The sequence below is a fragment of the Furipterus horrens genome, unplaced genomic scaffold (genome assembly GCF_987537825.1).
Source record: "Furipterus horrens unplaced genomic scaffold, mFurHor1.1.pri manual_scaffold_1, whole genome shotgun sequence".
NCBI classification, from domain to species: Eukaryota; Metazoa; Chordata; class Mammalia; order Chiroptera; family Furipteridae; genus Furipterus; species Furipterus horrens.
Window position 1 is genome coordinate 110,343,452 of NW_028327171.1, and position 144,179 is coordinate 110,487,630.

Genomic DNA, 144,179 nt, shown 5'->3' on the forward strand with positions numbered 1-144,179 from the left:
ATGATCTCCAAATTCCCTGACAGTAATATCACTGCTTTCTCTGATTCTGCACCTCTCATGGGCCTGAAGACCCCAGGAAATGGAAATATAGTTGTTTGTCTGCATTACCTTTGCTTGCACAAGCTATTCCAAGCAGCTGGGACAATTACATCACTCACTGTCTTGGTGCCACACCCTAGCCCTCTGTCCAGGTGTCAGCTGGCTCCTCCCCAGGGATACTGATACCAAATAAACTTCCTGGAATAAAGTATTGAAAGCCTCAGCCTTGGTCCCTGAAACACTCCGTTTCTGCTCAATGCTTGAAGCTATGTGGCTGCTTCTCCTACTCCTGCTGTGGCTGAGTCTTGTGGCTCCAAACTCGGAGGCAGGTGAGGAGCCAGACTAGCAGGTCAAAGGGACCCTGTCCTCTAGGCTCCTTCCTTCTTCTCTTCTCTTTCCTTTCCTTCACTCCCTTCCTTCCTTCCTTCCTTCCTTCCTTCCTTCCTTCCTTCCTTCCTTCCTTTCTTCTTTTTTCATTCATCTAATCATTCATTCAATCCTTTATTCATGTATTCATCTTTGTCTCTGGCATGATCCACCTCCTAGGGGCTAATGTTTACTAATTCATTGATTAAGTAATTCATTTCTTCAAACACTTACTAAGCACCTGCTAGTGCTTAATGTGGTTTCTCTGTGTATCCATCTTTATATTCATAATTGATGATTAGCTTAGGAAGGTCTATTTTGGCTGGGGAGTCCAGAGGAGTGCCCAGAGAGGTTCCTGTGAGTGAAGTACCATCGGGCTCTAGAATATGCACTATCGGGTTGGGGAAGGAGGAAGGGTGGTGTGACAAACCCAGATCCAGATTAATAGGCCGACTCACTGGGCAACTGCCATGCACCAACCTGTTAGGTTTGCTCAAACATTACTAGAAATGCAATGGATGGATAAAGTTGTATTTATCAGAACTTCTTTGGGGAGAAAACTAGATGTCATTGGTAGGAATGTAATGGGAGTGAGAGCATTAAGGGACAGGCTTAAGTAATAACAGACAAATTACTTTGTAAAAAAGGACTTTGGGGGAAGGGCAAGGCTTCGGTTTTGCTAAATGGGGTTTGTGAGTTTGGGGCTAGATTTCTGGGAACCTTAAAGGTGAGGAAGAGGCTGCCCTGTTCCCACCTTCCTCACCCTTCCCCAGCAGTGCTCAGTCTCTTCAATACAAAATTGTAAAACTTGTTTAACAAGTATTGCTCTGGAGGGCGGCAAACTATTAGCATTGGGTTCTTCATCCGGCCCTGTTTCATCCTGTTCCTGGCTCCACAGCTTGTGCCTTTACTAGTCTCTTGATCTGAAGCCAATGGGGTGGTGACAGAGGAGCCACTTGAGGTATGACTCTTTACCAAGAAGCCATTTTCTGAGGGGCACACAGCCCTTCCACAAAACCCTGTGGTTCTCTCCTCTTAACCGCAGCACAACACTTACTATACAGCACGATGACTTTCTGGTTACTTGTAGTGTGATGATGCTCTAGGTTCACTAGACTGAACTCCTGGAAGGTGTATTTTAGGGGATGATGGGGCAGGGCAGTGGAATATATCCCAATGATATACCATGGCACCTGGCTTAGAAGGTCACTCAATAGATTAAACTGAGTGCATGAATGAATGAATGAGTGAGTGACTGAATGGGTCCTTGGTCACTATGGGGTTGGGCTTCCTTTCCCTCACTTTGCTGTCACTTTTCTGATGTTACCAGTCAGGGCTGTTAAGAACTGTAACTTTCTTCTAGCCCATGGACACTGTGGGAGCTCAAGTGTGAGCCCAAGTACAATTTAGATCTTTTACATTAAATTAAGTAAAAAGTATTTGGCACTAGATATACAGAAATACATTTTCCTGCTTTCAAGTTTCTGGTATGGAAGACAGATACACACCTCCAGAAAGAAGGCTGTAACAATAATGGAGACAGGAATTAATGCTATGTTAGAAATTCATATCAATGTGTTTTAAGAGTAAGAGAAAAAGGTTAATCCCAGCTGGGAGGATATAGGAAGCCTTCTCAGAATAGATTGGTTTTATTTTTAAAAACTATTATGGAACATTTCAAACACAAACAAAAGTACAGATAATAGTATACTGAATCAAACGTATCTATTGGCTAGCTTCAAAAGTATCAACCCAAGTTCTTATCTACCATATTTAAAAAATATAACTATAATACTGTATCAGAGATGAAATAATTAAAGTAGTTACTGTCATTTAATGCCTATCAGTGAGCATATTTCTCCAACTGTCAGAAAGGACTTTTTGAAGTTGATTTATTGAAATCAAGAACCAAACAAGGTCTATACATTACATTTAACTGGTATGTTTCTTAAAGTCTCTTTGAATCTATATCCACCACAACCCCACTCTTCCCTTATGCTGTTAATTTGTTGATGAGACCAGGTCATTTGTCCTGTAGAATGTCCTACACTCTGGACTTGTTTGATTGAATCCCTACGGATGTCCCTCTGTCCTCTGCATTTTCTGAAATCTGGTAGTTAAGGTTCATTTCTTTTGGCAGGAATATTCATTAGTGGAGCTATATACTTCTTATTGCATCTAGAAGGAGACACACAATATCTCAAGGAGACACACTGTTTAGTTGTCCTGCTTTTACTGGTATTAAACTTGATCAGCCTGATGTGTCTATTATAAGAGTTTCCCCTTAATCATTCTCTAATGACTTTAGCCTCCACTAATGATTGTCTATTAGACTCATTTTTTTCATTAGTGGTTGCCTAATGGCGGTTTTCTAATTCTGTCAGTCCTTCTGAATTTATTAATTGGAATTCTTGTACAAAGAAGACATTTCCCTTTGGTTGGTATGAAGAGATTGGATAAATGTTTGATTCTTTATTTGTCATTTTCAGAATAATAAGCTATTTCCTTCGCAATCCCGGGAATGTTGATTTTAAACATGACCTTGAAAGATAACAATGTTTTCTGCCAGTGCCTACGGGAGGAAAGGTCTTTTAAGAAGAGGAAACAGGACTTCTGGTCAAGATGAAGGCTTAGACAGACATGCTGCATCTCCCTCCACAACTAAGAAGGAATACAACTACCTCAAAACTAGAGACAACCAGAAGTTCCAGAAAATTGAGCTGCATGGAAGTCCAACAAGGATATAAAGAAGAAATACTCATCCAGACAGATAAGAGGGGAGGAGCCGGGGCGGAAAGGACGTGGTGTGGTGGTGGCAGCACCTGCGGCAGTGGCAGGCCAGTGGAAAGTGCAGTCATATGTTTTAAAAAGTTGAGAGGGACACCTGGGGAGCACTTCCAGCACCAAACTAGACCTCACAGCTCACAGTCCCAGCGCCGGAGAAAATAAAGCCTCATTGCTTCTGACTGTGCAGACCACTGGGGGTTGGGGTGAAGGAAGAAACTGCTGGTCTCTCAGTAGAGTCCACTTGTTTAAAGGGCCCTCACAGTCCTAGAACGTCCACAGATCCACCCACTCTGGGAACGATGGCCAGGGCAACAGCTAGAGGGGCGCCAGTCCCATAAAAAACTGGGAGAAGTGGCTGGAAAAGGGACGAATGCTGAGCAAGAGGTATTGTTCCCTCTCAGACCCCTCCCTCACATACAGCACCACAACATGGTAAAACTGGTCGCCATGTACTGACGAATACTTAACGCTCCACCCCTTACAATGTAACAGGTGTGACAGCTCTACCTAAGACACAGAGGCTAACAAACACAGGAGCCTCTCAAAATGAGGAGACAGAGACCTATGGCCCAAAATAGGGAACAGATCAAGGTTCCAGTGGGAGAACTAAGCGACAAGGAGATAGCGAACCTAACAGATGACGAGGAAGCCAACCTAACATATGTAGAGTTCAAAACACTGGTAATAAAGATGCCCACAGGCTTGACAGATATGCTTGAGTATGGCAAACACATAAAAGAAGAAGTGAAGGCTGTGCTAAACGAAATGCAGGAAAATCCACACAAAAGCAATGGTGAAGGGAAGGAAATTGGGGTTCAAATCAATGATTTGGAACATAAGGAAGAAAAAAAACACTCAACCAGTACAGAATGAGGAAAAAAGAATTGAAAAAAGTAAGGAGAGGTTTAGGAACCTCTGGGACAACTTTAAACATCAACATCCAAATCCTAGAGGTGCTAGAAGGAGAAGAGGAAGAGCAAGACATTGAAAGCTGAAATGAAAAAATAATGAAAAAAAAACTTCCCAGATTTGGTGAAGGAAATAGACATACAAGTTCAGGAAGCACAGAGAGTCCTAAAGAAGCTAGACCCAAGGAGGACCATACCAAGACACATCATAATTAAAATGCCAAAGGTGAAAGACAAAGAGAGAATTTTAAAAGCAGCAAAGGAAAAGCAGAGAGTTACCTACAAAGGATTGCCTATAAGACTATCAGCTGATTTCTCAAAAGAAATTTTGCAGGCAAGAAGGGACTGGCAAGAAGTATCCAATGTGAAGAAAAGCAAGGACCTACAACCAAGATTACTCTATCCAGCAAAGCTCTCATTTAGAATGGAAGGGCGCATGAAGTGCTTCCCAGACAAGGTAAAGCTAAAGAAGTTCATCATCACTGAACTATTGTTATATGAATTGTCAAAAGGACTTACTTAAGAAAAAGAAGGTCAAAATTATGAATATAAAAACGACAACAAACTCATAACTATCAACAACTGAATCTAAAAAAATAAATACAGAATCCAACTAAGCAAATTAGAATAGGAGCAGAATCATAAGTATGGGGATCATTCGGAGGGTTATGAGCCGGGAGGGCGAAGGGTAAGAAATGGGGAAATGGTGCAGGGATTAAGAAGCATAATTGGTTGGTACACAATAGACAGGGGGAAGTTAAGAATAATATAGAAAAGAATGAGGCAAAAAACTTATATACATGACCCATGGACATGAACTAAGGGGGGCGGGATTGCTGGAGGGAAGGGGGTACTGGGTGGAGGGGAGCAAAGGGAAAGAAATGGGACTACTGTAACAACATAATCAATAAAATATACTTAAAAAATAAAAAAATAAGGAGAGGAAACAGCTTAAGCAAAGGCTTAAAAGCAGAAGTATGCAGGGTGTTTAGAGAATGGCAGAGATTGGTGACAAGTGCAACCTGAGGCCTTTTGAATGTGAACCCTGAGTCCACGTGATGTGGTGAGGAAAGTAGGTGAAAAGTCATGATTGCTGGTTCTACTTCCAGTTCTGTCACCTACTCAAGCATGACCTTGGGAAAATGGCTTTTCTATTTCTAGATCAGTGGCTTTTAAGCTTTTCTGGCTATAATCCACATAAAAAATATATTTTATACTGTGACCCAGTACATACATGCATGTATATAAAAACAAACAAAAATTCTGAACTCCAACTTACACTTAATATAAATAATGTATGTGGCTATTTCCTATTCTATTCTATTCTATTCTATTCTATTCCAAAAAATGCTGACCATGACCACTGAATTGATCTCTGACTCACATGTGAGTTACAGTCCTTGTTTGGATTATTCCTGGGGCTCTTCTTCAGCTCCAGTTCTCTTTGATGTATTCGGTATTGGTGACAACCTGAGGCTGGACCAGGCACTTAGGAAGAGGGATGATGTAAGAGAGGAAACTGATCCTTTTCAGGGGACTCCTGAGCTAAACATGAGTCAGAAGCCAGGCCAAACTCAGAGGCCTCCGCCCGACCCCAGAGGTTTGACCGCCAGTTCACCACTCCCTTTTCATCAGACACCTGCTAGTCCCTGTTTCCAAAACAGGCTGGGTTGGCTACACCTAGCCCTACATCCTCTCAGAGGCCTGCTTTCTGTTGATCATGTCAACTTTGGAAGGCCCTCAAGTTTATTTCTAAACAAAGCCCCAAGCAGGTGCTGACCTACCAGGAGACAATTGAGAAGGTCAAGGTAAAGCAGAGAATAGCATTGAAAGTCCTGGGCAGGAGAACACCTGGGGCCTATTTCCACCTGGACCATGGTCCCTATCTGCCAATGCCTTGCTTTCTCCATCTCTTAAAAAAAATTAACTCCCTCATTATGAAGTGGATGGCAGGAGAATCAATACCTCTTTTTTTTTTTTTTATGGCTGAATAATAGTCCAGTGTGTAGATAGATATACCATGTTTGTTTTATCCATTCATCAGCTGATGAACTTTTGAATTGTCTCCACTTTTTGGCTACTATTAATAATGCTGCTAACAACATTCATGTGCAAATTCTTATGTGAACATATATTTTCAGTTCTCTTATGTATATATACCCAGAAGTGGAATTGTTGAATCATATGGTTAACTCTATGTTAAACATTCTGAGAAACTGTCAAACTGTTTTGCGAAGTGGTTGTGTCATTTTTCAATTCCACTAGCAATGTATTAATTCCAATTTCTCCACATTCTCATTAACACTTGTTATTTTTTCTTTTTATTTTAGCCATCCCAGTTAGTTCGTGAAGTGGTATGTCATGGTGGCTTTGATTTGCATTTTCTGGATGACTAATGATGTCTCTTTACATGAGCTTGTTGTCCATTTGTATATCTTCTTTGGATATATTCTTTTTTAAAAAAAAGATTTTATTTATTTATTTTTAAAGAGAGGGGAAGGGAGGGAGAGAAACATCAATCAGTTGCCTCTTGCACATGTCCCAACCAGGGACTGGGCCAGCGACCTTTCACTTTGCAGGACAACACCCAACCAGCTGAGCCATACTGATCAGGACTGGTCATATTCTTCACCCATTTAAAAATTGGGTTAGTTGTCTTTTTTTGTTGTTGTTGAGTCGTGGGAATTCTTTATATATTCTAGATAAAAATTTCTTATCACATGTATGATTTGCATATAGTTTCTCCCATTTCATGGGCTGTCTTTAGAGGCACAAACCTTTTAAATTTTGATCAAGTCTAGTTTATCTATTTTTTCTCTTGTCACTTGTGGTGATGATATTGTATCTGAGAAACCATAGCTTAGTGCAAAGTCATGATTATTTACATCTATGTATTTGCCTGAGAGTTTTATTTTTAACTTTTACGTTTAGATCTGTGATCCATTTTGAGTTAGTTTTTGTATAATGATGTGAGGTAGAGGTCCAAATTCATTCTTTTGTATATGGATATACAATTTTCCAGAACCATTCATTAAATATATCTATTTTTAATGTCCTCTTTTCTGCAGGCAGCTGCTCCCAACCCCAGCCCCTCTGCTGCCTTGGAAGAGATCACCACTGCAGGAGAGGAAGCTGCTACTGTGATACATTCTGCCATGTGGTACCTGACTGCTGCCCAGACCACCACACCCTCTGCAACTCTGGTAACTCACAGGCAGGCTCTTTTTGACCCCTGGCAGATCTGGATGCTGTGATTGACAGAGGCAAGCCCCTCATATGTACTTCAGGCCAAGGCCAAGATGTGAATTCCTGAGGTTCCTAACAAGTCCAAGGTCCTTGCATTCTGTCCATTTTATGTCAAAAGTGCCTACACATTCCTCCAAGCTTTGTTTTCCCGCTGCTCCTTACCACATGTTGTATGCTCTGAGCCACTTTTCCAGGTCCCACAGGGGAAGGTTAAACAGTTGGTGGCTGGGGATCAGGGTGGGGAATAGGGTGGTTGGGTTCTACCTAACTGCTCCACCTTCTCTTGCAGTATAGCTGCCTCTTGGATGTCCCATGTAGACTTTTGAGGGCAGACAGGAGTCTGCAGAGAGGTGCAGATGACGTTGGGCAGTAGCAGGGGGTGGCATGGAAGGCAGGGAGGAGCACAGGTGCTTTCACCACATGTTGCTCAGCTTCTCAGAATACCAAGATGGTACTGCAGATGGTGTTGAAGATGGAGAATGCACCAAGCGCTGCCAGAAGCAATGTTGGTGGGATGCAGAGCATGGTGAGTGCTCTAGATGTTCTCCCAGAAAGGGTGGCAGCAACCTGCTCCTGCCTCACTGGCTTCCAGACCCGATAGCCAGGGAGCAATTGAGAGCCAGGGAGCCAGGGGAGAGAAGCCTGAGCTGGGGCAGAACTCCACCACAGCCATGGTTTTAGGGCTAGGAGCCAGGGTTTCTACCCAAGGACACTGCCACTTGGATTTCATATAGTTTTCATGTATCATGAAATATTCTTCTTCTTCTGACTTTTTCAACCATGTAAAAATGTAAAAAATTCTTAACTTGTTAACTATACAAAAACCAGGCAAGACAGATTTGGCTCATAGACTGTACTTTACTGCTTTCTTCCTTAAATCATCCTCTGTTCTGTACTTTTCTTCTGAGTCTTGGTTTCAGCCCTGACCTGTTCAGAGCTCTCTGCCCAGCGCTGGTGGAGAGGCCTTGGCTCCCATCCTAGCATATGATGAATCTGAGAAGAAAGAAGGGCAGCATACTGAAATGGAAAGAGCCTGAATTTAGAGCCAAATAGACCTGCATTCAAGTCCTGGCTCCACAACTTATTACTTGGGTGACCTCCTGCAACTCCTTCAGCTTTTTTGAGCCTCCCTTTCCTCATCAGTCCCCAATATTTTTGGCACCAGTGACCAGTTTTGTGGAAGACAATTTTTCCATGGTCTGGGGCTGAGGGCAGGGGATGGTTTTAGAATGATTCAAGCACATTACATTCATTGTGCACTTTATTTCTATTATTATTACATTGTAATATATAATGAAGTAATTATAACTCACCATAATGCAGAATCAGTGGGAGCCTTGAGCTTGTTTTCCTGCAACTAGATGGTCCCATCTGGGGGTGATGGGAGACAGTGACACCTGAAGTGTGTTGCTTACGCCCATCTAATCTTGTTTTGGTTGCTGTCACCGCAGAAAACCCTGCTTCACAAAGATAGGACATTGGAAGTGGAAGCAGTGCTTTTGTGGCAATCTAAGGATATTCCACCTTGACTTTAATCCAGAACATATGGATATTTGAAGTTGTCTCAAACTTTTTAAAACAGAGTTCTTAGTTTTCCCCTTACCTTGATTTCCTCATTCCTCTTTTTCTTTTTTAAAATATTTATTTATTTATTTATTTTTAGAGGAGGAGAAGGGAGGGAGAAAGAGAGGGAGAGAAACATCAATGTATGGTTGCCTCTCATGCGCCCCCAACTGGGGACCCAGGCATGAACCCTGACTGGGAATCGAACCAGCGACCCTTTGGTTCACAGGCTGGCACTCAATCCACTGAGTCACACCAGTCAGGGCTCAAACAAACTTTTAAGGCCACCGTCATTTGCAATCTCAAGCAGTTGATGCTCTTCTAGCACAGACAAAGTCAATTCACCTGGCTTATTCAAAAATGGGTCTCAGATCCACTCCTTCCCAGTTCAGGGGTCTTTTGTGGTTGGGGAGTAATGCTCAAACTCTTTTGAAAGTGAGATAGGTGATGATGCACCAGTTGGGAGAAAGAAGACCCTGGCTCAGTCTCTTTCAAAATCTCTGCTAATGTTTGAAACATGTCAAAAATCCCAATGTTCACTGATCACCCCCATAATCCCAGTTTGGCTTTGAATGCAGTCACTTTATCTGATGACTTGAACACAGTTGTCATTCTCCCCTGAAGTGACACATTGAGTTCATTGAGCAGGTTGAATACATTGTACAAGTAAGCAAGTTTTGTGACACATTCTGTGTCACTGAAATGTGCTGCCAGTTGTGACTGTTTTTCTGAAAGAAATCTCTAAAGTGGCTCTTGTAATTCAAAAACCCTGGCCAGTGCTCTACCTTTAGAAAGCCATCTCACTTCTGTGTATAAGAGAAGACGTGTGTGCTCTGCGTCCATCTCCTCAAAGAGCTGCTTGAACAGGCGTGAGTTAGGGGCATGTACTTTAACGTGGTTGATAATTTTAATCACATTCTGCAAAACATTGTTAAGTTCAGGTGACATTTTATGGCTAGCCAACATTTCTCTATGGATGACACAGTGCATAGACTCACATTCAGAAGTGACCTCTTTGACCCAAGTAGTGAAACCAAAAAGCCATCTAGTCATGGCAGCCGCTCCACCCGTGCATATACTCACACAAAATGACCAACTCAGTTTACCTGATCTGTAATCATTCAAAGACTTGAATAGTTCTGCAGCTGTGGTTGGTTGGTAACAAAAGTGCCCATAACATACCCTCAATGCACATCTGCCTGAAAAATATATCGCACAAAAACAAGCATTGTTGCCTTGTTGTCAACATTGGTAGACTTGTTGACCTGAGTTGCATACCATTCTCTAACAATTGTGTCTTAATATCCTCTGCTATTTCATCAATGGTGCTAGCTGAAAGAGGAAAATGTGCCTCATTTTCAACTGCTGACCCTCCTAAAACCTCACAACAGATGTCCTTAGCAGCAAGCAGGATCAACTCTTCACCAATAGTAAAGGGCTTCTTAGCTTCAGCAATGCAGTTTGCCACTAAGATGATGCTCTCAGTGCAGACACAGTTGATGAAGTGGTGGCTTCCAATAATTGCTTCTTTTATTTGCGTTCACGTTTTTTTTTCTTTTGAAAAACTCCAATGGCTTGTCTTTTAATGCAGGGTGCTTGATCTCCATGTGGAGAAGCAGTTTTGAAGGTTTCATGGCTTCGTAGGATAGCAGGTTGCCACATATTATACAAAGCAGGCTTGGAGACTGTGAATCACCTGTTGCAATGAACCCATAATTTAAGTAGGACTCTTGGCATTTTCTTTTAAATGCAATTTCCTTTTTGTTGGCAGTCTTAGAGTCTCCTAGTGTCTCATCATTGGGTCTCTCCCCCTTTTCAAAGAAGCTCTCCAGCAATGCTCATCTTTTTGGCTAGGGTTAGCATGTGGGCTTATCAAAACTGACTGAGACAAGTGCGCAATGTGAGAAAGAGGTGTGGACAGAAGTGGTAAATAAAATAATGGGTGGGCCACACACAGACTAAAATAAGTGTCCGATTCTGACTCAACTCCTGCCACCAGATGCAACTTAATTGTCACTTGCCACTCACTGGCAGGGTTTTGCTATGAGTCTGCAAGAGATTGATTTATTATGGTCTCTGTGCAGTCAAGCCTGTCTGCTAATGATCTGTATTTGCAGCCGCTACCCAGCGCTAGCATCACTGCCTCAGCTCCACCTCAGGTCATCAGGCATTAGATTCTCATAACGAGCGTGCAACCCAGATCCCTCGCAGTTCATAGTAGGGTTCATGCTCATGTGACAAACCAGTGCCTCGGCTGATCTGACAGGAGGGGAGCTCAGGCTGGAATACGAGTGATGGGGAGCGGCTGTAATACAGGTGAGGCTTCACTTGCTTACCCACCACTCACCGCCTGCTGTGCAGCCCAGTTCCTAACAGGCCAGGGACTTGTACTGTCCATGTCCCAGGTGTTGATCCCTGTCCTAGAGCTTGCCTTGTAGGGCTGTGTGGAAGGGCCTGGTTCTTGGTAGCTATTATTTGGGGGCACATGACTAAGCTAGAAAGGGAACAGACCTTTGCTTTCTGCTCACTTAGGTCCAGCAGTTTCTCCAAACCAGCCTCCCAGGGATGCCCCTCTCCGTCTCCATGAAGGGAATCAGGAAGAGAGCCTCACACTGATCCTGAAGCTCCTCCCCAGGTCCATGGATCAGAGCTCACCCAGTCACCTGGTGCTTGTCTCACGGCTCCCCTCCTGTGTGCTTCCAAAGTGGTTCAACGGGAGGAAAACAGAAATCTGCAATTGTTGTAAACACATTTAAATCTGCATAGAATCAGCCATACAAATTATAACACATCAATTTGGCTCATGGTATTTGTTGTTTTGTGAATCTTACAAACATTTCTTTAAAGTAGAAAGCAAGAACCTAGCACCCTTTGGCTAAGTAACTTGTGCCTATCTCTTTGATATTCCTTGCCAGGTACCATATAATTGCCTGTAAGTCCTGTAATAGCATGGTCTGAGTCCTGTAACCTCAAGCTCACCCCTTCTCTTCCCAGGGTGAAAGGAAAGGCAGGGGTCCATCTTCTGGTGGGCTGGGACTGGCCTCTGGGGGAGGGTCTCCTCATGTGAGGATTTCAAAGCTGTAGAAAGGTGATGCCCAGGGTTTTGGGGTCTGCGGAGCCCTTCATTTTCCTTCTCAAACCTGCTCCTCCTCTTCTGTGAACAGATCCCTGTCCTCCAGCCTTCTGGACTCCAGACCTCAGGGTCAACTTTTAATTCTTTCTGCCCCTGGCTGTCCTCTTCAAGGTACCAAATCTTTCTACTTCTACTTCACAACATGGTTCACATCTGCTCCCCTTATAGTCCCACTGCCCAAGTGCCAGGTCACAGCCTCCTAACTGGTCCTCTTGCCTTGGATTCTCCCCTAATTGGTCTCTGCCCACATTGTACTGCCCAAAGCAGAGGTCTGGTGTTGCCAGTTCCCTACTCAAGAACCATCACTGGCTTCATGGTCCCAAGGCACATTCTGGCCTTACCATCTATCAGTTATCTCATTCCTCACTCCTATGTTACAAATGAATGGAATAACCCATTATCCCCATCCAAGCCTCGCTCTACACCTTTGCTAATCTTAGTTTCTCTGAAAGCAGAACCTGAATAATTCAGTCAGAAACAGTCTCAATGAGTAGGGATGAGAGAAAGGGGCAGTAGAACAAGGAACAAAGGAGACCCAGTACAAAGATGCTTACCCAGTTGACCTCTGCTATGGCTGAGTGGTGGCTTGATCCTGTGGGACCTTCTAAGAAACCTTATAAAGTGTGTCTGAGAAGCGTCTGTCCCAGGAGTGAAACGGGAAACATCTGTCCATCAGCTCCAATTTCCATGGTCTATGGATTGCTCTATAGGTGGCTAATTCTCCCAGTCCTTTGTTATTGGTGTCTGAGAGATGAGCAGCTCCCAGAAGCATCCCAAGCCTTGTTGTCAAGGAAACCCTGGGGCAGAGAGCAAATGGCACATGACAGGATACTGCCTGGTTGCTCCTGGGAAAATGGTCTTTATAGCAGTGGCTGGAGCAGGGAGCGAGGCCAAGAGGACTTGAAGTGGTGTACATAAGGTATCCCACCCGTGGGCTTTCAGAAACACATGTTTCTTCCCTCCAGCTCTTCCAGCCACGGGTTTCTCCTGCCAGGGACAGAGGAGCCTGGAGTAGAGACAGAGCTGGCCCTGTTTGGGTGCATCCCATTCATACTTCCAGAGCCTGAGCTCTCCCTTCCTTTTTAGGAAGAGTTTTTCAGTGGGACTGTGAGATGTGGGCCTCTCCAGTTGGGATGGATCATCCTGTGGGCATCCTGCCTCCCCATAGCTAAGTTTATCCAAACTGAAGACAGTTTCTGAGATATTCCAGTACAGACACAGGTTCCTCTCTAGTTGAGTGTGCATGTTTGTTCACATAGGCCGGCATTTTTAAATCCTCACCCAAGGATATTTATTGATTTTAAAGAGAGAGGAAGGGGGAGGCAGAAACTTCGGTCAGTTGCCTCCTCTATGCACCCCCAACTGGGGATTGAATCCTCAACCTAGGTTATGTGCCCTGATCAGAAATTGAACCCATAACCCTCTGGTGCATGGGACAATGCTCCAACCAACTGAGCCACCCAGCCAGGGCATGAATGCATATTTAATTTCTACCTGTCCTTTCATTCTCTCTTCCTGTGTCTTCCAAATACTTTCCCTGTGAAAGTCATTTCCCTGGCAGCAGCATACCACCTGGGAAAACAGGGCCGCAAGTTAAATCACAATTCACAAGAATGTCTAAAGTTAAAAGGACCAGCGGTACCAATTGTTGATGAGACTATGGAGCATCTGGAATTATCATACTTTGCTGGTGTGGTATGAGTGGGCACAATCAATTTGGGAAACTGATTCTATACACTAAAGTAAGCACATGTATACCCACAGACCCAGCAATTCCACTCCTGTGTTCATACCCAAGACTTTTACAAGAATTTTCATAGTAACTTTATTTGGCATAGTGAAAAATTGGAAACAATCCAAATGTTCATCCAAAGGAAAACACATAAATAAATCGTGACATATTTATACAATGGAATACTACCCAACAACAAAAAAGAATAAAGTATTCTTATATACAAAATGAGTGAGTCTTGCAGGCATAATGTTAAGAGAGATAAGCCAGACACCATGTAATGGAATTATGCATTATATGAAGTTCAAAAATAAGTAGAACTAATCTATGGTAATACAGGTAAGAATGGTGGTTTTGGGGAGACATTGACTGGAAGGGAACACAAGGGAGCTTGTTGAGGTGCTGAAAACGTCTTATTATCATGATCTGAGTGGCAGATACATCCTGGGTATATACATATGTAAAAATTCATAAGTTATATACCACTTAGGGTTGATATGGTTTATTGTGTGTAGATTACACCTGACTAAAAGACGTGAATGGACAAATGAACAGAGGGCTCCCTTGAGTTTCCTATGCTTGCACCCAAGGAAGCAGGGGTTGGAGGGGGAACCACTCTCAGAGTCTGGCACACTTAGATGATTCTGAGCTCCTCTCCTGCCTGACAGGGTTCCATCTACACAGTCTGTGCACATGTAACATTTTGAGCCTGTGGGGACCTACTTGGAATCCCAGACTTGGTATAAAGATTAAAAGTGGAAATATTTGAGCTACTGAAGATACAGAAAGAAATGCTATTTGAATTTCTTTATCTGGTTAAAGCAACACCTTCCAAAAGTGCAGCTGCCATTATTCCCCCTTGGAGGGATTTTCCAGCCAATTCACCTCCAATAGAACTTTCCAAAGTTTCCCCTCTCCCACTCCCATCCCTTTGTTGAGTTTGGTAAATACACCTTTATTTCTGGTTATTCAGTGGGTTACTCACTACTGAGCAACTTCCTGGTGTACATGTAAATAAACTTTGTCTTTTCTCCTGTTAATTATTTGCCAGTCTCCAACCCCTGGACCCAAGTTATTTTCTTCTTTCCATAGTAATTTCCTATGTAATTCACTTATTTATTACGTCCAGTATTTGCCATTTCCCCTCACTAGGAAGTTAGTTCCATGTGGCAGGAATCTGTTTTACTAAGTGATGGACAGTATTCCAAGTGCCTAGAATAGTGTCTGTGCTTCAAATATGTTCATTAAATTAATGAAACTAGTCTCTTATGCTGGTTCTGGATGAGAGCTGAGTTTGTTTGAAAAAAAGGGTCCAGAAACTGTCTGAATAGATTATTATGGCCCTGAAGCCAACAGCCACGTGCCCAGGCTTGGAAATTTCCCCAGAAACAGAGGAAGATGGACCAGACAAATTCAGCACACCCAGAGAAGCATGCAGCCAGGCTTCCCTCCTAGAGGGTTCCTTACCTCCTCACCTGCCATGACTGGAGCTGGGCTGTGGACTATTTATGTGATGAGAAGAAAAAGGAAATGGAGAGGGGGAGTCCAAGGTGGGGGTGAAAGTCACCTGGATACCTGTGTTTGTAGATTAAGCTACTGGCTGCTGGAATGAGGAAGTCCTTCTCCTGGCTGGGGTGGTAGCTCAGGAAGGAAGGGAGGTGGCAGAAAGGAGCTGCATTCTTGCTGCATTCTTGCTGGATTTCTCCTTGTCTTCTCTAGGAGGAAGTTTCATGCAAGATCACACACTACTGGACAGGGCTGAGCAAAATTCAGGTCATTGCTGTGGCCCCAGGTCCCCTCTTCCACCTAACGCCCCCCAAGGGGAAATCCATCCTCCCACTTTACAAAGGGAAGGACTGAGGTTGAATGGGAGGGCTCAGCCTATCAGGAGTACTTTACAGATTAACAGTATTGTTGGAACAGTGTCCAAGATCCTTGACCCCAAGTGCTAGGTTGTGTCCCAAATGGAGCCCCGCCAGTCTCATCTCATAGAATCTCCCCTCACCACATGCCCTGGAATGACTCTCTCCTTCCAGTAGCAGAGCCCTTAATCCAATGCAGGGTTCACTTCCAGAAGACAGTCACAGACCCATGCAGAACCTCAGACCACATGGCCGAGAAGATTTCAGAGCCCTTGTTGACCGAAGACCAGAGAGGACAAATAACTTGTCCAAGATCACACAGCCCCTGGGCCACCATTAAGGAAGAAGCAGGTAATAGAATATAGACTTTCTGATCCCATTTTAAAGTTCCTCCAGCCCCGAGGTTTTGTGATTTCCTGATGCCAATCCTGCCAGCTTCCCTTTACTCTAGAGCTATTTTCATCAAAAACTCTTGTCCTGAAATTCCCAGGGTACCTTGTCTGACCACAGGCTGTGGCTTTAATAGCTCATTGGTCCCTCGTGGGGATGAGAGTCTTCTCTAAGGCATTTGGATATATATTGAGCAGCTCCATTCTCCTCTTTGTAGCCAGATCCCCTAAGCTTCCCTAAGTCATCAGCCTCACGCTTCTCTCTTCCCCAGCCCTGTGACTGATACCAGCTCATTCACCCTTTCCCTTCTCCCAGCTAGTGTCTTCTCCACCCTGCACCTCCAGACCGGTGGAGGGACATGGTCCTGCCTCCGACTGGGATGCTGAATCACAGGATGTGGTGCTGGAAGGATGTTAGAATCAGAGTCCCGCCTGCCCCACCCTGGAAAGCTGTCTCCTCAGACCTCACTCAGGGCAGTGTCCCTTCTCTCTGCTGTGTGAGGATTGGAGCTGACATCAGGGCTCTCACTCAGTTACTGAGCACCAAAGTCATGTTTCTGTGAGCATGAAGTATGTAGCAAGCACTGTGTAAGACCTTACTCTCTTGTATAATCCTTACAAAACAGTCCAGCAAGGTAGGAATTATGCCCTTTAACAACTAGGAAGTTGAGGTTCAGAAAGTTTCTCTAATTTGCCCTAGATTATACCAATAAAGTCTAAGGTGAGAAATGAGACCTAAGTCTGTCTAACTAATAGCCCAAGCCAGAGGCATAAGGGCGTGGTGAGGGGGGAAGGTGTGTGAAGCAGCGTCTCCCATGACCTCCCAGGCTGCAGGACCACGAGGTGAGTGAGTGTCACTGTGGACATGATTCCATCTTCACATCAAGCTTCAGAGAGGAGAGGTCTCTGGGTAAGGGAAGGCAGGAGGGTTATCTTGCTGACACCCCTGGATGCGCACCTGCCAGCCCTCATCTCATGCATCTGTGATCAGCTGGCTGCACTCTGGGAACTGCTTGGTCACACCCAGGCAGGTGGCCGGCCCCTCCTCCCTGGGTAGAGGAAGCAGGAACAGGTGGCTGTGAGAGGCAGTGGCAAGGCCTGTGGGGCAGTGGCGGCTGGAGTCCCAGCTAGAATGGGCTCTCTCTGGGGCCTGGCTCTGCCCCTTTTCTTCTGCTGCTGGGAGGCTGGGGCTGCTGGGAGTTCTGCAGGTAAGGGGACAGGAGGGTCCTGTGGGCTTCTCTCCTGGCAGGGCTCTCGGTGTGCGTTTCTGTCCCAGCAGCTCTTTGTGAGTGAGAGCAGCTATCTTGGGCTAATTAATTAACCATTAAGCTGTATAGGAAGTATTGCTTTTGTTATCTAACAGAAGAGTTCATCCACCTGGCACTAGCAGAGCCAAACACTAAACACTGAGTACTACAGTAGAGAAAGATTGGCTATTTTATTATGAATGGTGCCATCCAGAACAGGAAGCTGATGCTCAAAAGTTTGAACTACACAATGTCATGTAGGTCACAGATTATACAGGGCAAAATCAATCGCAACACACCATAGATTAGGGGGTTCAGGGTTGTGCTGGGAGCTGATTGGTCAGAGGTGAGGTACGGGTAATAAATAATTTCTCCAGATCTTGAGGACACCTCTGAGGTCTGTTCTGGTGTCCCTCTATCTGCTTTCATGGGAAAGTAGCCAGGGTGTCTGTCCACCTTAGGGCTCAGGAGCTGAAACAGAAGTTAGGTCAAGATGTTCTCTTTAGCCTGCCAGAGGTCTGGCCCTTGCAATCATTAGGCTCAGGCTACTGACTTCTGCTGCCTTGGGTGTTGTTGATTATGGGGGAAAGGCTAGGTCTTTGAGGGGTATATATATATATATATATCGAGAGAGAGAGAGAGCAAGAGGGAGAGAGAGATGATTTCTAGAACTAGGATTTAAAGCTAAATTAATCCAAATAATAATGACCTTTGGTTTCACTATTACTGATAAAGAATATACAAAGGGCAGTGTGCCCCCGTAGCATGTATGATGCTTTGGTCCACACAAATGGGCAATATCACTGTGGGCTTGCCTTTCTGCCTGTGGGAGTGTGAGCAAGTAGGTGGCATGGACAAAATTCCAACTCTTTTAAGTTTATCCTTTAAAATAGTTTTTGTGTGAAATATATGACTGTCACAGGATTCTGAGAGAAGCAGGACTTTTATGAGAGAACTAACATTGATCTATAATAGAAACTGTGCCAAGCTTGTCACATGCATTATCTTTTTTAAATGGACTTTATTTTTTAAAGTAGGTTCACAGCAAAATTGAGCACTAAGTACAGAGATTCCCACACGCCCCCGCACACGCACAGCCTCCGTCACTCTCATCATCCTGTACCAGAGTGGTGCACATGTTACAATTAATAAACCTCCATTGACAAATCATTATCTTTTTTCCAGCTTAAGTAATATAAATTTATTGAGAATTTCTGGGGTGGTTATAACCTCCCTGCCTTGAGGAAGGAGCTAACACTGTAGGAAATCACTGAGAAATCACACAGTGTCCCAGCTACCCTGGTGAACACAGGGAGGAGGAAATGGGTCAGTCTCCATTAACCTGAGAAGAGCTGGGAGGACAGATGTAGAGGGGACCATCACATGATGGTGGGGAGGGGTGAGGTATGCTGGACTCCAAGCTGGCTCCTCAAATCAGGACAGAAACAGATCCACTTCTTCCCTTGGGTGGAGTTCTTGATCATCAAGCTCATTTCTTACCTTGATGAAGCTATCACTTCCCCAAGATTTTCTTTTTTTTTAAAGACTTCATTTATTTATTTTTAAAGATTTTATTTTATTATTATTATTATTATTTTAGAGAGAGGGGAAGGGAGGGAGAAAGAGAGAGAAACAGTTACCAAGCAAAGCAGGGCTCGTTCTCATAGTGCCTTGGTGTATGACCCAACAACTAGTGTTGAGAAAAGCAGGACTTTATTTATAAGATTCCAACCTTGGGAGGGGTGGGCTATGAGCACTCCTGCTCAGAGCTGTTTTCTCACAAGACCCAGCATTTCCCTTGGTCCCCAAAAGGCTATAAACCAACCCCAAACCCAACAGTTAACCATCCTTTATCTGTCAGCTGTCTCCTTCAGGGTCTGGGGTACATTCTCTTCCCCTCCTTATAATAGTCCAGGAAAGCATGTGCCATGTTACACTGGATCATGGTGTAGTCCAGATGTGAGAAATGCTCGCAATAAAAACCAGGACACAAGACTTGAGCAGCAAAGAGGGGCATTTATTCACGAGTCTGCAGAGTCAGGTGCACCCTCAGCCAGGAGAATGTGCGTGCCAAGTAGACAAAGTAACGCGTTTAGCTCCCCCACCCCTCTCCTTCTCCCCCATTTTTCCATTACTGGTTACTCCAGAGTTATAGTCTAACACGATTATCTAAATGCCCCTATTGTGATTTGTAAATATGCTAATGCTGTCAACTCCCTTCTCAGAGATCCTCTAATTACATTTGCCCTTGAGACCCTCTAATTACATTTGCCCTTTGTTTCTAATGATTTTCTACTGGTTTGGGAGTCACTATTTCCTTGTTTCCTAAAATTCCCCCCCTGTGTCTTTTGGAAAATTGACTACTCAAACCTCTAATTTGTCCCTTCAAAACTTATGAGGATTTCTCGAATCTCTGCCTCATAGCAAGGATTTTCTTCAGCCTCCAGGAAGAGGAGATTATCCTGTTCCATAAATTACTGGCATCTGTTTAGTTAGTGCAGTCTCAATTAAAATTTGAAAGACCATTTCAAATTATCAGAATCCTGAAACAGGGGACTTGTATTTTGATCCTCTTCCTTCCAAGAGTAGGGTTACTAGTAAAACACAGCATGCGCCCTTAAATTTGAATTTAGATAATGAAGATTTTTTTTTTAGTATGCCTCAAATATTGCATGAGAAACAAATACACATACTAAAAACATTATCTGCCATTAAAATCATTTCTTGTTTATCTGAAATTTAAATTCCAACTTAATCCTGTATTTTTATTTGCTAACTCTGGCAACTCTCCCCAGGAGGCTCCTGGTCCACTTATAGAGAGAGTCCCTTCCCTTTGGCAGACAGGAGAGGCACCTTTGTCAGCCTATAAAAGAGCTTGTTGTAGCCTCTCACAGGGCAAAGAGCATCTACTGTCCCTCCACTCATACAACCTCAGAGGACTGTCAAGTGAACAGAGACACTGTACCCTATGGAGAAATGCTAGGAGCATCTCTCTAAAAAGTGAACTTTTGCCTCACCTGGCTCCCTGTTACCTGTGAAAAATGTCTGGTACATCATTTCTGGAGTTCTGGGGTTCTGTCCCTGTCATCTCAGACACATGTTTAGGAGAGGTCTGAGCAGGAATGGGAAACTTGCTCCTTTCCCCTTGCTGGAGCCCCAAGGACATTGTCTGCTCCCCTCCCTTTTGCAGTAGCCACCACCCATACTGCCTCTGGCAGTTCCTCTCTCTTAATCCCCCTAGCTATACCTCTAAACACAAAACCACAGATGTTTCTTGTTTGAAGTGTTTTTACTTCCATGGGGAAAGGTTTACTGGATGGGAAAAGAACTGATGGGAAAGTGATAAGCATTCTTTCAGAAAGTTCTGAGAGTTGAGGTCCCTGCTCTGTACTTCTTGGCTCATGTGGATTTCTGCCTTCTTTGCTCCCACCTTGAGGCTGGATCCTAGCCCCACACAGTCCCTCTGAAGCCTTCAGACTAATAATCAACTAGATTCTGGGGTTTGCTTGCCTCAAGTGGGCTGTCAGAGGACATCAGTTAGGGTGATCCCAGTTCCGTGGCTGCCACATGGAAATGGTTTTCCCAATACTACCTCCTTCTTGTAAATACAGATGACCAATGGAGTCTAGGCAACTCTCCCTCCCACACTCCTCTCAGCAGTGGTCAGGGCATAAACATAAGAACTTCTATGAGGTCAGTCCACTGAAACTCATGACTCACAAAGTTATCTTACCCAACACAGGCCCCAGGACCCATGGACCAGGCCCTCTAGTGACAATGAACCACACAGAACTGCCTTCTGTGACTCTGGGAGAAAACACAAGCTCAGAGGAAGCTTCCCAGACCATTGACCTTGCTGAGCCCTCTGTGCCAAGCCACATCCCTTTGGAAACTCTAACCCTGGGCACCCAGACCTTTGATAGGACCTCAATCCCAGTCAGCATCATCTCAGAAGCTGAAACCATGGAAACAGAAACCATATTTTCTGCAACAGAGACCAGGGCTCTCACAAAAATAATACCTTCCACGTTGATGGTTGTGATGACCACCACTCCTGTGGAGACATCAGCCACAAGTGGTAGCCCCTCAGGAGTTGCAATGACCACAGTGGAGACTGTTACAAGTAGTGATCTCTCTGTAGCTGTCTTTGACACCCTCTGCATTGATGACAGCTCTGAAGAGGCAAAGAGGATCACAGTTGATGCATTGGCTCCCACCTCCACAGAAGCTAGGGCTCTGACCTTGGAGAGCAGCTCAGTTCCAGCTATCACCAGCCTACAAGCGCTGGCACCTGACTTCACTGTTCCACCTAAAGCTTTGGTTGCCTATACCACTGACATCATGGTTATCAATTGCAGCATTGTAGAAATAGAAATAGCTGCCATCACCTCAGACATAGATCACAGCCCTACAGGGGGGAGGACCCTGTCCATCCCTGAGACATCAGCTTTGCCTGACGTCACTGAAGCAAAATCACACATCACCAGGACCAGGACCTCTCCTGAGACCTTGTCAACAGCCAGCACCACAGAATCAGTCACACCTGATACCACAGTTGAGGCCCCACATGCTGTCAATAGCACCACGGACGGGGAAACAACAGCAGCCAACACCACCACCTCCAGTGGTACTTTGATGACAGTAAGCATGCACCCCTTGGAAGAAACCTTACCCCCCTTTGTTGAGACAGCAAGCCACACTAAAGCCTCGGGAGCATTTACAATCTCCACAGAGGCTGGATCAACAGTGGGCAAAGTGACTTCCTCTATTGGGTTCTCAGGTATGGTCTACAGCCTCTCAGAAATAGCCACCATCAAGAAATCCACCTTCTCAGAGACTTCTACCACAGATAGCACAACCAGTAGGCCCATTCCCATCAGTAAGAGCCTGCTTCCTTCTGTCCGTCTGACTAGAGCCAACAGCAGCCAAGAAACAGACATCACCTCAGCCGAGACCACAGCCTCGGCAAAGACCTCAAAGACATCCAATGTGGCTGGAGGAAAGCCCCCAACAGCCGCATCAACTACTGCTCAGACAAGGTGGAGCACAGGAGTTACTACAGGTAACAGACTATCCAGGTGTGATCTTAGGGGATTTGGGGCTTAGAGTATCCAGGATATCTACATGTTTAAGGAGTAGGGAGGAAGGAAGAATCTGGAGGGCCTATTCTGAGCCATGTCTCTGATGTCTCTCCTCTTCATGATCTTCTAGTGGTTCTTCCTAAAATCAATTAACAAGCAGAGTTTGGGTGATGTATGAAAAGAGCGTGAGGCTGGAGAAATGATTTGAGATCTTGGCTCTGCCCTTAACCTGAGTGATCTAGGACAGGTTCCTCTCCCTCTCTGGACCTCAGTTTCTCCACCAGTAACTGGAAGAGGTTGCAATAGATGAACAATGTGGTCCTTTCCAGTTCTTCCCTTCTATGAAGTTAATTGTTAAGAAACTAGTATGCACCAGGCGAGGCCCCAAGGTTTATTTAGAAGACATAGCCTTCATGCTCTGGAAGCCTGTGTTTCAGCCAGAGCCATGCAGAGTACCACATGGGCATTTGGCCCAAGCTGCTGCCCTCAGAGTAGCTGGAACCCCATGAAAGTGGGGTTCCCTGGGTGCACTTGTTGGGGTTGGTGCTGTAAGTGGTGATGAAATAAATAAACTGGGTAAAGGTTTGGGAGTTCAAAGCTGTATCTCTGAGACAATGGATACTTCTTAAAGAAGAATTCCCTTATCCAAGGCTGCTTGGTCAACTCAGCTCCTCGTCAGCCTATGGCCTCTACCTCCACTTCCCATAACTTTGTCCTCATGCCTCATCCCTGCAATATCCTCAGCTTACCCTGCCTTTCTAGGAAGATAAAATAAAAATATTAATCCAGTCACCTTGCTGAATTTCTTTAGTATTCCAGGCAGAGGTGATATAAAAATACTTCACAACCAGTTAACGTTTTCTCTGATGCCAAGCATTATACTATGATCTTTGCAAGCTATCTCCTTTAATTAAATACTCAAATCCGCCATGTGATGAGGGGCTAGGTGAAAAGGTGAAAGGATTAAGAAGTACAAATTGGTATTTACCAAATAATCACAGAGATGTAAATTTCAGCACAGGGAAAATAGTCAATAACGTACTATGTATGGTGCCAGGTGGGAGCTTGAAATATGGGGAGGGAACACTTTGTAAATTACATGATTGTCTAACTATTATGCTGTACACCTGAAACTAATATCAAATTATATTAAATGCCAACTAAAATTACCAAATAAAAATTTAAATGATAATTTAGAAACCTATCACTAAAGGTGGGTATTATTACCCCATATTACAGGAGAGGAAAACAAATTAAAAAAAAAAAAAAAAAAGAGCGCAGCTCATTCAAAATAAAAAGTGAAATAAGGAGTTTCCCAGACATAAAAAGGCTAAAAGAATACACCTCCACCAAACCAGCATTGCAAAAGATGCTAAAAGGTCTGCTTTAAGAAGATGAAGAAAAAGAAACAGAGAGGAACACAGATACAAAGAGGAAAAATAGCAATGAGTAAGTACCTATCAATAATAACCTTAAATGTAAATGGATTAAATGCAACAATCAAAAGACAGAGAGTAGCTGATTGGATTAGAAAACATGACCCAATATATGCTGTCTAACAAGAGACACACCTCAAAACAAAAGATCTACACAGACTGAAAGTGAAGGAGTGAAAAAAAATATTTCAAGCAAATGAACAGGAAAAAAAAGAAAGCAGGGGTAGCAATACTTTTATCAGACAAAACAGATTTCACAGCAAAGGCCATAAAGAGACACAGAAGGACATTTCATAATACTTAAAAGGGAACAATCCATCAAGAAGATATAACCCTTGTAAATATATATGCACCCAACATAGGAGCACCTAAATATATAAGAAAAATCTTGGGAGGCTTCAAGAAAAATATCAACAGCAACACACTCATAGTAGGGGACTTTAACACCCCCTTGTCAACAATGGACAGATCTTTGAAGTAAAGAAACACTAAAGATACTGGGACATTGAACAACGCTCTAGATCAAATGAATTTAATTGATATATGTAGAACTTTACACCCCAAAGAAGGAAAATATACATTCTTTTCAAGTGCACATGGAACATTTTTAAAGATAGACCACATGTAGGACACAAAAGAAGCCTCAACAAATTCAAGAAAATTGAAATTATATCAAGCATCTTCTCAGATCACAATGGCTTGAAACTGGAAATCAACCTCAGGGAAAAAGTTTGATAACATTCAAACTCATGGAGAATAAACAGCATGCTATTAAATAATGAATGGGTTAACAATGACATCAAGGAAGAAATCAAAAAGTTTCTGGAAACAAATGATAATGAACACACAACAGCCCAAAACCTATGGGACACAGCGAAAGCAGTCCGGAGAGGAAAGCTCATAGCAATACAGGCTTACCTAAAAAGAATAGAAGAATCTCAAATAAAAAAATCTAACCCTACATCTACAAGCACTAGAAGAACAACAACAGACAAAGCCCAGAGCAAATAGAAGGAAGGAAATCATCAAGATCAGATCAGAATTAAATGACATAGAGACTAACTAAACAATTCAAAAGATCAATAAAACCAGGAGCTGGTTCTTTGAAAAGATAAACAAAAAAGACAAGCCTTTAACCAGGTTCATCAAGAGAAAATGAGAGAGGACCCAAATAAACAAAATCAGAAATGAGAGAGGAGAAATCATGGCCAAGACCACAGAAATACAAAGGATTGTAAGAATTCACTACAAACAACTGTATGACAAGAAATTTGACAACATATATGAAATGGACACATTTCTGGAAACATATAATCTTTCAAAACTGAATCAAAAAGAAGCAGAGCCACAGCAATCAGACAAGAAAGAGAAATAAAATGCATCCAAATTGGAAAAAAAAAAAAAAAAAAAAGAAGCAGAAAGCCTGAATGGACCGATAGCAACTAGTGAAATTGAAGCAGTAATCAAAAAGCTCCCAGCACACAGAAGCCCTGGATCGGATGGCTTCACAGAATAGTAGTCGGTAGGGTGGAGTGGGGAGGGAGAGAAGGGAGATAAGTAAGGGAAGGGTCAGGTCAAGGAACGTATATGATTGACTCATGGACATGGACAACAGGGAGGGATATAATTGTGGGAGAAGGGATGGGCTGGGAGGGGGGAGCAATGGGGGAAAAATGGGACAACTGTAATTGAATAACAAAAAATAAAATTAAAAAAAAATAACATACAAAAAAAAAAAACATTTGGGGAAGAATTAATTCCTATCCTTCTCAATCTATTCCAAAAAATCCAAGTAAAGGGAAGACTCCCAAACTTTTTCTGTGAAGCCAGTATTACCCTAATTCCAAAACCAGGCCAAGACACAAGAAAGAAAGAAAACTACAGGCCAATATCACTGATGAACATATATGTTAAAATCCTCAACATTTAATTGGCAAACCTGATCCAGCAACACATTAAAAAGATCATGCACCACGATCAAATGGGATTCATCCCAGGGATGCAAGAATGGCTTAATATTTGCAAATCAATAAATGTAATATGCCACATAAACAAAATGAAAGATAAAAATCACATGATCATATCAATAGATGCTGAAAAGCATTTGATAAAATACAATACCCACTTATGATGAAAACACTCAGCAAAATGGGAATAGAGGGAACATACCTCAATATAATAAAGGCCATATACAAGAGACCTGAAGCCAACACCATACTCAATAGGCAAAAACTAAAAGCATTCCCCTTAAGATCAGAAACAAGACAAGGATATCCACTCTCTCCACTCTTATTCAACATAGTCTTGGAAGTTCTAGCCACAGCAATCAGAAAAGAAAAACAAATAAAATGCATCCTAGTTGGAAAAGAGGAAGTAAAACTGTCATTATTGCAGATGACATGATTGTGTACATAGAAAACCCTATAGACTCCACTAAAAAACTACTCGACCTAATAAGTGAAGTTGGCAAAATAGCAGGGTACAAAGTTAATATTCATAAATTGAATACATTTCTGTACACCAGCAATAAAATATCAGAGATAGAAACCAGAAAAAAATCCCACTTACTATAGTAACAAGAAAAATAATCTAGGAATAAACTTAACCAAGGAGATAAAAGGCCTGTACTCAGAAAACTACATAACACTGAAGAAATAAATTAAGGAAGATACACCTAAATGGAAGCATATATCATTCATGGATGGGAAGAATCAACATCATTAAAATGTTCACACTACCCAAAGCAATATATAGATTCAGCACAATCGTTATTAAAATACCAATAACATATTTCACACACCTAGAACACATACTTCAAAAATTTATATGGAACCAAAAAGGATTCCGAATAGCCACAGCAATCTTGAGGCAGAAGAACACAGTAGGAGGAATCACAATACCTGATATCAAACTTTACTACAAGGCCACTGTAATCAAAACAGTTTGGTACAGGCATAAGAACAGACATATAGATCATTGGAACAGAATAGAGAGCCCAGAAATAAACCCAGGTCTATATGGTCAACTAATATTTGACAAAGGGGGAAGGAACATAAAATGGAGTGAAAAGAGCCTCTTCAACAAATGGTTCTGGGAGAACTGGACGGAGATGCAAAAAAATGAAATTAGATCACCAACTTACACCACACACCAGAATAAACTCAAGATGGATCAGAGACTTAAATATAAGCTGTGACACCATAAAAGTCCTAGAGGAAAACATAGGCAGGAAAATTTCAGATATCCCATGTAGCAATATTTTCACCAATATATCTCCTAAGGCAAGGGAAATAAAGGAAAGAGTAAGCTAATGGGACTACATCAAACTAAAGAGTTTCTGCTCAGCAAAAGAAAAGATCAGCAAGATGAAAAGGAAACCAACCATATGGGAAAACATATTTGCCAATGATACCTCAGACAAGGGATTGATCTCAAAAATATATAAAGAACTTCTATGACTCAACACCAAGAAGACAGACACCCAAATAAAAAATTGGCAAAGGACCTAAACAAACACTTCTTCAAAGAGGACATACAGAGGGCCCATAGGCATATGAAAGAATGCTCAACATCACTAGCCACCAGAGAGATGCAAATAAAACCCACAATGAGATACCACTTTACACCAGTCTGAATGGCCATCTTTAACAAGTCAACAAACAAGTGCTGGGGAGGATGTGGAGAAAAGGGAACCCTAGTGTGTTGTTGGTGGGAATGCAGACTGGTGCAGCCACTATAGAAAACAGCATGGAATTTCCTCAAAAAACTAAAAACGGAACTGTCTTTTGAACCAGCAATTCCATTGCTAGGATTATACCCAAAGAATCCTGAAACACCAATTCAAAAGAACCTATGCACTCCTATGTTCATAGCAGCACTATTTATAATAGCCAAGTGCTGAAAACAGCCTAAGTGCCCATCTGTAGGTGAGTGGATTAAAAAACTGTGGTACATTTACACAATGGAATAATACACAGCAGAAAGAAAGGAGGAATTCCTACCATGTGCGACAACATTGATGGAACTAGAGAGAATTATGCTTAGCGAAATAAGCCAGGCAATGTAAGACAAATACCATATGATATCACCTAATACAGGAAATGAATGAACAGCACAAACAATGGAGCAAAACTGAACCAGAGGCATGTAAACAAGGAACAGACTAACAGTGACAAGGGGGGTGAGGGGAGGGAGAAAAAAGGGGTAAGGAGGGGAAAGGTCTAGTCAAGGAACTAGTATAAATGACCCATGGACATGGACAATGGGGTGGGAACTGATTGTGAGAGAAGGGGTGGGAGGAGTGGGAGGAAGCAGTGGGGGAAAAGTGAAACAACTGTAATAGAAAAACAATGAAAAAGAAGTTTACAAAGAAAAAAGAAGAAGAAAAAAGAGAGCAGTGAGGTTTCAAATGAAAGTCTGTTTTATGCCCAAAGTCATAGTCTCCTATTGCATTTTTATTTTTAAAAACTCAATTTATCAATATACTTTCATTTTAAAATACTTGTTTTAAATTTGTCTTTTTATTTTTATATTTTTCTTTAAAAATATCTTTATTGTATTATTTTTTCCATTATCATTTAGTCCCTTTATACCCCCCCTTCCCTCAGCAATCACCACACTGTTGTTCATGTCCATGAGTCCTTTTTCCTTTTTGCTCAATCCCTTCACCAACCTTCCCCTGCCCCCACTCTTAGCTGACATCTTGCTCTATGAGTCTGTTTCTATTTTGCCTCTTATTTCAATTTGTTCAGTAGATCCCTCATATGAGTGAAATGATATGGCATTTGTCTATCTCTGACTGGCTTATTTCACGTAGCATAATGCTCTCCAGGTCCTTCCATACCATTGCAAAGGGTAAGATTTTCTTCTTTTTTACAGCCGAGTAGAATTCCATTGTGTAAGTGACCCATAGTTGTCATCTACTGACGGACACTTGGGCTTCTTCCATATCCTGGCGATTGTAAATAATGCTGCAATGAACATAGGGGTGCTCATGTTCTTTTGAATTAGTGTTTTGGTTCTTTTGGAAGTTCCCAGAAGTGGGACTGCCATATCAAAAGGCAGATCCATTTTTAATTTTTTGAAGTATCTCCACACTTTCACAGTGGCTGCACCAGCCTGCATTCCCACCAACAGTGCAAAAGGGTTCCCTTTTCTCCACATCCTTGCCAGCATTTGTTGTTTGTGGATTTATTGATGATAGTCATTCTGACAGGTGTGAAGTGGTATCTCTTTGTGGTTTTGATTTGCACTTCTCTGATGATTAGTGGCATTGAGCATCTTTTTATATGTCTATTGGCCATCTGTATGTCCTCTTCAGAGTAGTGTCTACTCAGGTCCTTTGCCCACTTTTAAATTGGGTGGAATTTTTTTTTTTTTTTTTTTTTTTGGTGTTGAGTTTTGTAAGTACTTCATAAATTTTGTATATTAACCCCTTATCAGATGTATCAGCGAATATGTTCTCCCATTCTGTGGGTTGTCTTTTAATTTTGTTGATAATTTTCTTTGCTGTACAAAAACTTTTTAGTTTGATGTAGTTTAGTTTTTCTTTTGTTTCCCTTGCCTGGAGAGATAAACCAATAAAAAATTTCTACAAGCAATATCCAAGATTGTACTGTCTATATTTTCTTCTAAGATTTTTATGGTTTTGGGTCTAACATTTAAGTCTTTGATCCATTTTGAATTTATTCTGTGTGTGGTGTAAGAAGTGGTCTAGTTTCATTTTTCTACACATATCTGTCCAAGTTTCCGAACACTATTTATTGAATAAACTATTTTTAGCCCATTGTATGTGCTTGCTTCCTCTGTTGAATATTAATTGACTATAAAGGTATGGGTTTATTTCTGGGCTCTATTCTGTTCCATTGATCTATATATATGTTTTTATGACAGTACCAGGTTTTTTCGATTACTATGGCCTTGTAGTATAGTTTGATATTAAGCAGTGTGATTCTTCCAACTTTATTCTTTCTCAGGATCGTTGTTGCTATGTGGGGTCTTTTGTGGTTCCATATAAATTTTTGAATATTTGTTCTAGTTCTGTGAAATACATCACTGGTATCTTGATAAGAATTGCACTGAATCTAGAGATTGCTTTGGGTAGTATGAACATTTTAATGATGTTAATTCTTCCTATCTATGAACATGGTATGTGCTTCCATTTATTTATATCTTCTTCAATTTCTTTAGTGTCTGATAATTTTCTGTGTACAGGTCTTTTACCTTTTTGGTTAGGTTTGTTTGGGATTGTTTTCTTAATTTCCCTTTCTGTTAGTTCATTATTGGCACATAAACTGCAACTGATTTCTGGATATTAATTTTGTATCCTGCTACTTGCTGAATTTATTTACCAGCTCCAGTAGTTTCTTGGTGGAATCTTTGGGATCATCTATGTACAATATTATGTCATCTAAAAATCGAGTTTTACATCTTTCTTTCCAATTTGGATGCCTTTTATTTCTTCTTCTTGTCTGATTGCTGTGGCTAGGAAAGCAGACATCCCTGTCTTGTTCCCAAACTTAAGGGGAATGCTTGTAGTTTTTGTCCATTGAGTTGATGCTGGTAGTGAGTTTGTCATATATGACTTTTATTATATTTAAGTATGTTTCCTCTATTTCCACTTTGCTGAGAGTTCTGATCATTAATGGGTGCTGTATATTATCAAAAGCTTTTTCTATATCTATTGGTATGATCATGTGGTTTTTATTCTTCATTTTGTTTATGTGCTAAATCACATATATTGATTTGCTAATGTTGTACCAACTTGCATTCCCAGAATAAGTCCCACTTGATCATGGTGTATGATCTTCTTGATGCATTATTGGCATCAGTTTGCTAATATTTTTTGAGGATTTTAGTATCTATGCTCATCATGGATATTAACCTATAATTTTCTTTCTTTGTAGTGTCTGTATCTGGTTTTGGAACTAGAATAATGCTAGCCTCATAAAATAAGTTTGGGAGCTTTCCCTCCTCTTGAATTTAATGAAATAATTTGATAAAGAGAAGTATTAGTTCTTTTCAGAATGTTTGGTAACATTCACCTGTGAAGCCATCTGGTTCAGGGCTTTTGTTTGTTGGGAGGGTTTTTTAAAAAAATTTTATTACTGTTTCAATTTTGTTAGGTGTAATCTGTCTATTCAGATTCTCTGATTCTTCCTGATTTGGTTTTGGAAGATTGTATGTTTCTAGGAACTTTTCCATTTCATCCAACCTGTTCAGTTTATTTGCATATAATTATTCATAATATTTTCTTACAATCCTTTGTATTTCTTTGGTGTCAGTTGTTAGTTCTCTTTTTTCATTTTTGATTTTATTATTTGGGTCTTTTCTCTTTTTTATTTTTCTTGATGAGTTGCTTAAAAGTTTGTCGATCTTGTTTATCTTTTCAAAGAACCAGCTCTTGGATTCATTGATATTTTGTGTCATTTTTTAGACTGTATTTCATTTATTTCTGCTCTGATCTTTATCATTTCCTTCTTTCTACTCACTTTGGGCTTTGTTTGTTTTTTTTTTTTTCACATTTTTTTAAGTGTGGAATTAAATTGTTTATTTGAGGTTTTTCTTGTTTTTGTGGGTTTTTCGTTTTGTATTATTTATTTATTTATTTTTTGAGATATGCCTGTAATACAGTACTATGAGTTTCTCTCTTAGGATTGCGTTCCCAGTGTCCCGCAGATTTTGGATTGTTGTGTCCTCATTTTCATTTGTTTCAAGAAATCTTTTGATTTCTTCCTTGATCTTACTGTTGACCCATTCATTGTTTAATAACATGTTATTTAGCTACCATGTCTTTGTGTGTTTTTCAGTGTTCTTCTTGTGATTGATTTCTAGTTTCATAGCATTGTGGCCAGAGAAGATGTCTGATATGATTTCAATCTTGTTAAATTTATTGAGACTTGTTTTGTGTCCTAACATGTGGTCTAACCTAGAAAACATTCCATGTGCACTTGAAACATATGTATATTCTGCTGCTTTGGTGTGAAATGCTCTGAAGATATCAATTAAATGCATCTGACCTCATGTGTTGTTTAAGGCCACTGGCTCCTTGTTGATTTTCTGCCTGGAAGATCTATCCATTGAAGTCAATGGGGTGTTAAAATCCCTGACTATGACTGGATTTCTGTCAATCTCTCCTTTCATGTTCATCAAGATTTGCTTTACCTGTTTAGGTGCTCCTATGTTGGATGCATATATGTTTATTAGGGTTATATCCTCCTGTTGAACTGTTCACTTTATCATTGTGTAGTGTCCCTCTTTTTCTCTTACTATAGCCTTGGTTTTAAAGTTTATTTTATTGGATATAAGTACTGCTAGCCAGCTTTTTTTCTTTTCCATTTGTATAAAATATCTTTTTCCACCCATTTACTTTTAGTCTGTTTGTATCTTTTGATCTGAGATGGGTCTCTTGGAGGCAGTATATATATATGGGTCTTGTTTTCTTATCCATTCAGCTACCCTATGTCTTCTGGTCAGAGCATTTAAGCCATTTACATTTAAGGTGATTATTGATAGATATGTATGTAGAAAAGTTCCTGTTTTGCGCCAATTATTGTTATTCTGGCCATTGGATCAGCAATTTTTCATCCTGGCTGCCTCTAGATTCTGACATTTAGATCCTGACACTTTGTAGGTAATTACCTGCTTTTCTCTTGTGGCTTTTAGGGTTCTCTCCTTGTGTTTAAGCCTTGTCATTTTAATTATGATGTGTCTCAGCATAGGCCTCTTTGGGTCCAACTTGTTTGGGACTCTCTGAACTTTCTACAATTGTGTGACTTTTTCCTTCACCAGATTAGGGAAATTTTTGGTCATTATTTCTTCAAGGAGGTTCTCAATCCCTTGCTCACTCTCATCTCCTTCTGGTATCCCCATGATGCAGATGTTGTTATGCTTCATGTTATCCAAAATGTTTCTTAAGCTGTCCTCATTTTTTTTTAAATCATTTTTTCTTTTTGCTCTTTGCCTGGGTGTTTTTTTCTACCTTGTATTCCAAATCACTGATTTGATCCTCTGCTTTTATTTAACCTACTATTTATTCCTTCCAGTGTATTACTTATATCAGATATTGCATTCTTTATTTCTGACTGGTCCTTTTTTATGGTTTCTATGTCTTTTTCATGCTGTTGAGTATCCTTATAATTATTACTCTAACCTACCTGATAAATTGTTTGCCTCCTTTTCATCTAGTTGTTCTGGAGAATTTTCTTGTCCTTTCATTTGGGGTCTGTTTCTTTGTCTTCCCATTTTGACTGCTTCTTTGTATTTTCTGCTTAGATGTTAATCAGTTGTTAAACTGGCCAGTTGTTAATGTAATCAAGCTGTATCTGCTGTAGGGTTTAAGCACCACAGCACAGGACAGAATAATTCCTGTGGGTGGGACTATTGCTTTCCCTCAGGCTGATGCCACCTGGAGAGGAGGGCTTTGCCTGAGAAAGATCACTTCTACAGTATGGGGAATGACTCAGCACAGGGGTCCTGGCAGCTGTTCCTTCACTTTGCTCCCCAGAGTCACCAGACTCTCCTCAAGTGTCTCTAGTCCAGTCTGCCCTCCCTTTGCCAGAGCCCCAGCTAAGTGGCTGCAAACAAAATATTGTGTGTTAGCCCTTTATGAGACTCTCTGAGCCTCCATCATCTCTCCCTGGCAGACAGAAACCCTGCTGCTTTTTGCAGCTGGATGTTATCTGGGTTTCTTTCTGGATCTGGTGCTATAGTCTTGGAAGCCCAGCTTGGGATTTAGATCCCACCCTTCTGAGGGGGAACCCTCCGGCCACTGGAATATCCCTCTGGAACTTCAGCTGCCACCTGTGGGAGCCCAGCCAGCCCTCTCACTCCTCCTTTGCACTCCCTATGAGTCTCATTGTGGTGAAGTAGTTTCCTCTGTCTGTCTTTGGTTATAAGGCTTCTCTCCAGCTAGTGTTCAGTTGTTTATTCTGGATGTTTTCTCTACAATTTAGTTGTAATTCCAGATTGGTCCTGGGAGGAGGTTAGTGTAGCTTCCACTTACTCCTCCACCATCTTGGATCTCCTAAAATGCTTTTCTTTGTTGTTGTTGTTGTTGATTAGATGATACAGTCACATGACTTAAAATTCACGAGGTACAAAAGAGTACAAGATAAAGTGTCTTTCCCAGTGCTGTCCCCCAAGTACTCAGTTTTCTTCACACACATAACTGATGGTATTACTTTCTTGCAAATCCTCTTCTGGACATGAAATATGCATATGAAAGTATAAAAAGGGGGATGAAAGATATCTATATAATATTTACATTGATATTTATCTATCTATTGCATATAAATCTATAAAGATATAAATGAATATCTTATATCCTCCTTTTTATGCAAGTAGAGTGTATGATAAAGACAGGTCTGTGAGATGAAGCTATTTTTTGCTCAGCATTCCATTTGCTTTATCATAATTTACTTAATCAGTCATCTATGGATGGACGTTTATGTTGTTCAGAGAGAGGAGATACTCTTTCCTTTGCAGTGAGTAAATATAAGGTCCTCTGTGAACACAGACATATTTACACATGAGTGAGCACATATATGGGGAGGGGAACAGGCTGGATAACACTATTCATGTCTTGATTCCTGAACTGACTTCCCCATATTTTTATCTTCCTACTGTTCTCAACTTGCAGGTGGGGATGAAGGCTTCCTCCTCCTGCGACTGAGTGTGGCCTCCCTGGAAGACCTTACTGACCCCAGAGTGGCAGAGAGACTGATACACCAGGTGAGTGGGAATTTTCTGGGCCAGGGAAGTAGAGGAGAGTGGGGGATTCTTGGGAAATCCTGGGAAGAACTGCAGGACACAGAAGAGCAATTGGTACACTTGGAAGGACTCTAGTTTCTTATGAAGTATTAAAAACTAAATCTAAGGACCCCAGCCTGGCTTTGCTTCTGCCTGTTTTTCCTGAGTTCTGAATTCTCCTTCTTTGCTATGTAAAAAATTCTTTCCCTCACCCCCAATTTCCTCAGGATCTTAGAAGGTGAGGCCTTCTAGGAGAAGGTCAATCATATTAATGGGCAGATAGGCAGGACTTTTGGTTGCAAGTGGCAGAAACAGAACTCATCATAGTTTTTACAGAAAAGGCAAGTATTGGCTGAGAAATCTAGAAGTGGCTGTTTCAGCTTCAGTTATGGCTAGATCCAGCAGCTCAGACATGATCATCAGGGTTCTCTCTCTCTCTCTCTCTCTCTCTCTCTCTCTCTCTCTCTCTCTCTCTCTCTCTCTCTCTCTTCTCTCAGCTCTTCTTCCTTCATTCTTCAGAGCCTCTCTCCATCTGTAAGAAAAGATGTCTGTGACAACCCCAGAATCACGAGGCACTCCCTCTCCCAAGATCTGAATATCATACTAGGGAAGGACTGATCTCATTGACCTATAAGGGCCACAAAGACTGAAAGCCCAACTTGAAGCACATGGAATGGGAAGGACAGGCCCCAAAGAAAATAGGGATGCTAGGCAGAAGAAAATCCCATAGATGTATGCTTTAGATGGGGGCCAAGATTGGGATATATTTGTACAACAAATTGGGAAAATTTTCTTAAAACCAAGATCACTGAACAAAACTTCTAGTTGTAAAATTATGGGGTTAGAGTTTTGGGGGATGATTGAATTTTTGGTAGATTTAAATGGGTCATCTTAGACTAGCTCTTGTGCCCTCATTTTGCTACAAAGGGATGGGGATATTTGGGCCCTTGAAGTTCTCTTAGGGAGAGAGACCCATCAGACTCTTATAATAAGTAGTTCCCTGAATGTGGCTCCAGGGTTTTGAAGTAGGACAGCCAAATAAATGACAGATGCCCACTGCACATGATAATCAAAGTAGCAACTGTGAATCCTGGTTGGAGAGGAAAGCCAAGGTTGTGTTGTTTTAAATCCCCCACCCTCAAATTGGAAGCTATTTCAGGGGTCAGAAAGAAACCAGGGAGATAGGAGCAGGTCAGGAGTTGAGATGCAGGAACCAGACCATGGAGGCGTTGGACATCAGTTCTTGGGAGCTGGCCACTGATGTAGGTCCCAGGGCTCATACAAACAACAAACTTTGGAGCCAGATAGATCTGGGTGTAAATTGCAGCTCCTAACTGTGTGACAGTAGGTAAATTACTCCAGATTACTCTCCTCTCTTATAAAATAAGGCTAATACTACCTGCTTTATAAGTTCACTGTGAGGTTTAAATGCCATGATGTGCACAAAGCTCATAGCCCATACCTAGCCCATGGGAGGCTCAAGAAATGTCACTGTCCTGCCCATATGTTTTCTCCTACTGTCCCTTCCTGTCCTTGGTCTGGGGGGAGCTATGGGCCAGATGGGCTGGAAGTACTCACTTGCTCCTTATACCTTCCAGCTCCGCCATGAACTGCACACCTACATGCCTCCCACTCAAGTCTCCCTGCTGCATGTCAGGAGGGTTTAAAGAACATCAGTTAGTCAGGCATGGCCATGTGCCAAGAAGGGGCTGTGCTGCTTATGGCCTGGAACCCACAGAAGATTGAAGCCCATTACTACACCAAGATGTACCTGGAAGTTTCCCATGAAGGTCAGCTGGCCAAACCCCTAACCCCAGACATGGTAGTGGGACCCTGGCTTACACATGCCTGAGTTGTGTGGGGAGTGGGGCTTCCTCTGTTCCATATGTCCTTGGACTTACTTTGCACATAGGTTGTCTTTCAGTAAAGAGTGACCTGATCACCCATCTTTCACTGACTGTGTGCTTCCATCTTATGATAAAATTACACAGTGTGGCCCAAAAGTTATATAGTTGACCTTTGTGCTTTTGACATTTTTATGATACTGGGATTTTGTGCATTTTCACTGCCACCTTTCTCCTTCATGCTTCTCTGGTTCTTGGCTTGGACCTTGATTGGAGCACTTACTGAGGCTGGCACTGGAGCTTGTTGAACTGTGAGCTCCTTCAGAATAGGGACCATATTTGTTTATCTCAGCATCCCCTGAATCTAGCAGAGTGCCTGGCCTGTAGTAGGATCACAGAGAATGTTTGTTGAATTGACTTGAAGTGCGAGTTCTGGACACAGGCAGATTTAAAAGAATGTCTGTGGACTTCCGGCCAAGATGGAGGCTTAGACGGACACGCTAGGTCTCCCTCTACAACTAGAGAGGAATACAACTACTTCAAAACAAAGGATAACTAGAAATTCCAGAAAATAAAACTACACGGAAGTCCAACATATGAAGTTATAAACCAGCGGTGCCATTTGGGCAGGTAAGAGTTAAAGAGGGCAGTGCTGTTTGCGGTCGCACCTGGACAGCGGCGGGGCGGCGAGGAATCCCGGCTGTGGTCAAGCCCCTGGCGGTGCGCGACTCCGGCGCTGGGGAGAGCGGCCGCGGCATCGCCTTGAAGAGTGAGGCCCAGGGGGGCGGGAGGACGGATCCCGGTCTCCTAGCTGAATAACTGTGTGAATCCATCTTGGACCCCCGCCCCCAAAGAAAGCACCACAGGGCTGCGAAATAGGTCGCGGACAGGCAGTCACCGGTCGCTGATTTGTGACGCGTACACAGGCACTGCCCCGGACAGCCGGCCCAAGAAAACAAAACGCATCTGTCAAAATGAGGCAGACAACTATAGAAATCCTGGTGACACAACTCACCAGGCAGCAGATAGAGAACCTGACAGATGAACAGATAAGAAACCTGTCAGATGCTCAGTTCTGGGCCATTGTTATCAGGTGGCTTACAGAATTCACAAAAGAGCAGGAAAAAGATGAGAAAGAAGCGAAAAACTTTCATAACGAAAGGAACAAAACCGCATACGAGATAGATGGTGAGAAAAAAAAAATCCAGAGTTCATTTCAACAAACTGGAATATGGAGAAGGAACAAGCAGTCAACCAATGCAGCGAGAGGAAATGGGAAGCAACAATGAGAGGATCAGAAACCTCTGGGACAGCTATAAAAGGCCCAACATAAGAATCATTGGTTTGCCAGAGAATGAGGAAGATGAACTAGAACTTGAAAAATTGAGTGAAAATATAATAAAGGAGAACTTCCCAGACTTGGGGAAGGGAATAGACTTGCAGGTCCAGGAAGCAAGGAGAGTTCCCAAGAGACTGGACCCAGGGAGAACCACTCCAAGACACATTATAATCAAAATGTCAAAAATTAAAGATAAAGAGAGAATCTTAAAAGCAGCAAGAGAGAAGACAAGAATTATGTACAAAGGGGTCCCAATTAGACTATCAGCTGACTTCTCAAGGGAAACCCTACAGGCAAGAAGAGACTGGCAAGAAATATTCAAAGTAATGAAAATCCAAAACCTACAACCACGAATACTCTATCCAGCGAAATTGTCATTCAGAATAGAAGGACAGAGAAAGTGTTTCCAGGACAAAATAAAACTGAAAGAGTTCATTAGATCCAAACCACTGTTATATGAGATGTTAAAGGGACTGGTTTAAAAAAACAGAAGCTAGGGAGATGAAACAAAGGCAAACTAAATAGGCAACGAGAGTGGAAAAGGAACTGTGGGTACGGGAAACATATTGGGGGGAGGTCAACAGGGAGGGGGAATGGGGAAAGGGAGGGAGATGATATAGGAATTGGGGATCAAGGTAGGAGGGAATGGAATAGACGGAGAGAGGTTGGGAGGAACTGTATGCACAACTAATGGACATAATCTAAAAGGGGGGGACAACTGGAGGGAGGGGGGCCACCGGGTGGAGGGGAGCAGAGGGAAGGGAAATTGGCACAAATGTAATATTTTAATCAATAAAACACATTAAATCTGAAAAAAAATAAATAAATAAAAGAGTCCGTTTTAACCAAAAAAAAAAAAAAAAAAAAAAAAAGAATGTCTGTAATACTCAATTATTCCTCCACCCGTAGCTCATAAATCACATTATTATTATTTAAAAAATTAAATGTGGCTTTTTTTTCTGTTGTAAAAGTAGTACGTGCTTATAATATAAAAAATTTTTAAACATTCAAAAGGACCAAAGAATGAAAGAGAAAAAGAAATGGAAAGAGGAGAGGAAGAGAAAGGAAAAAAATACCTAAACTCTCATCTCTTATAGACAGCTATTGTTAATGTACATACTCAAAGTCTCCACTTCATCTGAAATTCCTCACATTCAACATTTCCAAAATCACAGTCCTAATCTTTTCACCTAAATTGGCAGTGCCTGCATTTTCTTCATCTCAAAGTCAATTGTACGTTTTATATCCAATTCATCACGAAATTTTGTTGGCTTTACTGTTGTAAAAATATGCCCAGAATCTGAGCCTTCCTTACCATCTCCACTTCTCTAACCCTGGTTCAAGCTGCCATCACCTCTCACCTAGATTACTAATATCCTCCGAACAGGTCTCTCTAAGTGTACCTTTGCCTCACATCCCAAGTCTAGTTCCAGTAAGAAACTATATAATGTAAGACAGACCATGCCTCTCGTTTGCTTCAAACCTTTCACTTTCATTGAGAGACAAAGCTAAGTTCCTTCAACTGCCTTCAAAGCTGTACACGATCTGCAGCACCCCTGCCAGCGTCCTTAACTTGCAGGTTGCACTCCAGCCACACTGACTTGGCTGGAGTCAAGTCATGCAAAAGGTCTTGGAAGCACGCTCCAGCTTTAGAACCTTTGCATGCATTGCTCAGTCTGCTTACAATGCTTTATCTTCTGATACACACTCAAATAACTCCTCCACCTCCTTGACCTCCTCAGTGAGTTCACCTGATCACCCTCTCCTGCTTCAATCTTCTTCATAATGCTGGTCACAACATAACATAATATGTATTTTATTTATTTGTCTTGTTATTATTTTTCTGCCTCAACTAGAATGAAAGAGTTTGCTCACTACAGTATCCTGAGTGTCTAGGACAGTGCCTGGCACATAAAAAGTGCTCAGTAAACATTTATTAAGTGAATGTAGGATACAAGACAACTTGGATATTACTCTGAATAAGGAGAGTATAGGTATTTAACCAACTCTCTTCCTCTTGCAGAGTGAGAGAACAATGAGTTTTATAAATAAGGTGGACATAATTAATTAAAATATTCATCCTGGCATACTTGTTGAGCACCTACAATAGAAGAAAGATTATGTTATGTGCTGTGAAGGACTCAAAGGTGTCTTAAACCACAGAAATTAGGGTTAGTAGGGGAGGTTAGCTATGTACAATCTGGACTTCTGGCCAAGGTGGAGGCATAGGTAGACATGCTTTGCCTCCTTGCACAACCATAAAAAGAATTACATCTACCTCAAGACAAAAATCAACCAGAACTGCCAGAAAATCAAACTGCATGTAAGTCCAACAAAGATATAAAGAAGTAATACATATCCAGATAGGTAGGAGGGGCAGAGTTTGGGAGTTGGGACAGAGAGGACATGGTGTGGCAGTGGCAGCAGGCAGTTGTGACAAGGTACAGGCTGTGGCCGGTCAGCAGAACAGGTGGCCACACACTATAAAAGCCAGGAGGAATACCTGGAGAGTGATCCCAGTCCCGGGCCTGACCATGCAACTTACGGTTCCAATGCTGGGAAAATAAAGCCTCATTGTTTCTGGCTGTGAATACCAGAGGAGACTGGAGTGGTGGAAGAAACTGCTGGTCTCTCAGGAGAGTCCATTCAGAGGGCCCCTCAGTCTTAGAATGTATGCAAACTCACCCACTCTTGGAACCAACACCAGGGCAACAGCTAGAGGGCCACCAGTAGCATACAGAAAGTGGGTGAAGTGACTGGAAAAGGAGCGAGTGCCAAGTAAATGGCACTGTTTGCCCATATACAGTATCACAGGCTATGAAACCAGTTGCCCAGGGCTCTTCCCCTTACAACATAACAGGTGTCAGACCTCTACTTAATACACAGAGGCAAACATAGGAGGCTGTCAAGTTGAGGAGACAGAGAAGTATGGCCCAAAAGAGAGAGCGGATCAAGGCTCCAGTGGGAGAGCTAAGTGAGGAGGAGATAGCCAACCTAACACACTCAGAGTTCAAAACACTAGTGATAATGATGCTCAGAGAAATGATTGAGTATGGCAAATACATAAGGGAAGAAGTGAAAGCTAAACTAAGTGAAATGAAGGAAAATCTACATGAAACCAGTAGTGAAGGGAAGGAAGCCAGGGTTCAAATCAATGTACTGGAATATGAGAAAGAAATAGTCAACCAGTACAGAATAAACAAGAATTGAAAATAATGAAGAGAGGCTTAGGAACCTCCGGGACAACTTTAAATGTGCCAACATCTGAATCACAGGGTTGCCAGAAGGAGAAGAGAAAGAGTAATAAATTGAAAACTTAGTTGAAAAAATAATGAAGGAAAACTTCCCAAATTTGGTGAAGGAAATAGACATACAAGTCCAGGAAGCACAGAGAGTCCCAAACAAGTTGGGCATGAAGAAGACCATAGAAGACACATCATAATTAAAATGCCAAACGCTTGAGATAAAGAGAGAATCTTAAAAGTAGCAAGAGAAAAGAAGAGAGTTATCTATAAAAGGAGTTCCCATAAGACTGTGAGCTGATTTCTTTTGCAGGCAAGAAAGAGACTCATAAAAAGTATTCAAAGTAATGAAGAGCAAGGGCGTACAACCAAGATTACTCTATCCAGCAAAGCTATCATTTAGAATGGAAGGGCAGATAAAGTGCTTCCCAGACAAGGTAAAACTGAAGAAGTTCATCATCACCAACCCCTTATTATATAACTGTTAAAGGGACACATTTAAGAAAAAGAAGATCAAAACTAAGAACAGTAAAATATAAACAAACTTACAACTATCAACAAATGAATCTAAAAAACAAAAACAAACTAAGTAAACAACTAGAACAGGAACATAACCATAGATATTAAGATCATATGGAGGGTATTCAGTGGGGAGGGGGAGGGGGGGAACGGGGGAAAAGGTGCAGGGATCAAGAAGCATAACTGGTAGGTACAAAATAAACAGAGGGACATTAAAAACAGTAAAGTAAATGGAGAGGCCAAAGGCTTTATATGCATGACTTATGAACATAAACTAAAGTGGGGAGGGGTTGCTGGAAGGAAGGGAGGTACTGAGCAGAAGGGGCAAAGAGGGGGAAAAATTGGGACAATTGTAATAGCATAATCAATAAAATATACTTTAAAAAAAGAAATAATAATATGAAAGAAATTACACCATATATAGCAAAACCAGAATGTCCTTAATATACAAAGATCTCTTAAAAAGCAATAAAAAGGCAAACATACCATAGAAAAGTGAACAGATAGCAAAGACAGGCTATTCACAAAGAAAGAATATAAGTGCCTATATTCCACACACATACACACACAAAACCTTTGAGTTCATCAGCAAAAAGTTAAATTAATACAGTGAGATATTTTTATTGTGTATCATTAGGTAAACATTTATAAAAATCTTAACATTTGTATTAATGAGGGCATGAGAAAAGGGCACTCTTAAACAGTGCTAATGTGAATAAAATTGCTACAAACTTTCTGGAGAACAATTTGACCAACCAAAGCCTTAAAAATATGCAACCCTTTAACCCAGATTGTATTTTAAGAGTTTACTTAAGGAAATAGTCAGCAATTTGTGCAAAGATTAATAAATAAATATGTTCATTACATATATATGGTGTCAGATAAGTACTACACATTTGGGGGTGGTCACTTCATAAGGTATATAAATGTCTAATTACTATGTTGTACAAATGAAACTAATATAATATTGTATGTCAACTGTAATTGGGAAATAAAAAATTTTAAATGTTTATAATAGCCAATAAAAGAAAAACAAAACACAAATAAGATAGCCCAGTGTAGCCATTTGGTTAATAATACTGTTAGTATTTATACAATTTATAGAAATGTTATTGAGTTGTGTATTTATTAACATGGAAAGAAATTAATGAAATATTATTCTGTTCTCTTTTATTTTCTTAAGATGAAACTATTTTTTAAATTTCCAAGATAAGCTTCACACTATATGCAGAGCTTTCCTTTCCAAAATCAAAGCTAGTCCTATTCTTACCTACAGGATTAAACCCCCCCAACTTTAAATATAAGGATCTTTGTGATATGACCTTAGCCAACTTTCTCAGCTCTGTGTCCTGTGGCCACATCTCCTGTATTCTATGTTTCTCCTTCAGGGAACTTCTCACTACCTCCCAGTCACATTTGCTTTGATCAAGAGTGTTTGCACATCATGATTCCTGTCCCTGAAATGCTTTTCCTCCCTCTGGTCCCTTCATCTGGAAAACTCCTACTCATGCTTTTAAGCTCAGTTCATTCAGCACCACCTTGTGGTGCCTTTCTCAAATTCCTTAAAGAGGAGCTAATTTCTTAGTTGCTTTATGTTTCTGTTATAACACTTAACATGCTATATTATGGTTTATTTATTTACAAGTTTGTTAAATAATATGCGCTTTAGGACAAGCACCATACAGTAGTCATCTCTGTAGCCACAGAACCCTGCACATGGAGAACACTCAAAAGTTTGCTGAATGACATAGATGATGGACCAGTGAACAGACAACCATGAAATATGGGCACTGGGTTCTGAAAGTTAAGAAAATGACATTCATTCTTGGCTGGTGTGGCTCAATTGGTTGGAGCATTGTCCCATAACCCGAAAGGTCATGGGTTTGATTCCCTATCAGGGTACATGCCCGGGTTGCAGGTTTGATCCCTGGTCAGGGTCCATGCAAGAGGCAACCCATAGAGGTTTCTCTCTCATATCAATGTTTTTCTCCCTCTCTTTCTCCTTCCCTTCCCCTCTCTCTAAAATCAATAATCATATCCTTGGGTGAGAACTTTTTTAAAAGTGTTAAAAAAGAAGGAACAAAAGAAAATGACATTTAATGTTGAAGTCAAAATATAACTTTTTTTCAACTTTAAATAAATTTTTATTACACAAAGGTCACATAATTGGATATTTCTCTGCTTTGTACACAATTATTCTTACTCTCCACAGAAAGGCTGCTTAACTTCTCATCAGGTGATGGCAAGCACTAAAATCCTGATTTTAACAGAATAGTAGTAAAAATACCTCAGTGATTTAAGTTGAAAGCAGTATATTGGTACATGGCTCTTGCACTTAGTTATCAGGAATGTACAAATGTATTTTTATTCAAAAATACAAAATAAATGATCTGTAGGCATGGACAATGACAGCAGTTAACCATTTTATGTTTGTCAACTGAAACCAGTAACTGATGGTTATAGTGATTTTCTTAAACACCAGCCAGCCTTTTCTTCAGTCATCTCCTTCAACTGACTTCTCTGAAGTTCTAGGTAAGGAGCATCACCTCGAGCTTCCTCTGACAGTTCTCAGGATTAGAACATACCACCTCCCATACCACTTCCCATTCCACCCATCCCAGCCATCCCAGGGTCTTTCTCTTCTTTAGGAATTTCTATGACTACAACTTGGATGCCACTCCAGCAGCATCCAATAATGCAGTTCTTACAACCTTAGTTGGATCAATGGTTCCTTTTTCTACCATGTTCACAAAATCTCCAAGCATAGCATCATAACCAACTTCTGAGGAACTTTGCATAATTTTCTCAACTATCAACGATCCCTCAACACCTGCATTCTTAGCAATGGTCACTGCAGGAATTCTGAGTGCTTTTTTATTCATTTCTATACCAATTTTTTGATCTTCATTAGCTGGACTTAATGAGTCCAAAGCTGGAATGCACCGAAGCAGGGCACAGCCCCCTCCCAGAACAGTGCCTTCCTCAACAGCAGCTTGTGTAGCATTGAGGGCATCTGTTACTCTGTGTTTCTTTTCATTCACTTCAACATCACTTGTCCCACCAACTTCAGCACAGCTACTCCATCTGAGAGTTTTGCTAGATGTTCATTTAGTTTTTCCTTTTCATATTCACTAGTTGTAATATCTAACTGCTCGATGATTTCTTAAATACATTTTTCGATTTGAGCCTTGTCACCTTTTCCTTTCAAGAGCATGGCATTATCTTTGGTCACAATGACCTCTCCAACTTTTCCTAAGTCATGAGGCTGAACATCTTCAAGATTTAGAGTCAATCCTTCTTCTCCAAACACTGCACCACCAGTAGCAATAGCCATGTCTTTAAGCTGGTTCTTTCTATTGTCACCAAAACCTGGAGCTTTGACAGCTACAACCTGAAGACCAACTTTTAGCCTATTCAAAACAAGTGTACTTAGAGCTTCTCCATCAACATCTTCAGCAATTATGACCAAGGGCTTGTGGTGAGAATTAGCAATTTCAAGAGCAGGTACAATGTACTGAACACTAGAAATTTCTTTTCACTTAATAGAACATAGGCATCTTGGAATTCACATTTCTGACCTTTTGCTGTATTAAAGTATGGAGAAATATCCCTGGTCAAATTTCATGCCTTCAATAATTTCTAATTCATCATTCAGTGTTTTTCCATCGTTTACTGTGATGATGCCCTTTCTTCCAACCTGTTTCATTGCATCAGAAATTATGTTGCCAATTTCTTTGTCTCCATTTGCAGAAATTGTAGCAACCTGAGCTATTTCTTCAGGGGTTGTCACAGGTTTAGACTGCTTCTTAAGTTCAGAAATTACAGCTAACATCACACCTCTCCTGATTTCCACTGGATTAGCACCTTTACTAATCTTCTCAAAGCCTTCCTTGGCAATAGAGTGCGTCAGGACAGTAGCAGAGGTGGTGCCATCACCAGCCTCTTCATTTGTATTATTGGCAACATCCTGAACAAGTTTAGCGCCAATGTTTTTATATTTATCTTTTAAGTCAATGGACTTTGCAACAGTCACACCATCTTTTGTTACTTTGGGACTTCCCCAGCTCTCTTCAATAATTACCATTCTTCCCTTTGGCCCCATAGTAATGGCTACAGCATCAGCTAAAAGGTCTACACCTTGAAGCATTAAGGCTCGGGCATCTGCACCAAATTTTACATCTTTGGCATAAGCCCGAGTGAGATGAGGAGCCAGTGCCTTGGACACTGGCCGAATCTGTCGAAGGACTTTGTGTAATCGAAGAATTTCTGCGAGGCAGCGGTGGGGCATGAGAGCAGCGAGGTAGGCCGTTGGCTGCGAGTAAGGCCAAAATATAACTTTTATGATGTGATTATTATTAAGCTACACTATAATTAGGCATAAATGGAGAGCAGTTTGCATAAATGACTGTAACCCTGCTGTTACATAAATCTAATTCTTAAAAAGTTTCTCTTTTCTTGCTTTGCACTTAATCAAATCAGTGATACCTAATAAAGTGGGTAATTTAATCTTAATTATATACATTTAACAACATATAGGTAATACAATGCTGATTACTGTTATTAAAAGCCAAAAAAGTTGTAAATGTGGGGTACATTAATTAGAAGAATTTGGGAATCAAAGTGTATAATTATGCTTGTGTATTTAACTGTGTGTGTGAGAGAGAGATAGAGAGAAAGAGAGAGAGAGAATGAACTACTGGAGATGACCAAAGTTAGAAGAGGTAATGCTCTAAAACCAACAAGAACCAGAGTGTCTGGAGAATATTCTCCAATTATTTAAGATTCAGAAAGGTATGTGTACATGAGGTGAAAATGTCACATATTTTATAAGGACAAAGGTGGGTATGGCTCTAAACAAGAGAGCCTGTCCTAAGTTGCCTGTGACTCAGCACAAACTCAGAGAGAAAAAACATAAAGCATTGATGAGGACAACATGAGGTGGAACTTTGTTGACAAGAGGCTTCAACTGAAGTGTCTGCCAGAGCCAGGCTTTCCTTCATCCCTTGAGAGGGGGACTTGCTACCAGTTAGTGAAAAGCAGTGAATGGTAAGTAATCCCATGGGTGTGTGCCAAATTCAAATGAGTAGGCATCAACTTTTGGTATCAATAAATATTTGGGGACTTCCTGCCAAGATGGAGGCCCAGGTAGACAAGCTTTGCCTCCTTCTACAACCATAAGAAGGATAACAACTACCTCGAAACAAAAAACAACCAGAACTACCAGAAAGTCCAAGTGCATGAAAGTCCAATAAAGATATAAAGAAGCAATACTCACCCAGACTGGTAGATGGAGCACATCCCAGTGGGAGAGGATGCGGTGTGGCACCTGTGGCTGCAGCGGTGGCAGTGGCAGCAAGGCAGTGGCTGTGGCAGACTGTGAGAAAGAGCAGTCACATATCATAAAAACTAGGAGGGACACCTGGAGAGTGATCCCAGTCCCAGGCCAGACAGCTGGTTCCAGTGCTGTGAAAATAAAGCCCCATTGTTCTATCTGTGAAAACCAGTTGGGGCTGAGGCAGGGAAGAAACTGCTCATCTCTCAGGAAAGTCTGTTTAGAGGCCCCCAAGTCCTAGGATGTCTGAAAACCCACCCATTCTGGGAATCATCACGAGGGCAACAGCTAGAGGGGCACCAATCGCAAATGGGAAGCTGGTGAAGTGACTGGAAAAGGGGCGAGTGCCGAGCAAGTGGCATTGTTCCCTCTCAGACACCTCCCCCACATACAGTGCCACAACATAGTGAAATGGGTCACCCTGCACTGATGAATACCTAAGGCTCTGCCCCTTACAATGTAACAGGTGTGACAGCTCTACCTAATCGTCGTCGTCGGCAGCCATCCGTCTCGAGAGACGATGGTGTAGCTTCTTAAGAGTCTATCTGCACTGGCGAGAATGGCTGTGCAGTCCAACTCGGGAGTGACACGGTATCTGTCTCCTCCCGTGTTGAATCGACATCTTGTGATGACGCTGGAGTGTCCTCTCCAGTGAAACTGAAGCTACAGAGCCTGGGCAGGGTGATATGGAGGGTCTGCTCTTGCCCATGCAGCAGACCCCCCCTCTCTTCGCAGCTGAAGGGTCCAAGGGAAAGACGGAGTCAATACAGCTTGGCTTCAGGTGCGCCGCAGGAGTTGCCGGTGTTGACTACAACGTCAAACCGCCTTAGGGACTCCGGCTCCGGATTTTCTGTCGGGGTTTACTCCCTTAGCCTTTCCCCTGAAGAGGTATGCCGCAAGGCAGCGGAGGTTTTTTGGAGTCAGAGTTTTCCTTCTGTGATGTGCCCTGACTGGAAGATCGAACCAGCGACACTTAGCTCGCAGGCCGATGCTCAATCCACTGAGCCAAACCAGCCAGGGCCAGCTCTACCTAATACAGAGGCAAATACACAGAAGGCTGTCAAGTTGAGGAGACAGAGAGGTATGGCCCAAAAGGGAGCAGATCAAGGCTCCAGTGGGAGAACTACGTGAGGAGGAGATAGCCAACAGATGCAGACTTCAAAACACTGGTGATAAAGATGCTCACAGACTTGACAGACATGACTAAGTATGGCAGACACATAATGGAAGAAGTGAAGGTTATACTAAGTGAAACAGAGAAATATCCACATGAAAACAATAATGAAGCAGAGGAAGCCAGGATTCATATCAATGATTTGGAATGTAAGGAAGAAATTAACATTCAACCAGAACAGAATGAAGAAACAAAAATTGAAAGAAAACAACAACAACAAGGAGACAACTTTAAATATACCAACATCCAAATCATAGGGGTGCTAGAAGGAGAAGAGGAAGAGCTAGAAATTGAAAATTTAGTTGAAAAAATAATACAGAAAAACTTCCCTAACCTGGTGAAGGAAACAGACATACATGTCTAGGAAGCACAGAGAGTACCAAAAAAGCTAGACCTGCAGAGGACCACACCAAGACACATCATAATTAAAATGTTAAAGGTGAGAGATAAAGAGAAAATCTTAAAAGCAGCAAGAGAAAAATGAGAGTTCCCTACAAAGGAGTTTCCATAAGACTATGAGCTAATTTCTGAAAAGAAACTTTGCAGGCAAGAAGGGGCTGGCAAAGGTATTCAAAGTGATGAAAAGCAAGGGTCTGTAACCAAGATTACTCTATCCAGCAAAACTATCATTTAGAATGGAAGGGCAGATAAAGTGCTTCCCAGACAAGGTAAAGCTAAAAGAGTTCTCATCACCAAGCCATTATTATATGAAATGTCAAAGGGACTTACTTATGAAAAAGAAGATCAAAACTATGAACACTAAAATGACAACAAACTCACAGCGATCCACAACTAAATATAAAAAATAAAAACAAAATCTAACTAAGCAAACCAGAATAGGAACAGAATCATAGATATGGGGATCATTTGGAGGGTTATCAGCTGGGAGGGGGAAGGGGGAGAAATGGGAAAATGGTGCAGGGATTAAGAAGCATAATTGGTTGGTACAAAATAGGGGGAAGTTAAGAATAATATAGAAAAGGGTGAAGCCAAAGAACTTATATGCACAACCCATGGACATGAACTAAGGGGGGTGGAATATCTGGAGGGAAGTGGGGTACTGGGAAGAGGGGAACAAAGGGGAAAAAATTGGGACTACTGTAACAACACAATCAATAAAATATACTTTAAAAAACATAACTATCAACAAATGAATCTTAAAACAAACAAAAACAAAATAAGCAAACAACTAGAATGGGAGCAGAATCATAGATATCGAGATCATATGGAGGGGGAAGGGGGAGAATGGGGGAAAGGGTGCAGTGATCAGGAAGTACAACTGGTAGGTACAAAATAGACAGGGCGATGTATAGGAAATGGAGAAGCCAAAGAGCTCATATGCATGACCCATGGACATGAACTAAGGTGGGAGGAATTGCTGAGGGAAGGGAGGCACTGGGCAGAGGGGGTAAAAGGAGAAAAAATTGGGACAATTGTAGCAGCATAATCAATAAAATATACTTAAAAATAGATAAATAAATATTTTATTGGCATATTATACCAGTTATCTATCACTTGTCATCCTGGTTATTAGAAGCTACGTGCCTCTGGCTCACAGAAAATTTCTGAAAGTCTTCTTTGAGAGCAGGAAAGGACAGGCAAGGGAATTTGTGTCTCTGGCAAAGCATCTCTCAGACAGCTCGGCTGGGGTCCACTGAAGGTGCCTCAGCTGCCTGCCACCAACTAGGGGTGAAAGTGGATGGTCTGCTTCTCCTCTCTGCCTGGAGCCCTGAAGAAGCACCCACCAGTTCTTCATTCCAGGGGCATAAGTGGTAGAACCCAAACCATGCAGAGTCAGGGAGTGGGCTGATGAAAATTTGCTGCTGTGTCCTTGATCTAACTGCACCATTTATGAAGAGGTCTTTCCCTCCCAGCTAGAGGATAATGTCCCCCAGAGGTACCTTCTGCCTTTCTCATGACACCCTTTCTCTACGTGCTCAGTGACTCAGCTGTTTTTCTAGGTTGCCAGATTAAACACAAGACACCAGTTAAATAAGAGTTTCAGATAAACAATGAATACTTTTTTAAATATATGGATGTCTCAAATATTTCATGGGACATCTTTACACTAAAAAATTATTTATGATTTAGCTGAAATTCAGATTTAACTGGGCTTACTGTATTTTTATTTCCTAAATCTGACAACTCTCCTTTTTATATGGCCTTTCGCACCAGGGTTTCTACCTCCTCTCTTTTCCCAATCTGTGGGTTTTCTTCTGCTACAGTGATCCCCCAACAACTTGTTAGGATTTTAACATCTCCACTGCCTCTGGCAGGATTGTCTGCCACACAGTCTGCCTTCCTACTCCCTCTACATTGCTCAGTGGGAGGAGAAGAAACTTAGTGTGTGAAGATGGATGAGGGAAGGACTTTGGATGGCCTTGCTGTCTATTTGCCACCTTGCTTTTGTTATTTAAAGTTATCTTTTTCCCACATTTGATGACACAAAGTAACTATAACAATCACATCTTCCACAGCAAGGGTCAATGCTTTGCCAGCTGGGTTTAGGGTGAGGTGTAACATTTGGGCCATATGATAAAAGAGAGCCTTTCCCTCCCTGACCTCATTGCATAACTTAGTCTTGGGACTGCAATGGTCAGGGCCAGAGCAGTCTCCTAAGCCCACCCTGCTTGCATTGTCCCTCCCTCCTTGTTTTACACCCTCCCTTTCTAACTGTGGCACAGTGCACCCCACCTTCCACCCCATCTCTCTCCAGTGTCATATGTGCTTCATTCTTCTTATTTAAACTTTTTTATATTTTAAAATTAATAAGCTTTATTTTGGGGGTAATTTTATGTGCACAGCAAAACTAAGCCAAAAGTACAAAGAATTCCCACATATTTTCTCCACCCCCATGTTTACAACCTCCCCAACTAATATTCCCCACCAGGGTACGTTTGTCACCTACAGGGGCACATCATAGTTACCCAAAGTCCATAATCTACATTAGGGTTCACTCTTTTTCTTTTTAAGTATATTTTATTGATCATAGTTGTTACAGACCCTGGCTGGTTTGGCTCAGTGGATTGAGCGTCGGCCTGCGAGCTAAGTGTCGCTGGTTCGATCTTCCAGTCAGGGCACATCAGAGAAGGAAAACTCTGATTCCAAAAAACCTCCGCTGCCTTGCGGCATACCTCTTCAGGGGAAAGGCTAAGGGAGTAAACCCCGACAGAAAATCCGGAGCCGGAGTCCCTAAGGCGGTTTGACGTTGTAGTCAACACCGGCAACTCCTGCGGTGCACCTGAAGCCAAGCTGTATTGACTCCGTCTTTCCCTTGGATCCTTCAGCTGCGAAGAGAGGGGGGATCTGCTGCATGGGCAACAGCAGACCCTCCATATCACCCTGCCCAGGCTCTGTAGCTTCATCGCAAGATGTCGATTCAACACGGGAGGAGACAGATACCGTGTCACTCCCGAGTCGGACTGCACAGCCATTCTCGGCGGTGCAGATAGACTCTTAAGAAGCTACACCATCGTCTCTCGAGACGGACGGCTGCCGACGACGACGACGAGTTGTTACAGTTGTCCCAAATTATTTTCCCTTTGCTCCCTTCATCCCAGTACCCATCTTCCCTCCAGCAATCCCACAGCAGCTAGAGGGGTGCTGGTCCTGTGCAGAGGTGGGAGAGGTGCCTGGAACGGGGGTGAGTACTGGGCAGGAGGCGTTGTTCCCTCTTGGACCCCCTCCCCCACATACAGCACCACAACATGGTGAAACAAATTGCCCTGTACTGATGAATCCCTAAGACTCCGTCCCTTACAGTATAACAGAAATGACAGCTCTACCTGGAACGTGGAGGCAAACAAGCACAGGAGTCTGTCAGAATGAGGAGACAGAGAAGTATGGCCCAAAAGAGGGAATGGATCAAGGTTCCAGTGGGAGAACTAAGCGACAAGGAGATAGCCAACCTAACAGATGAGGAGATAGACAACCTAACAGATGAAGAACTAAAAATGCTGGTGATAAAGATGCTCACAAGCTTGACAGATATGCTTGAGCACGGCAAACACATCAGAGAAGAAGTGAAGGCTATGCTAAGTGAAATGAAGGAAAAATCACACAAATCCAATAGTGAAGGGAAGGAAACTGGGGTTCAAATCAATGATTTGGAACATAAGGAAGAAAAACAACAGTCAACCAGTGCAAAATGAGGAAGCAAGAATTGAAAAAAAAATGAGGAAAACTTCCCAAATTTTGTGAAGGAGATGGATATACAAGTTCAGGAAGCATGGAGGGTCCCGGGTGAGCTGGACCAGAGGGGACCACACCAGGTTGCATCATGACTGAGATGCTAAAGGTGAAAGATAAAGACAGAGTCTTGGGGGCAGCAAGAGACAGACGGCGAGTTGCTTACAGCGGGGTGCCTATAGGACTATCAGCTGATTTCTCAGAGGACACTTTACAGGCAAGAAGGGACAGGCAAACAGTATTCAATGTGATGAAAAGCAGCCTACAACCAAGATTACTCTATCCAGCAAGGCTATTATTTAGAAAAGAAGGGCAGATGAAATGCTTCCCAGACAAGGTGAAGCTAAAGGAGTTCATCATCACCAAGCCCTTATTATATGAAATGTCAAAGGGACTTAAGAAAAAGATCAAAACTATGAACACTAAAATGACAACAAACTCACAACTATCAACAACTGAATCTAAAAAATAAAAATAAAATCCATTTGAGCAAACCAGAATAGGAATAGAATCATAGGTATGGGGATCATTTGGAGGGTTATGAGCTGGGAGGGGGAAGAGGGAGAAATGGGGAAATGATGCAGGGATTAAGATGCATAACTGATTGGTACAAAATAGACAGAGAGAAGTTAAGAATAATATAGGAAAGGATGAAGCCAAAGAACTTATATGCATGACCCATGGACATGAACTAAGGGGGGTGGAATATCTGGAGGGAAGGGGAGTCCTGGGCAGAGGGGAGGAAAGGGGAGAAAAACTGGAATTACTGTAACAACATAATCAATAAAATATACTTAAAAAAAAGATTCTCTCTTTATCTTTCACGTTTAACATTTTAATTATGATGTATCTTGGTGCAGTCGTCCTTGGGTCTAGGTTGTTTGGGACTCACTGTGCTTCCTGAACTTGTATGTCTATTTCCTTTGCCAAATTTGGGAAGTTTTTCTTCACTATTTTTTCACATAAGCTTTTAATTTCCTGCTCTTCCTCTCCTCCTCCTGGCACCCCTATGATTTGTGTTATGGAGCATAGTGCGAGAACCAAATGGTCAGAGACAACCAAATTAGAATTTAAAGAGCCTTTATTAGCAGGCCAGCGACTACCCACTCTCACTCGATGCAGGGATTCAAATGAGTAGCCCCGAACCTCAGTTTCAGGGTGCTTATAAAGGAAAAAACTACATTCTTGTTCCTGCAGGTACAGGAACTGTTGTAAGAACTTGGCTGAACAAACAACTTTGCGCACACAAATGGGTTTCTAGGTCATTGTACAAGGGTAGCACATTCTGGTCAACTGTTCGTTATGCTTGGCTTAAGCATGCAACTGCAGAGGTCCAGCTTCTTTGGCTAAGTTCCTCTATTGTTGCAACCTTGGAGCTTAGGGCTACAGGACTGCTGGAGGTAAGAAGGTAAAATAACCTGTAACAATTTGGATGTTGGTATGTTTAAAATTGCCCCAGGGGTTCCTGAGCCTCTCCTCATTTTTTTCAATTCTTGTTTCCTCATTTTGTACTGATTTTCTTCCTTATATTCCAAATCATTGATTTGAACTCTGGTTTCCTTCTCTTTACCATTGGGTTTGTGTGGATTTTCCTTCACTTCATTTAGCATAGCCCTCACTTCTTCCTTTATGTGTTTGCCATATTTAAGCATATCTGTCAAGCCTGTGAGCATCTTTATCACCAGTGTTTTAAACTCTGCATCTGTTAAGTTGGCTATCTCCTCATCACTTAGGTCTCCCACTGGAATCTTGATCCATTCCCTCTTTTGGGCTATACTCCTCTGTCTCCTCATCTTGACAGGCTCCTGTGTTAGCCTCTGTGTCTTAGGTAAAGCTGTCTCACCTGTTATGTAGTAAGGGGTGGAGCCTTAGGTATTTGTCAGTACAGGGTGACCCGTTCCACCACGTTGTGTGCTGTGTCAGGGAGGAGTCTGAGAGGGACCAATGGCACTTTCTCAGCACTCACCCCTTTCCCAGGCACTTCTCCCACTTCCTTATGGGACTGGCGCCCCTCTAGCTGCTGCCCTGGTTGTTGTTCCCAGGGTGGGTGGGTCTGCAGACATTCTAGAACCGTGGGGGCCCTTTAAACAAGTGGACTCTACTGAGAGACTGGCAATTTCTGCCTCCGCTCCAACCTCCACTGATCTGCAGAGTCAGCAGCAATGAGACTTTATTGTCCCCATGCACTGGAACCGTGAGCTGTGTGGTCTGGTCTGGTGCTGGGAGCACTTCCCAGGTGTCCCTCTCAACTTCTTTAAATGTTTGACTGAGCTTTCTGCTGGCCTGCTACTGGTCCTGCCACCACCACACCATGTCCTCTCTGCTCCGGCTCCGCTCCTCCTACTTGTCTGGATGAGTATTTCTTTTTTATATCTTTGTTTGTTGGACTTCCATGCAGCTCGATTTTCTGGAACTTTTGGTTGTCACTAGTTTTGAAGTAGTTGTATTCCTTCTTAGTTGTGGAGTGAGATGCAGCGTGTCTGTCTAGGCCTCCATCATGGCTGGAAGTCCTAAGGTTAACTCTTGGAGTTGTATGCTCTATGGGTTTGAAGCAATGTATGACATGCATCCACTACGGTACTATCAGTATTTTTACTGTCCTAAAAACCCTCTGTGCTCCTCCTGTTCATCTTTTCCTGCTCCCTAATCCCTAGTAGGCACTGATCTTTTTGCTGTCTCCTTAGTTTTGCCTTTTCGAGAACACCATACTTGGAATCATAGGTATGTAGCCTTTTTAGATAGTCTTCTTTCATGTAAGAATATGCATTTAAGTTTCCTTCATGTCTTTTCATAGCTTGATTCAAAGCTCAAATTTATTTAGTACTGAATAATAGTATTCTGTTTTCTAGATGCACCATTGTTTATCTATTCATCTCATCGGCAGCCGTCCGTCTCGAGAGACGATGGCGTAGCTTCTTGAGAGTCTATCTGCACCGCCGAGAATGGCTGTGCAGTCCGACTCGGGAGTGACAATCCCTGCCGCACTTGTTACAGGTGAAGGCAGATGGCTGTTGTTGCTGCTGTTGACGCTGCTTCCGCCTCGATCTTTTCTGGGCCGCCTCCTCGTTGCGCACAGCCTCTGCGCGTGACGTACCTTGCCTGACCGCGAGCCTCCAGGCTAGGCGGTCGTCTGCTTGAACTTCCCATGTGTTGAGATTGATGGAGCATTGTGTCATGTCCTTTTTGCAGTTGTCTTTGAACCGCAGTTTTGGGCGCCCTGTCATCCTCTGGCCTTCTGCTAGCTCGCCGTAGAGGAGGTCTTTGGGAATACGGCCTGCATCCATTCTTTTGACATGGCCGAGCCACCTGAGGCGTCTCTCACTAAGAACTGCATGCAAACTGCTCATGTTGGCTCGCTTCAGCACCTCGGTGTTGGGAACCTTATCCTGCCAGGCGACATGCAGGACGCGTCGCAGGCACCTCATGTGGAAGCTGTTGAGTTTCCTTTCGTGCCTTGCGTAGGTGGTCCACGTCTCGTCTATTCATCTACTAAAAGACATTTGGTTACTTCCAAGTTTTGGCAATTATGAATAAAGCTACTATAAACATATATGTGATTGGTTTTTATATGAACATAAATTTTCTACTCCTTTGGGTAAATATGAAGGAGTGTGATTCCTAGATCATATGATAAAAGTATATTTAGTTTTGTAATTAACTGCCAAACTGTCTTCCAAAGTGGCTGCACCATTTTGCATTCCCACCAGCAATGAATGAGAGTTCCTGGTGCTCCATGTCCTCACCAGCATTTGGTGTTGCCAGTGTTCTGGATTTTGAGCCTTCTAATAGGTGTTTATTGGTATCTCATTGTTGTTTTAATTTGCAATTTCTTAATAACATATGATGTTGAATATCTTTGCATATCTTTACATGCCATCTTACATATTACTTGATGTGGTCTATGTTCAGGTATCCTGCCTAGTTTTTAATCAGATTGTTCATTTTCTTATGTTTAGTTTTAAGCATCCTTTGTTTATTTTGAGCACTCAAATAGGTCCTTTATTAGATATGTTTTTGCAAATATTTTCTCCCAGTCTGTGCCTTGTCTTCTCATTCTCTTGACATTGTCTGTCACAAAGCAGAAATTTTTAATGTTAATGAGGTCCAGCTTATCAGTTCCTTTTTTTTTCATGGATCATGTGTTTGGTGTTGTATCTGAAGAGTCATCACCATCCCCAAGGTCATCTAGGTCTTTCTCCTATGTTATCTTCTAGGAGTTTTAAATTTAGGTCTATAATCTGTTTCATGTTTTACACTTTGTTCTATGATCCATTTTGAGTTAATTTTTTAAAAAAGTGTAAGATCTGTGTTTAGATTCATTTTCTTGCATGAGGATATTCAGTTTTTCTGATACCATTTGTTGAAAAGGCTATCATTGCTTCATTATGTTGCCTTTGCTTCTTTATCAAAGATCAATTTATTATATTTATGTAGGTCTAATTTTGGGCTTTCTATTCTGTTCCATTGATCTATTTGTGGTTTGTTTATTTTTCCCCCAACACCACATTGTCTTGATTACTGCAGCTTATAAAGTACTTAGCTTTAAAGTAAGTCTTGATGTGAGTAGTGTCAGTCCTCTGACTTTGTTCTTCTTCAATATTGAGTTGGCTATTCTGGATATTTTGACTCTCCAAATAAACTTTAGAATGAGTATATCAAAATCTGCAAAAAATCTTGCTCGTATTTTGATTGGGATTGCATTGAATCCATAAATCAAGTTGAGAAGAACTAACATCTTAACAATATTGAGTCTTCCTATCCATGAACATGGAATATCTCTCCATTTATTTAGTTCTTTGACATCTTTCATCAGTTTTGTACTTTTTTCTTATATAGCTATATAGAGATATTTTGTTAGATTTACACCTCAGTATTTAATTCTGGGGGTTGCTCATGTAAATGGCAGTGTGTTTGTAATTTTAAATTCCATTTGTTTATTGCTGTTATATAAAAGAGCAATTGACATCTGTACATTAACCTTGTATCTTACAACCTTGCTAAAATCACTATTAGTCTCCGATTTTCCACATAGGTGATCACGTCATCTGTGAAAAATGACAGTTTTATTTTTTCCTTTTAGCCCTGGCTGGTTTGGCTCAGTGGATTGAGCGTCGGTCTGCGAGCTAAGTGTCGCTGGTTCGATCTTCCAGTCAGGGCACATCAGAGAAGGAAAACTCTGATTCCAAAAAACCTCCGCTGCCTTGCGGCATACCTCTTCAGGGGAAAGGCTAAGGGAGTAAACCCCGACAGAAAATCCGGAGCCGGAGTCCCTAAGGCGGTTTGACGTTGTAGTCAACACCGGCAACTCCTGCGGCGCACCTGAAGCCAAGCTGTATTGATTCCGTCTTTCCCTTGGATCCCTCAGCTGCGAAGAGAGGGGGGGTCTGCTGCATGGGCAAGAGCAGACCCTCCATATCACCGTGCCCAGGCTCTGTAGCTTCAGCTTCACTGGAGAGGACACTCCAGCATCATCGCAAGATGTCGATTCAACACGGGAGGAGACAGATACCGTGTCACTCCCGAGTCGGACTGCACAGCCATTCTCGGCAGTGCAGATAGACTCTTAAGAAGCTACACCATCGTCTCTCGAGACGGACAGCTGCCGACTATTTTTTCCTTTGCAATATGTATATCTTTTATCCTCCCCACTTTTTATTTTTTTTGGTATGTGAATTAGTTACGACTCCCAGTATGATGTTGAAAAACAATGGTGAGAGGGGACATTCTTGCTTTGTTCCTAATATTAGCTGAAAAGTTTTGAGTTTCTCACTAGTAAGTATGATAATAGCTGTAGGATTTTATAGATTTAAATTTAATTTTTCAATTATAATTTACATAAAATATATTAGTTTCAGATGTACAACATAATTAGACATTTATATAACTTACTAAGTGATCACACCATAAGTCTAGTACCCATCTAACACCATACAGATTTATTTTTGTCAACCTGAGGAAGATCCCTTCTATTCCTAGTTTGCTGAGAGTTTTGATCATAAATGGGAGTTTAATTTTGTTAAATGCTATTTTTGCACATATTGATGTTATCATATGATCTTTCTTTTTTAGTCTGTCGATATGATCATTATATTTTTGTGTGTGTGTGTGTGTTGAACCAGGCTTCCATACCTAGGGTAAATACTACTTGGTTGTGGTGTATAATTGTTCCTATTCATTGTTAGATTTGACTTGCTAATATTTCGTTGAGGATATTTTGCACCTATGTTCATGAGAGGTATTGGTATATAGTTTTATTTTCTTATTATGTCTTATTTTAGTTTTGGTATTAGGATAATACTGGTGTTAAAAATGAGTTAGGAAATATTCTCTCTGCTTTAATCTTCTGAAAGAGATTATAGAGAATTGGCAGAATTTCCTTCTGAAATGCTTGGTAGAATGAACAGTGAACTCATTTGAGCACTGTGCTTACTTACTGATAAATGAATACTGGAGCTAAATGAATGTGGCTTTATATGGAGACATGATTACATTTGGGGGGCATTTGAAGTTAAAGCCACAGCTTTGTGCACAGGAGAGGAGCTTCACATACTGGGAGGTCATTCTCTACGTAAAGCGGACAATTTGGAATCTCTGCTCAGATCAAAGACCATGTTTCTGTGAAAATTTCCTCCAACATGACTACTCACTCACCTACAGGAGTGTGCTTAAGCACCAGATTTGTATCACGTGACCTCCTTTCTGACCCTATGGCCACTCTAGATTGAACCAGAAATAGACAAATAATAAAATTTGGACCAATCAGATGATCTCTTCAGGGATTTGGTATTAAGGACCAAGAGGTAGTTACCCCATTTCTGAATAGAGTTGGGATTGAGGTCCCTGAGACACAGGAGTTGTGGACCAGTTGTTGTTGTAGTTGTTACATGAGAGAGGTATAAAGTTCTGCCTCCAAAGAGAGGATAAGGTGAAAACTAATCTGGTTGCTGGAAACAAGCAGACAGATTAGGGCTGAGGGACTGGAGGTAGAGAAGCTCAGAAGACTCTGTCTGGGGTCCAGGAAAGGACAAAGTGTGGGAGGTATTTCTACTGTCCTTCAGAGGTCCGGCCTTGGTTTGTGTTGGGGTGAGGGGAAGAAAGTGCTGTGGAGGCAGAAACAAGGATCCAAGTCTGGGCTGGAGCAACATAGAGTATTGAGGGCTGAAGCAGGACTGGGTCTAACCCACCTCTGCTCCTCCATTCCCTGTGGCTAGCCCTTCAGCCAACAGAGGAAAATAACAAATGGAACACATGGCTTTGCAAACACAAAAAGTCAGAGAAATTTTATTAAATAGACTTTAATTAGAAGTAAACTGAGGAGTTTTATGTGCAAATACATTTTGGTTTTTAAGTTGGAGCCATCATCCCATTATTAACTCGTGTGTATGTGTGTGTGTGTGTGTGTGTGTGTGTGTGTGAGTCAGTGTCCTCCTTGTGAGAATCCATTGGTTTATGTAATAGATCTTTACAGTCTCTTCCAGTTCATGTGTCTACTGATAAGTTGTGCTCTTGTCTTTATCACTATTCATTCCCATTAGTCATTCACCTAGAAGAATCTTAAATCACTTTCAGTCATCTTTCTTTTCCCAATCTCCCCAAAGCAAAGGTGCCTGGAAGTATGTGGGTGAGGCTATGGTGGGTCTTGAGGTATCTTAGGCCACAGCTATCCCCTTGGGGTGAGCCTTCAGCTTTCTGAGTCCAGGGGGTAGGAGTACTGGATCCCAGAGCACCAGAAGTGCAAGACCATGTACACCATGACCCCAAGTAGCAGGAGGGCCCCCAGGGCCCCAAAGAGAATTGCGAAGAAGGCGCCAAGTTTCATGCTCAGGTGCTCACAGTGCTCACCCCAGGATGTGTAGATGGAGTAGGGCACACAGCTGGGGACAGAGAGAGGAGATACGGTTAGTAGTGGGGAGACAGGCACTCAGCCTTGCCACCCCCTCCTGTGGCAGGGCCTGAGGAGGTTTACCACTACAGGTTGGGCTCCCCTTTATGGAAAGAGGCCAGGTTAGCCTTGAGGTGGGGCTGAAGAGTGGCCAACTGGACAAACGCAGCAGAGAAGCAAACATGGGGTCAGCTTCACCAGAGTTGGGGCACAGTTGTCCACAGGTGAGCATGTGCAGTCACAAACCCAACCCTGCCAGGGGAGAGCTGAGCCCCGCCCTCCACTCCACTTGCCCCGAGAGAGGTCAAGGCAGGTCTGCAACTGCAATGGGGCAAGGGTAGGTAGAGAGCATGGATGTGACAAGAGGGCCCAGGTGCTGCTGCCCTTCTCCTCCTTAGCAGGCCTGCAGACTTAGTGCATCCCCCTCAAGGGAGCCCCTGGGGATAGCAGGACCAATACAATGGCATTGGTCCGATCACGATAGCATAAAGTATATAAAACAAAGTAGAGGGACTCATGTCAACTAAAATGGCTGTCAGTCAGTCATGACACTTTGGTTCAAGAGGGAAACTACCTAAGTCATTCTAGACACGTCTGGCAAGGAGACATAGCTAAAGTATCTGCACATATAATCAGAATAGCCATGCCTGCAGACTGGGACCACCCATAGATAGGCTCCTGGGGAAATTCCACTCTTGCCAACAGGGGTGTGAAGCAGAATAGCCATGTACCACCCATAGGCTCCTAGGAAAATTCCACACTTGGCATCAGAGATGCCAAGACATTTATCAAAAAGACCCAGAATGGTGGAGTACACCACTTTCAAGGTATAACTGAGGCAGATTCCATCTTGCTCTGGACACTCTTCCTAGCAAGATGCTGACAATGCCCTCGCCCACTGTGCTGTCCCTGGACCTGCAGGCTGAGACTTTGGGACTCGAGTTCGTTACCCCCCACTGATTGCTGTGTGTGTGTGTGTTATAATTCTCTCAAAATGTTAGAGTGTGAGTAGGATATTAATGCATGTTGATGTTCTACTTTGAGTGAACATGCATTCAATAAAGGATGAGTGAATAGCATAATTCCTGTGTGACTCCTGTCTGTTCTTCAGTACTAGGCTGCTCAGCAGGCAGCTAGCCAAGCAGCTGTCCAGCTGACTTATAGAAAAGACTATATTACAAACATATGTCTGTGACAGCCCCTCAAATTGTTGATAGAACAAGGCAACATAAGACACCAGTCTGTGAGGGCCTCCCCTGTCTGATACTCTTAAAAGGGGGCAGGGCCCAGCTTAGACATGAGACAAAGTGTCCCTTTTTTCCACAAGGAAACAGCAGTGTGTCCACCTAAGAAGCAAAATTGGGTGGAAGAATTTAACTTTGGACCACACATCCTGCTACTTAACTCATTGGGTACCTTGGGCAGGGCCCTCACCTCTGATCTGTAGTTTTCTCATCTTTAAAATGGTCATAATACCTACCTAGTAGCCAGTTTGAGTGTTAGAGGTAATATAGCACCTTTATTCTCCACACAGAGTAGGCACTCATACATCTTCTTTTCCATTATCCCCTTTTCTCTGATCTCTGTTCTCTCAGTTACAAAGGGATCCACCATAACTTTCAGTTACCATGACTTTTCTAGACCCCTTGCCCAGCTTGGGTTCCCCCAGCACTGCCCTCTGCCTCCTGCACCACTCACCTGCAGTGGGGCCCATCAGGCAGGTGCTGGCACTGGCCTCCATGCTCACAGTATCCCTCACTGCATGGGGATGTGCAAGTGAAGCCACCTGGAGGGCTGTAGACCAGTTTGTAGCCCTTGTAGCCATTGCATTTTAAGTACCTCTGCAGCCTGCTCACGTTCACTGTCAGATAGGACACAGATAAACACGGAAAGCAATTGGTTAACACCAGATGTGTACCTTTTCAATCAAGAATTCCATGTTAGACCTTTATCCTTCAAAATAATTAGAAGAATGCACAAATAGTTATGTTTATGGATGTCCAGAGCAGCACGGTTTAAATAGTAAGAACGTTTAACAGAAGTTTTGTTAAATAAAGGATATTGTGCAACCTGTAAGCACCAGTATGGAAAATGCATCAGTTAAGAGCATATGCGTTGAAGTCAGCCAGACCTGAGTTGAAATTCCAACTCTACTTTTAACTAGTTGTACGATTTGGGGAAATTTCTTAATTCTTTCTGTCTCAGTTTCCTTATCTTTAAAAAAACAAAAAAACAAAAACAGAACTGTTAACAGCATCTACCTTGCTGTGAAAATTTAAATGAGATAATATATGAGAGTATTCAGTGTAGTGCCTGACACAGTAAGCACTAAATTAATGGTCACTATTAGTATAATTATATTTAAGATATATTATAATATACCATATTAAAATATAAAATAATATTTTAAATGGGAATATGCACACAACATACAAGGAAATGTGTTCATAATTGTTTAATAAGGTTATGAAAAAATAGCTACAATTTGATCTTTGTACTGCAAAAAATTTTGCTATGCTGAAGGAACCTATGCAAAAAAGAAAAATCAGGGCCAAGATGGAGGCATAGGTAGACACACTTTGCCTCCTTACAGAATGATAAGAAGGATTACATCTATCTCAAAACAAAAAATAATCAGAACTACCAGAAAAACGAACTGCATGGAAGTCCAACAAACGAAGATATAAAGAAGTGATATTCATCCAGATGGGTAGGAGGGGTGGAAATGGGGAGTGGGGTGGAGAGGATGCAAGGCAGTGGCTGTGGCTGGTGGAATGAGCAGTCACACATTATAAAGGCCAGGAGGGACACTTGGGGAGAAATCCCAGTCCCAGACCAGACCATGCAGCTCACAGTTCCAGTGCCAGAAATATAAAGCCTCATTGCTTCTGGCTATTAAAACCAATGGGGATACTGCAGGTATCTCAAGACAGTCCGTTTAGAGGCCCCCATGGTCCTAGAATGTCTGCAAACCCACCAACTCTGGAAGCCATCACCAGGGCAACAGCTAGAGAGACGCACGTGGGAAGCTGGTGAAGTGACTGGAAAAGGGGAAAGTGCCACAAGTGTCATTGATCCTTCTCTGACACATCCCATACATACAGTGCCACAATGTGGTGAAACTGGTTGCCTAGCACTGATGAATACCTAAGGCTGGACCTCTTACAACATAACAGGTGTGACAGCTCTACCTAATACACAGAGGCAAACACAGGAGGCTATCAAGTTGAGGAGACAGAGAAGTAAGGCCCAAAAGAGGGAGCAGATCAAGGCTCCAGAGGGAGAACTAAACGAGGAGGAGATAGCCAACCTAACAGGTGCAGAGTTCAAAACACCGGTGATAACGATGCTTACACAAATGATTTAGTACAGCAAATGCATAAAAGAAGATGTGAAGGCTATACCAGGTGAAATGAAGAAAAATCCACATAACAACAATTGTGAAGGAAAGAAGCTGGTGTTCAAATCAATGATTTAGAACATAAGGGAAAAATAAACAGTCAACTAGTACAGAATGAAGAAACAAGAATTGAAAAAATGAGGAGAGGTTTAGGAACCTCTGGGACAACATTAAACGTACCAACATCCGAATAATAGGGATGCCAGAAGAAGAGGAAGAGCAAGAAATTAAACACTTAGTTGAAAAAATAATAAAGGAAAACTTCCCTAACTTGTCAAAGGAAATACACATACATGTCCAGGAAGCACAGAGAGTCCCAAACAAACTAGAGCCAAAGAGGATCACACCAAGACACATCATAATTAAAATGCTAAAGGTTAAAGATAAAAAGAGAATCTTAAAAGCAGCAAGAGAAAGTTACCTACAAAGGCATTCCCATAAGACTGTCAGCTGATTTCTCAAAAGAAACTTTGCAGGCAAGAAGGGACTGGCAAGAAGTATTCAAAGAGATGAAAAGCAAGGACCTACAACCAAGGCTACTATTTCCAGCAAAGCTATCATTTAGAATGGAAGGGCAGATAAAGTGCTTCCCAGACAAGGTAAAGCTAAAGGAGTTCGTCATCACCAAACCCTTATTATATGAAATGTTAAAGGGACACACTTGAGAAAAAGAAGATCAAAACTATGAACAGTAAAATAACAAAAATTACAAAACTATCAGCAAATGAATCTAAAAAACAAACTAAGCAAACAACTAGAACATGAACAGAATCATAGATATAGAGATCATATAGAGGGTTATCAGCTGGGAGGGGGAAGGGGGAGAAATGGAGGAAAAGGTATAGGGATCAAGAGGCATAACTGGTAGGTACAAAATAGACAGAGGGATGTTAAGAAAAGTGAAGTAAATGGAGAAGATGAAGAATTTATATGCATAACCCATGGGCATGAACTAAGTGGTGGTAGTGGTGGTGGTGGTTGGGGGAGCGGGGAACGACTGGAGGGAAGGGAGGTATTGGGCAGAGGGGGCCAAAAGGGAAAAATATTGGGACAACTATAATAGTATAATCAATAAAACATACTTTTAAAAAAGAAAAATTAGAAGGATTTGTCTCTGGGGATTGGAATTACAGGTGATTTTTTTTCTCTTCTTTTTGTTAATTTTTATTTCCTAAAGTGTATAAAATAAACATATTGTACTTGTACAATAAAAACTATGGGGTTTTGTTTGATTGTTTTCTTGAACAATAGGTGCAGTCTCATCTGGGGTAGTTGTTCCCTTACCCCTACCCCTACTCTTCTACTACACATACACATAGTAATTCTGAGGATTTCACAGTGTTGCCCCCAGGAGGGAACAGACTTAGCCTGCATTCTAAAACAAGCTCTTGTTTGATCTTGGACCCAAGTAACACAATAGCTTCTGTTGGGTTTGGCATGGTCACTGCCTTGTTCTCTGTCTCACTCCCCAAATAGGGTGGACTATTCTTTTCCTTCTCCTACAAGTTTGTCTTCCTTTCTCATTCCTGTTCTGGGATAGTCATGGGCTATCAGAGTTGAAAGGGACTGCAGAAGTCCCATCTCCTTTTCTAGATGGGGGAGCTGAGGCCTGGACTGGCGGTGGCATTTGCAAACAATCACACACCTTTCAGGGAGGGGATATCTCTGCCCTTGGGCTGGGTTGCCAGCCTTCAACTTATCCTCCCACTGGAGGGCAAAAGCAAAAGGATCTCTTTATGTATATGAAGTAAAATGGTATTTTAATAAAATCACTAACAATTTTATTAAAAGAAAGTAAACCATTAGCAGTGGTGATTAGGAAGGCAGCAGTTGAGGTAATTGCTCTGTAAAACTATGCACATGGGGATTTCATCAAGTAGGATTTTGTGCTCCTGCTCTTAAATCTAGAGAGCTGGGGGGTAAAGTGTTTACAACGTCTCTCAAAAATTAAAAACAAAAAAACTGAAATTACCATGCTTCTTGCAAATAGAATACTTTTTTTCCCCCACCATGGGTTGGTGTAGGCTATTCTGTGACAGGCTCCCTCCATTTACCTCCTCCCTCAGCTATCCCTCCAACTGTCCCCGAGATAGTGACTCACAGGCCATCAAACTGTGCATGTCTCTTCTGGAGATGGCGTGGAAGACTACGTTGTTTCTGGGTCCTTCACTTCTCTCCCATGTTCCCCGTGGGGCCTGTAGTAGAAATGCCTCCACTATGGCATTCAGCAGCCGGGTGTTCAGGAAATCAATGACAGGACCCCGAGGGCGGTACTGGAACTTTGAGATGATGTTCCATTGTTGAAGGAAGCGTCCTGAGGTCAGTGCTACTGGAGGACCTCTGTGTGAGGGAGGCAGAGTGAGGGACTAAGGGGTGAGGGGTAAGAGGGCAGATTCGGGGACCGACAGAAACAATCTCACTTACATTCTTTGCACTTCACTGTTCCCTACAAAGGCCCGCACATCCAGGTTCTCCAGTATGTAGGCCACCTAGGGCAGATGATTAGGGATAACGGTGGGTAGGGGTGAGGCTCAGTCCAAAGAGGACATCTCTCCCACTTTAATGCATTTATTCATCTATCTGTTTCCATCTTTGAATGTGAGTTCCACGACCCCATCTCATCCATTTCTGCATCTCCACACCCCAACCTAGCCCTGTCACTGGCATGGATCCCTGCTTAATAACAGTTTGTTGGTAAGTGAAGGACTTTACAGACGCCATCTCACCCCCACCCCGCCCCAGCCTCCTATTACAAGGAGATAACCTAAAATGAATGACTCTCCACCTTGCCTCTGATCCCTGACTCACCATTCATTCTCTCCCCACATGTATACTGAACATAGATTATGCTTAGCCAGACCAAGGGGCAGGTCAGGTGCTGGGTGTGTCAATGTGACTTAGGAACGGTCCATATTCAAAGACCCATACATAGTCTGGTGCACTAAACAAATGTCCAGATTTTTACCAGAGTGTAGACTGCTGAGTAGTAGTAGTAGTAATTATTATTCTATTTTTTTGAACACTTGTGTTTCAGGCACCATGCTTAATACTTTACATACATTATCATTTAAACCCTGACACAACCCATTGATATAGGTACAATTATTATTTCTATTTTTATAGATGAGAGATCAAATAATTTGTCTAATTATTGTACCTAATGATAATGGGTGGTAGAGCCTGGATTTTTGAACTCAGATATGTAGAATTCTAAAGCCTCAATAACTCAACCACAGTGCTACTTTGCCTGTGATTGAGGAATGAACAAAGAACGAGAGTCAAGAGAACAAGCCCCTAGTTCCCTCTGGGAAGTCAGGGAAGACTTCCTGGAGGAAAAAGGCCTTCTTGTGTTTCTTCCATATAATACCCAAGTGTAGTTCTCGAGGGATTCTCAGACGGAGAGGCTGGGGTGACTCGGCCACCCTAGATTCTGTTCATTTCAAGTTGGCCATTCCAGCCCTCTCAGAAGTCTGTCCTGAGACGTTCTGCCTTCCTCACCCCTGGCCTTTCCTGAGGCGGGAGGCTCTCGCCTCCTCTGGTAATTAAATCTAGATGGATGATGAAAGTGCAGAACACACAAGTGATGGCTAAGACCCTGCCCAGAATCTGCCAAGATCCTCCTCTCTACTCAGAGCCACCTGCCATACTCACCGAGGTGTTGACCTCTGCTACGGAAGCATTTTCTTCTTCACTGAGAAAGAGCTGGATGGTTCTTAAGGGAAGCTCTGGAGATAGGAGAAGCAGATTCATAATCACCTCATGGGTTTACCCAGGCTTACCCTAAGAGGCTGTTGGGCCAGTCCAGGGAGACCGCCCTATTCTACAATAATAAGTCACCAGAGGAATCAGAAGTGGCTGAGTCTGCTGACCCTCACCTGAGAGCTCGTTTGGCTATGATCAGGGCTTCTCTGACTGTTCTCACTGAGCCATAGGTCACCTTCAGTCTCTTCTCGTAAGATTACTCAGGTTTGTGGTGCATGCTGGGACAGCTCCCCCCACCAGCTCCCATAGCCCACAACTTACCATCACCCAAGTGAAATTTGGAGTTCTGTCCTGTGAGTTTGAGGAAATTTTCCCTGGCCCCCAGACACCCCCCATCTTCCCCCAAGTGAGAGAAGGGTGGCGGTTAGGATGGCGGGGGCATCTGGCGATACCTGACTTGAGAGTTGGAGTGAAATTGTTCCCAGCCAGTAAGCAGCGGGCATCTGTGAAGGCTGGGGGGCAGGTGCACATGGGCTGGCAGCCCAGAGTGTGGGAGAGGTAACAGTGGCCTTGGTTGTAGCAGTAATTCACAGGACAGGACTTGTTCTGACAGAATTCAGAGTACTCCAGAGCTGCAGAGAGAGCAGCATTCGGCAACACCATGCTAGACAGCAGTGGGGTTTCCTTCCCCCAAAGCCCACTCAATCTACATCCTGTCTGTGGGCCACTCTAAACCCCGAACTATCCTTCTCCATTTTCCAAGTACTTCTATACTGGAAACCCCTGTTCCTCTGCTGGGTAGGTATTCTCCCACTTCTGTAGATGGTATTTATCAGACCCTCTACATCAGGAAAGGACCCAGAAGGCTTTCCCCACTTCTAGGCCCTTTTCTGCCTTTATAAGGCTGTGGTTCTACCCACTCTAACCTCTGCTCAGGTTTCATCTGGGTTCAGTGGAGGCCTCACTGAGATTTCCCTCATCATGACTCCAATGGCTCAGAAGAACAGATGGTCAGGGGAGGCCTCAAAGGGAAAACGAGGCACCCCTGCTGCCAGATGCTCATGACAGTCCCTCCAAATGTCCTGACTTGGGGCGATGCCTCGGAGACCCCTGGCCTTGCATCTCTGAAGACCCCAAGGAACCCAAGGGCCCAGCTTGTCTCTGGTTCCCTGGTTCTGCCAGAAGTCTCTCTTCTCCAGGTCCCCTTCACTCTTTCGCCCTGGGTTTTCCCAGCAGTGTCTCAGGGTTGCTCTGCCCTGCCTCTCCCCCAGCCTATTTGCTCTCTTCTCCTTCAGCCTCACACCCTACCACGCCTACCTTACCTCCTCACCACACCCACCTATGTTGATCATTCTAAACACTTGCTAGGAAAGGGAGAGAAATGGCTTGCTTGTGGCTGTCCTAGACCCTCCGGGTGTCACCTATCCCCAGAACCTCTTCCTGCCAGGGCTGTTCCCCGCTTACATGCGCAGTGACGTCCATCCCCAGGTAGGTCTGAGGGACAAGCCTCGCAGCCCTGCCCAGGAATGCACTTCACATTCGGGAAACACCGCTCCTCACAGGAGTCCTTGGAGCGTTCACAGTAGTGACCGTAAGTATTGTCATCACACCTGCAGCTGGCCACCTGAAAGGGGTTGCTGGTCACTGGGCAGCCCAGAGGCTGAACTATTAAGGGCTTCTGGGTGATTTGGTACTAACTCCTCCTGTCTGAAAACCCATGGACCCCAAGTCCTTTTCTTATTTCTGCCAGCATCTACTGAGCACCTTCTTAGGCCCTGGCCTGGCACGTCCCCACCCAAAGGCACTCTGCCCTCTAGCCCCCGGCCTCCCTGGGCCATTCTCTCCCCAAACCCCTGTGTCTGCCTGGCCCCTCCCCCAGGGACTCAGCCTCCTCCCTCTCACACTAGGTCTCCTTGCCCGAGATCCTTTCTAGAATAAGATAGGGGCTAAATAAATAAATATTCTACTATCCCTCGAAAACTGGATCCCCTGAAAGCTGCCGTTTCCTGCTCATTCTTTCCTTGTTGACTCCCAAACCAAGAAGACAGAGGCTCACTGCTCAGCACAGTGAGGACACGTGTAACCAGAACAATGGCACAGGGAAGGCACGGTTCTGGAAGCCTCATCAGGCTCCCTGTCTCTCTCTTCTGACCCTTTCACTGAGATGACTCTGGACATCTCCCTGAAAGGCAACTCTCCAACACTTTCTTCTTCTGAGACTGGATATTTTGGGATATCTAGAATACTGTATTGACTTTAATCTCTTTTTTTCCACTCTCTCTGCTTTTTCCATTTTTCAGCCCCTGGGCTCCTCCACCTTTCTTCCCAACATGATGATGATGAGACTCAAGAGAGAAATGGCTGTTCGGGATAGGAAGTCACCTTATAAAAGATTCCCTGTGGCCAAGCAAGGCACAGAACCGCAGAGAACCTGTCTGGCTCTGAAGAGGAGCAGGTATGGAGTTTGTGATCCATGCAGACTCATTCCCAGGGACCACACTTTCCTACCCCACACCTCAGTGCCTTGTTCCAGAAATATGGAGCTAGGAATCACTAAGAAAGCCTGAGGTGGGAGTTTCTTGCCAGCCTGGCAGAATGGGAGCTGGGAGATAGAAATTCAGCTGAGCTATAAGCAGTAAAGAGAGTTCTATTTCTCACATGAATAAGCTTGTGGTCTGAGAGTGGTATCTTCTCCGCTCACCTACTACAGCGCTGCCCACCCCCAACATACACATTACCACAGAACTGCTGCCAATATCCATTCAATTCCCACTTCCTTTCTTCTCGAAATGGAAACTTCCTTCCCACGCTCTTCCCAGCACTCACCTCCAGGGAGGAATTGCCCACCCAGCTGGTCTGGTTGTATAAGCACTGTTTCTTTTCCTTGCAAGCACAGACTACGGTCTTCAACTGGAGTACAGATGATAAGTTGTCCTTGATGTTTCTTGCTAGAATCTCCAGAGTGAATGGTTTCAGCAAGTTTGGCATCCATAACAATGTTCCATTCTCTGCCCCAGGGAAGATGAGATCATTGAGAGGCGGAAGCCTCCTCTTCCCTGCCATCTGACACTTCTTGGCATCTAACATGGTGAGAACTGATGCTGGACTTCCGCCATCCTCTCTCAGACCACCTCTCAAGCCTCATCAGGCATTTCCTTGAAAAAGGCTGGTTTCCTGGGGTGATCCTGGACATGCTCCAGGCTGGAGGTAGCCCCAGACCAACTAACTGACTGTAAGGTGGAATTCCATAGTGGGGAAGTCACTTGCCTCCTGAAGAAACTCCCAAAGGCAACCTACCTGGGCCTGCACCAGGGTGGGACATCCAGGGGGCATGGAGGATGAAGGTCAGGATCCTCCTGACACATCCCCAGGTTACAATGCAGGCCAAACTGGCTTCACCTTCACAGCAGCTCCATCCCTTGCCCTGATGTCTCGCCCGTTCCCCTCACTTTCTGGACCTTTGACCAGCCACCCTTTCAGACACCAGACTGCAGTGAAAACACTGCTACATATCAATAGGGACTCTTCTGATCAAACCTCTCTTATGTTTTTCAAGAAAATAGAAAAATCTCCTCAAAAGAGCAAATTAAGAAGAGCTGATAGCAGGAAAAGACAAGGGTAACTTCCAGGCCATCACTTTTCAGGAGAAGAGTCCAGTGGAGAAGAAAATCTTCTGATGCTATTGTCTAGCCCTTGGGAGGAAGCCTCATAGAGCAACAGGGTACAGACAAAGCAGTCCCTTTTTATGCCCAGAGGGAAAAAAATGAAGTGGAGAGGTGCTTGGAGCTCAGAATAAGGTAACTAAGGGCTTTGATTTAGCAAAGAACAATCACCAGCATAATTAGTGCTGGCAGCAGAAGGCAAGTTGCACCCTGTAGGCTTTGACTCTGACTCAGATCATGGTTGCAGGCGTGGGGATCTCCACACCATGACTGAGAAAGAAACGAAGCTTTGCTTTATCCCAGCACAGAAAAGCAGACAAGGAGAGACAAAGTTAGGTGACAAACTGTCCAAATGATGGTGTTTGTATTTCTTTAAATCTTGTTCCACATTATATCCTTTTAAAAAATAGATATGAAAATATCTTAAATTAGTATTTGTTTGTTGTTATACTTTATTCTAATAATCTGGTGATTACACAAAGAGATAATTAAAGGTGATTGCATATTATTGGACTGAGATGAAATGATCTTTGAGTCAGCTGTACATGCCCGGAGTCAGTCTAGTCAGGTGGCCAAATCTTCATAAGCCCATCACTATTCACAGTGGGGGTGGGGGGTGGGAAATGACTCCTATTTAAATTATAGGAGTCATTCCTAAGAAATGCTGGTCATGGGTATTCCAATGGAAAAGTGACATAAAATTGCACAGGGTATAATAATGCAAAATTATCCCAAGTTTGACTGTGAACTCACCTGCTATGTCCCCAGGCAACCATTCTTACCAAAAAGCTTGAAGTCATCAGTGTAGTTGTTTCTGAGAGTGAATGTGACATCCTTAGAGCTGCTTTTGTAGTGAATCATCTTGGTCTGCCCCATGTAGGCATTCAGCTCTTGGAGACCATCGATAGAGGGTGGGTACTGATCTGGAACACAAAGAGGGGGTTTGGAGCCTAAGGCAGGACACTCTCCAGCCTCACAGGCCTTCTCTCTCTTTCTCTAATCCTCTGGCCTGTGTGACACATTCATAGGATCGTGGCCCACTTCCAGAAGCTGGAATTATTCTGTGTACCTGCTCTCAGACCTATGCAGAGGAGGTTGGGGTTGTACTGCCCACCTGGCCAAATCTTTATTCCACCTTTATCTTTTCTTCAAACAGTATTCATTTCAAGTTCTTTCCTGCTCAGAGCTCTATTGTGGGCTTGGTATGAAGTGAATCTGAAAACATTGTTGTTCAAACCATTACAGAGTTTTACCTCTGGAAGAGGGCTAAAAACCATGATGGTGATATCTAAGTGGGCATTGCATTTGTCAGGAAAAAGGGAGTTAAACCTTTTCAATGGTATCTGTGTTTTGGAGCCTTCCTATTTTCATTTCATTTTTTGTTCATTAATTCATTCAGCCAATCACTGAACAAGTATTTATTGAGCACCTACTATATGACTGGCACTATTCTAGGTAGTGAGGCCACAGCAATGAACAAATACTAAAAAGATACCTATGAAAATTAGAAAGTATTTTTGATAATTATAAATGCTAAGGAAAAAATAAAGCAGGGAAAGTGAGTAGGGAGTGTGGATGAATGTGAAATTTTAGGCAGGGTAGCCAAGAAAGGTGACATTTAAATAGAGACTTGAAGAGGTGAGGGGCAAGCTCATGGCTGCCTGGGGGAAGGGCATTCCAGGCAAAGAGAACAGCATACGTGGAGTCTCGGAGTTGAGAATGAGTTTGGTGTGTTTGAAGGACGCAAAGAAGCCAGTGGGGTCGGAGTGAAGGAGTGAGGCAGGAGTACTAGGAGAAGATTCCAAGAGGCAAATTGGATAAGGCTTTAAAAGTCATTTTAAGGACAGAGCAAGCTGGGGAATCATGGGAGGGCTTGAACAGAGAATAACATGAATCAAAAAAAATTTAGTAAGTTTAAAAAGTGTGTAGCATGGAAAAGGCTACTGATCTACCCCCTTACTCTGAAAATACCTCCCTGAGCCTCATGCCACTTACTGAGGGTGTTGTTCATCTGCTGGTATCTTCTCAACAACATCTTAGTATGCAGTCTAGTCCTTATGTTTTCTGTGGCCAGGGTGTCATAGATGCATTGTTCATCTCCATTACACCCAGAGGTCAAATTGTTATTCAAGGAGTTGTTTTGCAACAGTTGATAAAGGAAGACAGGGGTGAAGTTGGAAGGCAGATGGTTGTCCCTCTTGCCAAGGAGGCTTGTCCCATTGATTTCCCCTATAACATATGAGGTTCGATGGTGGTGGTACCAGGGGTGAGACCCCAGCTATATTCCTGCATTGTCCCCCTACCCTCACTTTATATGGCCTGGAATGGGGAAGGGGGACATGGAAGGACAGGTTGACTTCTGGCTTCTGAGTCTGGAAGTCTCTGCTCTAGTGACTGAGGGTCACCCACTCCTCTCATCCTCTCTTCCAGGCAGAGAGACATGGGTAGGAGAGGGGTGGAGGGGACAAATCTGGGGTGGCACCAGAGTCCTCAGCATCTCCTCTTCTCTTTTCCACCCCTTCCTCATGAAGGACAGAGGTCTGGATTCCACAGGTCCCATCTACCCCCAGCACTCTGAAGTCCGGACTCACAGGTCATTCCATAGTGAAACCTTTCGTCTTCAGTGCTCTCTTGGGGCATAATGGTGCCATTGGGCATTTTGAAGTCATCACCTGGATTGTCGTTCCAGACCCCTGAGGTACAGAGTAGGAGGTCAGCCCCCCTGGGACTGTGCTTCTTCCCAAATGCATTCCCTGAGGAACATCCCGCAGGTCACACTCAAGATATGAGGAGGAGCTGGGGGCGCAGGACGCAAGCCTCTTTCTGTTGCATCCGTTCTTGATTCAGTCCTCCAGGAGGAGGGTAGAGGATAGGCCATAACCTCAGAGCCCGTCCCTCTGCTTCAGAGTGGGAGGAGGGGAGGAGGAAGGAGGGAATGGAAGGAGGGTGTAGGAGGGTGTGAGGGGCAGGGAGGAGAAGGGCAGCGGCTGGCCCCACCCTCCTTAGAACCCATCCTGGAGGTTCCCTCAGCTGCCCTGAAGTGGAGCTTTAGGAGTATAGCAGTGGGCCTCAAAAGTAGCTGAGTAGATCCCAGTTCTTCCCTGCCACTCTGTGCCCACAGGATTTTGTTCCAAAGGGAAACATCCTGGGAGGTCCATAGCCAATGGGAGGGGGAGCTGCCTGGGGCCTGAGAGTCTGAGCTCCTGTTGTGGCTACTGCCTGCTTCTTACCCAGGAGGCCCTCTGTGTTGTTTCGGTACTCTTTTGAGAGGCTGCAGGAGGCATGGAGGATGTTGGAGAGAGCAATCACTGAGATGATCACTGTCCCATCTAAGCTGGTTGACACCAGGGAGTCATTGCGGGTCATTACGACTCCAGTGGTGTTGAAGATTTCCTGGTCTAGAGTGTTGGGAGATAGATGAGGAAGAAACCAGCATGGGGTCCCTGCAGACCCAAGAATTGGCAGTAATAAAGGCCCAGGATGCAGAGAGGAGACTGGAAGCAGCTCTGGGATTATCCTGCGGGCACCTTCTCCAGGGACCCCAAAACCAAACACACAGAACACCCCTCTAGGCTCCACCATCCACTTCTACCTGGGGCCTGAAGACAGGAGCTACCACGGAGGAGCTGTCACAGCCCCGGAGGAAGGAGAGAAGTGACTTCCTCCGAACGCTGAATGCCCGGTTCCCGGTGAGGAAGCTGCTCAGGCACAAGGGAGGCCACCATTTTCCTCTGTCCCAGTGCTGCGGCCCCATGCCCACCATACCACTCCTGGGCGTGAGGCACACTCTGGACCCTCACCGCTGTCCCCAGCCTACCTTTTCCACTGTCAAAGGTCACAGTCTGATTATTGAGCCACACATGGATTGTGTCATTGGGCTCAAGGAGCCACTGAATCTGGAAGGAAATTGGAAGAGGATTGAGCCTGACCTGCTGCAGGTGGTCCCAGAGGCAGAGAAAGGAGGCTGCAAAGGACTTAGAACCTGAGCCTTGGATGAAGATGAGGATGATGAAGGGTGTGACAGGGAAGCTTTTCTACCTAACATCTGTGGAGTGCTTAGCAGGGGCCAGGTTCCAAGCTAGGCACATTTCTTTGATTATCTCCTTAAAATCCCACAAGAGCTCCATGGGATAGGTAATATTATCCTCATTTTACTGGAAGAAAACTAAGGCAGTGGAAGTGAACTCATCTTTTCAGTCACACAGCTGATGGAGTCCGGACCCTAATCTTGTGTCTCCAGGGTTGGCTCTCAACCTATACACTTGCAGGAGACATCCTCCCTCCTTCCTCCTTCTCTTTCTCCTCCTGAGCCTTGATTTCCAGCTGAAGATCCCTGAGGACTCTCTAAGGGAACGGGGCGGGGGGAGCAGGGATGAATGTCTAACACCCTCTGCCTCACTCACCGTGATGGGGGCCAGGCTGCTGGTGCTGTACTGAGCAGCAAAGGCAATGAAGTTGGTGGCCTGGGCCGAGCCGGTCTGGGCAGTGCGGCCCTGCAGCAGGAAGGAGGAGTTTCCATCCGTGGCCCTGACCAGCAGGAAGTCCCCCAGTCCATTGAAGGTGTAATTGGCACCATCCAAGGTGGTGATGTGGGGGTCCCCAAACACCCAGGCTGGAAAAAGGAGATACCACATTGGCATGGCAGACAAAGGAAAGGTTTGAGATTCCCCACTGTCACCAGGCAGGGCATTTGCTCAAGTAGACTCAAGCCTGGGGAGGTGTTCATGGCTTATAGAATCCTCCCTGGAAGCCCTCTTGCATTTTAGTGCTCCAACCCTACCCATGTCTGCTCATTAACTCCTACCTGCCCATTCCTGCCCCCCTTCCCCAATACCATGTACAAAGCCCTTCTGTTTGTCACCCACCAGGGACCAGAACCACCTCCACCTTCCCTTGTGATCCCAGCCCTGCCCCAGGCGTCTAGCTAATGCTGCCCTGGTCCAGGTCCCAAGAGGCTACCCTTCCCTAGATGCTCTGTTTTTGGCCCGCTCCAGGGTGGGCTCAGCAGCCTCACCGGGCCTTGGGGGCTGGTACCAAGCACAGCCAATGCGGGGCTGCCTTTGCTGGTACAGGGCGCAGAAGTAGGGCTGATCAGTTTGGTGGCAGCACCAGTCCTGCAGCTCCAGTTCTTGCTCTGTGGAGAAGAGCAGAGTGCTGAGGGGTGTGGAGGCAGGGTGGGGGTGGGACGGGTACTGGGGACCTGCAGAAGCCAGATGGAAGGCTTATGGGGCAGGATGAGATGGGTGGCAAGGGCATGGTTTGGGAATCAGGCACACCTCTGTACAGATCCTGCCCTGCTCAGTAACCTTAGGCCAGAGACCATTTACTGTTTCCCTTGCAGGCTTGCTGCAGCCAAGCCCACAGGGGGGTCGGCACCAGTTTGGAGATAAAGAACTTTCCTTCTTGAAGTGTGGGGTGCTGAGTCCTGCTGTTCTCTGAGTGCTGGGAATGGGAGGGTGTGGCTGACTGTCTGGGACTGCAGGGGCTGCTGGATTACAGGGGGGAGGGGGCGGACACCTATTACCTGCTCCACCACACCTGTGCCCTCCAACTCCTTTGAAGAATTAGTCTCTGAGGGAGATGATTCCATGTCTTCCCCTAGACAGCCCGCTAATATGGGTCCAGAGGAACAGGGTCAGACTAGACCCCTCCATCTCCCTAAAAAGATGCCTCCACTCTGAGTTGGGGCTATGGAGCCAAGTGGAGATGGGGCAAGAGGCACTCAATCACGAAACTCCTAAGATGTCAGCTGGAAGGGGTGTTGGAAGCTGCCTAAGGTTACAAGATCCGGAAATTGAGGGCCAGAGAAGGGAAGGACCTGGGAGGGAATGGGGACAAAAGGCTTCATTCTGTGTGTCCCATTGGTTACTGTGAAGCCCAGGGCTGGTCTCTAACAGGCAAGAGTAGAGAGCTCTAGAAAAAGAGGGGCTCAGATCTCTGTGGACACACATACCAAGCTGCCAAGGACTGTGCACTCTCCAGCCTCGGAGGAGCTCTCCCCATGGCCCGTAGCTGCAGCACACGCCCCCGCACCAGGAGGAGAAGCTGCACAGCTGCCTGCTGCCGAGGCCCCATGAGCCTGCAACGAGTCCAGACTTTACTCAGGCCCAGGAAGCCTGCCGTAAGGACAGGATGGAGGAGGGTTGTTTCTGGGGAGGGACAGGTTATGTGTGACCAGAAGGAGGGTAGGTGGGCTTGTGGGGGACAATGGAGATGCCATAAGAGACGGAAAGGAGGTGTCACCTAGGTAAATGGGTTGGAATCGTAAGTCGCATAGTCCCTGCTCCCAGGAGCAAGGGCAGGAGATGTGGTAGTGGCCCAAGCTGGGCCACTGAGGCTGCCTCTTCAACCGTTGCAGGCACCTGAGACGGTAGTTGGGTCTTTCTTCACTGTGTAGCTTATAGATCTGTAGCCCCCTGAGGCCTGGGGAGCAAAGGAGGAAGGGGTTATCCCAGGGCTTGGGATAACAGGTTCTGCTTTAGCTTTTGGGAAAATCAAAACTCAGAAATGTACCCTCTGCATGCCGCTGTTACCCTCTGCACAGATCTTCCATGGAGAGGACCCAATTCAGATTAGCAGCTCTTCCTCCCCAGAGACCCCTTTGATGCGATCTCCAAAAGCCCTCAAAGCTTGGATCTTAGGGCAAAACCCTGGGACAAGGACTGAGCAAGGAGACCTCACCTGTACCCAACTCAGAGACGAGCTGTGGCCCTGAGCTTCAGTTCACTCCATCCTCTATCACTTGTCTGTCACTCTAAGTGCAAGCACCTTCCAATCCTCCCAAACCAGTTCCTCCCCATGCACCCTATATGTCGGTGAATGATGCCACCAGCCACTAGCCACCTGCTCAGACACTTGGCTTTTGTCCTTGACCCCCAGCTCTCCCAGGCCAGACTTGTCAGTGGCCAAAGCAGCCAGGGTAGAGCCCAATGCTCAGAAGCCAGCTGGGGAGCCACAGAGAAGTTGGTGTGTGATGCTGGGACTTGCTCCAATGCCACAAGGCTGAGGAAGCATCCTTTGTGCCCAGACACCATCCTTAGAAGAGGGAAGAGTGGAAGAAAAAATGCTGATGGGGAGTTTGAACTTTAAGCAGACCTTCAATTAATTGTAAGTTACATACTCCCCACCCCAGCTGCCATGAGTGAGAATGGGGTGCTGCAGTGTCCAACAAGATATAATAGAACATTAGATTTTTAGCCTGTTCTACTCAAAAGAAGTAATCGTCAAGACAACTACAATTTGTTAAGGTTTTGAAAAGAATAATCATTGTTTATTATTATCTGTTTGTATATCTTCTCCACAACAAGCTGGTATCCAGGGAAACATCAGATACTCTCCCCCGAAATACACACACACACACACACACACACACACACACTGTGTCTCTATTGTATTGTGCCCCTTAGATCACAAGCCGATGCATCTTGATAGAAGGGCCCTAATCTGACTGAGCAGCATTCTCCACAAGATGGCACCCATGATTTGACTTAGCTTCTGTTTACCAAAAGTTCTTGCCACAGAACAAATAGACCTAGATTTATGGTTTACAATTTACATTGTTGATTTCTAATGTTAAAATGTCCTTTGTTCTCATTTTGGAAATGATGCTTTCTTTCCCTTTGGGGCCTCTGAACAGTATATTGAACCATGGAAGAGGCCCCATGGGTTTCTTTCTGACACTAAAGTACTAGTTTTCTTACCAGAGTGAAAGTTCTTTGAGAGCAAACATAGTCAATCTTTTCCTTCTTATTTCATATCCCTGGTTCTCAGCACAGTGTTCCAGCATGCAGCAGTTGCTCAATTAAATAATGACCAACTGAATGTCAGACCTCTCTCTTGGTACATTCCCTTAAAGGAACTCATCTGGATTCACATTCCATTTCTGGGACAGGACACTTGGATTGTTGTCCCAACTACCCATTCATATTCCTACTCCCTGCCACACCCCTGTCCTCACTTCCAGGATCTGGGTCCCCACCGAGAGACCTCCTGGGTTTGGCTCATTCCGGGAAGAATAGCGAGCCCCAACCGAGGTACCAGCTGCTACCCGGGCAGTGCCAAGTCTCTATTATATCTGTGCAAGGTCGGTCTGTGCTGGGGACACATTTCTGGATGGTGGAGATGCCAGGGAGTTGCCTCTCTAAGACTGTCATGGCCCACACAGTGCAGGACAAAGAGGATTGAAGTCCAGCTCAAGTGTGACTAGCTGGCACTTAACCTGAGTTGGAATTCAGGAATTGGTCCGGACGATACCTCTCCCACATTGGCTGGAATGTCAGGGGACTGTTTTCATAATGCCCATCTCCACTGCAGGCAAAAGAGAGAACTTATAGGCCTCCATCACACATGGGGAGCTTTGTTCTTGTTTGGCAAGTTGTTCATTTAGCCAACCAGCCAGTCAGTTGCTCCCTCAATCCAACTAGTCATGAGTTATTAGCTGGTCAGACAATTATTCAATCAGTTGGTCAGCCAGCCAGCCAGTGTCACTGACTCCTGCCACTAACCAGGAAAGGGGAAGAGGTGGGTGGGGAGATTAACCCATTCCACCTCTGATCCATAACAGCCAGAAACTGGTCATGAGGCAGGTGTATGAAAACAGCAGAGATCAGGGTACCTTCAGGTTTGCTTCCCTTTAACTAGGGATTGGTGGGGATGGTTAGGTTAAGAGTCAGCCTCTGAAGTTAGGCAGTTATGAATTCAACTCTCAATTGCAGCACTTAGTAATTGGTAAACGTGGGCAAATTACTTAACCTCTTTAATTCTTAGTTTCACATCTGTGTAAGAGATTACAGTAGCAACTACCTCACAGTATTGCAAAGATGAAATGTAGTAACATTTGTAAATTCCTCAGAACTGAAGACCTGATGCGATAGGTGCACCCTCTCCTCACTCTCAGTGGTGGGGTTCAAAGCTCTGCTCCAAGGAGGAGAGAATCCGGAACCAAGCTGGCACCCTCACTCTGGGCTAGTGCATCCTCAGGAACAGTGACTCCTGATCTTTCCTCCCCTTCGACACAGGAGGGTGACTCACACAGTCATGACACCTCGTGGGGAGAGGGCCAGGCACACTCAGAATGGTTTGAAATTCCTAGGTAGTTGGATAATTCCACTCCTTTCTCCTTCACAGCACATTAAAAATCAAGTGAAAGCAGTGTAATTATAGGGGCAATCCCACACACCCTCTAAGGGAAAATAATTTGCAGCAATTACCAGTAACAAATGACACGTGACTTTCACAACTGATTATACACACCAGCACCAGGAAATACTGTGGTTGAGAACTGTTGTGTCAGAGACTAAGCCATCTTCACACATAGAAACCCATGTCCACCTCTATGGCTTTCTCCCTCTGCTCTAGGTCTTTCCCAGTGACCACACACAAGCTATTTGCTGTTGGCCCTGGGTGAGGAGTTAATTCTCTGGCCAGGGGCAACAGAAATCAGAAAGGCAGATTTTGACCTCAGATGTCTGAGTTCAAATTCCTGCTCTGCCACTTCCCAGCTCTGTGACTCTGGGCAATTACTAATCTATTTGTACCTCAATTTCCTTATCTGTAGAATAGGTAATAAATAGCATCTCCTTCATGGGGTTGTTGTGATAATTAAGTGTAATAATGCATATTAAGCATTTAGTATAAATGAAAATCAGAGAAGTCAAAGCTCTGGAAATTATTACATTGTACAGATTCTGAGGGAGGAAAGACAGTGGCAGTGAATAAGGATTTTTTAATGTGAAACAGTGGAAAATAGAGTCTTTTAATGGGAACTGGTGGCAGTGTGAGTCAGAAGCATCAGCAATGAGGAGTCAGCCTGGTCCTGGGGTATGGGAATGTGTGTGCAGTAAAAACCCGGCTCTGCACCACTTCCTATTACCTGCATAGTGCTGACAGCCCCTCCCCATCCTACCTGGAGAAGCCCAAGAGAGCCCAGTTGCCTGGGTGCTGGGTCACATCCCACTTCATCCCACCACTTTGGTAGAGAAACAGGGCAAAGGATCTGCTTCCATCTGTGGAGAGGATGGCCTGGTAGGTGTTGGTCTGAGGGTTCGTTGGAGACAAACAAGGGGATGCCTGTGAGAGACCTGGAGTGATGTCCCTGATGTCCCATCATTCCTCCCACATCCCTACCTTGATGCACACACCTCCTTCTCCTGGCCCACTTACAGGAAAGGAAGGGGCTTAAAATGCTGGACGAGTATAGGACACCTTTTGCTCCTGGTATCAAAGCACTGGCATAGTAGATTTGCCTCCTTTGTGACTTCTTTCCAGGAAGGGGACATAAAAGTCTGGATTAGGAACCAGTTGGGAGACACTTTGGATAAAAATCAGGAACCTGACTTCCGGACAAGATGGAGGCCTTGAAGATAGGCTGTGTCTACCTCCACAACTAAGAAGGAATACAACTACCTCAAAACTAGAGACAGCCAGAAGTTCCAGAAGATAGAGATGCATGGAAGTCCAACAAACAAAGAAATGAAGAAGAAATACTCATCCAGACAGGTAGGAGGAAAGGAGCCGGGGAGGAGAGGATGCAGTGTGGTGGCGGCAGCATCAGTGGCAGTGGCAGGCAGGTGAAAAGCGCAGTCACATATTTTAAAAACTAGGGAGGGACACCTGGGAGCGCTCCCAGCACCAGACCAAAACGCACAGCTCACAGTCCCAGCACTGTGGAAAATAAAGCCTCATTGCTTCTGACTGTGCAAACCAGTGCAGGTTGGGGCAGAGGAAGAAATGGCCAGTCTCTCAGCAGAATCCGCTTGTTTAAAGAGCTCCCACAGTCCTAGAATGTCCGCACACCCACCCACTCTGGGAACAACAGGCAGGGCCCATATAAAAGAGGTGTCTGAAAAAGGGGTGAGGGCTGAGCAAACAGCATTGTACCCCCCCCCCCACATACACCACCACAACGTAGTGAAACAGGTTGCCTGTACTGATGAATCCTTAAGGCTCCGCCCCTTACAACATAACAGGTGTGACAGTTCTACTTAAGACACAGAGGCAAACAAACACAGGAGCCTCTCAGAATGAGGAGACAGAGAATTATGGCCCAAAGGAAGGAATGGATCAAGGTTCCAGTGGGAGAACTGAGCGACAAGGAGATAGCCAACCTAACAGACATAGAGTTCAAAACACTGGTGATAAAGATGCTCACAGGCTTGACAAATATGCTTGAGCATGGCAAACGCATAAGAGAACAAGTGAAGGCTATGCTAAGTGAAACGAAGGAAAATCCACACAAATCCAATGGTGAAGGGAAGAAAACTGGGGTTCAAATCAATGATTTGGAACATAAGGAAATAAAAAACAGTCAACCAGTGCAGAATGAGGTAGCAAGAATTGAAAAAAAATGAAGAAAACTTCCCAAATTTTGTGAAGGAGATGGACATACAGGTCCAGGAAGCACAGAGGGTCCCTGGTGAGCTGGACCAGAGGGGATCACACCAGGTTGCATCATGACTGAGATGCTAAAGGTGAAAGATAAAGACAGAGTCCTGGGGACAGCAAGAGAGAGGCAGAGAGTTGCCTATAGGGGGGTGCCTACAGGACTATCAGCTGATTTCTCAGAGGACACTTTGCAGGCAGGAAGGGACTGGCAAGCAGTATTCAATGTGATGAAAAGCAACCTACAACCAAGATTACTCTAACCAGCAAAGCTCTCATTTAGAAAAGAAGGGCAGATGAAGTGCTTCCCAGACAAGGTGAAGCTAAAGGAGTTCATCATCACCAAGCCCTTATTATATGAAATGTCAAAGGGACTTACTTAAGAAAAAGAAGATCAAAACTATGAACACTAAAACGACAACAAACTCACAACTATCAACAACTGAATCTAAAAAATAAAAAAATCCATTTGAGCAAACCAAAATAGGAATAGAATCATAGGTATGGGGATCATTTGGAGGGTTATCAGCTGGGAGGGGGGAGGGGAAGAAATGGGGAAATGGTGCATGGACTAAGAAGCATAATTGGTTGGTACAAAATAGACAGGGGGAAGTTAAGAATAATATAGAAAAGGGTGACGCCAATGAACTTATATGTACAACCCATGGACATGAACTAAGGGGGGGTGGGATTGCTGGAGGGAAGGGGGGTACTGGGTGGAAGAGAGCAAAGGGAAAGAAATGGGACTACTGTATCAACATAATCAATAAAATATACTTAAAAAAATAGAAGAAGAATCAGGAACTTGAGAATTAGCTAAGACACCAGAGAGCTGGGAGAGGCCTATGCAGTTTCCTTGGGGGCATTTGAGGACATTGTTCAAATGTCTCCTCAACCTGAATAGTGGGGAGGACCATAGCAGGTGAGACTGGAGGCTCTCTGAAGGCGAATGCCAAGTACTGTGCTTGCACAAAGTAGATACTCAATGTATTTGTTGAACCAATGAAGAGACGAGTGACTTTAGACCAGATACGAGGAGGGCTTCTGACTGTAAGAGCTGTGAGTCCCCATAGGGGACTAGGGAGATTGTGTGGTGTGCCCATTTCCATTGGAAGGCTTATAGTTGAGAGTCAGCATTTGAAGTCAGAAAAACCTTGGTTCTGGGGCTGTTTTTTGTTATTTGCTAGCTGTGGGGCCCTGAGTAAGCTGCTTAACCTCTAACCATCATCTTTCTCATCTCTAAAATGTGGATGATATCAGGTTGAGCCATATAAAATTACCAATAGCCAGCCATTTTGACTTACAAAAATTCAGTTTCCTAAATTTCAGTCTCCTGATACCCAGGGCTCTGGGCTGCTGAGTCTGTCAAAGTAAAGATGTGGGGCAGCCTGGTGCATGGTAAATGCTCAGCATCAAGGTGTAGGGGCAGGAGTGCTATAATTAGCAACCTGTCCTTGAGTCAGAGAGGGTTTTAGAAGCCTGGCCCCTCTCTGACTCCCAGATGGTTCACAAGGAACTGTCCATTGGTCCACTCACCCCATAGGTCCACTGGGCAGGGTAGGCAGGGGCGTTGACCCATGTGACCTTTAGAGTCCACCTGGCTTTGTAATTCCAGGTGTTTGTAAACTTTTCAATCCAAGATTCCACCTGCTGGACTACAAGAGGCTTGTAGTCATCATAGAGCATCTCATATTCCTAGGAAAGGAAGACAGATAAGGACAAGGAAATGAGGGTCCCAGCTCAACACCCCCTAGGGACCCCACTTTTCACATGGTGATCCTGATCACTTTAGTCTATGCACATACGATATTCTTCCCTCCTCCAGACCTACATTTTCAGTTAGCTCCTTGGATCAATTCAAATTTGGCAGCAGGGAAGCCTTGGGTATGCAGAGAGGAGAGTCAAGGCCCAGGACCCAGGTCTTATGGACTTGAACTCATGCATCTCTTAGCACAAACTGGCTTGGATAGCATAAACCACCTGTGCCTACTTGAACCTCCCCATGTCCAAACTGAAGGCTCCCCGAGGACAGGCATGTGTTTCTCCATCTTTGGACCTTCTACAGTGCCTTGTCTGTGGCAAGGACACAGTCTACAGTTGCCTGCGAGAGCTTTTATTTCCTGCTCCCACTGATTGGAATCATTTGCCCAATCCAGGAGCACATGCAGGGGCCATGCTTGACTCAGGTATGATAGGGAAGACCCCTACAACCTTACTCTAAACTAAAGCTCAGGATTGCCAGTCCCCATCCCTGTCACCGGCAGGTCTTCTCATGGTTTTTGTCAGGGTATTCCTGAGTTTGTGTAACTGTCCTAATCTGCTTCCTCCCACCCTCATATTTAAGCACCAGTCCCTGCCCAAACTGGGCCCAGCTCTGACAGCAGTGACACGTGTACCACCCTCCACACAGCCTTTTGCCTCTCCTTGCTGGCTTCTAGGGGATCCTGAATGCCATACTTTGAAAGGCCTACCTGGTAAAATATGGTTCCCTCGTGGCTGGAGAAATCAGCATCGTCCCAGAACGGAGCCACCATGGCCAGCTTATCCCTGCCTGTGAAGCCTCTCAGGGGAGGGTGGGGGTAGGAGAAAACCTGGTACTCTGATTCTGGGAAAATGATCTGACCGTTATCTGTGAACTGAGCACAAAGATTCCTCCCATTAGCATTCAGGTAGGGAAGCAGAGCAGCCTTGAGATGGCTCCTCAGAAGTGGGACCCCAAGGGCCTTTCTGGGTAGAATTTCAAGGGTGTCAACACCCTCTGGAAGATCATGTCATCCATCTCCCTGCCTGCTGGGAGAGCCCCTTAATGTAATTCTCACACAAATAGTCTTCACCCTCAGGACATCCCTCCAGTCCTAAGTCCTTTTTAAGGTGGTAGGTCTTGTCCTGCTTCAACAGCAGACCCCATCTATAGACCAGCCTGTCACAGAGCAGGCTCTTCTGGGTAAATCCCCTTGGCCCCATCCTGAAGCTGGTGCCACATCAGATGTGGCTAAAATGACTGAAACCCTTTCTGCTTCACTTTCATAGTGTGTCCTGGCTCAGCCCCTCTCACTTAGACCCACAGGGGCCACAACTGTCATTCCAGGACACATGGGTGCTTGGACCAGAGGACCAGGAAATAATTACAGAAAACATAAACAGCATCAAACATTCGTTTTTCAAATGGAGCTTTGTGTTCATAAAAAGGGCCCCATAGAAACAGTAGGAAGTTTGCTGGGCCCTGGGATCTCTTTGCTGTAGTAAAGACACTTTTGCCCATGTGGGTAGGCAAGGCTTGCCTAGCTCCCTGTCTTCCTTGGCTGATGCTCTGACGTTAAAGACTGTGAATGCAAACTGCGTCAGAGGCAGGAATACAGTAGGTGCCTTACATGCATTGCTTTCACTCTCCCTTCTTTTCTATCAGGACCACAGTCACTGTCACAGGGCCATCTTAAAGCTCTGGAGAGTGAACCAGGGTCTGGGGAACACAGGTCACAAGTCCTGCCCTTTGGGCTGTAGCCGGGGACTCACGTAGAGGAACTCTCGGAGAGAGGAGCCAAATGGGAAGCCAATCTGGGGCTTGAAGAGCTGCGAGGTGAAGTCCACTCTCCTCCTGACGAACTCCAAGTCTCTAGCACGTGGCCCGTAAGGGAACAGGGAAATGCCTGGGCCAGAACAAAAAAGAGCAGGAAGTTCTCATAGGCCCCTACTTTATTCAGGCTGACAGGGATCCCCAGAGAGTTTCCCCGGCTGCCCCTTTACCCTGTCTTCTGTTCCCCTAACTAGGAGCCATCAAGTCCTCTCTCTTCCCCTCTCCATTTGAGTTTACCCCATCTTTTCATTTCACCCCTTAAACTGGTATTGCCATCCTTCCTCAGTTTGGAGAAAACCAGGTCACCCTGTCAAAATACCAGCAGGTTACTCCGCATCTGTTACGGCGCTCACAATTGTTTTAAAGGTGAAAGACAAATCTCCTCCAATGCAGTGAAGTAACTGAAAGATCACTTCATAGAATGAGACATTTCCTGAGATGGTATTTCTTTAGATAAACCTAAAGATGCCCTAGAATTTGTCCTAGGATGCCTTAGAGGTCCTTGGGAAGTTAGAGAATCTGTCCTAAACATTTCTCAAATGGGTCTTCTTTCCATACTCAGTCTTTCTTGGAATTTACAACAGTCTCCACACTGCTCTCCTGGCCTGCGAATCCATCCTCCCTCCACCCCAGCCACGGTAGCACTATTCATAAATGCAAATCAGCCACGTCCTCCCTGGTTCTTGTTATCTACAAGATTCCTGTACATCACAGCCTCACTTCTCAACAGTCTTCACCTCACTTCTAGCAACCCCATATGCTTTGGGGATCTTCTCCCCATGCTATAGTGAGACTGTTTTTCACGTCTATACCTTTATTCCAGGTGTTCAGGTCCTTCTGCTGGCTTGGAGTGTTTTCTCACCCCTAGCTCCTATTAATTCTTTCTAAGGAGGCTCCTCTTCATCTTGAACCCACCCCCACATCCCTTAGGAGTCTTTCATTGTGCGTACCTAATACGCTGGGCTTATTCTTCTAATTGCACCTACGGAGGCAGCAGATCTCTATCTTGCTGGACAGCACCTTGATCATTGTTCTGTCTTTACCTCTTACTCCAGTATCATGTACAAAGCCAGCCCTCAGCACCTGACTCTGATGCTGTCTCATTGTTCCCTACGAGGTCCTTCTGATGTGAAGGAGCAGTCTATGAGCAAGCAGGCTGAAACTGAGATTTCAGTTACATCACCCTATAAAGGAGATGTGGGGAGCAGCTTGATGACTTCCCATGACCCAGAAGGGGCCATGGAGTATCCACAGAACTTACCACAGGGCCCTCATTGGTAGATCCAATCCAGCAGCCACAGCTACAAGCTCCACATCTAGCTCAATTCTCTCCATCTCAGGGTGGAAAAGTCCCAGCTCTACAGTATCACTTACCTTTCTCGGGCTTGATAGGAATTAGGGTAGCCGTTGAGTGTGTGCCTTTGGATGTGCTGGGAGTTCAGGTTGCAAGGGTCTGGGAAGTTGTTGAGGGTAGTAGTGTTGCTGTGCTTCTCTTACTGTCTATACTGAGTGAGGTTGGGATTGTTCCTGGCATGCAGGGAGAGAAAACCAGAGTGGATCTTAAAGTCACAGAATAGTGGAGTGAAAAAGAGTCACAGATTTAAGGAACTGGAAGAGACAACTAGAAACCTTCTTGTCTGTCTTCTGGTCATACCCAAACCACTCTCTGCAGATAAGCAGTTGTCTTGTGGGGCAGAGAGGATGGTGACCTTATCACCCACCACAACCCCATTCACTTCATCTACTTACAGACCTCATCTCAGTCCTAACCTGGTACTGTTAACTCACCATCTTCTCTCAAGCACTCCTCTAGGCCATATTGAGCCAATAGGGCCACTGTAAGAGGCCAACACAGTGGAGTCCCCTCCTACCTGATGTCTCAGTCTTCACAGTAGAGCTTGAGGGTGCTGTGAATGGTAGGAAAGTGCTGGTGCCAGACAGAAGTGTGGGATGGCCTGTGAATATGGTGGTGGAGCTCCAGGCTACTGCAGAGCCAGGGGCTGCTTGAGAGAATAAAGAATTACTGGTTGAAGTATTGAAACTTGGTATGGTCTGAGCTTTTCTCACATTACCAGAAGTAGAGTCAGAGAAAGCATAGCCTGTCAATGGCAATGTGCTCTTAGAATATTTAGATGCTGAAGAAGTATCAGGAGTGGTCTTGATCAAAGGGTAGGTTATAGGTGGAAATGACAAAGTCAGTGTGGATCCAGCTGTGCTGTTATGATTACTCGTAGAACTCAGATATGTTGGCTTTGTAGTAGGTTTGGTTGTGGAGGCTACCATTTGAACAGTTGTATGATGCTCGGAAGTGGGTATGCTTGACTTGCTCACTGTGGGAGTTGGGACTTGCATGGTATCTCTCAAGGAGTTATTGCCAGAACTTGCAATGAGAATGACCACTGTGGTCATGTTTTTGTGGATGACTGAGCTTGAGGTTGTCAGAACTCCACTTGTGGACAAAGTAGTGAAAGCAGAATGAGAAGCTGCATCTTTCAGGGTGGTAGAACTGACTGTAGTTAACCCTTCAGTTGACCCATATGACAAGGTTGGCATTGATCTTTGGGTCCTGTGGCTGTCTCTGACTGACTTTGAGATTATTGTTGTGCTGCTGCTTGAAGGTGACAGAGTATGGGCAATAGTTTGTGGAGATGTGTGCACATTTGGTGTGAATGGAGATGTGACTGTTGAGAAGGTGTTAAGTCACCTGGGAGACTGAACTGACAGTTTCAGATCCTCTAGTGATTCCTGTACTTTGAGTCTGAGCTATCTGGGAAATAGCTGATGTTCCCTGAGGAGAGGTGCTGGGAGAAGTTAGTGTTGACTATCTTGTTGGTCTCCCTGTTGTTGAGGCCTCAGAGATGATGGTGGAAATGGTGCTGGGGACAATAATGGACATGATTCCTGTGGTTCCCAGAGTAGTGTCATGACTGGTTGCAGTGGTCAGCAATCCAGTTGTGGACTGAGTTGTGTGGCTTTCCCTGGAGGAAGTTGGTAAGAAACTCTGGATCTTATCTGAGGTGGATGTTTCTGGGGAAGCACTTTCTGTGGTTGTTTGGCTATTTGCTGTGGAGGAAGAAGTTGTAGCTGTGCCCACCAAGGTGGTTTCTATTACCAAAGAGTCCATTGTGCTGGTGAGCGGTTCTCTAGTTGTCATTGTGTCTTGAGCCTGGTGGGTGTGAAGAATGGCTGATGTTGTGTCAGGTGAGGTGTTGGTAATAGGAGATGTTGATTGTCCCACTGGGCCTCTCAATGCTGACACTACAGAGTTGGCCTGAGGAATGGTGCTTGTTATGATGTGACTCCTGGTGTTCCCAGGGTGATGTCAGGGCTGGTTGATGCTGTCCACAGTTCTGTGGCTGTCCTGGGAGAGTGCTAGGGTGAATGTTGTCACTTCATCTGCAGTGGGTGTATCCCGAGGAACACTTTCAGAGAATAAGTGTCCAGTTGGTTTGAATGAAGAAGTTACAGATGTGACTGTCTTTGTTGTGTTTGTCATGGGGGAGACTAAACTTGTGATTTGTGAGTCTTGTGTGGTCTGTGTGCCTTGAGTGTGATCTATCTGGGAAATAACTAATGATTCTGGAGGAAAGGTGGTGGTAGAAAGTGGTATTAACTGCCTTATTGAGCCTACTCTTACAGATTGTTGAAGTGCGTGTTCACTTAGAATGAATGAAGGAGATGCAGATGTGACTGTTTTGGTGGTTTGATTCACACTGGAGCTTGAGCTGCTGACATGACTGTCTCCAGTGCTCCTTATTCCTTGTGACCAGTGAGTCTTGGAAAAGGCTATTGTTTCCTGAGAAGATACACTCAGATAGGGGTATGTAGTTGACTCTCCCTGTTCACCTATTGTTAAGACTTTATAAATGACACAAGAAATAGCACTAGCTGTAGAAGTAGATATGTTTTCTGTGACCAGTAGAGTGGCAGCCATTGGTGCTGACAACAATTCTTTTTGTGACTGAATGTCATAGCTATCCATGAAGGATGGAGTGAATGTTGTTTCACCTGGAATGATGTTTCATGAGAAACATATGTAGATATTGAATTGCTTGTATGCAGGCCAACCCATGGTCTCTGTGCCTTTGCTCTGGTGGGTCTAGAAAAGTATAGATGCCTTTGGAGTTGAAGAACTAATAGAGGACTTCCAGCCAACAAGGGAGCATAGAGAGACATGTTGTGTCTCCCTCCACAACTAAGAAGGAATACAACTACCTCAAAACTAGAAACAACCAGAAGTTCCAGAAAATCAAACTGCATGGAAGTCCAGCAAACAAAGATATAAAGAAGAAATACTCATTCAGACAGATAGGAGGGGAAGAGAGGACATGGTGTGGTGACAGCAGCAGCAGAAGCAGCAGTAGGCCAGCAGAAAGCATAGTAACACATTTAAAAAGTCAGGAGGGACACCTGGGGAGCGTTCCCAGCTCCTCACCAAACCTCACAGCCCATGGTCCCAGCACCGGGGAAAATCGAGCCTCTTTGCTTCTGACTGTGCAGACCGGTGGAGGTTGTGGTGAGGGCATAAACTGCCGGTCTCAGCAGAATCCACTTGTTTAAAGGGCCTCCATGGTCCTAGAACATCTGCAGACTCACCCACTATGGGAATGACAGTCAGGACAGCAGCTGGAGGGGTGCCAGTCTGGTGCGGAGGTGGGAGAAGTGCCTGGAAGGGGGGCAAGTGCTGGGCAGGTGGCATCGTTCCCTCTTGGACCCCTCCCCCACATACAGCGCCACCACATGGTGAAACGAATCGCCCTGTACTGATGAATCTCTAGGGTTCCGTTCCTTACAATGTAACAGGAGCGACAGTTCTACCTGGGATGTGGAGGCAAACAAACACAGGAGCCTGTCAGAATGAGGAGACAGAGAAGTATGGCCCAGAAGAGGGAATGGATCAAGGTTCCAGTGGGAGAACTAAGCGACAAGGAGGTAGCCAACCTAACAGATGAGGAGATACACAACCTAACAGATGCAGAATTCAAAATCCTGGTGATAAAGATGCTCACAGGCTTGACAGATATGCTTGAGTATGGCAAACGCATAAGAGAAAAAGTGAAGGCTATGCTAAATGAAACGAAGGAAAATTCACACAAAACCGATGGTGAAGGGAAGGAAACCTGGGTTCAAATCAATGATTTGGATCATAGGGAAGAAAAAACCGTCGACCAGTGCAGAATGAGGAAGCAAGAATTGAAAAAAATGAGGAAAACTTCCCAAATTTTGTGAAGGAGATGGACATACAGGTCCAGGAAGCATGGAGGGTCCTGGGCGAGCTGGACCCAGAGGGGACCACACCAGGACACCTCATGACTGAGATGCCAAAGGTGAAAGATAAAGACAGAGTCCCGGGGGCAGCAAGAGAGAGGCAGAGAGTTGCCTACAGGGGGATGCCTACAGGACTATCAGCTGATTTCTCAGAGGACACTTTGCAGGCAGGAAGGGACTGGCAGGCAGTATTCAATGTGATGAAAAGCAACCTACAACCAAGATTACTCTAACCAGCAAAGCTATCATTTGGAATGGAAGGACAGATGAAGTGCTTCCCAGACAAGGTAAAGCTAAAGGAGTTCATCATCACCAAGCCCTTATTATATGAAATATCAAAGGGACTTACTTAAGAAAAAGAAGATCAAAACTATGAACACTAAAACGACAACATACTCACAACTATCAACAACTGAATCTAAAAATTAAAAACAAAATCCAACTAAGCAAACCAGAATAGGAACAGAATCATGGGTATGGGGATCATCTGGAGGGTTATCAGCTGGGAGGGGGGAGGGGGAGAAATGGGGAAATGGTGCAGGGACTAAGAAGCTTAATTGGTTGGTACAAAATAGACAGGGAGAAGTTAAGAATAATATAGAAAAGGATGAAGCCAATGAATTTATATGCACGACCCATGAACATGAATTAAGGGGGGGTGGGATTGCTGGAGGGAAGGGGAGCACTGGGCAGAGAGGAGCAAAGGGAAAAAAATTGAAACTACTCTAACAACATAATCAATAAAATATACTAAAAAAAAAAAAAAAACTAATAGAGAGTGATGTTGATGGTGCTTCTGACCCGACGTGGTAGTAACTTTAGAAGTGAATGGAGAAAAACTTCTAGTTACAGATATTGATGCCTTCCTGGTGGTATCTTCAGTGGCATATTTTGATGTTGGTGCTGTCAATATTTCTGATATTGAAAAGCTGTGTTGCTGAAACTGAGAGAAGATGAAGGGGTTGTTCCACCCGAAGAGGAGGTTGCCTGTGAAATGCTCCCAGACAGAGTATGTTCACTTGGTAAAAAGAAAGATGCTGATGTGTACTGAGTAGAAGTGCTGAAAGAGGGTGCTATTGCTTGTTCATTGACAGCAGTTTTTGCTGAGAGGCTGAGGTGACAAGAGTGAAAGTTGTAGTTACAGACATGCCATCTGCTTTCCCAACAGTGGTGTGTATTGAGGTAGTGAATGTAATCATCAATGATGTTCTCAGTGCTGTCTGTGAGAACGTGGAGTGGGGTGAAGTGGTGTCTCACCTGAATAGGCTGTATCCTGAGTAACACCTGAAGTAAACAGGTTTCCATTTGTTAATGATGAAGGAGTCAATGTGCTCACTCCCATGATGATGCTGATGTGTAGTTCTTGGGTGGTCTTAGTGCTCTCACTGTGGTGGGTCAGTGAAGATGCTATTGTGTCCTGAGTTGAAGGGCTGAAGGAAGGTGATGTTGCTTCATTTACTTCAGTTTTCACTGAGACTGCTGAGGTGACCGGAGTGGAAGTTGTAGTGACAGATATTGCCGCATCTTCTGTAATTCCAACAGTGGTGTATGCTGAGGTTGGGGCTGTCATCACTTCTGACGTTGGCAGTGGTGTGTGGCTGCCACTAGAGTGAGATGAACTGGTTGTATCACTGGAATGGGATGTTTCCTGAATAATGCGTGAAGTAACAATGTTTCCATTAAGTGATGATGTAGAGGTTGATGTGCTCACTCCAGTGGTGATGCTGGTATGTGGTTTGTCAGTGGTCTTGGTGCTCCCAGAGTGATGGTCCTGTGTAGATGCTGACGTGTCCTGAGTCAAAGTGCTGAAAGAGGGTGATGTTGCTTCATTAACTGCAGTTCTCATTGACAATGTTGAGGTGACTGGAGTGGAAGTTGCAGTTACAGACAGTGGCTTGTGTTCTGTTTTTCTAGCAGTTGTATGCGTTGAGGTTGGGGCAGTCATCATTTCTGGTGTCATCAGTGGTGTGTGGCTGGAACTAGAGTGGGATGAACTGGTAGTCTCACTTAATTGGGATGTCTTCTGAGTTCCATGTGAAGTACCAATGTTTGCACTAACGGAGGATGACAGTGTTGACGTGCTCACTCTTGCGACGATGTTGGTTTGTGGTTCTTTGGTGGTCCCAGTGCTCTCAGAGTGGTGGTCCTGTGAAGATGCCGATGTGTCCTGAGTAGAAGAGCTGGAAGAGGGTGATGTTGCTTCATTTACTTCAGTTTTTGCTGAGCCTGCTGAGGTGACTGGAGTGGAAGTTGTAGTGACAGACATTGCCGCATCTTCTGTTATTCCAACAGTGGTGTGTGCTGAGGTTGGGGCTGTCATCACTTCTGACATTGGCAGTGGTGTGTGACTGCCACTAGAGTGAGACGAAGTGGTTGTATCACTGGAATGGGATGTTTCCTGAATAATGCGTGAAGTAACAATGTTTCCATTAAGTGATGATGTAGAGGTTGATGTGCTCACTCCAGTGGTGATGCTGGTATGTGGTTTGTCAGTGGTCTTGGTGCTCCCAGAGTGATGGTCCTGTGTAGATGCTGACGTGTCCTGAGTCAAAGTGCTGAAAGAGGGTGATGTTGCCTCATTAACTGCAGTTCTCGCTGACAATGTTGAGGTGACTGGAGTGGAAGTTGCAGTTACAGACAGTGGCATGTGTTCTGTTTTTCTAGCAGTTGTATGCGTTGAGGTTGGGGCAGTCATCATTTCTGATGTCGTCAGTGGTGTGTGGCTGGAGCTAGAGTGGGATGAACTGGTAGTCTCACCTGATTGGGATGTCTTCTGAGTTCCATGTGAAGTACCAATGTTTGCACTAACGGAGGATGATGGTGTTGATGTGCTCACTCTTGTGACGATGTTGGTTTGTGGTTCTTTGGTGGTCCCAGTGCTCTCAGAGTGGTGGTTCTGTGAAGATACTGATATGCTTTGAGTAGTAATGCTGAAAGAGGGTGCTGTTGTTTTTATATCTACTTCAGTTGTCTCCAAGACTGCTGAGGTGATGGGAATCGACATTGTAGTTAGAGACAATGACAGGGCCTCTGTTATTCCATCACTGGTATGTGTTGAGGGTGGGGCTGTCCTAATTTCTGACATTGTGAGTGGTGTGTGGCTGAGAGTAGAATGGGATGTAGTGGCAGTCTCACCTGAATAGGGTATCTCCTGAGTAATATGTGAAGTGACAATATTTCCACTCGATGAGGATGAAGAAACTGATGTGCTCACTGCTGTGACAATACTGGTTTGTGCTTTCTTAGAGGCCCTAGTACTCTCAGTGTGGTGTTTCTGTGAAGATGCCGATGTGTCCTGAGTAGAAGAGCTGAAAGAGGGTGATGTTGCTTCATCTATTTCAGTTTTTGCTGAGCCTGCTGAGGTGACTGGAGTGGAAGTTGTAGTGACAGACATTGCCGCATCTTCTGTTATTCCAACAGTGGTGTGTGCTGAGGTTGGGGCTGTCATCACTTCTGACGTTGGCAGTGGTGTGTGACTGCCACTAGACTGAGACGAAGTGGTTGTATCACTAGAATGGGATGTCTTTTGAGTAATGAGCGAAGTCATAACATTTCCATTAGGTGATAATGTAGAGGTTGACGTGCTCCCTCCAGTGATGGTGTTGGTTTGTGTTTTTTTGGTGGCTTTGGTGCTCATCGTGTGGTAGTTCTGTGAAGAAGCTGATGTGTCCTGAGTCAAAGTGCTGAAAGAGGGTGATGTTGCCTCATTAACTGCAGTTCTCGCTGACAATGTTGAGGTGACTGGAGTGGAAGTTGCAGTTACAGACAGTGGCATGTGTTCTGTTTTTCTAGCAGTTGTATGCGTTGAGGTTGGGGCAGTCATCATTTCTGATGTCGTCAGTGGTGTGTGGCTGGAGCTAGAGTGGGATGAACTGGTAGTCTCACCTGATTGGGATGTCTTCTGAGTTCCATGTGAAGTACCAATGTTTGCACTAACGGAGGATGATGGTGTTGATGTGCTCACTCTTGTGACGATGTTGGTTTGTGGTTCTTTGGTGGTCCCAGTGCTCTCAGAGTGGTGGTCCTGTGAAGATGCCGATGTGTCCTGAGTAGAAGAGCTGAAAGAATGTGATGTTGCTTCATTTACTTCAGTTTTTGCTGAGCCTGCTGAGGTGACTGGAGTGGAAGTTGTAGTTACAGACAGTGACATGTCCTCTGTTATTCCAATGGTTGTATGTGTTGAGGTTGGGGCTGTCATCATTTCTGATGTTGTCAGTGGTGTGTGGCTGGCACTAGAGTGGAATGAACTGGTAGTCTCACCTGATTGGGATGTCTTCTGAGTTCCACGTGAAGTACCACTATTTGCACTAATGGAGGATGAAGGTGTTGATGTGCTTATTCCAGTGACAATGCTGTTTTGTGATTTATTGGTGGTTTCAGTGCTCTCAGAGTGGTGGTTCTGTGAAGTTGTTGATGTGTCTTGAGCAGAAGTGCTGAAAGAAGTTGATGTTGCTTCTTCATTTACTTCAGTTTTCCCTGAGACTGATGAGGTGACTGGAATTGAAGTTGTAGTTACAGACATTGCCACATCTTCTGTTATTCTAACAGTGGTGTGTGCTGAGTTTGGGGTTGTTATCATTTCTAATGTTGTCAGTGGTGTGTGGCCAACTCTAGAGTGGGATGAATTGGTTATATCACTGGAAATGGATGTCTCCTGAGTAACAACTGAAGTAACAATTTTTCCACTCGATGAGGATGAAAGAGATGATGTGCTCACTTGTGTGACAAAGCTGTTTTGTTTGTCTTTCGTGCTCGCAATGGTTTCTGGGTAATGTTTCTGTGACGATGCTGATATTTTCTTAGCAGAGGTGCTAAAAATGGGTGCCATTGTTTTTCTTTGTGTTTCTGTTGTAAGTAAGGCTGTTGAGGTGACTGAACTAGAGATTGTATCTACAGAATGTGTCATGTCGTTTAATTGTTTTTTATTGGTTTCTGTTGAGGTTTTTACTTTTAATGAATCTGTTGGCTTGGGAGGTATGTGGCTGACACCAATAAGAGACATATCTTGAGAAACATTCCTTGTAGTTTGAGGTAGTGTTGAGTTGCCATTGCCTTAAAATTAAGAGATAAGAGACTCATGAGATATGAAGTATTACTTTTGTGTAAATGCATAGTTTATAACTCGATCATTTTGCACATAGGTCTTTCTGTATCATGATGCTCCAGAGTGTATGGCTGTAAGATTTGATTATTTAATCATATCTAATATATCTAACACCTCAGGTGGCACCTAGTCATAAATAATTTTGCAATGAATATTTTTTTGGTAACTTTTTGTCTCCATTATCAATTATTTTTTAGGATTATAATGAAAACATTTTTAGTGTACCTCCTAGTTTTCCCATGTAAGGCATAACATCCAAGTACATATGCTTCAGCCTCAGAATGGTGTTTAAATTACAATATATATGCATTTCATGCAATCAAGAAAATTCAAAAAATTTGCTTATTCTCTACACACATTTCTTCAACAGTACAATGGTAGCCTTCTCTCTCTCTCTCTCTCTCTCTCTCTCTCTCTCTCTCTCTCTCTTCAGAGCTTTTTGTTCTTGTTCTTATTCCAGTTCTTATTTTTACCAGATTTTAAAATATTGGTCATGCAATCTCATTTCCCCAAATCTTCCCATTTTTATCCCCATCGATAATCTTATGACTTTTGTCCTTCTTAATTTCTCTCTACTATCTACCTGAAATGCCAAAAAACAAAAAGAAAAAAACACCAGAAAATCTTACTAGCCTATTAGAACCTTCTTTGAACAGAAAGAGGGGGGAAATGTTGTGAATTGTATATTTGAATGCCCAACATGCCTAAATACATGCACTCTTAACAGTACATGTGAACAACTTGTACTCTTTTAACTTTGTTTTCAGTATAAAGTGTTTCGGAGAATGCCCAATAGTACAAGAGAATTTATGAGTACTCAAGTTTAAAGTGAATTAGTTTTCTCTGGAATAATGTGGGGTTTCTTTGAGGGGAATACCCTGTCTTACATTAAGATATATAGCTATTTTTATTTCATTTTACATTCCCTGAGGACCTTCTCTATGGGAAGTCCCTCTACCTACAATCCAGAACTTTTCTTTCCTACACCATTTTTTCTTTTTATTGAGAGTGGAGTGAATTCTGTTTACTTTCCAGAATCATGTGAGGTCCTGACCTCAGGACAATCTCCTTTTTACAAACCTCAGCAAGCCTACAATTTCCTAGGGCACCACCATCTTGCAATCACCAGCAAGGTCATGACAGGTGAGATGCAGAGTCCACAGAGCCAGGAGCCCAAGCTACTTTTAGATCCCACAAAACTGTTTTTATGTTAAGCTCTTTCACAATCAGAAGGAAAAAAATAGTGTAATAATAATGAAAATTTATTAATGAATCCAGCCTTGATTGCATTAGTCTTTAGTCCAGCACAATCATAAAACATAATTAAAATTTTTTTAACAGAGAAAGGGGCCTAGGAAAGCAAAAGTGCCTAGGTTCCATGGAAGTTATCATGTGGCCCTTTTGCCAGATGGCTTAAACAAAAGTCTAGACATATTAATAAAGATATTGATATACAAACATCAAATCATTATATTGTATACCTGAAACTAATATAACATTATATGTCAAATATAGCTCAATTTTTTTAAAAAGGTGGCTTGATAGTATAAGTTCACTGATAACAATCTAATTTTGTTTTATATATCACATTAGTTTGTGTATCTTGTTTTGATTTTCCCCAAAACTATCTTTAGATTAAAAAAAGTTTATTTAAAACAACAGTCAATATTTTGCCTCAATCCTTATGTTGATGCTGATATTTTCCCACATGCAGTTATTAAAATATAACAATGAATCCAGTTTTAACAAATTTGTAATATTTGGTTCTTTGTTGAAAACCTTTTTCTACTTATCAAGAGATATTCTCTTAAGAATTATGAATATCAAGCCTAAGACACTGCTCCCTTTTTGAAGAGAGCTTTTTTCTGAAAGGTTTCAAAATACTCAATTGGAAGAAGGGGATTTTTCTGATTAGCCAAATTCAAACATTTGAGCATTAAAAAGGCTAATATTTAGAAGAAAGTGCTTCTCTGGTGTTTGAGGGCTCTGATACATACATTCAGGACTCAAAAGAAAAATTTTCAACTACATATAATAATTTTTTTAAAAATCCTATAATGTGACCCTGGCCAGGTAGTTCAGTTGGTTGGAGCATCATCCTCTACATTAAAAGATGACAGGTTCGATCCCCAGTATGGTGTGCATGTGGAAGGCAACTGATCAATGTTTCTCTCTCACATCAATGTCGCTCTCCACCAGCTCTAAAAAAATCAATAAAAACATATCTTTGGATGAGAAGTAATAATAATAATAACAGCAACAACAACAACCAGCTCTGGGTGCAAAGTTTAGACATGCCCAGAGGGAAGCTTAAAGGAAAAATTCAGCAATAAAGATTAAGAGGTGGAGAATTCAAAAAGATATATGCATCCCTATTTTCCTGCAGCATTATTCACAATCACCAAGATATGGAAGCAAACTAAGTGTCCATTGATAGATGATTGGATAAAGCAATGGTACATATATAAAACAGACCATTACTTGGCCATAAAAAGAATAAAATCTTACTACTTGTGATAACATGGATAGACTTTGAAGGTATTATGTATGCTAAGTGAAATAAATCAGAGAAAGACAAATACCATATGATTTTAGTTATTTGTGGAATCTAAGAAACAAAATAAATGAACAAACAAACATACAAAAACAGACTCATAGATACAGAGAACAAACTGATGGTTGCCAGGAGGGATAGGGTTGGGAGGGTGGGTGAAAAAGGTGATGGAATTAAAAAGTACAAATTGGCAGTTACAAAATAATTGCAGGGGTGTAAAATATAGCATAAGGAGTATAGACAGTAATATTGGAATAAGTATGTATGGTGTCAGGTGGGTACTAGAATTATCAGAGAAATCACTTTGTAAGTGATATAAATGTCTAACTACTATGCTATACACCTGAAACTAATGAAATATTGAATGTTAACTGTAACTGAAAAAAATATTTTTAAAGATTAGGTCCTGGCTGGGTAGTTCAGTTGATTAGAGTGTCATCTTGATACACCAAAATTGTGGATCCAATCTCAGGTCAGGACACATGTAAGAATCAACCGATGGACTTCCAGTCAAGATGGAGGTGTAGGTAGACATGCTTCACCTCCTTATGGAACCACAGAAGAATTACAGCTAAACCTCAAAAGAAATAACACCCATAACTGTACAGAAGTCTGACAACCAAGAATTTAAAGAAAACACATTCTTCCAGATGGGTAGGAGGGGCAGAGACACACAGCTGTGGCAGAGTGATGAAGAGACACAGTGTGGCACGGAGAGGTGGCATCAGCGGCAGAGTGGGTGGTCCTACATTCATTTACTGTGGATAAAAATTGGGAGGGATACCTTGAGAGTGAGTGATTCCAGCCCTGGGCCAGACCTTACAGGTCAGGGTTCCAATGCCGGGAAGATAAAGCCCCATAACTTCTGGCTTTAAAAACCGGTGGGGGTTGTGATTATAGAAGAAACTTCCAGTTTTTCAGGAGAGTCCATTTAAAAGACTTGCACAGATTTAGAGCTTATGCAAACCCGCCCATGCAGGGATTCACCACCAGGGCAACAGCAGGAAGGGTGCCAGTCACATACAGGAAGTGGGTGAAGTGACTGGAAACATGGTGAGTGCTGAGCAAGCCTCAAGAGCTAGGCAGTAGCCCTCCCCCTACACAGAGCCACAAAGCAGTGAAGTGGATTGCCCTACACTGGTGAATACCTAAGGCTCCACCTCATACTACTTAATGGGTGCGTTAATACAGGGAGTCAAAGCAGCTCTACCTAATAGACAGACGCAAGCACAGGGAGGCTGCCAAATTGAGGGAACAAAGAAATATGGCTCAAATGAAAGAACAGGACAAAGCCCCAGAAAAACAACTAAACAAAATGGAGATAGCCAACCTAGCAGATACAGAGTTCAAACACTGGTGATAAGGATACTCACAGAACTCATTGAGCACAACATAAAGGAAAAAATGAAGGTTATACTAAGTGAAATGAAGAAAAATGCACAGGAAACCAACAGTGAATGGAAGGAAACCGAGTTCTCAAACCAATGACTTGAAACATAAAGAAGAAGTAAGAATTCAACCAGAACAGAAAGAAGAGACAAGGATTCAAAAAACTGAGGATGGTATAAGAAGACTTGCAACATCTCCAAATGTGCTAACATCCAAATAATCAGGATGTCAGAAGAAGAGTAAGAGCAAGAAATTGAAAACTTATTGGAAAAATAATGAAAGAAAAGTTCCTTAATTTGGCAAAGGAAATAGACATACAAGTCCAGGAAGCATAGAGAGTCCCAAACAAGTTGGACCCAAAGAGGACCACACCAAGACACACTATAATTAAAATGCCAAAAGATAAAGAGAGAATCTTAAAAGGAACAAGAGAAAAGCAGGGAGTTACCCACAAAGGAGTTTCCATAAGACTGTCAGCTGGTTTCTCAAAAGAAACTTTGCAGGCAAGAAGGGACTGACAAGAAGTATTCAGAGTGATGAAAAGCAACAACCTACAACCAAGATTAGTTATCCAGCAAACTATCATTTAGAATAGAAAGGCAGATAAAGTGCTTCCCAGACGAGGTAAAGCTAAAGGAGTTCATCATCACCAAGCCATTATTATATGAAATGCTAAAGGCACTTATTTAAGAAAAAGAAAATCAAAACTATGAACATTAAAATGACAACAAGCTTATAATTATTAACAACTGAATTAAAAAAAAAAAAAAAAAAGACTAACTAAGCTAACAACCAGAACAGGAATAGAATCATAAATATGGAGATCATTTGGAGGGTTATCAGCTGGGAAGGGGAGGAGGTAGATTGGGGCGAAAGGTACAGGGATTAAGAAGCATAATTGGTAGGAACAAAACAGACAGGGGAATGTTAAGAATAGAATAGGAAATGGAGAAGCCAAAGAACTTATATGCACAACCTGTGGACATGAACTAAGGGGGAGTGGGATTGCTGGGGGGAAGAGGGGTACCTAGTGGAGGGGGCAAATGGGGAAAAATTGGGACAATTGTAATAGCAAAATCAATAAAATATACTTTAAAAAATAATCAACCAATGCATGCATAAATGGGTGGAGCAACAAATTAATCTCTCTCTCTCTCAAAATCAATACATTTAAAAAAAAAAGGACTCAGAGATGGAAGTGTAGGATTTTCATAGACAGAGTCACCTAATTAAGGTTGCTTTAAATTAAAAAAATAATTCAGAAATATAACAACTCATGGGTGTTTTTCTTGTGAGGAACAAGGCAAGGTTAGACTACAAGGGTGATCAGACCATTTAAAACTCCATGGTGGAAGAGGGTGTTAACTCTTTCTATCTGAATTATAGCATTTTTTAAAAAGCAAATTAAACTTCTATCCCCTTTTTTCCCCATTTTTAACATTTTTCCCAGTCTAGCAGAAACCTAAGTATGTGCATATATTCTTGCCCTGGTCACATCATAACATGATATTAATTTAATTGATCATGTGTTTTTTTTTTTTCAATTTATTTTCTAGGTAGAATATTTAAATACCAAGGTGTTTTGTTTAAAATGTTTGAGTGCAGTCACACTAGCTACAAACAAAGCCTCAGCCACCGCTATTTATTAAAAACAAGTGACTCACTTCCAAACTTCTGTACTTAATTAATAGTTACTAATTACAGGTGACACACTCCTCAGCTGGTGTACACAAATGCATGGATTGAGTTCAGAGTGTGTTTTCGGGGAAAGTTGATCTCTACTTAACTCAAAATGACTGTTTCAACTTTAAAAGGGAACTTCCTTTATTTGGAATAATAAGTGAATTTGTTTATAGAACAGTTAATTCTGGGCCTGCTCTCTTTTCAATGAAGTTTCAAAACTTTGTTTCCCCAGATAAAGTTTAGATTGGAAAACATTCACTATGCAATTATTATTAACCTTATTTGATTTTCTTCAGAACATAAATAGGAACATTGGTCCAGCATCTGTCTTTGAGTTACCAGACAGAAGCTATTGACATGCTGAATATGCTACTTATTATAAATTCTTGGCAATTAGCATCTTTTCAGAGCCTGCATCATCTCTGTTAAAATCAATATGAGCAGCAAAAGTTTCTTGAGAACACAGTCCAATTTTTTAAGTAAAGGTTTTTGTTTGTTTGTTTATAAAACAACTCTATTTTCAGCAATATGGGAGAAGAAATAAGCTTTTAACTACAAAACCTGCAAATGCCAGATAATGTGTAATAAATATTTTCTAAATGCAGAGCTGAGATCAGAAGAAAGAAAGGGAACACTCAAAACTGAAGGAGTTGAAAACTCCTAAAAGAGTAAGTTAGTGCTCTCACGGGCTTTGCAGATTTCTGAGATTTAGTGCTTAGGGTTTTAAGAACTACATGAGAAAAAGAAACAGTGACCTTAAATCAGGACACTGTAAATTGAATATTTTCTGCATAAAGCTGGAACCCTCAGTGAAAATATGAGCTAGAAACATCAGGAAGAAATAAGAAAAAGAAAGATGAATGAAGGATTTAGTTAAGAAAAGAAGTTAATAACATAGAAACAATTGAAAATAAAATCAATAAAGTCAAAAGCTGGTACTTTGAAGATAAAATAGACAACCCCCTGGCAAGGTTAATTAATAAAAAGGAAGAAGAAAGGAAGAAAGGGAGGAAGAGGAGAAGGGAGGGAAAATTAGGAATAAACCTAACTTTACAACTTAAGGAACTAGATAAAGAAGAACAAACTAAATCCAAAGCAAACAGAAGGGAGGAAATAATAAAAATTAGAGCAGAGATAAATAAAATAGAGACTAGGAAATCAATAGAGAAAATCAATGAAACCAAAAGTTAGTTCTTTGAAAAGCTCAACAAAATTGACAAAATTTTAGCAAGATGGAATAAGAAAAAAGAGAAAAGACTAGAATTAGAAATGAAAGGGAAGATATACTGCAAATTGTACTGAAATATAAAAGATTATAAGAGAGGACTATGAACAATTATACACCAAAAAATTGGGTAACCTAGATGAAATGGTTGATGTCTATCTCAGAAACACAAAACCTATCAAGACTAAATCAAGAATAAATAGGACTTCTGGTTGAGATGGCAGCATAGGTAAACATGGCTCACCTCCTCGCACAACCACATCAAAATTACAACTAAGCTAATGAACAACCATCATTCAGAACTGTCAGAAATCGAGCTGAATGGAAGTCTTACAACTATGGAATTAAAGAGGAAAACACACCGAGAGTAGCAGAAGGACTGGAGATGTGAAACGGGCTGGTTCCACACCCACAAGCGATGAATAAAAATATGGAGGGTATCTCAGGAGCAAGGGGTCCCACTCCCACATCAGGCACCCCTGCCCAGGGTTCCAGTGCCAGGAAGAGAATCTCCAATCTTCATAATTTCTGGCTGTAAAAACCAGTAGTGAGTGAGGCTGTGGAAGACAGAAACTTCTGGAGTCCCAGGCAATTCCTCTTAAAGGGCCCATGCACAGACTTACTCAGACTCACTCCATCTGTGTTCCAGTCTGGAGGCAGCAAAGTAAAAGGCATCAGAGGCATACAGGGAGGAACTGAATTGCCTGGAATTAGGGCAAGAGCTGGGAGGCAGCTTTCTTCCAGATAGAGGTGTTGGCAGAGGCCATGGTTCCTCTTCTGAGTCCTCCCCACATAAATCCTCAAAGCTAGCAGGTGGGCACCATATCTGAGACTCCATCAACCTGGCTCACACTGTTTGCCTCACCCTGCTGATTCTCTGAGGCCCTGCCCCACCCAACTTTTGGGCATGCCCAGGCTGTTTCCAGTGGCTTTTTCATACAAATGGCTTGTCTTGGTCCATGCTTCAGATTTCCCTAAATTCTCTCAGACAAACCAGCTGGCTTCAGCAAACCCCACACTCGCTAAGATGCCCCAGGCCCTGCACTAGTAGCAGCTGTCCTTGGTTCACAGCTTGGCCTCACCTGGGCACCTCCAAGCACAGCACCAGTAGAAGCCATCTGCAGATCATTTTGTAGCTTATGCTGTGTGACCCCAGACAGAACTTAGGTGGTGGTTGACCTTGAACATTCCAACAGCAATCAAGGCTCAACTACAATAGATCATACAGTGGGCACACCTTGAGTACCCAGCTTGGGTGTTAGGGGAGGCTGTGCCACTGGACCGTACAGGACACCTATTACATTAGGCCACACTACCAAGCCTGGAAGACATAGCAGCTCTACCTAATACATAGAAACAAACACAGAGAGGCTGCCAAAATGTGGAGAGAAATAAACATGAGTAAAATGAAAGAATAGAACAAAACTGCAGAAAAAGAACTAAACAAGATAGAGAGAAGCCATCTGCTAGATGCAGAGTTCAAAATATTGGTAATAAGGATGCTCAGTGAACTAAGTGAGAATCTCAACAGCATAAAAAAGATCCAGTCAAAAATGAACAATACACTAATTGCAACAAAGAAAAATTTACAGGGAATCAACAGCAGAGTATATGAAGTTAAGAATTAAATCAGTGATTTGGAATATAAGAAGGTAAAAAACAACCAATCAGAACAGCAAGAAGGAAAAAGAATCCAAAAAAATGAGGATAGTATAAGGAGCCTCTGGGACAATGTCAAGCATTCCAACATTTTCATCATGGGAGTGCTAGAAGGAGATAAAAGAGAGCAAGATATTGGAAATGCATTTGAAAAAATGACAGATAACTTCCCCAACTTGGTAAAGGAAATAGACATATAAGTTCAGGAAGTGCAGAAAGTCCCAAACAAAATGAACCCAAATAGGCCCACCCCAAGAGAAATCATAATTAAAATGCCAAAGGTTAAAGACAAAGAGAGAATTTTAAAAGCAGCAAACAAACAAACAAAAAACAAGTCATTAGCTACCTACAAGGGAGCTCCTGTAAGACTGTCAGCTGATTTCTCAAAAGAAACTTTCCAGGCCAGAAGGAATTGCCAAGAAATATTCAAAGTGATAAAAAGCTAGGACCTACAGCCAAGATTACTCTACCCAGCGAAGCTATATAATTTAAAATTGAATGATAGATAAAGAGTTTCCTGGATAAGAAAAAGCTAAAGGAGTACATCACCACCAAACCAGTATTATATGAAATGTATTCTGTAAGAAGAAGAAGAAAGTAAAAAAAAATAATAATAAAATGGCAATAAATACATATCTATCAACAACTGAATCTAAAAAGCAAAATAAAGAAATAAGCAGAACAGAAACAGAATTATAAACATAGAGAATGTTCTGATGGTTGCCAAATGGAAGGGGGATTGGAGGGGGGGATGAGTAAAAAATGTGAAGGGATTAAGAAGTACAAGCAGGTAGTTACAGAATAGCAGTGGGATGTAAAGTACAGCATAGGGAAAAGTAGCCAAAGAACACATATGTATGACCCAGGGACATGGACAACAGTGTGGGGACTGCCTGAGGGAGTGTGTGTGGGGGGGTGCTGGGTGGAGGGAGGCAAAGGGAGGAAAGTTGGGACAACTGTAATAGAATAAACAATAAAATATTGTATAATTTTTAAAAAAGAAATAAAACATGAAAACAAAAAAAAATTCTTAATAGTTAAAAAAATAGAACAAATAGAAAATCTGAATAAACCTGTAAATTGTAAAGAGATTGAATCAGCAATCAAATAATTCCCAACAAAGAAAAGCCCTGGACCTAATGGATTCACTGATGAATTCTACCAAACATTTGAAGAAGAGGTAATGCCAATCCTTCTCAAAATTTTCTGATAAATTGAAGAGGAAGGAACACCTCCTAACTAATTTTCTTAGGCCAGCATTATCCTGATACTAAACCCAGACAACAGCACTGTAGAAAAAAAAACTAGCTGCTGTATCTCTCCACACCATGCCACTCACCTTTCTTGGAGAGTGAATAAAAACTTGACTCTCTCTTTAAAAAAAAAAAAAAAAGGAAAAGGAAAAAAACTATATCCACTATGACCAATATTCCTTATGAACATTAATATAAAAATCTTCAATAAAATAGCAAAAAATAAAGATCTGCAGCATGTTAAAATAATTATACACCATGAAATATATTAAAGAAGGCATACTCATTAAATAAAAATTGCAAAATATAGATAATTGAGACATCAAAAACCTGTAATTTCACTACCCAAACAATCACATAGTTATGTGTCTTTCCAGAATTTTTTTCTACACTTTAAAAAATATATAGTTTAACTTACCCTGTATTTATAACTTTATATCCTGTTTTTAAACTTTACCTGATAAGCATTTCTTCATCTTTTTATTTTTTGTGAACATTGCCTGAAAACGGACAAACATTTTATGTCATGGACATACTTTTTTTCTCTTCTCCTTTTTGGAAGCATGGAGCAGCTGCCTCAGGGGGACTGGGCAGCTAAGCCCAAAAGCAACATCTTGGGTGTTGCATATCAACTCCATTTGCTGAGCTCTGGAGGACCCCTCTCCAACAAAGGAATTTTCTCAACCTGAATCCTTTCTTTGTTACCATTCCCATTTCTCTATAAATAGCAGCAGCACAGGGGTAGGTCTCTCTCTCCCTGAGCACTTCCTGATTGTGTCCAATAATAACCACCTATTTGTGACTTAATGAGAGCTCAGAAATTGAGAAGCGTACTGCTTCTTTGCTTGTATTTTCCTTAAGAATATTTACTTTATGCTTGTTCCATTGTGTTGCTGGTATATACGTGTGATAGTGTGTGTGTGTGTGTGTGTGTGTGTGTGTGTGTGTGTATGTCCGTGCCCCTTATGGAACATTGGACATCACCTTTATACATTAAATAATATTCCATCATAAGGGTAGCCCATAATTACTGTTTCAGTGTGTTGCTATTATACATAAAGCTTTGATGACTATCTTTGTGCATAATATTTTGTTTTGTTTTCATTATTTCAGCTCATTTCCTTAACATAAGTTTCTCTAAGTGGAATTACTAGTTAACGCCGTCATAAAATTTTCATATTATTAATGCATACTTTGCAGAAAAGTCATGCCAATTTACAGTCCCATTAGCAGTATATAAAAGTGTACCTGTTTCCAAATACCCTCTTCCTTTGAAAAAAAATCTTTGGTAATACCAATTTTGAATCTTGTCAAACAGGGCTGCCTCTGTCTTTTGAAGCTTTATTTAAAGAACTTGCTAGTCATGGGCTGAGTTGATGAGAGTCTCCTTCTCTTGCAAATAGCAAGGTGAGCCCCTTCATGTCTATGACAGTTTTATTGTGTAGGGAGGGAAGTAGGTGCAGTCTTAACAAATCTCTAAATCTGTTGGGCTTGTTGCTAGAAGGAAGAGATTAGCATTAGTTACATCAAAACTTCAGAGTTGTATTTGTCTTTCACCACCATTGAAACAATAAATCTTAAACCACTCCTTCAATGGATTATTCATCTATTTAGGGAAACAGTTTCCAGATAACCCAATCTACTAAATCTAAGTAATCCTGGTGGTGGGGGCAGGCGCTACAGAGAAGTTCTTTTTGTCAAGAAAGTGATTCTTAAAAGAGAGGGTGCATGTGAATCTCTTGGGGAGCTTGTAAAAACATTCTGAGTCCTGGCTGCTGTGGCTCAGTGGGTTGAGTGTTGGCCTGCGAACCAAGTGTCATTGGTTTGATTCCCAGTCAGGGCATATGACTAGGTTGCATGTCAGGTCCCCAGTTGGGGGCGTGTGAGAGGCAACCACTCATTGATGTTTCTCTCCCTCTCTTTCTCCTTTCCCCTCTCTCTAAAAACAAATAAATAAAATAAAATAAGATTAGCCACTTGGAATAGCTTTTGTCTGCTCACCATAATCAACAATACAACCATATTGGGCACAGACCATTTATAAAATAAAATTTAAAAAATGTGCATGTGGAAAAGTGAGCCTCCTGCAACACAAGCCAGTGCCCTCCAAGTGAGCAAGGCCTTGGTTGTAGAGGCCACATGCACAAACACAGATACCCAGTTCCCAGGGCCGGCTTAGAGTCTCAAGGAAAACATTTAGTAGTTAAACCTCTATAAAATGCCAGCAAGTTGAGTTCACTTCAAATCAACTCCTCAGCACCATGCTGGGGAACAGGGATACAATGATGACTAAGTGTCTGCTTGCCATGCATTCAGCTTAATGAGAAGGAAGAGGAACATTAAAGGCAAAAGGTTGGAACTAGGAGGAGAGATGGCCTACAATGTCTTCAGTCCTGGTCTTTGGAGAAGCGTCTCTGAGAGCTATATTACATATGTATCTGAAGCGTAGCAGCTCCACAAAACCACAGAACAGGCATGGTAGCAAACCCAGCTGTTTGAGCACATAAAAGGCAAACTGTTTCTTGGCCTTTTCTGGCAATGAAGACATAAATCACTCACACATAAAACACTGCCAGCATAGCCTCTGCTTCCAGAGCTGAGCCCAGAAACCGAGGGTGTGGAGGAGATTGTCAGGCACAGAACCGTGAAGCGGTGGTGTCAGTGAGAGCAGGGCCTCTGACTGATGGAAAAGCTGGCATTCTTCAGTTCATAGGATGAGCCACCTTCTGAATAACCCAAGCTGGCCCTTGCAAACCCACAGGAAGGATGGGGTTCATTTTTAGAGGCTCAAGGACCCTTGGATGAATGGAAGTGCCTCTGAGGCCAGCAGAGGTACCCATTACATTCCTGGCTCCATCACCCTCCTCGTCCCCCATCTCCCAGTGCTAAAATGGAGTGGTTCCTCTCTCAAACTAAATTTCATGACTCTTCTACTTCATACCAAATACGGCCTCCTTTTAACCTCTCCATAGCCCTGTGAAATAGCGTCTTCCCATTTGACTCATCCTACCAGTGGAAACGCTGAATTAAAGGGATCTTTCTCATGTCCCCTGGGCTGGTAGTGGCAACCCTGACATGGGGTCTTCTGATTTGAAGTTCCTGCTCTTCACTGTACATTTTGCTGAACAATTGGCCTAAATTTGCTCAGTTTTCTTGTCAGGATCTCTTGTTCAGAAATTCTCTCCTTTTGGGTGTCCCCAAGCACAGTGAGGGTTTGGGGGGGGGGGCGGCACAGTTGGCCTGTGGAAGCTTTTGGTGCCCTGGGTGGCAAGTTTGGTAGGCCTCTCTCAGACCAACAGACAGATTGGAGGTTCTCTGGGAGAGCGAGAGCAGGAGACCCTTCCCTCTTGGGCCCCCTGTGGCCACGGATCTCCCCTGTCTTGCACTTGCTACAGTCCCATAACCTCCTGGTGGCCCCATAGGATGGTGGCTCCTTGGTTACCGGGTCAGTGATAGTATTAGAGACTGAGGCTTATTTTGACCCAGTTTTCTCTGTAGAGTATGGAATCAGGGTTGCCAGGCTTTCTTCTGAGTCATTCTTGCTGAGAGCCATCAGTGGCCACCGAGTTCCTGTTGGGTCCCTGCCCAGCCCACCTACGTTCACCCTCATTTTCCCCTTTCACATTCAAGAGCCAGGATTTTTCCTTAAGGAAACTCTTACCACTGTGGTGCCTTTATGGAAACCCTGGGGCTTCTCTGGCCTGGGCAGAGGCTCTGATGTCTGCTCCAGGGTGCCGGGCAAGGGTGTTGGCAGCAAGCAAGTGTGGAAACAGACTTTAGATTCAAATATAGGCAGGTTACCCATAAGCCCCCTCAGGGATCTGAAGGAATGGTGCCGATCATTTTCCACCCTCCCAGAAGCTCCCACTAGAAGATGTGGGTAAAGCCCTGGCTGTTGTGGCTCAGTGGATTGAGCGTCGGCCTGCGAGCCAAGTGTCGCTGGTTTGATTCCCAGTCAGGGCACATGACTAGGTTGCGCGTCAGGTCTCCAGTTGGGGGCACAATTGAGAGGCAACCACACAGTGATGTTTCTCTCCCTCTTTTTCTCCTTTCCCCTCTCCCTAAAAATAAATAAACAAACAAATAAATAAGTAATTTTTTTTTAAAGAAGATGTGGTGGCTACCTGCCAGCTGTGGAGACTACTTTTCCCTCCAATGTCCTCTTGATGCTCAGTCAGATGCTTGAGGTGCCACCTCCCACCCCACAGCCGCCTCCTTTCCTGGCCCTTCTCTGTTTCATCCCCTTCAATAAAGCATGGGGCTCAGCACTCCAGGGCACCCCCCACTTCTCCATGGTTATCACAGGGACTCCCTTCTGCCTTCATAGTCCTTCTACCCCTCACCCCCCACTGCTCCCCACCTCGCTTTCTTATCCAATTCCAACCGAGTTTTTGCCCTTTCAGGCTCCTCTCCACAGACTTCCTGGGTCCTCTTCAGCTTGATGACTCTAACAAAGTGCTCGGTGGTGAGCTGGTACCACTTTTTGTGTTAACTTTAAATCACAGAAAATCACCACACCACTTTTTATGTAGGGGAAGCGGGGCCTAGAGAGAAATTCAATAGGACTTGGTCATGGACAAGATCAATTAGCGGCAAAGCCAAGACTGGGTTCCAGGACCCCTGACTCCGAGCCACCTTCTCCCCATTGTCCATTGTCATAACTCCCATGGACACGACTTCTTCCACATCCATCTATTTCAGCCTGAGGACAAGACTCTTTGTGGCTAGGTGCTGAAGGTTCCTTCTGGCTGCTGTTTCCTAACTGTGTGATGGGTGGGGAGGAAGCGGGAAACTGGCCAAGAATGGCCGGGGACGCCAGCTCTTAGCTAAGCCTTTAACCATTTCAAAGAAGGCAGAGTATTCCCCTTCACCAGCATCATGTCTTTTATTATCTATAAGAGAGCCTGTTCCTTCTGACCCACTCCCCAAGAAATGATTCCTTGGGTGAAAGCCTCCCCAGGCTTGTTGAGCAGAAGAAGAAGCTGTGATTATATCTTTAGTATGGGCTCCTGACCCCTCACAATCTCCCGGGCCCCAGATCCTCAGAAGACTCAGGCATCCAGAAATGCAGAATGAAACCTGGTCCTAGAGCCAGAGGGGCAGCTTGGAAGGTGGTGAGGAGAGGACTGTGGGGGACCCAGGGGGCACTTCTCCAACAGGCCTTGCTTCTACACTAGCTCCATATACAGAGGGGAATCGGGGGTGTAGGGGAGGCACAAGCTCACACCAGGGTTGAAATCCTGCCCTAAGGACATTAGCCCAAACAGAGGTCAGATGTGAGAAGCTGACTGCCCTCGTGTGAGCTGCCCTCCAGTCCCCACCATGTCTCTCCCAGCCAGCCCGCTTCTTCCTTTCAGTTCTTCTGTCTCTGATTTTTCTCCTCCCTGTGTCGTCGACTTTGCTTTGACTCACCTGTTTCTCACCTGTCTTTTCCTCTGCCTCTACATCTTTATATACATTTTCCTTCTGGTTCTGTCACCTCGCTTTCCTGTTTTTCTCTGCGTCAGTTTCTTTCTTCAGCTCTCTCTTCATCTTTCTATAGCTCTGACTACCCGTCCTTTTCTCTCCTCATAAGAAATGTCAGTTCCCCCAGTGGGTTTCCCCAAACCAGGGCACTCCGGCCCCTCAGACCTCTCTCTGCTTTTCTCTGCCTCTGTCCGCTCTTTTCTCTCTCTAGCATTCTTCCTCTCTCTCTCATTTTGTCCCATGTCTGTCCATCCATTCACATCTCTCTCTCTTTCTCTCTCTCTCTCTCTCTCTCTCTCTCTCTCTCTCTTCACCCCTTGCCTATGACAGGCCCCAGCTTCCCTGATGATTTCTCTGCCCCTAGAACGCTGTCCTGGGTGCATCACTTACCCAGGACTGTTGGCCAAAGGAGGCAGGAACATAAGCAGCTCAGGAACACTGAGGGGACCCTGCTCCAGTAGGCTCCCCTCATGGCTTCAGAAAAAGTCCTTCAGGCTCCGTGGGGACTAAGCAGGGAGCAGTGGTGTGAGAAGCAGAGGTGAACCTGTCCCCACCAGCTGCTGGACTGAAACAGGTGTATTTCCCTGAGGGGCCAGAGTACCAGGGGAAGAGGACAAAAGAAGGTGGGGCCCCGTGCCAATCATCCTTGCCTATCTTTTCTTTCTTTAATCTCCACCCCCTCCCCCCACCAGGAAAAAGCCTACGCACTCATTGCTCTGCTTCTGGTCAGCCTAAGCCAAGTAGGAGGAGGGATGGGAGGGGATGTGAAGAAATAGAAACCAAGGAACACTAGAAATGTGTGGGCCCTTTCCTGCCTGCCCAAGGGCTACCCCTGTCCTGTGGGAGCTTTGGACTGTTACAGTGGGAGGCAGCTGGGTCATTCCAGATGGGCAGGAGAGAATGAGGAAGAAGAGGGCTGTGCAAATTGGAGAAAGAGTGAGATTTGAGAAGCCTCTAAGGAACATGGGAGTGGGAGCAACAATATGGGGTGAGAAGTAGGACTTAGAAATACCTTACATGCAACTTTGCAGAAGGAGTGTTAGGCTTAGGATATCTCCTCAATGCCAGGCACATGGTAGACCCTGACCAGAGGGTAGGTTTCTTGAGGGAACACAGAGTCGGGGGCTGAAGAGACAGTGGCAACCTGGGAAAGTAGCTTGAGGGGTCTGGGATGGGAAGAACATGAGGAGAAGTAATTGTGACCCCATGAGGAAGTAAGGGTGCCAGTGGGGATGTTGGAGTCGAGGTCACTTCCTTTAGACTTTTTGGGATTCACAGTTACCACGAAGGAAGAGGAGCCCATGGCAGGATGTGCCGCACAGAGTTCTGAGGTGAGAGAAGGCAGGTGGTGTAGCTCTGCAAAGGGAAATGACAGAGAACTTCCTCACCCTTTGCCACAGTGAGAAGTCCCCCCTCTGGCTCCTAAAGACTTGATTCTGAGTGTGGCAGTTTGTGGAGTGACTGGCGCCGGAGCAGGGAGCTCAGGCTCTAAGACACCGCGCAGTCCAGGATGAGAAATCAACGTTCCCACTTTCCTAGACAGCACTAGCCTTGCCCAAAGACAGGTCAATGCCTGACAGCATGATGCCATCCCAGAGGGCCATGAAGGCTCCACCCTGTTGGCTACTTGCTTTCTAAAGTTCAAAGCTCAATTATAGCTGAAGTCCAAAGGCTGGACCTTCCAGCTACAATGCAGATACCACAGAGAAGGAGTATGGTGCCCCCATCAGTCCCTCCATCACAGCGTGGAGAGTTGACCTGATTTCTTCCTGGGAACAGGAAACTTGCAGAAGTAAAGAGAGATTTTAGGCAGAGAGCGCCCAGATGAAACAGGAGGAGGATATCACTAAAGAGAATTTTCATATACACCAAGGCCCAACTTGGCCTTCTTGGTCATTGTTTGTGTGTAAGTTCTTGCTCATGAATTCTCCCTATCAAATTGTTTGCTGTGTGTTTTGTTTGGTAGCACTCTGGACTAGTTTCCCACCTACAGAAGAGGGGAAGAGCACTCCAGATTAGACCAAAGGAAGAGTGGGACATCTTGTTGACCTGACACAGATAACCTCCTACTTTTCAACACAAGGAAGGCCAGAGGCACAGAGTGTCCTCCAGAGGCTAGTGTGGTGGCCAAGACTCCAATCCAGGATGTCCAGACTCTGCCATCCGAGGCAAGCCACAGCCTCTTGAGCCGAGTTTCTCTCATTTATAAAATAGGGGTAATATGTCAAAGAAAAGCCAGAGCTAGACAGTAGTTGAAGTGGTAAAAACTATCCAGGACTATCTTTTATTCAGGACTATTGCAATAGGAAGAAAGGGACCTAGGTATACAACTGGGTTCAATCACCGAATGCAGCATGGGCAAGTGGAAGTTCATAGCCAAGGAGCAGGGAGGGGTGTCAGTGAATTAAAAAATTACTAGGAGAATACATCACAGGGCAGGGGGATTCTGGTGGTAAACCAACCTAACAGGAATTTTTGCTAATGAAAGGCCAGAGTGATCAAGCATCACCTGGGGAAAGGTGGAGGCTGCAGCACCTGATCAGACACTGTGGGTGATCAGATATTGAGGAGGGAGTACTCTCGCTAAACTGACGTAGCAGAGTTCTTGCTAAAACTGGATTTTACAAAGAAGTACATGGATGGGTCTAGAAGAAAGTTCAGGGGCCTGACTAAAGTTTGGTCAAGCAGAGAATCTATACCAAATAATACCTACCCAAAATGTTGTGAGAAGGGAAAGAGTTCTTAAACGTTAAAGTGCTTCACAAATGTTAAGACACCTATGCAGAGTGCTTGGCTCCTCAGCTTCTTGTTTCATCCTGACAGGTAGAAACAAGTGAGGGAAGACAGAGAGAGAGCAGGATGACAACTAAGGAGCGGGGGTGGGGGTGGAGGGATGGAGGAAAAAGGACTCATGGACATGGACAGCAGTGTGGTGATTGTGGGGAAGAAGGGGGTATAAGGGGACTAAATGGTAATGGAAAAAATACAATAAAAAATTAAAATATATGTAAAATTTTGGGAGGAAAAGTAAGAAAACAACAAGTGAGGGAAGCCAGGGAGGAGGAGGGAAGAGTCTGGAAAAGAATGTCCGGGCCTATCTGCATACCAAGGTCTCTCCTGGGTCCCCTTGGGGTTTTATGGCACTGGCGCACAAATCTTTGCCTACCTCCCTTCTCAGCTTCCCTTGGAGCCCAGCCTCTCCTCACCTGGCAAGTTTTCCAGAGTTGAGATGCTTTTAGATCTCTGATAAGTGCCTCTCTTTTAAATTCCTTTTTACCTTCTTCTCCCCTCCCAAGTCATCTGATAGGGACAGAGAGGAGTGAGGAGAAGGGGAGGAAATGAGTAGATTCTCTAAGTTCTGTCTCTGGTGGAGGCCTCCTAGACACATAGATGACTAGGTTTACCCAGAGGCAGGGACCTGAAATCAAGTTTAAGTTGACATCCCAAGGTGTGGGATGGGGCAAGATAACTCAGTCTGGAATTGGGAAATAAGTAAATTGGAGCAAGGATAAGATTATGACATTTTCATATGGAAGGAAGACAGGTTTGGTTTGAATAGACATAGCTTGGGTTCTGGACAGCAAAGTCAAGATCTTAAGGGGAGGCCTGGCTGGTGGGCTAAGTGGACTGAGCACTGGTCTGCAAAACTGAAAGGTTGCCAGTTTGATTCCTGATTAGGGCCCATGCCTGGGTTGCTGGCCTGGTTCCCCTTGGGGGCCAGTGAGAGGCAGCTGATTGATGTTTCTCTCCCTCTCTTTTTTCCTCCCTTTCCCACCTCTCTAAGAAAATGAATAAAGTATTTTTTTTTAAAGATCTTAAAGGGAGATTCTTTTTTTAAGCTAACCAATTTTGGGAGTGCCCTGCCCCCTAAAATTGCTTACTTCCATGTAATTGATGTCCTGATAGACCCTCATGATGCTAATAAAGTTACTTTTGGTCACATTTAAGCACTTAGACTGAGATGGGGCAGGAAGGCAGATATTATTTAGTTAGATTTATTGAGTCTTGAACAAAAAGACTTGTAACTCGAGTAGCAGGTTCTGTGTGTGTCTGCATAGCCCTGTGCAGTGCATATCCTTCTCCCCACCTCACACGTGAGAAAACTGAGGTTCAGGGAGATGAACATTCACTCTCATCGTCACTGAGCTGTGGTCCAGGTGGGGTGGTCAGGTAAAACGGGAGGGTGCTAACTTCCTTGGTCACATTTGCCCAGGTCACATAGCCAATCAGAAAGCTGGAATTCAAGACTAGGTCTGGCTGGCTCCAAAGCAAAAGAAAGAAGTTAACATGCTCAGTCTAGATTACTCAGTCAATGCTGAATTATGTTACTTACCAAAGGCAGGCACAGAGACACACCTTTAAAAAAGGATTCAGTGTCCAGCTGCAAGGAGAGGAGTTAGTTGAGAGCCCTCAGCTGTTAGTTCCTTCAGGCTGGCCTCAGCTGTCAAGCCAACATCATGCTCTTCTTGAGGTGACCCTTGGGCCAGTGACCAAACAAGGTAATGGTGCAAGGTCCCAGTTATTTTCACCCTCACGGGACTCCTCTAACAGGCAGTCTTCACTCCAGAGCACCCTGTAAGGCTGGTAGGGACCCTGTGACTTTGTCAGCTCTGTTGGCTCCCAGTGCCCGCTCCTGCCTCTTCATTTTTCTTTTCATATGTATTACTCCCCAATGAGCCTTTTCATTTCACTCCATCTCAACATTTGCTTCGAGAAGGACCCAACCTGAAACATTCACTTAAAAGAGAATGCTGTTTTACAGACAAGGCTGAATGCCACGTATGTGGTTCAGCTTCTGTGCCTGGAAGGGCAGACTGAAGGTCACCCTAAATGTTCCTTGGGTAAGTTCCAGCAAAGCAGAACTAAAGATCATAAGTGATCACTTGCTGCTCTTGTTGTGTTTATGCAAATGAACAGGATAAATTAAAAATGGACTTAATGCAGTCCCTTTAATGACACGGAGGGTAATCTTAGGGAGAAAAATTGTGATTCAAGGAAAATCACAATGATCAGTGGTAGACTATAAAGTAGTGCAGCTAACCGTCTTTAAAGTCTCTTCTCATTTAAAATATGTTTTCACTTGAAAGTTAAACTATGTCTGTGATATCATCAAAGATATTTAAGTTACAGGCAAGAAGAATGTCAAATGCCTTGCAACTGGATGTCTTTCCAATAAGACAGTCTTACAGATTTAGAGACTTGTTTGTGGGTTATGCTACATAAATTAACATGTGTTTTCTGTTTTCAAAGGGCATAAACCTATGATCTCATTACCTGAGTGATTGTATGTATAAGCCTCACTTAATCCTGTCTGCAGCGCTGCCTCCTGAGACTCAACAGTTTGGCTGAACTAAGTGGCTGGGTTGGTGAAGAATGGGGTGGTCTGTGGGCTTCACTTTAAAACTGGTTTCTCTTTTCTATCCTAATGGCTTGGACCAAAAGAGCCCAGAGGTCAAAGAGGGGGAAAACCTAAAATATTTCCCTCCGCTCAAACTAAGTATATTGAGCAAAAGGGTTTTGGACAGGTGAGATGTGCCTGGCACACCTTCCTCCAAAGAAGTCCTTCTTTTTTTTCCCCCTAATGTGGAACATTGAAAAATTAATCCCTGCCTTTTGTCATCTAGTGGTTATGGATTGAATGATGTCTTTTAACCCTTTTGCCAAATCTGTTGCCCCCAGAATACAAGGATGCCAGCCTGTTAAACCAAGCATGCCGTTGTCCGGAGACAGCCAACTGACCTGGAGTCTGCATGATCCTTCCCCATGTAGGAAGGCCACCCCCCCCCACCCCCACTCTTATTAGGGATGTCTGGACCCAAGGGTAGGTAGGATGATGACCATGTCCAGCTTGAAGCAGCTAGAGGAGCTCGAGACCTTCGCCTATTGTCCTTTATAAGATTATAAAGGGTCTTAATATCTGAGAGGGAAGGATTATTTTTTATTGTTAAAATAATTAATTGATCATTTATTTATTTAAGGAAAAGAAGAAGAATATATGAAAGGGTGAAGCAGGAGAGCTTGTATGTATGAACCATGGGTACGGACTTGGGGGGGGATTGCTAGGGGAGGGAGGTGCTGGGTGGAGGGGAGTAAAGGGGAAAAAACTGAAACTATTGTAACAACATAATCAATAAAATATACTTAAAAAAAAAAAGAGAGAGAATGCTGTTTTACAGATACAGAAACTGACCCTCTGAGCTGGGATCCAAACTTAGATCTGCACACCTCCCAGTTCTCTTTCCACTGCTCCACACTCAACAGTACAGCAACTGGGTGTGTGGTCCTGGTGGGCCTGGCCCCTGCCATGCACAGTCCCTGTCTCGGAGAAGTATGTGATCTGTGAGCCAAGATTCTCACAGGGCAAAGACGTAGACCAATGCTAAGGACGCCGGGGTCGGTGGCTCACCTGCATCAGGAGTGTGCTGTGTGCTGCTGTCAGTATGACTGCAGAGGAGGGCGCCTAGGTGGTGAAGGGGATACCTCCCTCCTGAGGCCTTGGCTTCCAGTCATGGTGAAAACAGAGGCCGCCCATTATTCTCCCAGGCTTTGGTTTCTCAGCCCCTTTCTAAAAGTTCAAAGCATTTTCACACCAATTAGCTCATTTCCCTTCTCATTTTACCTCTGATGCAGATGGGGATAGAATGTCTGCCCAAGCAATGTCTTCTGGGCATGGGGTCCTCATGAAGAAGGGGCCGTCCTGAGTGCACGGGCAGGGGTCAAGGGGCTTCACTGACTTGAGGCCCAAGAATCTAAATGTGTCCATTCACTCAACTTTAAGGAGGAGAAAAGTAAGGCCAGGAAAGTAGCAACAGTGCTAAGTCAAAAACCCAGAATCCAGGTGCTCGGATTTGCTGTGTTCTATGGTTAGACTTCCCTCTTCAAATTCTGAAAGAAAAAAAAAAAGAATCTCAAAATAATTTTATAACTGGAAGAGATGTTGGCAATCATGTAATCCACACTCCTCGTTCTACCAAGTCAGAGGTGCCAGCCCAGAGAGAAGGGAGTGTTCAAGTTCACATAGTTGGTAAGTGGCAGATGTGGGCCTTGAACCGATGTCTCCAGTGCTTTTTCTGCTTTGCTGCTTTGCCTACCCCGTTTTTTAAGGTGTCTTTGCATACTCCTAGCACCCCAATCAGAACCACTTCCCCTAGTCTAAACCTCAGTGGGTTATGACAACACTTACCGACAACACTCAGTAAATGTTCTCATGATGGGAACTGGATGATGATAGACCGTCCTCTCAGACATGGTGGCCACCCTGGCAGAGCTCTCCAACACAGGGTTCAGACAGAGAGCTCAGCCTCGGCCTAACATAGTCTTTTAAAATAAAGTTTATGAGTTGCTGTTTTTCCCATGCTTATTTTAGCAGGTTTGGAAAATAGTTAAAAGTAGAGAGAAGAAAAACATCATCAAAGTTTCATCCCAAGGAAAACCCCTCTTGATATATTGTTAGATTTCTAGTCTGTTCCCATGAATAGTTCATACACATATTTTTAATCTATCATATCATAGATAAAATTTGAATTCTACTTTATCACATAACTTTAAACCTAAGTATTTCCTCCTGTTATTAATAGCATTTTATTCACGTATTTTTAAAGACTGAATACTATTCCACTGAGTGGTCTGCCACCATAATTCATTTAATCACATTGGATACTTGACACTTGGGTTATTTACAGTTGCCCCTATTATGAGTAACTCAGAGATGAGAATCTTTGTGCCTGAAGCTCCTTGTGTATTTAGGCTTATTTCCTTAAGCTAGAATCAAGCCTGCTGTGTTTTTTAGGTTGCTCTGATCTTCCTTCTCCTACAGCAGGAAGTCAATGAGCATGAGTTAGCTAAGTCTACAGGATGTGGGTGTAGTCTTGGGCACTTGGGGTTCATTTAAAATCTCTAATGCTGACAGCCTAATGGCAGAGGTAAAAATCAACAGTAAAATGAGATAATTACTCAGGTAGGCTGAAGATAATGGGTAGATTAAGGACTGCATGTGGGTTGGGAAACAGGAGGAGTCCCCCAAGGATGCTTTCAGGGTAGCCTCCCAGCCATGATCCATGACCAACTGCCAGGCTTTCCATATGAATATCTGAGCTCTGATACATAGCCCAGGTGAATATTCTAGAGAAGTGATCCAGAAGGAATTTGAAAGAGGTAAGGAATGGTGGGGAGACCTTTAACCAGGGGATTAGAGCAGAAGAGAATGTACATGATCCTGGAGCAAAGCCTAGCTGGCTCCCTGGGGAGAGGAGCCCGCTGAAGCTGGAGGGGAAGGCCAAGGAGAGCAGAGCAGGGCGTCACAGCAAGCCCCGATACCCTATGTCTAGTGGAGGCACTAGAACTCAGAGGGAGGGTCAGCCTGGCACTTCAAGAGCCAACTTACTCAAGAATCAGTGTGCCTCTCACAGGAAATGCTGAGATGAGCAAGACATTGCCCCTGCCCTCATAGGATCACAATCTAGAGAGATCTAGACATGTGCAAAAGGGCATTTAATGGCTGGGCCTGTGGCCCTGTATGCAGTCTGGGTGTGTGTTGGGCAATGGAGGAAGCTCATTAAGGACAATCCCAGAGGACCTCTGAATTAGTTTCTTAGGGCTGCCATAACAAAGTACAACCAACTTAATTGCTTAAAAAAACAGAAATGTTTCTCTCAGAGTTTTGGAGGCCGGAAGTACTGAATCAGGAGCTGTTAGGAACAGGCACCCTCTGAAGGTTCCAGAGAAGCTCCTGCCTTACCCTTTCAACAGCTGGTGGTTGCAGGCATCCTTGGCCTATGACTGCATCGCTCCAGCCTCTGCCTCCGCCATCACATGGTCACCTTCTCCCTGTGTGTCCGTGTCTGCCTTCTCTTCTTTTAAGGACATGGGTCATTGGAGTTGTACCCATGATAATCCAGTAACTGATACATGTGCAAAAACCCTATTTTTAATAAGGTCACATTCTGAAGTTCTTGGTGACATGAATTTTGGGAGGATACATATCCAACTCAGTGCAATGTCTCTGAAGAAAGTTTGAGAATGGTAAGTGTACAAGTCATTACAATAACAGTGACCTCTGCAGGGAAACCCAGCAGATGAGCCTGAACCTGGAAAAGCCGGTGTCCATGCTGCCTGTCACTACCAGACCCAATAAGCAGAGGCAGGGACTGAATCTTTATGGGTGCTGTATTCAGATGGTCGGTGATCTGACAGCAGGTTTGTTCCCTAATGGACTATCTTAAATTCCATCTGTATAACAGTCCAGCAAAACATGTGGCATGCTGCACTGGATCATGCATGATTCTCTCTCTGTCCTTTCAAAGCCGCATGGATCTCTTTCCTTCTAAAACCACATGGTGCTCTCTTTCTATTTCCTTGCAAGCTGCATGGAGTTCCCTTTTCTGCAAATGGCTGCCGCCTTATTTTTTAAATCCCTGATTGTGGCCTGTGATGCAGTGAGCAGGGTAACGAACCTTGCACAGGTCCTGTATGCTCTTTCCTCACTATTCTGTAGTCAAAACCCCTCCCATGTCCTTGGGGTCTTGGAAGAACCAAAGCCATGTGCATAACTAAGACACTAGCTACCAGCCATAGATATGCAAAGGAATCGTGCAAGCTGTCCCCTTTCCGCATTCCCAAACTGCAGGCTCTGGGGAATTTGGGAGCCCTGCTCTGTAACAACTTCACCCTGGAGTACAGTGGCTCAGATATCATCTTGATTGCCGTCCTTCAGAGGCACAAAGGTGGAACTGCTTATGGTCTCCTGGAGTCAAGGTGGGTCATACCTCTAGTTCCTGAAACAATAGCTTTTTACATACATTGATTACTAAGCTTATTAGCTGTACCTGAAACAAATTTTCCACCATTTGAGTCCCCCATCAAGCCCATTTCACCCTTGGCTGGCTCGGTCCCCAAATGCCTGCCCTTGTCACCAGTGTGTCACAGCCATACTGGATGACCGAAGGTAATGGCTGGACTAATCCCTTGATCAAACTTCCCAGGGCAGGAAGCTGGGCAGCCAGCAGAGCCTCATGTCTATACTGAGACAACCCCTCCACTGTGCAGGGCTGAAGAGAAAGGGGGAAAGCAAGGCCCCGCTGGAGCTGACCGCAGCTGCCCCCACACCGCATGCCCCACCCCCGCCCACTTCAGCCCTGCTCTCTCACAGGCACACTTGCTACAACTGAGTGAAGATATAACACTTCCTGGTTTCCTTTTGAGCCCAGACAAGGGAAGAGGGTGGGCAAGGAGAGATGGACAGGCCTGTCTATTTCAAAATAAACTAACCCCACCTTGTCTTCAAACATTCCACAGCAGGGTATGTCTCCAACTCCCCACCCCCAAAGTGACCACCCCCCACCCAGGGGTTGGGAAGAGTAAGAAGTAGACATGTACGTTTTTGCCTATACAATCCCAGACTCTCCCTTTACAGGAAAAAAAAAAGCAACTTCTCATCTTGCCGCAGCTCCTTGTCCCTACTTCAGGTGCGCTTGGAGTGTCCTCTCTCCCCAGCCCTGGGCTCCCCACACACTCACCGAGTCCTGGGGAGATGAGGTCCAAGTGTGAGGAGGAGGCGAGAGGATGCCGACTAATAAGTCCGTGTCCCAAAAGGATGCGATCACTGCAAGCTGAAGTTCCCACTGAACTGAACGCTGAGCTTCTGGGGTCTTGAGACTGCTTTAGTAGCAAGGTGCCAGGTCCAGAAAACACTGCCCAGGACCTGGCCCCGGGTCTAGGAGATGAGGCTGGGAAGGAATCACCACCTGCTGACCTTCAGGAAGGAGGGTGTGAAAGGGGTTGTTGCTGAGCCCCAGAAGGCAGAGTGAGTATTCCAGGGAAAGGGCAAGGGCTTTGGCTTCACCACGGGCGAGCTGCTTCCTAGCCGAACTTCAGTATCCCCATCTGCGTGATGGAAATAATAGTCACACCGTAAAAGAGTGGACAAGCCTCAGAATCTGGGGGATGGGATTCAGAGTGGAGCACAGCCATTTCCAGAGAGATGCCTTTGCATATCTATGGCTGGTAGCTAGGTTCTTAATGATGCAAATGGCTGTGCGCTCCACTGCCCCAAGGAGATGGGAGGGGCTTTGACCATAGAATGGTGACGAAAAAGCAAGTGGGCAGGACCGGCCACCACACTGACTGCGTCATAGGACATGATCAGGGTTTAAAAATAAGGCCGCAGCCATGAAGTGGGGAGCCATGTGATCTGAAAGAAGGAAATGTGCTCGGCAGCGCGAAAGGCGGCAGCCATTTGGTGCGCTGGGCCACGCAGTTTGAAAGGATGTAGAGGGACTCCCACTAGTCCACCATGAGGTCTGAGGTGAAAAAAGGGTTCCCGTACACCATGAGAAAACACACAATGGAAGAAGCATGTTAGAGGAGTGTGATGGAGCAGCTAGGCAGCTTTGTAAGAGAGCTGGTCCGCCATGGGAGACGGCCATGCGGCCTGGGCTAGTAGGACAGCAGGCCTGCTGCTGCTCTGATTGTGCCCGCTCCAGCTGACTCCGAAGCCACCAAGGACTCTGCCTTGCAGACCTGGACTCTCTTTGGACTCTTGGAACTCGGGACTATCTTAGGACTTGTGCCTTTCCTAGACTTCACCATGATCCAGTGCAACACAGCACATGCTTTTCTAAACTGTTTATTCAGAGGCTGATGACATCATACCCCAGATCCAGAAGGAGACAGCTGACAGATAAGGGATGGGGAACTATTGGGTTTGGTGTTGGCTTCTAGCCTTTTGGGGAGCAAAGGAAGTGCTGGGCCCCATGGGAGAACAGGGCTCTGAGCAGGAATGCTCACAGCTCTCCCCAGGTTGGAATATTGTAAATAAAGACCCGTTTTCTTCAACTCTGTTTGTTGGGTCCTACACCAGGGTGCCACGTGAACGAGCCCCCCTTTGCTCGGTGACAATACTTTCTATTAGCTTAGCACATAGAAGGTTCTCAACAGCATTAGTTTACCTTCTCCCCTACCCCCTAGGTTAGATGGACATGGAAAGACAGCCAAAGAATTGTTTGGAGCGAGAGTCTGGGGTTGTTCTGGGTGGAGGGGCTTGCTCATGGATGTGAGAGGGTTACAGCATGGCTCTTGCTAACTGAATAGCTCTGGAAGAGAGATGGGGAACTCACTACTTTTTGTGCTAGTTTTTGACAGTACAAACTGCTAGACACTTTTTTCATGTTTAACAAGTTCTGACTTACCATGCTGGTCACCCCAACTCCCTCCTCCCCAGGCAGCACGTCAGCCATTTGAAGGCCGCCCCCATGTCACCCCTGAGTCAAGGCCTGCCTGCACCTCTCTCTACTCAGATCCGTCACCACCCTCCACTCCCAAGTTCCTAGGCCATTGCCTTCTACTGCTTCTTCTGAAATCATTCTCTCTGCAGCCCCCTGGTTCGTTAATGAGTGACACACACACGTCACATACACACCCACACCCAGGACTGAGGCCGCCAGGCCAGGCCATGTCTCTCATTAATTAATCCATAGATTCATTCAACATTACTGAATGCCCACTGTGTGTCTGGCTCTGTGCTGGGTGCAGGGCAGATAACCAGAGAATAAGAAAGGCCTAGCCCCCTGCCTTGAGGAGCCCCTGGTCTGGTGGGGTAAGATGAGTGGGCATAGGTCAGCTCTGTCATGACGAAGATAAGCTGCCCACGAAGGCTGGCTGAGAGTTCGCTGGAATCACATTCACCCAGGCTTTGCGTGCAGCCTGCAACCATCCCTTCTGCTTGGAGAGAGAGAAGCCAGCCTCTGTGACCTGCGTGTTGCCAACCATATGGCCTCCAGCTCCTCTGGGCCTCGACCAACTCCTGGGCAGGCCTGTCCCTCCAGCAGGCAGCCCCAGGCCAGCAAACCTCTGCCCTTCACCCACCCCCACCCGAAGTCTGGTAACCAGTGCCACCACATGCACAGGTAAGAAAATAGAGCAAACCATTCATAACAGAGAATTTATTTGCTGCTAACAATAAAGCTTTATGCTGGCTCTTTCATGATGGTTATCTCATTTGACTTGCTGTTTGTTTGTTTTTTTTAAAGCTGCCGTGTGTTGAGCATCCACTGGGTTTGGCATTTTGATGTAGTATCTCTAATCATTCGCTGGAACTTTTTTAAGTAGGAGTCATCATCCTGTTTCACAGATGAGAAAAATAAACACAGGGGTTGTTTCATTGTATAAGTAATGTTTACTGAGCTCCTATCTACCCCTATGGGACTAGAACAGCAGTGGGGAGCAAGACTACCAATCTCTGACCTCATCAGTCTGGTCAGGCAAGTAAATAATTATCACTGTGATAAGCGCAGTGAAGGAAAAGCAGCAAGTGTTCTGGGGAAAACAGCAAGGCATTTACTTTAGTTGGGGTGGAGGGGGCAGGCTGAAGGATGGCTAAGCTGGGCTAACAGAGGAATACTAGTTAGCCAGGTGCAGGTGGGATGAGACAGCTGTGAGCAGAGGACTGGCATGTGCTAAGGCCCTGAGCTGGACAGACACTTTGCATAGTCAAGGATCTGATGAAGGACAAAGGGACTGGGGCTGATGGGAAGAATGAAGAAAAGGAGGCTAAAGAGCTGGGTAGGAGTTGGGTCCTTCAGGTTTTCAAAATCTATGGGAAGCTGATCTCAGTATTGGCTCCAGAGTCTGCCCTCCACCAAGCCTCAGCCAGAGACACTGCCCTTTTACTTATTTCCCTAAGTGATGCTGAGGCAGGTGGCTGGGAGAGGACACTTTAAAGAATACAGACGTAATCTTTCCACCATTTCAAGGATCCATTTCAAGGATCTTTCCTAAGAGGAGGGAAAGCTGTTGAGCCCCAGACTGTGCAGCAGGCTCACTGATGCACATCTGAATCCAGCTGCATCTGGTACCCAAACCAGAGGGACACTGTCTCTTCTAAAAAGAAAGTGGTGTCAGATGGGTGCAAAGAGGACCGGAAGAGGGACCCTGAAGACAAGGGAACGGTGTCAGTGAAGCCAGAGTCCAAGTGGCTCAGAGGTAGGTGAGGCAAGGCAGCCGCAGAGCCGCCAGCCTTCTCAGAGCCAGGTGTCCTCCATTACCCTGTGGGGGCCTCTCACATACCTGCCAGAGGGCTTTGGCATCTGAAACCCATTTGGGTTTTACAATACCTCTGGGAAGAAGAGTTTCTGGGATCATTCTCCCCCTTTCCAGATGAATAGTACACCGAGACTCAACTAAGTGAAGCCGTTCACTCATTGGCCTAGGTTAAGGCAGTGAATAGAAAAATGTGGGAGAGAGCCCGGCTAGACTTGTCAATGGGCAGCCAGGGTGGTCCTTGCACCCACCAGAGGTTGTGAGATAGCAGCAACCCCTGTTGTCATGGGCTCCATGGAAGTAGGAGGTGAGACAAAGTGACCTCTGGGCTTTGATCACTGGGGCTCTCTGAGGGCCTTGCTTTGGTTCAGGGCGTTCATGGAGATCCGAGAGCCTGAGCACTCTCACCATTGCACGACCTTGGGCAGCTACTCCCCACTCTGTGCCTCGGTTTCCTCATCTGTGAAATGATGTTGGACTAGTCAGTCACTGTAGTCCTGGAAGTCATTCCAGCTCTGACGCTGTCAAACTCAGTTCTGCCTGGGTGGGTCCCTGATTCCAGAGGGAGCTGGCACCAACGAGCAAAAAGCCAGAATGACAGTGACCCAGGTGCCAAGAGGAACAAGGAAGTTAGAAAATGTTTCAAATTAAGTTTCATTCGGAGTTGTTCTGAGAACTGGGTGGGGAATGGGGTGTAGGGAGGGAGGCCTGTCAGCTCCTGTGTACTGGGCAAAGAGGAAATGGAATCAGCTGCCATGGTATCCTGGCAGAGGTGTGTCAGGGGACCCCTTAGGGTGGGAGTCTCCCCACTCCACAGGCCCACAAGGAGCTCCCTCTCCTCTCACAACCAGGATAGGTGAGAAGAGCTGGACCTGGGCAGCAGCTCATGAAAGGAGTGTCCAATGGGAAGATGGGGCATGGGGAGTTTTGAGTCTTCAGCTCCCAGAACTTTCTTGCCATCACCCAGAACCCCAGTCAGGCCCTCACCGTCCGTGGGCCCGGTGTGAGAGCTCCCCAGAGGTGGCCTCCCCAAGGTGTGGCCGCTGTGCTCTCTCACCCTGCAGAACCCACCATGACAGCTCAGACCCACAGCTGTCCCTTTGTCTGCTCCTGGCTGGCTCTCCTGCGTTCAGCCTGAAACTGCTCTGAAGGCTGGCACATGGCAGCCTGGTTCCTTTGCCTTCCTATTTCCCGCTCTCTCCTGTACCCACTGCCCTCCAGTACTGGGCACCTACCAAGCCTGTCCGTGTCTGTCCTCGCACCTCCTAGACTCATGTCTCTTCTTCCTTGTACTTCCCGTTTTCTTACTTCTCTCCTTCCTCATGCACTCAGGCCACTGACTGGCCTTTTGCCCCTTGCTAAGACAGCTGACTCATCATGACCCCTTTGGCCCTCAGAAAATTTAACATTTATGAAAGATCCACAGTGAGGGTGAGCGAAAAAGGTGAAGGGATTAAGAAGTACAAATTGGTAATTATGTAAAAGTCACAGGGATGTAAAGTACAGCACAGGAAATGTAGTCAATAATATTATAATAACTACGTACAGTGTCAGGTGAGTACTTGAATTATTGGGGAAACCTCTTTGTAAAGTATATAATTGTCTAATCACAGTAGTGTACATCTGAATATAAAATAATATTAAATATCAGCTATAAATAAGAAATAAAGTTTTTTAAAAATCCCCATTTCCTAAAGCCCATAATTCTAGAATTAGAAGTTGCTTCAGCTGGGTCTATCCTTTCAGCCCAGTAGCCAAGAGACAGGTCTTATCAATACTGCAGCCTCTGAGGAAGTGGTTCCTGCTCACCAAACCCATGAGTTCAACAGCTAAATAAATCAGAATGCAGTTTATTAACTGCAGATATAAGATAGAACTCTCAAACTGGCTGAATGCATGGTACCTATTGATTTATTCTTCCCTGTTCCAATTTATTAGTCTTCATGGGGGATGTCCCATTGCAAAGATTAGATGATAAGGTGTCCCCTTCACAACTTTTGGGTATTTGAAGACTCAAATTAGGTAGCTTGATGAGCCTGGAACCAGAATTAGGGGAGAGGGAATCAAAAGGCCACAATTCCCAAAGCAGAACACTCTTCCATCAACAGGAAAAGAATTCTTAAAACCAATTATGTTTGGAGAAGGCCGCATACTTCATCTCTTCCTGGAAATTCAATGTGTGTGTTGGCTTATTCAAAGCTCTGAAGTGATCACAGCTTTAGCAGAAATTTTCCAAATTTATTTAACCTCAAAACCATTTTCCCCACATTTCCTAACACTTTTTTAAAGTATATTTTATTGATTATGTTGTTACAGTAGTCCCAATTTTTTTTCCATTTGCTCCCCTCCACCCAGTACCCCCCTTACCTCCAGCAATCCCACCCCCCTTAGTTCATGCCATGGGTCGTGCATATAAGTTCTTTGGTTTCACCCTTTTCTGTAAAATTCATAACTTCCCCCTGTCTATTTTGTACCAATTGTGCTTCTTAATCCCTGCACCATTTCCCCATTTCTCCCCCTTCCCCATCCCAGCTGATAACCCTCCAAATGATCCCCATATCTATGGTTCTGTGCCTATTCTGGTTTGCTTAGTTGGATTTCGTTTTTATTTTTTAGATTTAGTTGTTGATAGTTGTGAGTTTGTTGTCACTTTAATGTTCATAGTTTTGATCTTCTTTTTCTTAAATAAGTTCCTTTAACATTTTATATAATAATGGCTTGGTGATGATGAACTCCTCTAGCTTTACCTTGTCTGGGAAGCACTTTATCTGCCCTTCCACTCTAAACAATAGCTTTGCTGGATAGAGTAATCTTGGTTGTAGGTCCTTGCTTTTCATCACATTGAATACTGCTTGCCAGTCCCTTCTTGCCTGCAAAGTTTTTTTTGAGAAATCAGTTGATAGTCTTATAGGCACCCCTTTGTAGGTAACTCTGCTTTTCTCTTGCTGCTTTTAAGATTCTCTCTTGGGTCTTTCACCTTTGACATTTTAATTATGGTGTGTCTTGGTGTGGTCCTCTTTGGGTCTAGCTTGTTTGGGGCTCTCTGTGCTTCCTGGACTTGTATGTCTATATCCTTCGCCAAATTTGGGGAGTTTTCCTTCATTATTTTTTTACGTAAACTTTCAATTTTTTGCTCTTCCTCTTCTCTTTCTGGCACCCTTATGATTCGGATGTTGTCACATTTAAAGTTGTCCCAGAAGTTCCTAAGCCTCTTCTCATTTTTTTCAATTATTGTTTCCTCTTTCTATACTGGTTGACTGTTTTTTTCTTCCTTATATTCCAAGTAATTTATTTGAACCCCGGTTTCCTTCTCTTCACCATTGGTTTTGTGTGGATTTTCCTTCATCTAATTTAGTATAGCCTTCACTTCTTCCCTTAATGCATTTGCCATACTTAAGCATATCTGTCAAGCCTATGAGCCTCTTTATCACCAGTGATTGTATTCTACATCTGTTAGGTTGGCTGTCTCCTTTTCGCTTAGTTCTGCCACTGGAACCTTGATCCATTCCCTCTTTTGGACCATACTTCTTTGTCTCCTCTTGACAGGCTCCTGTGTTTGTTTGCCTCTGTCTTAGGTAGAACTGTTGCACCTGTTACATTGTAAGGGGTGGAGCCTTAAGTATTCGTCAGCACCAAATGGGTGACCTGTTTCAGCACATTGTGGCACTGTATGTGGGGGAAGGGTCAGAGAGAGAACAATGCCACTTGCTCAGCACTCGCCCCTTTTCCAGGCATCTCTCCCACTTCCGTTTGTAACTGGCGCCTCTCTAGCTGTTACCCTGGCCATCATTCCCAGAGAGGGTGGGTCTGCAGACTTTCTAGGACCATGAGGGCCCTTTAAACAAGTGGACCCTACTGAGAGACAGGCAGTTTCTGCCTCCACCCCAACCCCCACTGGTCTGCACAGTCAGAAACAATGAGGCTTTATTTTCCCTGGCGCTGGAACCATGAGCTGTGCAGTCTGGTCTGGTGCTGAGAGCACTCCCCAGGTGTCCCTCCCTACTTTTAAAAACGTATGACTGCGCCTTCCGCCAACCTGCTGCTGCCACTGCTGCCACCAGCACACCACGTCCTCTCTGCCCCAGCTCCTCCCCTCCTACATGTCTGGATGAGTATTTCTTCTTTATATCTTTGTTTGCTGGACTTCCATGCAGCTCGTTCTGGAACTTATGGTTGTCTCTAGTTTTGAGGTAGTTGCATTTCTTCTTAGTTGTGGAAGGAGACACAGCGTGTCTGTCTAAGCCTCCATCTTGGTTGGAAGTCTCTTCCCGAACACTCTTGAACAGTTAATACCAGGGATGGTTTCTGGGAAGTGGAGAGCTATGTTCCTGTACCCAGAGACTCTCCCCACCCAGTTTAGTCTCCTGGCCTCTGCTGGCAGAAGTTTTTTTTAATCCTCACCCAGTGACATGTTTATTGACTTGAGAGAGAGAGAGAGAGAAGCATTAATCAGTTGCCTTCCTTATGCACCCTGACCGAGGATTGAACCTGTGACCTAGATTATGTACCCTGACTGGGAATCGAATTGGCAGCCTTTTGGTGTATGGGACAACCAATTGAGCCACCTGGCTAGGGCTGCGGGCAAATTCTTTATCAGTGTTATTTGCAGTGCATAGACAATTGACAGGCTTTCTACACCCTGATGTCGGCTGGGAAAGCCTTTTTGTGCTAAAGATGACTTTCATCAGCAACAGAGGAGGAAAGTGCTGCTTAGAAAAATAGGATGAAGAAATTTGAGAAAATAACAATTATAAACTGTGGTTGAACTGCCTAATAAAGGAGTAAATGTCTTTGAGGGATTTAGAAATGTGGGCATGAGATCTGGGGATGAGATCTGGGAGAGACCAGAATTGCTCTGACCTGTTCAGTGAGCAGAATCTGAGTGTGAAGGTGGTCTCGGGGGGCTCAGGAGAAGCCTTGGAAAAGGAGAGGAAGCCAGATTTAACAAATAAAAATGTAGAATGTTTACTAAAATTTGAATTTCACATAAACAATTGGTAAATTTTAATATAATATATCCCGTACAATATTTGAGATATACTAAAGATCATTTGTTGTTTATGTGAAATTCTAATTTATCTGAACCTCCTGTATTTTATCTGGCAATCCTATGTAGCAGCAAGAGAGGAGGCCTGGGTGGCTGGAGTGAGGGGAACTAGGGGAGAGGTGGACCAGGTAGGATAGAGAAAGACTGCCTGCTGCTCTGTGACAGACAGCTGTTGGCCACACAGTAAAGCCAGCGATTTGGAGACCACGGTCAGAGTTCTGTGCAGGTGGGTGCCTCCTGAGGGTGGGGGATGGTGGCAGGGATCAAGGAGAAAAAGGCCATGTCTCACATTGGGGTTGACACAGGGACAGAAACAAAAAGCAGAACAGCCTTGTGCAGGGTGGTGTTCAAGACACCATGAGACGATAGTGAAGGGGTGTGTTGAGCGAGGGGGAGGGGTGGCCCAGAGCATCACAGATCCACTCATCATCAGAGGATTCTCAGTGTTAGTGGGAACACTGGACTTGATTGAAGAGGTGGAATTGGGCTTATTCCAGCCTTCTCTTTAGACCCCAAGAAAGGGTGACTCCAGTTGACATCTGAGTCACATTTGTGTATGTACACAAATACACATGTATGTCTCTGTGTGATCTTATCTCTTACATGTTAGTTTTACTAGTCTAACTCTTGAAATCCTAGCAGTGTCTTATTGTGGCCCTTAAAATGGACCTCAGAGATAGGTTATGTCCATATTTTCATTGTAGATAGGAAGAAACTGAGGCCCAGAGGAGTGAAATGGCGTGTCCAAGTTGCACAGCTGAGCCAGAATGAGAACACCCTGTGGTAACCACAGCTCTTTTTGTTCTTCTAGGTTCTCTCTCTACATTCAGAAGGGTTGACATCTCTGTCTTGGTTTCCTCATCTTATAAAATGGGGACAATAATAGTATCACATAGGGTTGTTGTGAGGATTAACTGAAATAACAGGAGATTAAACATGTCTTCCACAGCTAGGTGTTCAGTGAAGCCTGGCTGTTTCTATTGTCATCTTTGATGCCTGTGTTGTTTCAGTCCTCTGAGAAGCTGATGCCATGACAAGGTTAGGCACAAAAAAATTGGAGAAAATGCCTCAGAAGGAAAAGAGGAGTATATTAATTATCTATTGGCAAATAACAAATTGCTCTAAAACTTAGTGGCTTAAAACAACAAATATTTGTTATTTCACCCAGTTTCTGAGCATCAGTGTCTGGAGAGACTTAGCTAGATGGTTCTGACTCTTAGAAGGTTGCAGTGATCTGTCAGCAGGGGCTGCAGTCACCTGAACCCTCCCAAGCTCCCTCATGTGGTTACTGGCTAGAGGTTTCAGCTGTTCACCACGTGGGCTGGAGCTGCTCACCAGCATGGCAGCTGGCTTGAGAGAGAAAGAGAGAGAGAGAGAGAGAGAGAGAGAGAGAGAGAGAGAGAGAGAGAGAGAGAGAGAGAGAGAGTTGAAGGAATTAGCTCACAATTGTGGAGGCTTGGTGAGTTCAAAATCTGATGGAGGAGGATGGCAGGCTGGAGACTCAGGGAAGAGCTGCAGTTCCAGGTCAAAGGAAGTCTTCTAGAAAACCAGGAAGAGTCTGTGTTCAGATGAAGTCAAAAGGCAGTCTGCTGGAGAATTCCCTCTTCCTCAAGGAGGTCAGACTTTTGTTCTATTTATGCCTTCAACTGATTGGATGAGGCCCACCACATTATGAAGAGCAATCTACTTTACTCAAAGTCCACAAATTCAAATGTAAATCTTACCCCAAAACACTCTCATTGGAACATCCAGAATAATGTTTGAACAAATATCTGAGCATTGTGGCCCAACCAAGTTGATGCATAAAATTAACCAGCATAGTACCACTTTTTAAAAAAATATGTTTTATTGATTATACTGTTACAGTTGTCCCAATTTCCCTTCCCTCTGCTTCCCTCCACCCAGTGGTCCCCCTCCCTCCAGTTGTCCCCCCCTTTTAGTCCATGTCCATTGGTTGTGTATATAGTTCTTCTCAACCTCTTCCTGTCTATTCCATTCCTTCCTACTATGCTTCTTAATTCCTGTACCATCTCCCTCCCTTACCCCTTTCCCCCTCCATGCTGACCTCCCCCCAATATGTTCCCCATACCTATGGTTCTTTTTCCACTCTCATTGCCTATTTAGTTTGCCTTTGTTTCAATTCCCTAGCTTCTGTTGTTGGTTCTTGTGATGCAGTTTTCATTTTAGTGTTCATAGTTTTGATCCTCTTTCTCCTAAACAAGTCCCTTTAACATCTCATATAATAGTGGTTTGGATCTAATGAACTCTTTCAGTTTTACTTTGTCCTGGAAGCACTTTCTCTGCCCTTCTATCCTGAATGAGAGCTTCACTGGATAGAGTAATCATGGTTGTCGGTTTTTGCTTTGCACTACTTTGAATATTTCTTGCCAGTCCCTTCTTGCCTGCAGTTTCTTTTGAGAAATCAATTAACAGTCTTATTGGAGCGCCTTTGTATGTAATTCTCTTTTTCTCTCTTGCTGCTTTTAAGATTCTCTCTTTAGCCTTAACTTTTGACAATTTGATTATAATGTGTCTTGGAGTGGTTCTCCCTGGGTCCAGTTTTTCTGGAACTCTCTGTGCTTTGTGGACCTGTAAGTCCTTCCCCAAGTTTGGGAAATTCTGCTTTATTATATTTTCACTTAATTTTTCAATTTCTAGTTCTTCTTCTTCGCCCTCTGGCAATCATATAATTCTTATGTTTGATCTCTTATAGCTGTCCCAGAGGTTTCTGATCCTCTTCTCACTTTCCTTGCTTCCTGTTTCCTTTCTCCGTATTGGTTGACTATTTGTTCCTTCTCTATGTTCCGGTTTGCTGATTTGAACTCTGGATTTTATTTCCCCACCATCTGTCTCGTATGTGTTTTTGTTTTTTTCAGTATGAGTGGTTTTCAATTCTTTCTCATCTTCTTCCAAATATTTTGTTAATTCTGTAAGCCACCTAATAACAATGGCCCTGAACTGAACCTCTGACAGGTTTCTTATTTGTTCATCTGTCAGATTCTTCATCTGTTGCCTGGTGAGCTGTGCCACCGGGATTTCTATAGTTGTCTGCCTCATTTTGACAGATTTGCGTTTTGTTTTCTTGGGCCAGCTACAGGGGGTGGAGCCTGTGTACTTGTTGCAATCCAGTGACCGGCTGGGATCCGCAACCTTTTTCGCAGCGCTGTGGCACTTTGTGTGGGGGCGAGGTCCAAGATGCATTCCTGCCATTATTCTCTGCTGGGATACCCGGATCCATCCTCCCACCCTCTGGGCCTCACTGTCCGAGGCAATGCGGTGGCTGATTTTCCCAGCGTTGGGGTCGGGAGCTGCTGGGGCTCGACTGCAGCCAGGATTGTCCTCCCTGCCGCTGGGATTGTTCTCCCTGCCGCTGTCCCTGGTGCTACTGCAAACAGCACTGCCCACTTTCGCTCTTCCTACCTGCCCAAAGGGCGCCGCTGGTTAATAACTTTGTACCTTGGGCTTCTGTGTAGTTTTATTTTCTGGAATTTCTAGTTATCTTTTGTTTTGATGTAGTTGTATTCCTTTCTAGTTGTAGAGAGAGACCGAGCATGTCAGTCTAAGCCTCCATCTTGGCCGGAAGTGTCTCGCATAGTACCACTTTAAACAGATCTTTGCAAGCACTAGGAAATATTTGAAAAATCATTTTTATAGTTTCATAGTTTTAAAATTATACTATAATTTTAGCCCTGGCTGGTGTCGTTCAGTGGATTGAGTGCCAGCCTACAAACCAAACGGTGGCCGGTTTGATCCCCAGTCAGGGCACATGCCTGGGTTGTAGGCTGGGTCCCCAGCTGGGGGCGTGTAAGAGGCAACCACACATCGACGTTTTTCTCACACAATGAGGTTTCTCTCCCTTTTTCTCTCCCTTCCCCTTTCTCTAAAACTAAATAAATCAAATCTTTAAAAATAAAAATTATACTATGATTTTAATTTGCATTTTTACCACTTCTGAGAATTAAACAGCTCTTTTTCCGTATGTGACCCCAGAGAAACCAACCAGTGAGTGACTCTGAGCATTGACACTGGGAAGAGCTGGATTCCTATCCCCATAGAATTGACTCTGAGGTCATACTCTGTGACAAAAAGTATAAGTCTTGGCAGTCTGGGTCAGCCCTGGGAACTCTTTATGTCATACAAAAATCTGCATCATAAAGAAGACTAATATTTAACACAAAAGGGTGACAAGGGACCTAATGCAGCCAGCAGGAGCTCCCTAGGTAGAATGGATGAGAAGGACAGGGGCAGCTTGAGGCTGAAGTAACATCTGTGTAGTTCTATATATGTATTGATAACTTCATCGGAGGCCTCTTTCCCTGGGTCAAATGCCACAAATACCTACTGGGTAGTTCCACTTGGATGTCTCAGACACTCCAAATTCACATCGCTCCCAGAACCTCATCACTGTATAATGAAACTACTCTTTCATTTCAATTAAAATTTTTATTAAGATAAAATTCACATAAAATTCATCATTTTAACCATTTTAAAATGTATAATTCAGTGGTGCACCCTCCTGTTGTATGTTGTAGCTGAGTCTTGAATGCTATTGACCCTCTCATAGGTAGAGTTAACCCTTCAGACTGGTTAACTATAAGGGCAAACCTTGATCACCATGTAAGAGTTGCTTTGCAGGGGCTACACCTGAGATAAAGTGGTTCTCAGAGAGGCTGATGTCTGGCAGAATCCCTGCTTTGGGTGCGCTGCTTGTGTGGCTAGTTAGGTAAGCTCTGGTGTGGTCTGAAGCCCATCACTGGTAGTGTTGGTTCTGGGTCCACTTGGGCAGTGTTCAGGTACAGGTCAATGTCAGACATTGTGTGTGACTGGCCTTGGGCTACTGTATGGAGGTACCACACTATTCAATGTTTGTGTCTGCATCTACTGTGCCTGGATGTGCATGGGAGGGGCCCATCTGTACAAGGGCCAACGTCCTCCAGCTTAGAGCTGGGGGCAGATCTATAAAACGTCCACTTGCACCTGTCAACTACTCCTCCTGATCTTCCTCCAGAGCCTTTTGGAGAACGATTGTGAAGTGGGCCCAGGCTGGTCACGATGTACAGACCTTTCCACGGGTCATAAGCTTGGTAGGGCAGGGTGACCACAGTTGGGAGGACAGAGCTTGTGGTTCCCCTACTTGGGAGCTGCATGGTCAGGCACTTAGAGGGAAACGTGGCCCCTACTCCAGAGCCAAATCACTCAGTCTCTGCCAAAGTCTCCAACTCTAGCTCCCCCCAGAGGAGCACACAGCAGGTTCAGGTTGGGTGCGGCCAGCTGTCCCCTCTGACAGAGCAAGCCTAGCAGGGCAGAGCCACTGGGGCTCAGGAGAATAGATCAAAACAGTCTCCTGCTTAGGGCGGTGCTGGCTGAGCCAAGAGGAGGGGGCCCAGACAATAGAGCATGGTGGTGGGCGGGCCAAGTGATCCAACAGGAGGAGGGGTGCCAGCTGTGCACTTGAGATAGGAAAGAATGGCGTCCTTTCCAAAGCTACACAGTTCAATCACTGTCTGAGTCTCTGCCAAGAGCTTCTCCAGAAAAGAACACCCCAAAGGTCCCTGCTGGGTGCAGCCAGCAGGCCCCTCAGAAGGACCTGAGCAGAACCATGTGGTGTCGCCAATAGCTGGAGGACTGAGCAGTGTGCTCCCCAAGCTATTGCTGTAACAGGAGTGCTCGACCATGGGAAGGTGGCTTCTGGATCTCTAGCAGATTCTCTTCTCCCCCAGACAGACTGAATCTCCACAGATTGTCACCACCAGGTGCTATGCGGGCTCCTCTTCTGTCTCCGTTGCTCTGGGTTGGGGATCCCTGTGTGGAGTTTCGCAGCCGAGATACCCCTCCAGCTTCTCATCTGCCGCCATACCTGAGGGCAGTGGCTAACCCTTTCTGCATCTTCGCCCTTCTCACCAGTCTCTATATGGCTTCTTCTGTAAATTTTTGTTTATAATATTTCAGTTCAGCTAGCCATCAGGTGGTTATTCAAGTTGATAGCTCTGTAATTTAGTTGCAAATCTGGTTTGGTGCCAGGAGCAGGTGAGTGTAGCCTCTACCTACTCTGCATCTTGGAATCCCCTGAAGTACTTGATCTCCTGCCCACTTTCCAAACTGGACTACGCCCCAGACAAGCCTCCCCATGGCAGAACACTGAGGTGCATTCTTACATTTACCTCTCTCTCAGGTGGTCATGTGGCTGACCCCTTCTCCTTGTTCAAGTCCACAGTGTCACCTCCAGAGAGGTTTTCCTTGATGATGCCAGGCTACTGCCCAGTCATTCTATCATATTTCATTTGTAGCACTTATAGCTACCTAAAATCTAATTTGTGTGCTTGTTTATCATCCATTTCCTTGCACTAAAATATAAATTTCCTGAGAGCAGCAATCTTGCCTATCTTATTTACCCCAGAACCTACATCAGAACAGGGTCTGGCACACGGAAGGGACTTGGCAACTATACATTCAGTGACTAATGTGAGAACAATTCTTTTATTAAATCACATAGTGATTTTTAAGTCACAAATATGAAGATCCTTTGCTGAAGTTAAAAGCCCCCTATCAATGCAATGCACACCTCTCCTTGACTTTATCTTACTTTAGGAAAGGTCATTTTCTGACCTCCATGGCCCCCAGCCATCCTGGTTCTTCCCCAACTCTGACTGGTCCTTTGTCTACTTGCTTCCTGTCTCCTCTTCCTCTCTCTTCCCCTTCCAGTTGGAGACCCCTCCCATGGCCCTGCTTAGACATCTCAAAAGAACTGCCATTCTACATTTTGTCCCAGAGACTGTGTCTATCCTAAAAAGCAAGATAGCTCCTCTAGGTGAATTTGTTCAAAATCAAACAATCAATCAGTCAATCAACAAATGTTCATTGAGTGCTTACTATGTGCCAGCAGTTATTTGCCAGGTTGTGGAGACATGATCCATGTCTCATGGAGCTCCCAGTCTGTTGGGAAATCTCTCCCCATTCCTCCTCACCCACACCCTCCACCTGCCCCTCTTCTTTCCCTTGCCGCCCCCTCCTTCCTCTCTGCGCCTCAGATCTCTCTCCTGGCACCCATGGACAATGCTGAGTAGCTGCCAGGCTCACCAACTGTACTCCTTTGGGCTTGGTTTCCACTGCAAAGTTCAGCCTTGTCTCTGCTCCTTCTGGGGAGATTTCTGTGCAGTAGTCCCTTGGCTCAGACAGAAGGGGGTGGCAGAGATAATGGGGTCACCAGGAGGACAGGGAAGAAGTTCTGGCCTGCAGAGCAAGGACTCGACTTGAGATTTCGTAGCTTCTGAGGCTGCTCTGAAATGACCAGGGCCAAGCCTGCCCCAGGGAAAACGGAAAGCACAGACTGTGGTGAATCTAGTTGAGGCTGTTACTGGGTGTGGGGTTCCAGCAGCGACTGGCCTGACCTGCCCACACACGCAGTGGAGAGAAGTACTGGCTGCCCTGGGTGTCCAGCCTGCACTGGCTCTTCCCTCTCCTTCAAGTCTGTCACACATCAACATACTTCCTGCTTGGCCCTCACTCCTGCTCCCTGGGACCATGCAACAGCCTCCTCCCTAATCATGCCAACTCCAGGAGCCCCTCTGTGGTGCCCCACTCTTGCTGAACAACACAACACTTTGCCTTGGTCTCTGGGTGGGCAACAGCCATGCTTTTCCAGCTGTTTCTCCTACTAATCTATGAACACTGTGATAGACCACCACATTCAGTAGCACCCCCTTCCCCCCGCACTCCCTCCCACTCTTCCTGGGATGGGTTCTTTAGAAAAATGGAGGGGGGAAAATAGAGATGCTCTTAATATAATAGTGCACCAAAGTTGGGAAGTCATCAGTGCTGACAAAAGAAAGGTTTGCCGGTTTGATGGATGTGCCTTACTGAGGCTCAACATAGAGGGCTGTCTTCCTTCAACATCTTCTCCGCCTAAAGTTTCCTCACCAGCTCCAGGAGTTGTAAGAGTTGACAGAGCCAAGACCCTTGGGCTGGTAGAAGGGTGTACAAAACCCAATGTGTGTGTGTGTGTGAGGGGTCTACAGAGACCTACTCGGGCCTCCTGGATCTGGGCCTGCTGGTCTCTCTGGAAGTCTGTTTGTGATGTATGGAGGTGGACAGCTACTTGGGGTGCCACCTGAAGAAGAGGGCCTGAGGCCATGGTTCCATCTGCCCACCAAGCTCTGAGGGCACAGGGCGTTAAGGTGGGAGTTCCCTAGGTAGGCCCAGCTCCTCTCAACCTCAAGTTTCTACTGTTGCCCTGGGTCCACAGAGGAGGTGGGCCCTAAAGCCTTATTCTTTTCTGTATAAACATACCTGGCAACACCCTGGTGACCACAAAATTTTTAATAAGCTACATACACCTGCAAAGCAACCCACAGGGAAAAGATGGGTTTTGGTGACAGGCAGAATTGGGTTCAAATCTTTCTTGCTCCCCTAATTACTAGCTATGTGAAGTTGGATGCATTATTTAAGATCTCTGAACTTGATTTTTTTCAGCTAAAGGAGAGGGAATCATAACATGTAACTCCTAAGCTTATTGGGAGGATTAGATAAATAACATGAAAAGTTCCAGTTTCCTCTAGAGGACCAGTGGTTTTCAACAAGGACAAGTAACGACCCCTAGTGGCAAGTCTGGGAAATCCTGGGGGTATTTTGAGTGGTCGCTGGTGTAAAAAGCAGGGACCAGAGATTGCCTACAGTGCACGGAGCAATAATGTACAATTAAGACAAGTCCTCTGTTCTGCATGGCAAAGCAGGTTCCCCCCCACACACACACACAATTTTAAGACACTGAGTTTTCCAGGAACACAAATACTGAGTAAATGGAGGGAATTTCATAATGTGTTTTGTTTGGCACTTTACCAAGAGTTGTTTACCGATTTGGAAAATTTTATCACTGACATTACTGTCACTTAGTGTCTGGGAGATAACCGTGCATCAGTTCACATTCATAACGTCACATCTGACCCTTGTGATATCTCTCAGTGCGGCACTTCTAAAGCTCTCTCTGCACACACATTCCCTGGGAGGTAGTGATTCCAATTCCATCAGGTCTGAGGTGGGGCCTGAGATATGCATTTCCCACCAGTCTCCAGGAGAAGGGAGTGCTGCCAGGTCCAAGTGCAGTCACACCTGATCAGTGACATGTACATTTTCTAATAAAGTATCCTTCTTTTTGTCAGAACACGGAGGCAGCTAGGATGCACACCTGGACTTTTGATATATGCTAATCAACATTGCCCTGTACTTAGTCCTTCCCAAAGATATGCTGATGGACCTAGCAGTTCCCAAAAGATATGTTATATAGATCTAATTATTTGTGGATTTCTGCTGTTAAGTCTTATGTTCTTTAAAACACCCACAAACACATATCCTTGCCTCCCCCTACCAAACCAGGCTAGTTTTAGAAAACTTAGAGATACCATTTCCCTACTTTCTAAACACAGTTCAGCTTTACCAGTTGCTGCCAACCATCCAATTCTGATTGGGGAGGTCTGTGTTAAGGTGCTCGCCAGCTTTTAATCCAGAACCGCATGAATTCCCAGCCTCCTTGTGAGCTGCATGGAGTTTTCCCTTCTCAAAGCAGCATGGTGTACCCTCTTCCTTAAAACTGCATCGTCAGTACCTGTTAAATCCGCCTGGCCAGCCTCCTTAAAATGTCTGCAGCTTATTTTTAAATCCCTGACTATGTCCTCTGATGCAGTGGGTGTGGTAACCAGTTCTGACCATTCACAGAACCTCACGCAGGCTCTGTAAGCTCTTTCAGTACCATCCCATGGTCCAAGACCCCTCCCATCTACCTGAGGCCTTGAATTCATTAAAGCCATTTTGCATAAGAAAGACAGTAGCCATCAGCCTCAGGCATGCGGAGGCATTCTAAAAGCTGCTTCCTTCTCCCCATCCCTCAGCCGCAAACTCTGGGGATTTTTGGAACACCCCTGTTTCTGTAACAGTTTCCCCCCTTTCAGACTAAGACCCTTTATAATCTTATAAAGGACAATGGGCGAAGGCCTCATGCTCCTCTAACTGCTTCCTGCTGGACGTGGCCGTCGTCCTACCTACCCTTGGGTCTAGAAATCCCTAATAAGAGTGGGGAGGTAGGGGAGGGCGGCCTTCCCACATGGGGAAGGATCTTGCAGAGTCCAGGTCAGTTGGCTGTTCCTGGGTAGCAGCATGCTTAGTTTCCAAGGGCTGGCACTGCTGGACAAGCTGGCATCCTTGTCGTATTCTGAGGGCAACAGATTTGGCAACAGGGTTAAAAATACAATTCAACCTACAAACACTATATACAAAAGGCAGGGGTTAATTTTTCAATGTCCTACATTAGGAAAAAGAAATGGCTTCTTTGGAGGAAGGTGTGCAGGGCATGTCACACCTGTTCAAAGCCCTTTTGCCCACTTCACTTAGCTTGGACTGAGGGGTGTATTTTAGGATTTCCCCCCTCTCAGACCTCTGGGCCCTTTCTGTCCAAGCCATTAGGACAGAAAAGAGAGACCAGTTTTAAAGTGAAGCCCACAGACCACCCCATACATCACCAACTCAACCACTTAGTTCAGCCAAACCGTTAAGTCTCAAGAGGCGGCAATGCAGATGGGCTTCTTAAGTGAGGCCTATATGTACAGATAATCACTCAGGTAGAGCTCATAGGCTTATGCCCTATGAAAACAGAAAGAACACACATGTTAATTCACACAACATGATTCACAAATCAGTCTCTTAATCTGAGAGACTGTCTTATTGGGAAGACATCCAGTTGCAAAGCATTTGACATTCTTCTTGCCTGTAAATAAAGCATCCTTTATAATGTCACAGACCTGGTTTAACTTTTAAGTGAAAACAAACTTTATAGACAGTTAGCTGTACTGAGCATTGTGATTTTCCTTGAGTCATGATTTTTCTCCTTAAGATCACCCTCCTTGTCAGTAAAGGGACTGCATTAAGTCCACAACAAGAGCAGCAGTGATTGATCACATATGATCTTTAAGTCTAATTTGCTGGAACTTACACAAGGAACCTTCATGTTGACTTTTAGTCTGCCCATCAGGGCACAGAAGCTGAGCCACATACCTGCCATTCAGCCTTGCCTGTAAACACCTGCTTTCCCAAGTCCTTTGGGTTTTCCATTGTGCCTTAAGGTTCTTTCTAGCCATCTTTCAGGAAAGCAACCTTTGTTCCTTCCCTGGAAAGATTGCCATGAACCACACAACCAACCAAGGTGCCAGGCTTTTTTTCTTCTGGGCTTTCCTTAGCTTCAAAAGTCAAGTCCAGTTCCTCCAGGCTTTCTGGTAATGACCAGAGCCTAAGCATGCCTCCCTTGGGCATGTCATCCCAGTCAAAGTCTTGGTTAACAAAACCTCTATTAACAACTGGTCTTTTTAGTTTTATGCAAAGAAACCTAATGTCATTACTTACTTTTTTAAATTGCCAAATTCTGGAGGAATCAGGTAGGGAGAAAAATATACAGTGTGAAGGAAAATCCTTGTCCTTCTAATAGTCCCTAAAATTGCATTTCCATGCCTTATACTTTCTTTTGTTCATTCTCTTACTTGTGAAGTTTTAACTTTCCCTGGGAAACCTTAATTTTCCTTTCAGATTATATGACCAGTACCAATACAAAGAATTCCAGACCCTTCCTAGGCCTCAGAGAATTCTAGACTTCACATAGGTCTCCAATGGCTAATGCCAAACCAAAGAATTCCAGACCCTTCCTAGGTCTCAGAGAATTCTAGACCTTACATAGGTCTCCAATGGCTAATGCCAAACCAAAGAATTCCAGACCCTTCCTAGGTCTCAGAGAATTCTAGACCTTACATAGGTCTCCAATGGCTAATGCCAAACCAAAGAATTCCAGACCCTTCCTAGGTCTCAGAGTATTCTAGACCTTACATAGGTCTCCAATGGCTAATGCCAATCCAACACAGGGAATTCCAGATGACCCTTCCTAAGTCACCAGTGGCTAATGCCAATCCCAACACAGGGAATTCCAAATGACCTTTCATAGGTCCCAGGCTAAATGCCAATACAAGGTACAGAAGCCATACAATAAGACCACAAGTTGTTGAGGTTTCCTTTCCCCAGGTTTAAAAACTTTCACAACCTTATTATACATTTTTATGATTTTTTCATAGACCTTTTACAACATTTCCAAACTTTCCATATATTTGCTCATTTAGATTTAGCCATAACCTATTTTCCAATTCTTGTTTTTTTCCACACTGTAAAGGACTCTACCCAAACTTAGTATTTGGCAGCTAAAATTTTTTCTAGATTTGCAAGCATATGCCTACAGTTTTTTTAAGCTTAGACCTTGCAAACACCTGTCATGCAGCAATGACCTGAATGTTTAGACATATACCATTTTGCAAACAAAGCACATCACCTTAAGAGCATACCTAACCCACCATTTTGCCCACTTCAAAGATGGTAGCATTACATGTAGCACCTTTAAAGATGGTGGCACCCATAAGTACCACCCACAAGATGGTGGCAAACCCACGTGACTCATCCACCATGGTGGAGCACTCACGTGGCTTACCCAAAATGCCAGTGCACCTATGAGGCTTAGTGTCCAATTCACAACCTTCATGAGGGCTCTGGAGGGAGAGACCCATTTCTCCTTCTGCAGGGGTGGAGTCATTGGCCTTGCAGTCACTTCAGAGGCCAGAACCAAAAAGGGTGGTATGACAAAAGTCCCTTGAGTTTGCAAAGGGGTGAGAACTGTGGAAGCCACTCCCACCTGTGGAATGGGTGGTGTGGTGGAAGCCGCCTCCACCTGGGGAGAGGGCAGTGCCAAAGAAACCACCTCTACCTGGGGAGAGGCAAGGACCAGAAAACATATATACCACTCAGGCATCCATAATTCTATTATTCCTAGGAGTACTCTTAATCGGACAAACAAATCTAGCAACCACAATCCCATTTTTTTTTTCAGAAATGCTCAGAAATAATTTTAGCAAACAATCTTACTTCTCTAATCCTTTCCCAGTTCTGTTTTCTTTTCACCACACAGGTGTACTTAGGCGGCCGGCGCCCTCAGAAGGGTTTCTCCCAAGGGGGTCAACCTGCCACGGGCAATTATTAATGTCCCATCTGGGTCGCCAAATTGTTACAGAACCCCTGGGCTGCTCCAATTGAAAACAAACCCACGGGCTCTTTAGTTAGGGGCCCGATTGCCCACCGCCAAAATTATAACTCTCAATACCAGAGTTCAGTGAAAAGAAAAAGAATTGTTTATTTAACAGTCATATAGATTTAGTTATTTGCGGATTTCTGTTGTTAAGCCTTATGTTCTTTAAAACACCCATAAACACATATCCTTGCCTCCCCCCTACCAAACCAGGCTAGTTTTAGGAAAGTTAGAGAAACCGTTTCCCTACTTTCCAAACACAGTTCAACTTTACCAGCAGCTGCCAATCACTCAATTCTGATTGGGGAGGTCCTTTCTGTGCTGTGGTGCCCTCCAGCTCTCAATGCAGAACCGCCTGGATTCTCAGCCTCCTTGCAAACTGCCTTCTTCCTGCAAACCGCATGGATCTCCTCTCCTCAAAACCACATGGCGAGAGCCTCTTAAAGCAGCCTGGAGACCCCTTCTCCAAGCCACACGGAGAACTTAGCTTCTTTATTCCGCATGGGGAAGGCCCCCTTCACTAAGCCACATGGAGGGGGCAAGAGAGCGAGAGAGCAAGCGAGAGAGAGAGAGCTAAAATGTCCACAGCTGCTTATATATCCCTGACTGTGTCCTCTGACGCA

At 44.1% G+C, this 144,179-nt stretch overlaps 2 protein-coding genes, 2 long non-coding RNA genes and 1 pseudogene across 4 annotated transcripts; 3 read left to right on the top strand and 2 right to left on the bottom strand.

Moving 5' to 3' along the window:
- The first annotated feature begins 262 nt into the window (after positions 1-262).
- LOC150021702 (uncharacterized) lies at positions 263-11,709 on the top strand. The gene is made up of 4 exons (XR_016509035.1): positions 263-368; positions 7,169-7,303; positions 7,778-7,872; positions 11,442-11,709. It is a non-coding gene; the product is annotated as an uncharacterized LOC150021702 (long non-coding RNA).
- Positions 11,710-17,096: 5,387 nt separating this feature from the next.
- MUC20 (mucin 20, cell surface associated) lies at positions 17,097-36,491 on the top strand. Its single transcript, XM_090278053.1, has 4 exons — positions 17,097-17,233; positions 21,015-22,334; positions 34,429-34,520; positions 36,137-36,491. The coding sequence occupies exons 1-4, from the start codon at positions 17,158-17,160 to the stop codon at positions 36,203-36,205; spliced, it is 1,557 nt and encodes a 518-aa protein (XP_090134179.1). The 5' UTR covers positions 17,097-17,157; the 3' UTR covers positions 36,206-36,491.
- Positions 36,492-43,645: 7,154 nt separating this feature from the next.
- Positions 43,646-45,770, bottom strand: LOC150021704 (60 kDa heat shock protein, mitochondrial pseudogene; annotated as a pseudogene).
- Positions 45,771-59,453: 13,683 nt separating this feature from the next.
- On the bottom strand, positions 59,454-111,927 carry MUC4 (mucin 4, cell surface associated). The gene is given in 26 exon segments (XM_090278067.1): positions 59,454-60,050; positions 61,757-61,919; positions 65,560-65,798; positions 65,883-65,947; positions 67,110-67,183; positions 67,613-67,792; positions 68,625-68,784; positions 69,987-70,168; positions 71,605-71,745; positions 72,818-73,051; positions 73,414-73,515; positions 74,053-74,220; positions 74,640-74,718; positions 75,226-75,434; positions 75,837-75,956; positions 76,776-76,901; positions 77,066-77,245; positions 79,041-79,129; positions 80,727-80,857; positions 83,738-83,896; positions 84,673-84,837; positions 85,715-85,848; positions 87,150-87,302; positions 87,647-87,775; positions 92,301-96,095; positions 111,767-111,927. Coding segments are annotated over 26 exon segments (7,452 nt in total). The 5' UTR covers positions 111,849-111,927; the 3' UTR covers positions 59,454-59,857.
- LOC150021706 (uncharacterized) lies at positions 67,923-71,313 on the top strand. Its single transcript, XR_016511224.1, has 3 exons — positions 67,923-67,958; positions 69,461-69,615; positions 70,178-71,313. It is a non-coding gene; the product is annotated as an uncharacterized LOC150021706 (long non-coding RNA).
- Positions 111,928-144,179: the final 32,252 nt, after the last annotated feature.

Excerpts from the sequence above, each read along its gene's own strand:
- MUC20 (XM_090278053.1), top strand. The coding sequence starts at position 17,158 with ATGGGCTCTCTCTGGGGCCTGGCTCTGCCCCTTTTCTTCTGCTGCTGG. Across the intron at positions 22,335-34,428 it reads GAGCACAGGAGTTACTACAG|GTGGGGATGAAGGCTTCCTC; the intron begins GTAACAGACTAT and ends CTCAACTTGCAG. Across the intron at positions 34,521-36,136 it reads CAGAGAGACTGATACACCAG|CTCCGCCATGAACTGCACAC; the intron begins GTGAGTGGGAAT and ends TATACCTTCCAG.